Below are 144,179 nucleotides of genomic sequence, written 5' to 3' on the forward strand. Positions count from 1 at the left end.
GGAAGTTCTGTGATTGTCAGTGTGGTCACTCTGCTGATGGAGGGTTGAGACAAACCAAAGTCATCACTGCTGCACTGTTGCATTCCTCTGGTTGCCAAATATCTTAGTGTTGTCATCACTTTATTTCTTGTGTTGTACCACAGACATCAGCCCTACACCATCTAATCCGTAGCATTTCACTGGCTCACTGTCATCCAGCATTTGGAGAATATTTCTCCAAGCTCTTATCTGTCCACCATTTTTTCCTCTGCTTTAGCAACTTTTAAACACTTAAAGGCCATCCTCCCTTCTCCTGACAGTTTTTCACCTCGGGAGTTCTCTTCCAGACTTTGTGAATAACTTTTATCAGCGAATTGTGAATAATTTTTGACAGCGAACTATCCTTAGCTTCAAGGGGCAATTCTTGGATCAACTCTTTGTGAATACGGCCCAGGGGTTCATCATTTTAGCACGATGTATTGCTCCAGGTGGGCGAGGGGCCTGAGACTTAAAGGTCGACTGTATTGTCTAAATGTGACCTGCCTGGTTTAAATCCAGCCAGATATTTGTTGCGTTTAATCTGCTTTGTGTAAAAAAATAATAATAAATAAATCAATACTTCAGCATCAAACATTTTCTGGACAGTCGGCTTCAGATCAGTTCTTCTCTTCTTGCGACATACTGTGAAGTTAGCTCTTTAATCCTTTGAAACTTTTCTTGTGCTGCTTTCAGATGCCTTTCACAAGTATTCAAACCTATGAGCCTTGAGAAAATTGGTGCAATTTCTTTTAAAAACACTGGGAAAAAGGCAATGAGCAACTTGGTGAGAAATGTTCCACAAAGTGCAAAGAATTTATAGATTTAGAAAAGTATATTAAAAAGCTAGGGAAGAACGATATTTATAATCATCCTTATATATATTTATATTTAAAATAATGTCACAGTATTAATACGTTTAGGCTTGTTTCCAGGTAATTTCCTTGTTTGCTTCTTTAATTTTAACTTTCTTTTCTTATTTTTTTCAATTTTCTTTTTTTTAATCTTTTAATTTTTTTGCTAATTTCTTGCTAATTATTTGGGTCGTTTCTTCTTTGTTGCTCATGTTTTTGAAAGAACCCAAGCCAATTTGCTCAGGTTTCAAAGGGTTGATTGAAGCCAGAATTTGGTGTCTCGCAGACAACTGACACTCCTGGTTGCGTGACTTTGTCCAGAGAATGTTAGGCTATGTGTTTGGTGACGTGTAAAAACCTGTCAAGCCAAAAGTAATTGTTCTGACATTTGGATGCCACAAGCGGAGTTATGCTGCTGAACCGGTTCTGTTCATGAAAGTTCACACTGTTCTGTTCAGTCCTCCACTGAAGCAATCACAACCTTGTTTAAAAAAATCTCCCTGATTAAGAGTCTCTTATTCAGAGGAGAAAAAGGTGGAAACACAAAGAGGTAGAGCAGGGTCCTGTTGTCCTCTCCTTCTGTTGAGAAACGGGTGGCTGACCTCCAATGGAGAATTATACATGGAGCAATAGCCACAAACAGACATAGAGCTCACCTGGATCCAAGCACTGGGGGTGTGTGTGTGTGTGTGTGTGTGTGTATGTAGTGATGGAATTGTAGTAATTTATTGTTTTCAGTTTACCAGTTGAAGTAGATGGGGGAACACCCACTGACCCATCCAGCCCACCCTATGATGACATCACACATCCGCATGTCCTGGGGGGGGTCATTTGGAGGTGGAGGTCAAAGGTCACCTTGCATACATTATACAGACACAGTACACGCAATAGGATAGATAAGATACTGTAGCCTACATGAATAAATAGAATGCCGAGGAATACATGTCGTAAAAGAAATAAAATCATTATAAAGAATTATAAAGAATTTAAGAGACGAATAGCAGAGGGAATAGAAGATTTCAAAAAACAGTTAGTCTTACAGACAGGTGAGACATAGTGGCGACCTGAGCGCAACTTAGAAAATTCACCTGCAAGCACATGACCAGGAGAAGCAAAATACTCTTTGCCTTCCTCAAAGTTTGTTGGTCACAGAAGCTGGACAAGTCCCTAAGTATCACTCCTGTGATCTTGGAACATGTTTTAATAATGCTGTACAAACTGTTTTTATCTCTCAGCGTAAGGCTGGGGAACCAGCAGATAAAGGAGAAACACAGGAGACTCTCCATAAAAGACTGATAAAAACGACAAAGAATAGCAGGACTGACAGAAAAAGAGTTCAGTTTGTGGAGAAGGTGAATTCTCTGTTGCCCTCGCTTCACAGTGTCTGCAGGGTTCACATCAAATTGCAGCTTCTCATCAAAAAAGGTGCCTAGATAATTTATATGAAGGTACCCTTTCCACAGTTTTACCATGGATGGCGCTATCTGCAGCTGGGTTTTTGTTGCGTCTAAAATCAATTATAAGCTCCTTAGTTTTGGACACATTCAAGTCTAAGTAGTTTTTGTCACACCATGAAACAAAATCAACAAGAGCCTCCCCATGTCCTGATTCAGATCCTTGAAGAAGAGACAGAAGCGCAGTGTCATCAGAGAATTTGACGAGATAGCTGCCTCCCTTGGCACTCCTGCATTCATCTGTATATAAAATAAAGAGTAAAGGGGAGAGGACACACCCTTGTGATGAACCGGTGGACAGAGCTAAGGAGCCTGAGACCCTCTGCTTTCTGTTAGTTAAAAAGTCTGACAACCATAAGACAACCTGGTGGGGCAGATTAAAATCATTTATCAGCCTCCTAAGTAAAAGATGCGGCTGCATCAAGTTAAAAGCCGAGGAAAAGTCGGCGAATAAGAGCCGGGCGTGGGCTTGAGGTTTTTCCAAGTGTCTGTAGAGGCAGTTAAGAATAAAAAGCTTGGCGTCCTCCACGCCTTTCCCTGCCTGGTAGGCAAACTGAAGTGGGTCGATTCTCTCCTCTATATGTGAAAGAATTATGTTCCTCATAATTTTCGCAAAGACCTTCACACACAGTGATGTGAGTGCTACTGGTCTAAAATCATTGAGTTGTTTGGGGGATGAGTTTTTTGGAACAGCCAGGGATTATGATGGAGGATTTCCCTAAGTCAGGGACTTGACTGCAGTTGAGTGACATCTGAAAGACGTGGTGGAGGACACTGCTAAGTTGGTCAGCACAATACTTTAATGTACGTCAGAAGGTTATTTACACACTCTTGACTAATGACTATATTGCAGTCAGTGTCAGAGGAGATACCCTGTTTAAGAAGGGAAAGATTGCCTGAGAGGTCATGGTTTTCAAACCGTGAGTAAAAGAGGTTCAAAGTGCTTGGCAGATCTTCATTGCTTCCCTCTATTCTAATTGGTGTTCTGTTGTTTTCATCTTGGATGTTAGTGGCTGAGGACATGGATTTAATGCCTCTCCAGGCCGCCCGCAGATCACCACTGCTATACTTGTGTTCTACCTTGTCCTTATAAGCTCTTTTGGCTTTCCGAATTTCATTCTTAACCTCTTTGTTGATGTCTTTCCTTTCCTGGTTGATCTTTTTCTTCTTATTTATGACATTTTTCAAGTCTTTTGTGACCCACGGTTTGTTGTTAGGATAGACAGTGATGTTCTTCTGGGAGATATTAATGTCAACACAGAAGGATACGTAGGAGGAGACCGTCTGTGTCAGTTCATTCAGGTCAGAACATGAATCATAAAAAACATCCCAAGCTGTACATTCAAAACAGGCTTTCAAATTGTCAATACTATCCTCTGACCAGCATTTCACTGTCTTTATAGTCCGCTCTCATCGTTTACAGACTGGCCTGTAGGTTGGTAGAAGTAGGACACTACTATGATAGGAAGCTCCCAAGGAAGGCATGCGCATGGACCTGTAGGCATTGGCTACTGAACCATAGCACAGCTCAATAGTGGAGTTCCTCATAGTTGTTGCACAGGTGACATACTGTTCATATGTTCTCAGTGTTTTGTCAATTCGACAGTGATTAAAATCCCCTAAAATAAATTGAGGAGCATCAGGAGAGAGCGCGTTCAGCTTGTTGCTCACGTCTTCAATCAGCTGACAGGCTGCCGTGACGGCAGCTCTTGGATGAATGTACACAAGAGAAAAGAACAGCTGAGGGAACTCCCTCGGCAAGTACAAGGGGCGAAGCGAAATACATAAACTTTCAATGTCAGAGGTACATATTCTCTCCCGCACCACGACAGTATTACAGTATCTCTCATTTATATAGAAGTATACTCCACCTCCCTTGGATTTGTTTGTTATGAGAGGAGAGCGGTCCAGACGGATAGGGTGACCAAGGGAATCCTTCACCCACAAAATGACCATTTGTAAATCAGTTAGTTGTGAGTGGCAAAAAAAAAAATCTACACACTTAAATTCATGCAGTCTGTGCCCTCCATTACCCATAACACCATATTATTTAGTATGGTTAAAAGCACAACAGCCTTCGATGTCGTGGAATTGCAGAGAGAAGATTTGGTGTGAAAATGTAATGAAATGATGGGCAACAGGATAGTTCACATGACTGTGTCTGATTGAGCTGGTGTGATGATGTGAACTATCCTGTTTCCCATCATTTCAATGAAGAAGCGGGACTTGAAGCACAATAACAGAGAAGCGAGCCCCATCCAGTTTTACTGAACAAGCTTTAAGGCTACAGGGCCGGGAAGCTGTGTTGAATCAAATGAAGAGGAATTGGGACCATCTAAAAGTTGATTTGGGTAACGACCGCCTGGTGACATCAAAATGAGGTGAGATTTGAGATCTTTGTCACATTCCTTGGGCCATCCCTAAGCAGCTTTTGGGATGTGAAATGGTGCACTGCCCTGCTGGGGGGCCACTGCTGTCGGGGAATGTTGCAACAGTGAATATAAAGGGAAACTTTGCTCATATTGAACCAGCTGTGTGGCATCACAGTGTGTGCAGATGACGATATTTGGCTTCCCCCCGTGCTGCAGCCAGCAACTGGACCTCCACTGCTGGACAGGCAGGGGTCTCAGGGGGAAGTCAAACAACATTCATCTGCACACACTGTGATGACACACAGCTGGTTGAATATGAGCAAAGTTTCCCTGCTTCCCTTCACTGGTTCCTGTACAGCAGGGTCGGTCTTTGTTTCACTGCTATAGTCATTAAGGAGCAAAAGCAGCATGTGTATACATTCAGTAGGCTATATCTTCAGTAGCTAGCTAGTTTGATTTTGGTTTTGGAACAGGGAAGAAACGTATATCTTTTTCCAACCTCTTCAGGTAACGAGTATCATTAATACACGACGTGCCCCAGGCACAACATTTAGCTCCAAATCCACAAAACCCGCCTGAAAATGAAGGAAATCTGAAACAATGGAGCACAGCTGTGTTGTTGTTGGACCCTGGTCTGAGCCGGCCTGATGCGTTATGATTGGTCAGTCTGTGTCCAGGGGCGGGGCTTAGCGAAGGGTCAGTTACTGTATGCATTTTTGAGTTATGGACAAGAACGTGTTTTGTGAGGTGACAATGACCCTGACCTTTGACCAGCCAAAGATCCAACTTCTTAATTTTCATTTCCCCCAAAAAGTTAAAAGAAAAGAAAGATCCTTCCCGTTGAACACTAAATAATAAGTGTTTGAGGTGTGCCATGGCAGTAAAAACAGGACACACAAAAACAGAACCACCAGACTTGATGAGTCAATTATTATTATTATCATTGATCCCACAGCGAACGTCAAAAGATGAAGGACAAAAACATTTCTACATTCTGTTGGTTCATGTCGTCCATACGTCTGTTTAGTCCTTCGTCCGCTTCTCGACAGTCGGACATCCAATCAGGCTTCAGATCCTCAAACATCAGGAAGTTCACTGGGTTTCCTCCTTTAAAGCTTTTCTACAAAAATATGACGAGTGACGACCGACGTGTCACATCTGATCACACCGTCTGATCCATAAATCAACAAAAATACAATCAGGATATGTATACATACATTTTTTATATATAGATTTAGATCTCTCCCAGGAATAGAAGCACTAATATATACACACACACACACACACAACTGCTGTGGGGCGAATTGGGTCCAATCAATCAATCAATCAATTGAATCATCAGAAGGCAGCTTTTCTGTCTCATCAGCAATATAAACACTTGATTCAGCGACAGGAAATCTCTCAATACACAAAAGCTTCTCTGAGAACAGACCAGAAAAGACGAGACTACATTTCCCAGAATGCAGCTGGTCCCTGCCTGGCAGCTTCCCAGCAGGGCCGTAACCAGGATTAAAGAAATACTGAGGTCCTGAGCCAAATTCCTTCGGCAGAGCTCCACACACCTGTTAATGTTTGATAGGCCACAAACCAAACTACCAAACTTTTATGTGTAATAACTGTGTGCGTAAAATGTCACATTTTGGTTTGCTGGCTGTCTTCTATGTAAACTTTGGGTTTTGGACTGTTGATCCAACAAGAGGAGACATATATCTCGGGCTCTGGAGTTTTTTTCTTTACTACTCCTTGATATTTGATGGACCAAATTGCCACATTTATCAATAATAAAAATAGTTATTAGTGTCAGCTCTATCAAACTCCACCTCATGTCATTTAAAACATTAACAGAGGGCATGACCTCAGTCCTCAGTGAAAGCTACGGCCCTGCTTCCCAGCCTGCTCTGACAGCTCATCGTATGAAGTCGACACTTGACGGGCAACTTTTAGAGGCAACACGTCTTCTAACGGATCTGAACCACGTCATTATTCAGTCTGAAATCGTTTTAATTTTCAGGAGAGGGAGACCTAAAAAGCTGTGCTGATTGAATTCACACTTGTTGCTAATTTTCTAGAAGATAACGTCCCCAATTTTTGGAAATATATTAATGGGCACAACACCAAAACACCAACTGAAAGTATCTGAGATATGAGCAGCGACACAGAGGTCTGTAATGACATCACTGTACGTGTGATCTGAGCCGAAATAAAGAACAAAGAGAAAAGCTAAAAATAAAAAATAAAAAGCTAAAATATCGATGAGGAGATTTATGATAATTTCAGGTGAACAAATTAACAGACCTAAATATTTTACCAACTAGGAACAGGATCCAAAATAGAACCAGCTACTGGAGCCCGACCAAACTCTGTACATAAATAGTTTAATTTAACGTTAAAAATTAAACGCAAACCCTACGGCTCATCACAGTCCTGCACTCTGATTGGCTGCTCATGTCATTTAAAGAAAATAAAGCTGCTGAGTTACAAGATTTTAGATCAAATGTAAACTTAACAGAATTTCATTGATCCTTCAGCTGAATTCAAACACTCAAATTCTACCTGTGTCTTTATTAAATGTATCAGTCTTTCATTGTGAACTTTTTAAATTAAGAAGAGGGACAGCTTTTTGCCTTTGAAGGGTAAATCGGAGATTGGTACATAAAGGTTTGATTTCTTACAGTTAAGATGGAAACAGCGCCATGTTGGAGGAGTGACAACGAGGGTTTGGTACCATTCACATTTGTACCGCTTCCTGTACCCCACAGTACCTTTTCCTGGTACTTTGCTCTCTCTGTAATAACAAAAAATGAGTCTTAGTTTAAATAAAATAAGTCCAAACTTTTAGCTGTTGGCCAAAGTGAAAGGAGAGTCTGTGGGATTACAGACTGCAGCAGAATGAGCTACTCTTTGGCTCTGTCAGAGATGACACACTCTGCTACGACCAGGTGGCAAAATGTAGATAAATATATTCATTCAGTGCCTTTTTTATTGAAGTTTGACACCGATTGATGTAACGTGAATCAGTACATGGTAGTACTGACGTAATTTGGGCAGTACCTTTAAAAGTACCAAGCTCGACACCCAACTCTAGTGACAACAGATTTAAAAGCTCTTCCTCTATCAACCCGCAGAAACATGAGAAAAACGATGTTTAGTCAAATGTGAAAATCTGTTTAAACTGGTAAAATAAATAATTACAATTAAAACAATCAGTCGATCAACAGAAAATTAATCAGCAATAAATTAGTTGTAATTTTTCAAGCAAAAGTTAGAGCTGAAAATATCCATCTTTAAAATTTAAGAATACGTGATAATGATCACTTGCTCTAAAACTAAATTTGAGACGCATCAGCTGCCTTATATTATTAAAAGATTATAATTATCACATTTAACAACATTTACTGTCATTTGATCAGGGAAAGATTATTAAATGTTTCTGTGGAGAACTTGTAAAGACAATTCAGTGTCATTTAGGGCCCGACTGATAAGTTATTATAAAACATAACATAAATATTTTGATAAGTAACCTTTAAATTCAGTTATGTAAGAACTGTGACCAAGAAATGTCCTAAACAGTGCAAAAATAAATTTGTCAGTGCTCTCTGATGGACAAACTTTGTAATGTGCTGACATTTCGTGTTATTTATTGGCAATTTAATGTATTCGTACTGCTGTATATTTCAGCCAATAAGTAACAAAAACGTACCAAAAATATGTAGGTAGTAATTCAGAAACAGTTTAACATAGTTTATCCACTCAGTACAAGTCACAATGCAACTGAATTTAAGGTATTTTTAAATCAAAATAACTGCATATGTTTAAAAGTGTCAGCCTCAAAACTCTTTTTAGATTAAATGTTATCTAAGAAGTTTATTTCCTGTGTTAGCAGAGGGTTCAGATACATCTTCCAACATGGCGTTGTGTCCCGTTAACAGCTGACTGTCACAGATCTGTACGTCACCAGCAGCTTCTACTTCTCTTTATAGTTCTGCTTCTCATAGCCCGCTATGTTCTCAGCAATAATGTTGCCAATCTGCATCTTCCAAAACAATGTTGCCTCTAAAAGTTGCCGATAAATCCCTGTCTTCTTCCTCTTGTTATTATTCCTCCATAACCAGCTAATTATTTACACAGTAAACCAAACATTCGCACACAGTAACATTTTTAATCCTTTTCCACAAACAGAAACCCTCAGTGGCACCATTTGGCATCCCTGGGCACTGCTGCCACTTAAAGGTGAAATCCTGACTCATTTTCAGTTCAAATTTCTGTACGGTCAAAGAAAGCGAGTGACCTCTGACAACATGCTGTTAAGCGAAACATCCGACCTCCCCAGGTGCTCCCAAAGCTGTTTTTGTTCTCACATATTTACAAACTACAGAGCCAGTTTTATTCCAGAGTCATGAGCGTCCCAGGCTGTGTTTGACACTTTGAGATGATCAGGAACAAACCAATCACTCACTGTTCAGATACACTGACCCACAGCCAGCTAAAATCTGCGCTCACCATGGTTCAACCATGTGACACATAGGAGCTACAGGACTAATCACTAAACCCCACCCGTCTGGGAGTCTAGGCAAAAAGGCAAATCAAGCACACCCAGGACTGAAGAGGATCTGAGACACTAACAGCTTCCTGTCTGGCTAATTAGCATGCCAAATAACGATCATTAAAAAAAAAATCAACAGTTCTATTGGCAAGACTGGGTCAGACAAAAACTTTATCCACAATCGAAATGCAAAAAAACAAAGGGCGAGAGACGGTTGCTGCAGCAACAGGAAATGACGAGAAAGTCTCAAAAAATGTTTAAAACAAATCTAGACGGACTAAAAGGAAGCAGATCTTTAGAAAATGAAATAAGACACACGTCAAGTTCCAGCGATTGATCGGTCCACAGTCGATGTTCAACAGGAAGTCAGAGTTTGATTTGTGCCGACACACTCAGGTGCCATTAAACTAAAGAGTCAACCAGCAGGGAAGCAAAACAATCAGCCTTAGTTGTGACTGGGCGGAGGGGGCAGGAGAGGGGCGGAGCGATCGTTGGTGAGGGTCCGTTTAAGCTTTACTGATCTGAGCTGGGTCAGCATGCTCCCTCCTCCCTCCGGGGGCGGCGGCTCTGGGTACTGGTCCTGGCTGAAGGGTGGAGGAACCTGGGGCTGGTAGAGAGCGCTGTGGCCCAGACTGGAGGGCGCTCCCTGGGCAGCGGAGGTCTGGAGCGTGGCCTGGTGCTGCTGCTGGTACAGCCTCTGTCTCTGCTGCTGGTTAAGTGGCTCTGCATACTGGTCTTGTTGGTGTTGCAGCTGCTGGGGTTGCTGGGGCAGTGACTGTTGATGGTGAAGCTGTTGCTGTGGTTGCTGTTGATATTGAAACTGTTGCTGTGGTTGCTGCTGCTGATGATATTGCTGCTGCTGCTGAATCTGGAGTTGCTGGTTGTGTGGCTGTAGTTGCTGCTGATGATTTAGTTGTTGGTTGAATTGCTGCTGTTGCTGGTACTGTCTCTGTTGCTGCTGTTTGGCGTTGTTGCCCTCTGGTGGCAGGGAGGGTACAGTGGGTACAGGCACCGGTATTGGCATCTGACCTGGGACCAGCTGGTAGTATGGGGAGGAGGAGGAGGGAGGTAAGGCACTGAGGCTCTGCGTGGAGGTGCAGAGTTTACTGTAACCTAAACCTCCTCCAGCTGAGGGCGCTGAGAAAACATTCTCATCACTCCCGCCATTTCCTGCAAGCGCTTTAAGAGGAACCTGCGGGGTGCTGATGGGGATGGGAACCCCCCCGCTGATCGTGCCCCTGCGGAACTGCGGCTTTGATGATGGTTTGCGTCTGATGGTTGCCGTGTGGGACGGCAGCTGGCGGGCGGACCTGCCGAGCAATTCAGGCTCGGCCAGTAGGCTGACAGTGGAGGCGGGGCGCTTAGACTGGGCATACTTCCTGTACTGGAAACTGAGGTCGGAGTTTCTCGGGATGGTCGAAGACTTGTCGAAGTCTGACTGGCTGTTGCCATGGGAAAGGTGATGTAAGGAGATGGAGTCGGTGTCTCCGTGGAGAGAGATGGACTCGTAGTCGACTAGAAAGAGAGAGACAAGGACAGTGTTAGTTGTTGCTCTGCTTTCTGGATCATCTTGATGACATTTGAGCGTTTTCATCTTCTGATCTGACAGACAGATGACAGCAGGAACACCATTACATCAGTGTTATAAAAGGTCAAAAACACACACAGGGTGAGGAAGTGTTTCCAACTGGTCAAAGTAACCTTCATTTAAACTCTACATTATCGAATATTTTGAAAGGCACTCTAATAGAGGACTCTGATAACACTAATGACAATACGTGACAACAACTTTGACTTTAGATAAACATCAAATATAAGCATTTGATGCTTTTCTGTTTTATGTAATTGACACTTCTCTAAGCCCCGCACCTTCGTGATGGTCCAACAAACTGTCGCAGTAAGCATGGAGCCCACACTGTAACTAACTGCACTCACTGAAGAAATATTATCATATTTTTGTAAAAATTAAAGAGTGATTCCAGAGAGAAGCAGACAGAGGGGTCTACAGTCTGTGTTTGAAGGATATATCCAGGATGTCAAACTGACTCAGCAGCAACAACAGGTTAAAAAGACAAAGATAGTTAGAAGCAAAAGCCGAACTATAGGCTACAGATCACAGTGTAAAAGTGAACCACCACATCACTGCTGATCGCCACACAAGACAATGAATATAAAAGGAAACTTTGCTGATATTGAACCAGCTGTGTGGCATCACAGTGTGTGCAGATAAACAGTGTTTTGCTTCACCCCCGTGCTGCAGCCAGCAACTGGACCTCTGCCGCCGGACGGGCAGGGATCTCCGGCGGAAGTCAAACAGCGTTCATCTGCACACAATGTGATGACACACAGCTGGTTGAATATGAGCAAAGTTTCCTGCTTCCCTTCACTGGTTCCTGTACAGCAGGGTCGGTCTTTGTGTCACTGTTATAATCATTAAGGAGCAAAAGCAGCATGTGTATACATTCAGTAGGCTATATCTTCAGTAGCTAGCTAGCTAATCCTACACTTTTCAGGGTTTGGTTTTGGTTTTGGAACAGGGAAGAAACGTATATCTTTTTCCAATCTCTCCAGGTAACGAGTATCATTAATACACGACGTGCCCCAGGCACAACATTTAGCTCCAAATCCACAAAACCAGCCTGAAAATGAAGGAAATCTGAAGGTATGGAGCACAGCTGTGTTGTTGTCGGACCCTGGTCTGAGCTGGCCCAATGCTATGTTACAATTGGCCAGTCTGTATCTGGGGGCGGGGCTTAGCAAAGGGTCAATTGTAAATTAAATATCGTTGGGTTTCAATCTAAATAAGGTATACAACTTTAATTATTTCTGGAAAACCGGACCTAATTAGATTTGATAAGTGGATGCAAAATTTTATGCAGATGTGATGACATGCAGTCGAAAATAAAGCAGACAGACAGGCAGACAGACAGGCACATAAAGACAGGTAGTTAGAGACCTACCATAGAGTGGAGGATCTCTCTTTACAGCTGGAAGAGAAGGAAGGAAGGAAGTTTAGCCAAGAAAACACAAAACTACTTAAAGAACAACAGAGAACTGGAGAGGACAGAGAACCCCAGTAACACACAGCCACACAGAAGGAACTAGAGAATAACTGAGAGGACAGACAGGTCAACAGAGTTCATCCAAACAACAACAGGAAATATGAATAAAAGACATAGGAGAGCTGAAAGGTTCAGTCGTACAGATGATACACCAGAGTTAGAGGTCACTGAGTGAGTGTAAAAACAGCTTATGGTTTCTAGTCGACAGAGCATCATCTGAAGCTCGTTCACATTTTCTCGTTTTTCTCTGAAACCTGGATGAAAATCTTTTTTTCCCCAAAACACAATGAGCCTTATTAAGTCAAAAACAGTTCTGGTGCTTTATGGTTGTGTCGGATGTGTGTTTGTGTGTGTTGTGTACTCACTGTGTGTGTGTATGGTGTCCTCAGAGCAGGATGGGGTGGTGGTCTGAGTGCTGTAGCCACTGGAGCAGTGCAGAGAGTCCCTGCTGCTCCTCGGAGCGTCCGAATTCAACGCTCCCAGCGTCAACGCCAGCTGATCCCGGGCCGAGCAAGACTGAGAGAGACAGAGAGGATGGTGAGGTTACAGAGTTAGGTATAATAAAGTTTAATATTTAATATTTGATAAGAGGAGAGGAGAGGAGAGGAGAGGTGGTGTGTCTTTGTGTGTGTGTGTGTGTGTGTGTGTTACCTTCCCAGACGCAGACATGGCTCGAGCTCTCTCTCCATGGTGTGGGTAAGCGTTGTGTGGGGGGGCCAACAGGCCGTTCTCTGCCCCTCCGCTCCCACCAGCAGCAAGCTGATTGGTGGAGCCGACTGGATCCTGTCACCAATAAAACCAGTCAGAGTCATTTTAATGAACATGTACTGTCATTAATACACAGATTATAATCCCATGGAGCCATCATAGAAGTCCCTCATTAGACTGTTGTTCAGGTACAAAGCAGTCGCCTGGTTAATTACACATTATTAAACATCACATATTTGTTTCCAAATCTGCAGATCATAAAAAAGTATGTTTTTGTTAAAATTAATACTTTTGAGTTACATGCAGTGTTTGCTGCAATAAGCAGGACTTCTACATTGGCTGCTGCTCTGAACATCAACACAACACGTCAGTAGTTTAGCCTGTACTCTTTAAAAGTTCATCATTTTTAATCTAAGTCATTTCTAATTGTCAATTCTTGTAAAATGTTTTCCATGTGTCTCTTTAAAGTAAATGGCTCTGTTGTGTCAGTTAAGGCCCGTTTCCACCAAACACTTTTGGTAACTTTGGAAGCCTATCGTTTCCACCATAAGCAGTACTCTTAAAGGGACATTGTGTAGCGTTTTCAGTTGTTTATTGGGAAAAATCGATGTCTGCATTCATAAATATGTCATAATTGGTGTATTATTACCTCCACCAATAATCTGACTTATTCTCGTAAAAAGAGAACTCTGATTTGTTTGTATATTTTTGGGGGGTTCCATAATGTTTTGCCATCTTGAAAATACATCCGCCAGCAAAGGACATACAGCCTCAGCTTTGGCGTTTTTGTTGAGAGCCAGGCCAGCGCTGCGTGACTGAGAAGCTGAAGGAGAGGAGCAAGAGGTGCTTTGCTACTACCCCGTCACTACTGCAGCATAACAAAGTCCCACTCTTTGAGCATAATGCAGGATCGTGCATATGCAGCATCACGGGAGACGGAATCCTTGTCGCCAAGAAAGCGCAAAAGGGAATCAAAAAGGCAACGTGACCGGCGAATTAAAAAAACGATGGTCAACATCGGGGTCGCCTTTCCCAGGTGGAAAAAGCTGCTGAAGGAGAAAGGTTTTAAAAGGGATGCTGTGATTGGCCTGCTTGTCATTTTTTTCCCCGTTAGGCAGGCCAGGCCAATGCAATCACACTGATGCGAGGAGAGGGATGAGGTGTGTGAGGTTGAGCCACTTGTCAGTTGTCAAAAGACAAGACATGATTGGTTTGTTTCGATTTACACGTGCCCCAACAGTCCTACGTTGTAAACACAGCCAGCATGGTGAGGAGGGGGTTTGTCAACTCGCGTCACGTGTGTCTGTGTAGGAGCCTGAATGAATACTCCACGAAGTATCGGACGACATCGTTTCATCAATGTAATCAAAGCTTTTTGGTACACAGCGGCTACAGTTGTTGCAATTCGCGTATATAACAGTGAGGCGCGAGACTGCGTGTTGTCACTCACTGCTCCACCCAGCACTCACTGTATTTCCTCATTATCTGCGACACAGATGGAAGTCTGCACCTGGTTTATCGTCCACAGAACGAGGCTGCGTGCCGACATTTTCAGAACAAAATAAAACAGGCTGCAGTGAGAGTCTCTCTCCATGGGATATTCAAAAACAGCGGGTTTGTGCATTTAGTCCTTCTCAGGCAAGCTCAGGGGTTTAGTGTTGCTGGAGCCCACAGGAACGATGCTCCGAGTGCTTTTTTTTTCTCTGAGTGAGGATTAGAATATATGCAGTTCACATAACCCGATCAAAATTGACATATAATGCTTGAAGATCCACTCATTACTAAAAGTGTTTGTCGTATAAAAACTCAAGTGATGGTTGAAGCTTAGTTTCCACTGAGCTGAGGTCTGCGTCGCCTTGATGTGTAGTTATATTTCTGGGGAGGTGCAAGTCAGGCTATGGCGTAGGTATGCCGTTGATTAGCACAGAAGTATAAATCCCACATTATGGTTAAGTGCCTGGCTTTGGGGCACTACCTGAATGAGTACTGATAGAGGGAAATATGGCTGATATTATTAACTTAAAAAAATAAGACGCATCTCACAGCCTGAAGTAAGATTGACTTGAATGACTGTAAAGGAGTACTGCGTCATTTGGAAACTGGCTTTGCAGTTGAAAGTATTTCCAAAAATTAAAAAATCTGTTAAACTGTTGGTCCAATATGTACTGAGAGACAAACACAGTGTTTCAAAAGAGTCAAAGACACAAAGAGACGGATTCATATAGATAAAAACAACATGTTATAAGAGGACAAATACACAGAGGTTAAATACACACACGGCCAGGCAAACACACAAAACCAAATCACTGTACATGTGAAAACGCACAAATGTTCAAAGTTTTATGGAGCAGAGGTTTAAAATGACTCCAGATTTTATGGGATGAAACCAGAGCTGGATTAGAGATATATGAGGTTGACCCCGAGACATCTGAAGTGGATAAAATCTGAGACACAGAAAGGTGAATCAAAAGGTATAAAATCAGTGTGGGCTGATGAACATGAGGAATAAAACAGCGGGAGATAATGTGACCGATGGAGGACAGACGGTAAAAACACAGGACGGCACTCGGGTTGGGAGGAATGGAATAGTTTTAGTTTTGTTCTCACGGTGGTCATATCCCTGCGGCTAACGCGGCAGCTCAGCGCGGGGTGGTGGCCATGGCCGGCAGCGTAACCGTAGCGACCACGGCTGCCCTGACGCCCGAGGCGAGAGGGGGAGTTCCCTTCGCTGAGGGACCGCCCGGTTTCATCACAGCCAATCAGCAGATAGGGGGAGGAGCAGCGCTACACACAGGAGAGGGTTAGAGCGCTGTGTAGTCTTCGTCACGGTGAAAAGCTTTTATTTTGTAGATCCTCAAAGCTAACATTGTCATTTCAAAGTGTGTGTATGGGGGGGCTGGGAGTTAGCAGAATGGTTAGAGTGTGTGTGGGGTTGTTGCAGTGTTACATTTGAGTGAAGTGTACCTTTTATATATTAAACATGTTGAGACAGAAATTCCATTTTAGTGGAATTTAAGTTGAAAAGCATACATTTATCTAGTCTGGCTGAAATTAGATAATTCTCTGTAGTGATGTTACAGACAGTACATGGCCAAAAGTATGTGGACACCTGACCATTTGAACCACAAGTGTCGTAAGAACATGCGATTCCACAACTGGGCATTAATCTACTGCTGTGACAGCCTCCACTGTTCTGGTGTCAAGGCTTTGTCACCATTAAGTCACAAGAGCGTTACTGAGGTCCAACACTGATGTTGGGTGATCAGGTCCGGCTCACAGTCAGCAATCCCGTTCATCCCAAATGTGCTGAATGGGATTAAGGTCAGAGCTCTGTGCAAGCCAGTCTAATTCTTCCACACCAAACTGGGAAAACCAGACAGAGCTGTCTTTGTGCAAACTGTTGCCATGAAGTTTGAAGCGCACTATTTTCCAAAATGTTACTGTACGCTATAGCCTAAAGATTTGCAATCCGGAAAAACAGCCCAGGACCAAAGGTGCTCCAAGGTGTCCACATACTTTTGACCATATGTTGTACATGAAAAAGTACGTGACAAGTTCTATCAAACATTTTAAAGGTCATCAGAACTATTCTGGAGATGAAAATCATTTTGAGATATCGACAGATGGATTTTGTGTCTGAGCCAAAAGTTAATAAACTGTATAAAATGCAACTGCTCCGGTGAAGCAACTCTGTGTCTGTGGTGTGTGTGTGTGTGTGTGTTACCTGGATGTGTACTCCATCGACAGCACAGCTGATGGAGTCCAAGGAAGGAACGTGTCTCACTGATCCAGACTGGTAGTTACTAGAAAAGCACATACCAAAAAAAATGTTGGTTACGTACTGTAACCCCAGATTCTATGAGTATAGGCGCAGCCCTCTAAGAGCTGTCGCTATTGGGTTTATCCCCGCATGCATGCAGGGACAAACCCAATAGCGACAGCTCTTAGAGGTCGAAGCCTATACGAAATAGAACAAAGTTTACAGTGAAACAGCACCGACAGACTTTGATCTGCCAAACACATAAAAATGCAGCTAAAATCTGGAATGTCAAAATCAATGCATGACGAGGAATCATGTTTGTAATTCATTTAAAAGACATAGAACCTTTGTTCCAACTATGCAAAAAAAAAAGACACCAAACAATACTTTTTCAGGAGTTATGTTGAAATACATGAACATCTTTTTTTCAAGCCCATGTCCACTATGGCAAGGACACTGCCTTTATACATGGGACACCCACTCTACCCACTGACCTACAAGGCGCCCATTATGTGATCTTATAACACAAATAACCATCCAAGATAACATTAGTTATTACTACTGTTAGAAACACTGTTGGTAGAAGTACAGCATGCATTAATCTAGAGGTGGTGTGAGGTTAGTGTGTTTGTGTGTGTGTTACCTGCTGATGCTGCTCTTCCTGGACAGAGTGTTACTGGGAGAAGCTGGAGGTGTCTGATAGGTGTAATTAAAATCAGAGCCTTTCAGGTCCAGAATCACCTGAGACACAAAAAGAAAACACACCAACAATGTAAATGAATGTGTAATTCTGCCTCTCAATACTCTCTAACCTCACTCCCAAAACTCACTGGTTACTACTGAAGACTTTAATCTATATTAGCACTCACAAATATGTGGTTTAATTTTAAAAAAAGTCTAAGTCTATTTCCTCAGCTGGTCACTGTAGTTTTATGAAATGTTACTCAATCAGGAGGAAATAGTTCATTTGTAGGGGACTGTTTTTCATGGCAGATTAATCCACATTTTGTGTTCTCGTGAGTATTTGGGGCAGCAGGGTGGTGTATGTGAGACTGAGTTCAAATATATCACAGTGTTTGTTCATGGTGATGAAGGAACATGTCACTCAGTGCAGCAGAAGCTCACTGATGTGCCTTGAACAGTTTTTGGATAACAGTAGAGCTCTGTGGCACAGAGAGAGATGATAAATCAGACTTTAGATACACTCACAATACTTGTTAAGTAGGATTAAGGAAGTTTAAAAAATATATAGAATATCACCCTTCTTGACCTGGTAAAAATGAAATATTTGGCCTGAGGGTGGTGTTAGAGGAAACGTCAGAGGAAGAGGAGGGTACCTGCTCACTGGCTGGTGGGAGTTTATTGGGCTCAGCTGTCAGGTTGGTCAGATCTTCTAGGATGGTCTGCAGGTGGGTCACCTCACCCAGCATGTTGATCTCATGGTCCTACACACACACCCCCACACACACACGTTAATAATTATTCGGATTAAACAGGTTGTAAAGGCTGCCACAGTCCTGTACACACACACACACAGCACTGACCAGTACAGGCTTCAGCATGCTGACAAAGCTGCAGTAACGCGCTCTTTCTTCAATCAGCGCTCTGCACACGGCACGTTTCTCCGTCTCCTCCAGGACGGCGTAACGCACGTTGACGTCCTGCAACGCACTGTCCAGCTGTCCCCGTGCCTCGTCCTTCCCTGCAGAAACACACACACAGGAGGAGCTGATGATGAAAATCCAACAACATGAGGGTGAGTTTCTTTATTGAAGGAGCACCTACATTTTCTCCTCACAGCAGGATGCAAATATTTTTGGGTTCATGAAAACAAAAAGCGACTGACTTTCTAAAACTAGCCAGTTCATTAAATGTATATTATTGTGGAGATGAAGACTTTTTTCACAGTACAATAACCATCTCAGAAACTATTGTGGTTTTACGGTAATACAGAGTCTATATTATTATCAATCAGAATGACCCTTAAAGGAATCAATGAAACAGAAGGGTTATTGTTGGTTGAACAAATGTGTTATCACTATAACTGAAACTTGAAACCATTTTGTTAATGGAAGAATGTGTAAAAAGCCTTCTCTTATTTCAATATCGTAGATAAGCAAATGTATGATAACCGTTAGCTGTTATATCATGGTATACCTTAAAACCGGTAAGTCGCTGCAACCCTAGTCTCAGAGTTATGAGTACAGACTGATATTACTGGTATATAAATATCATATATCCAAAACTCTCATTTTTATTATTATTTTCGATCAATGTGATGGCGCCCTTGCAAAATGGTAGGACGCAGACAGCGGATGGGGAGTTGAATGTTGTCTGAAATACTCCACCAATGGCAGGCTTACACACACAGTACAAATCCACTGAGTCAGGCTAAGTGTGTTTATTGTGAAGTGTCTTTGGCCTCACTGAAATCAAACTGAGCCTGACATTTTACTTTCAACCAAACAGAACAGACATGAGACTGGATTAAATAAATAAAACAATAAATTAGAGTCATAATGCCATCATACGCTGTTGATAATAAATCTCTGAGACAGTGACAACAGAGTTACAGCATCATCAGTAACTCCTCACACACTCAGGCTGTGATACCAAGCTCCTACCAGCAGGGGTCAGCAACACATTACAGAGCAGCTGGACACGAGGTAAGGACATGGAGACACACACACACACACACACACACACACACACAGTGCAGAGCGTCAGCTGTTTGTCACACACATGCAGCCTGATCTTTGAATCTGAGCTCCAGTGTGTTAGTGTTCGATTATTAGAAACGTAGATGATGTCCAACCACCTGATCTATTGATGTATTGACATATCTACTACATATCAATAGCTCATCAACAATTTCACACCAGTAAAGCAACTAAGAAGTTGCAATGATAGTGATGCTGAAGAGAGGGAAATCATTTGACCTTGAGAGAGAGACACAGAGATGAGACCTCTCTGTCTCTGATGTGATTTACGATAGTGTTTACTGGACTTCACCACTGGCATGTGATCCAGACCAGCCTCATCGTGTGATCCAGTCCTGAAAACAGCACATGAAAACCTCTGAAACCCACTTCACCACCCCCTAAAAAAAATAACTGTTTCTTAGACAGAAACCACTTTTATAAAGCGGATAACCAGAGGGTGGTTCTGGAGTCGTCTGACTTGAAGATGGAAAACATTTTGAGGCTCTTTAATCACAAATATAAGACGACCCTTATCACTCCAATTAGAACATGATCTCTTTCAGAAAGAAGATGTAAAATACTCAAACTATATACTACTAGAATCTATGCCAACATTTTTCACTTCAATTGTTTAACTGCTGGACCCAAGATGTCTTCTACTTCAGTGAGTCCATTATCGGTCTAATTGCAAGCTTCCACACCATCGTAGTCAACGATATACAACTGACCCTTCGCTAAGTCCCGCCCCTGGACGCAGACTGGCCAGTCACAACGTAGCATCGGGCCGGCTCAGACCAGGGTCCGACAACAACACAGCTGTGCTCCATTGGTTCTAATGCAATCTGCATTATTCTGCACAGTGAAGCTTAAACATCTAACTGATACAACACGAAGCAAAACTGAGGAGAAACTGTGAGGAGGTGGGCATTAATTAACCAGGACTCATGTTTTCTAACCACATGCAGAGACACTAACAGTAGCTGATCTGTGACTGTGTGGTGCTGGTGTGGCCTGAGCTGGGTGGGTTCAGACCTGCAGGTAGAGACAGACAGACAGACGGGGCTCTGACCTGCAGACCACCCAGCTGTGGAAACACACCCACTGAATGTAAAAATAAGTGCAGCAACGGTGGAGGAAGCGCAGAGCTCCACCAACACAGAGGAGTTTAAGTACAACTCACAGAGCTGCAGCCTCCGTCAGGGTTTCATTTACTCATTTAATTACATACATTCACTCCATCTTCAGAGGAATCATTGTGCGTTTTACTCTGCGACATTTTTTGACAGTGACAGCTACGAGTTACAATTCAGATCAAGATTCTACATACAAAACCCACCATGAGTTTAAAACATGTGATGCACTGTTAAAGATAATCAACCAAAAAGTGTATTTTTATTAAAATTAGCGCCCTTTTGATCGGCTACAACAACAAAATACGTCATCATTATAACACTGGCAGGAGCCACTTTTACTTTTGATACTGTGATTACATTTTACATATTTTTTACTTTGCTTGAATACAATTTTAAGTGCAGGATTTTTATGCAAGATGTGAACACTTCTTTCACCACTGTTTCTCACTGACACATGAATTCAGAGGTTTGTTTTCGAATAAAAAACCTACACCCATCTTATTTGTGAAACCCCAGCTCTCTGGCAAAATCTCAGGAACTGATCTTTTGATATTTTGAGATATTTTTCAAGCAAAGGCGGTAAAAACAAAACCTCTTTCTAACTTCAAGACAGAAAAACAGAGACAGTAAATCCTGTGGAAAACAGTGAGAAGCAGTTTCCAAATCCAAACACACACACACACACACTGCAGACTTTGTGTCATAAAGCTCAACCTAAACACGACCTGTTCACTCAGGTGTGTGTGAGTGTGAGGACAGAGGATAATTTCCATGTTGCCAACAGAAGCTCAGTGTCGGTGTGCTGTTAGTCTGCCTGACGTCTGGCCTCTGTGGAAACACACAGACAGGCTGCGTGTTGTCAGACTGTGTTTCTACAAGGCTCTGGCTCGCCACCCACAAAAACACAAAGACCTGAACTCAGAAGCTCCGCTCTGCACAGAGTCGACTCATTCGCTCTGTTAAAAAGGTGAAGCACAGTTCAGATGAAGCCGACTTCCACCGGCTGGGAAATGTGCTGTAATAACACCTTGTGTTTGTCTCCAAACAGGTTCGGAGTTACTTTAATGATCACTCTCTGACTCGGAGAAAGAGATCATGTGGTGATTTAAACATTGATGGGTATTTTTCTCAAAGCTCTGATGTGTCTGACTTGGCAGTAAATATTACAAAAGTGACTGAAAGCTAACAAACGAGATGCCTCATGCCAACCAGAGTCTCAGTAACTTAATCTGAATTTAATTCTATTTAAGTCAGACACAGCACTTCAAAGTGGTGATCTGTCAATCAAACAGTGTGGGCAGGACCAAGTTTGAGTGACCTCACATGCAACTTTATGTCATGATCTATGACCCCGGCGGATCTCTGCGAAATTACACACACCTCCTCTTTTGTTTCTTCCAAGAAAAGTCTGAATATGTTGTCAAATTGTCTTTATGTCAAAGAATCCAATGAAAAGGCCAAAACCTAACAAGTATTGTGTGTGTATCCGGAGTCTGATATTTCTACTTCCTCTGTACTGTAGTGCTCCATTGTTGCCCAGAAAGTATTCAAAACACAACAATGAGCCACACTGTTCCTTCATTACCATGAACACACACTGTAGTTTATTTTGATTCAGTCCCACACACACACCGTCCTGCTGCTTCAAACACTCTCTAGAACATTGGTTTTCAGACTTTTTGTGTCCAAGCCTCACCAAAGGGCAAGCCAAAGTCTCAAGGCACGCCTGTATTTACATCTGTGCACAATATCTTCTCTAATGTGTGTGTTATCACTCTTAACACGACATAAGACAATAAAAAGAAGACAAAATAAGACTTAAGAGAGTTTTCGTGATACAGTCGTAATACTGTCTACCTTTTAATGGTAGGTTGTCTTCATTGGTGCTTTGTTGTAATTTGCTCCGTACAATAAAGTGATCCATTGTCCCAATCAAGGCTTTCTCCTTTTAACTGTTATCATCCCTCACACTGGCTCCCAATCAGAGCTTTTGATGAGTCCAGTGTTTCCCACAGGATTTTGGGAAACTATGGGGGGGGGACCAACTGGGTGTGGCCAGGCGGATTTTGCAAGTTTGGCACACCGTGCGCGCTGGCGCAGCTACTCGTCTGTCCCACCTCCGTCCCTCCTACCTGCGCAAGTCGGAAAGAGGGAAGAGAGAAGGCATGGAGTGGGTTTTACACACATCACACCAATCAAATGAGCCCCTCTCCTCGCCCTTAAATGTGCCGCGCGAAGGCGTAATGAGAGTTTACTCAATTCGCCATGGCAGAAGAGAGCAGCAGCATCAGACGGCCAAACTTCTCCCAGGAGGAAACTGATGTTTTGGTCCGGGAGGTCCAAGCTCACAGTGTCCGAATATACGGAACTGCGAGCAGACCTCCACGGGCTGATGATGCAAAGGTAGCCTGGGAGGAGGTCACCACAATTGTAAATCAATGCTGCGTTTCTCTCGTGCGCGCGCGCTCTCTCTTTCTCTCTCGCAGTCTCACTCTGTTTCTTTTCTTTTGACTTTTCTAAGATGACAGATGCTGAATATATACTCCCTATCTGATGCTGTGGCTGTTTGTGGTTGGCTGAGAGGGATGTGAACTCACTAGTTTGCAGCCGTTTAATCAAATCAGATTGGGTTTCCATTACGCGTACCAAACATGCCAATCCCCTTTGATCTGACATCAGATGTGACGAGACAGTCGATATAGAAATACATTTATGTGCTGATTGCAGATAGTTGCATTGAATAGTGGTTTTGTGGCTATTTATTGCATTATTAATGTACCTGATATTCTGGAAAACTGCCTGTGAGGTTTTGGCGATGTGTGCGCACTGTCCGCCGGTCAGCCAAACTTCGGCTTACACCGGTTGCACTCCCCCTGCGCTGACAGTAGACCTGGTTTCAGCTGGCAAGCTTTTAGCGCACCTTCGGCGTAGCCTTTTGGCACGAAACTGTCACTGCGCCAAGCTGGATCTGTCGACACCTCCCCCTGCTGCACCGCCACACCCATCACAGCACACCTCGGTCTGCCAAACTACCAAACTGAACGCGCCTCGGGTTGCGCTGCTCAAAACTAGCTTTGCGCGGGGTTCGCCACCCTGCGCCACCCTGCGCTGCGCCAGGAAACTAGAGCCCTTTGACTTATTTCCACCCAGCCGACAGTGGGACTTAGATTCATTGTGCCGACAGTGGCTTGGAAAACCGCCCATAACCGTGTCACACGGGGAAGAGGGAAGAGGGAAGGCGGCTGGAGCTCCTCCAACATTTGTGGTTAGATTATCATATTTTTTTATTGACAAAAATATAGGCTGCTTCGGCTGCCCCTAAATATTTTTTTAACAGTTCGCACACACGTATTTTTAGTGGAGTGAAACGCTCGCACTGTCGAGCGCTGGATCTGACAGCCTGAGCACATCGGCACAAAACGCTACAGCATTCGAGATATTATTTATATCATGAGAAGTCAATACTTTCGGCAGCCTAAATCTTTTATTTAGAAACTATGGCGGGTCAAATTAAACTATGGCGGACCGCCATAGTTTCGTTAATTAATGGGAAACACTGGAGTCATACTTAAAATTCCCACGCAACAAATCAGCTCTCTGTGAAGGTTTTTTAAATCAATTTAAACTGAATTACATTTTTAGCCTCTTTTTTTTTTTGGAAATATTGCAATAATTTTGTATGGTTATCACAAAATCCCACGGCACGCCATTTGAGAACCACTGCTCTAGAGCACCGAATGTGGATTAATCCACTGCTAAAAATAGTCTCAAGAGATGCACCATTTCCCCCTGTTTGAGTGACGTTTGATCAAGACTAGTGACTACTGTTTTAGGAAATTCTTCATAGTCTTCATAGAAAACTAAACCATGCATTTGTAACAGGTTTTTAAAGCATACTATGAAAAAACATAAACAAAACATTGTATACAGGACTTCATAAAAAGGCAGGGGTAGGAATCACCAGTGGCCCCATGAGACAATATTATCACGATACTTCAGTCATGATACAATATTATTATGATTTTTAAGGTTTCACCTGCAAGTTATATCCCCAGAGGAAAACTTTGTCGATATCTATTTTATCGAACAAGATAGAATCAAAATTGAGACTTGGCGTCCATGTATTGATACCATATTGCCAAGCTATTGCTGCACAGATTTTGTCCCCCAACCCTTTAAAAAGTTAGGTGCTAGACTTGACACCAGCACACATCAAAGAGGAGGTTATGAAAATCACAGACACAAAAATAAATAAATAAAAAAGCAACTATAGCAAACGAGAGTGAATCTGGGGTCTGCTTTCACTTTCATTTTTGCTGATACCGTTTACAAAACAGCAATCGACAAACACTAGATAGTATACCTTTAAAATGTACATCCCAATGAGTACTACCGTAAGAAACCTCGGAGTAACATTTGATCAAGATTTGTCTTTTAATTCTCATTTAAAACAAACCTTACGGACTATTTTTTTTTTTCATCTGCGTAATATTGCAAAAATTAGGCCTATCCTGACCCGAAAAGATGCAGAAAAATTGGTCCACGCTTTTGTTACCTCTAGGCTGGATTACTTTAACTCTCTATTATCAGGTAGCTCTAGTAAGTCTTTAAAAACTCTCCAGCTAATTCAGAATGCAGCAGCACGTGTACTAACAGGAACTAAGAAACGAGATCATATTTCTCCTGTTTTAGCTTCTCTGCACTGGCTCCCTGTAAAATCCAGAATTGAATTTAAAATCCTACTGTTAACTTGTAAAGCTCTAAATGGTCAAGCTCCATCATATCTTAGAGAGCTCATAGTGCCATATTATCCCACCAGAACACTGCGCTCTGAGAACGCAGGGTTACTCGTGGTTCCTAAAGTCTCCAAAAGTAGATCAGGAGCCAGAGCCTTCAGCTATCAGGCTCCTCTCCTGTGGAATCATCTTCCTGTTACGGTCCGGGAGGCAGACACCGTCTCCACATTTAAGACTAGACTTAAGACTTTCCTCTTTGATAAAGCTTATAGTTAGGGCTGGCTCAGGCTTGCCCTGTACCAGCCCCTGGTTAGGTTGACTTAGGCCTAGTCTGCCGGAGGACCCCCCTATAATACACCGGGCACCTTCTCTCCTTCTCTCTCCCACTCGTATCCTATTACTGCATCTTGCTAACTCGGCCATTCTGGATGTCACTAACTCGGCTTCTTCTCCGGAGCCTTTGTGCTCCACTGTCTCTCAGATTAACTCATATCACAGCGGTGCCTGGACAGCGTGACGTGTGTGATTGTGCTGCTGCCGTGGTCCTGCCAGATGCCTCCTGCTGCTGCTGCTGCCATCATTAGTCATTAGTCATACTTCTACTGTTATTATACACATATGATTATTGTCACATATGTATACTATCAGTTACTAATATATACTTTCAACATATTGTACCACAGTAGCCAGAACTATAACTATAATATTATTACTTTCAATAATGTTGTTGTAAGCTACTGTCATTACCTGCATCTCTCTCTCTCTCTCTCTTTCTCTTTCTGTCTCTCTCTCTCTCTCTCTCTCTCTCTTTCTGTCTCTCTCTCTCTCTTTCTGTCTCATTGTGTCATACGGATTACTGTTAATTTAGTGCGACATCTATTGCACGTCTGTCCGTCCTGGAAGAGGGATTCCTCCTCAGTTGCTCTTCCTGAGGTTTCTACCGTTTTTTTCCCCGTTAAAGGGTAACGATATTGGGCTTTATAAATAAAATTGATTGATTGATTGATTGATCCTCACGGCTGAGAAGTCACAGACAGATTAACACACTGTTGATTTTAGTCTGTTTATGGGATTTATTGATAAGAATAAAACTACAGAATGTCTCCAGACCTCAAGTTTTAACACACAAAATATATGCTGACAGAGAGGAGAGGAAAATAATTATCATAATATTAATGACCATAACAGAGGGACTGCAGACTGACTTGAGGTGTTCAGAGTGAACACAACAGTTACAACCCTTCAATACTGTCAGAGCCTCATTAGTGGCACTTTCTTTAGCCATAAGCCAGTCTGTTAGCATTCCTCAGTCACACGCGTACTGTTAGCCTCAGGCTGGGTTAAACGAGGAATCACCAACAGTGATAACGAGCTGCTGCTGAGACGGAGACGGATGGTGTGTGGGCTGGTGGGTATTTCTGACTACAGATGCTTTAGATGGTGACTGCAGTGTTTTTCAGCATGTGGACTCAGAGGGGCTGTTTATACTGTATTAATACACACAGAGGTTAGATTAAGTCATCAGATCTGGTCCAGTATGATGATTTGCACAAGAATCAATTCACTTTGAACAATTATTCAATAACTTATCTTGTCTGAATTCATTTTAATTACACATATTGAACACAACTTGATAAAAAGAGCACATACACCAATCAGCCAAAACATTAAAGCCACTACCACCTGACATGTTCCACCCACTCAAACACCGCTGTAGACCAAGGCTTTATACTCCAGGTCTTCACAAAAAGGGAATTTTATCCTAAAAAGGCTGTTTAGACCTCGATCCCCCGATCACCATCTCCCATTTTAACCATTTTTACAAAGTTTGTACATGTCTTTTTTCTAGACATCTGTTGGTCATCTTCATGAGGTAACAGATGATGGTAAACAGTCTGTACTGACACGTGTGCACATGACCAATGTGCCGTCTGCTGATGTCTGCAACATACAGCATGTTCTTAATTATGATGATTCATTCTCAGCAGTCTTAATGTTTAAACTGCTGATTTCAAACGCTTATTCATCCAACCGTCTAGACCATCTGTATCACACACTGATGATGTCAACAATGTCAGACAGGTGGACCAGGTAGGTCAGTTCAGGTGATCAATATGTTTCTGAAGTGAGCTGAGACACAATGATGCTGTATGCAAAAAAAAAAATGAAAAGAATCTTCTTTAACCTCTTTCAACTTTGTTTTCATCCTCGGTCGACCTTTCTTATTTCCCTATCTTCCAAACTCTTTCTCCCTCAACTTCTTTATACTTTAACTTCTCTCATTTCTCCTTTTACTCAGTCAAGTGCTACCTCTCAACTTCTCCTCATCCTCCTCTACCCTCTCTATTCTGTGTTCAACACTGCATCTGTCTCGTTCATCTCTTCCCCTTTTCCTCTCTGCACAGTTCCCACACCTAAAACATCAAATTCAAGAACTTTTCCAGGACTTTCAGGCCCATTTGCCTCAAACTCAAGGACCCAACATGGCACAGTTTGAGACTGAATCAAGCCAGAGGGGCTTCAGAGTGTGAACATGTCTCTGCTGTGTTACAGTGATGGCAGACGATATCAAAAGAACCTCAATCTCTTTTCTTTTCTTGGACCAAATATATGAATTCAAGCACTTTCAATGACCCATGTCCATTTATGTCCATTTCAAAAAACTTCCAAGGCCTTGTTGTCCCTTTAATTCAAAACTTTCAAGGATTTCAAGGATCCAAGGGAACGCTTTCTCTGTTTTTCATCTCTCTCTGCTTGAAAGGCACATGACATCATCCCTTTCCTGCTCCTTCTCCTCCTCCTCCTCCTCGTGCACTCCCTCACCCCCCCATTCTTTGATGCAACCACTTGAGAAATAGATAATTACATCGTCCCTCCATCTTTAACCTCCTCTTCTCTCTGCTCGGATTTGGGGATTCCCATTTTTATTGTCTCTGTCATCATATACATTTGCTTGTCTCTTTGTGCTCTTTACTAACCTCTCTCCTCTTCCTCTCCCTCAATGTTCCTCCTCCTATCTTTCTAACCGCAGTGACCGCTGTGGAGTCATAGAGAGGATGACTCCAACCCCTCCCTTTAACCTTGTCTTGTCCTCCCTCGTCTTTTCTGTACATGGAGGGAAAGGTCAGCGGCCATCTTTGAGTGTTTCATCCTCTTCTCGTGGATATTTTATGCTCATGTTTCCCACAATCCCCACAAAACTCGACTGGTGCTGCCAAAACTAGAACCTGAACGTGACTCTTCTTGTCTTCTATTCCAAGCCATAATAGTCGTTTTCCTAGTCCTAATACTCCTAGTTCTACTAGTTCCATTCTTAGTCGTACTTCTACTCCCAGTCCTACGACTCTTAGTTCTAATACTACTACTCTTAGTCTTACTAGTTTCATTCTTAGTCCTACTACGACTCCTACTTGTAGTTCTACCCCTACTAAGCATGGTCCTACAAGTCCTACTGCTACTCCTAGTCCTACAATTCCTTCTTCTAGTCCTACTACTCCTTGTCCTAATACTACTACTACTCCTAGTCTTACTACTCATAGTCCTAGTGTGATAATCCAATTTCTCCTACTACAACTCGTAGTCCTGCTACTCCTGGTCCTATTACCACTACTCATACGACTACACCTAATTGTATTACTCTTATTTCTAGTCTTACTACTACTCCCACTACGACTAGTCCTAGTCCTGCTACCTCTACTCCTACCACTCCCAAACCTAATCATGCTACTCCTATTTCTAGTCTTACTACTACTCCTACTACTATTACTCCTAGTCTTGCCACTCCTAGTCCTACTACACCTAATTGTACTGCTCCTATTTCTAGTCTTACTACTACTCTACTACTATTACTCCTAGTCTTGCCACTCATAGTCCTACAAGTACTACTCCTTGTCCTTCTACCTCTACTCCTACCACTTCCACACCTAATCATACTACTCCTATTCCTAGTCTTAGTTCTACTCCTACTCTTATTACTACTCATAATCCTACTAGTCATATTTCTAGTCCTACTACGACTCCTAGTCCTACTACTTGCACTCCTACTGCTACGTCTAGTCATATTACTCCTACTCCTAGTCATACTACTCCTACTCCTTATCTTACAACCCCTCCTATTCCTCCTACTACTATTCCTTGGCCTACTAGTCCTTTTCCTAGTCCTACTACTCATAGTGCTACTAGTTGCATCCTTAGTACTACTTCTACTCCTTGTCCTACTACTCCCAGTCCTGACTCTTCATTCTAATACTACTACTCCTAGTTCTACTAGTTCTATTCTTAGTCCTACTTCTATTCCTAGTCCCACTACTCTTTGTCCTAATACTACAATTTGTAGTTCTACTTCCCTTTGTCCTACTCCTAGTCTAGTTTAGTGTAATCCTTCATATAACACCAACATTAAGGCGAGAGAAATTATTATGAAAAGACTGCGAGGGGAACATGTCATAATGAGACAATCACTACAGGGACTGGGGCAGCATGTGTGTTCTTGCAAGTCCATTCATTTCAGTGACCAGGGGTCAGTGTTTACATACATTTGTGGTACATGAGTCGCATTTAAACCTTAATTTTTGGATAAAGTAGCAACCTGAGTGTATGTGTGTGAAGAAGAATGGGATAACAAACAGCATCCTTATGTCGGTCTTTCAATTTCCTCGACTCTTCTCTCATCTGCCTCTCTCTCTCTAGGCAGTTGGAGATATCTGAAGTGGTTACACACCACATAATGACAGAGCAAACACACACAGACACACACAGACACACACAGGATCATATGGAGTGATTACTGATGAAACAGATGTTTACTGTTATAAAGTTTTTCTTTTCATTCACACACTCTCTATTACACGACGTGTTTTTGAACAAACCAAACAAAGGGGAATGAACTAAAGTGAACTGAGAAAAGATGGCCTTGAGACATGAGACAAAGAAAACTAGAGAGCTAAACATAGTTTAAGTAAGTGAAACTGGTGGAGCGTAATGTAAGAGCTGCAGACTGAATAGAAAACAATATTTAAAACAGCTAAAACAAAAGTTAACAAAGAGTCCCTGAAAATAACTGGACCTTTGCTTTGAGTAGTTTTCTCCTACCAACAACAGCTACAGCAGTTTAGTCCTTATTATATGGTGTCTAAACACAGCCACACAGCCACACAGCCACACACACACACACACACACACACAAACACACACACAGCACTGTACAGCAGAGATAATTATAACGTGAAGCCCTGATTGGTGAGTGTACAGAAACCATTTTGGTACAATGTGCAGGAAAATGTTGTGTTCTTGTGCGCGTGTGTGTGTGTGCATGCTGTGTCATTACGTGGTGACAACATGTGAAGCTGTGGCTGTGTGTTTGAATTTCTTTTGCTTACTTGTTTACTTGTTGTCTCTCTGAGCCACACAGTCCTCATACAGAGAACACAGATGATAATCAGATAGCTATTCGATTCGGATTATTCGAGTTAATACAGCTTTTATTTTTGTAGTTTTGTCCATTATTTATATGAGTGATGATAATATTGTGCTCACCGAGTTAATAGCTGAGATCTGCTTAGGCAAATTTAATCAAACAATAAAAAAAATTGACCAAAAATTCAGAAGCTCCCACTTCCAAAGTAGTTTGGACCATCTGGATAAACTGCTGGCTTGTTTCCATCCTGTCAGATTGTCTAAATGCTTGTATTTTTTCACCTGTCAGACATTTTGTTTTACTTTTTACATACTGTTAAATGAAACTTGTCCCACATAGCAGCAGCAGACGTTAAAGGTAGATGCTTAAGATCAGTCAATTTAAGTCCTGACTACAGTTTTATCTCTTAACCAAGAGAAAGCCAAAACTATGAAAATAATAAGTTGAACTAAACCAAATTTTTCCATCAAATGTTATAACTTTTTCTGATCACTAACTGTTCTTGTGATTTAATGTTAAAACGCAAAAAAGTATTATGACTGAACTGAAGGAGAAAAATAAATGTTGTAGAAAAAGAGATGGAAAGCAGAAAGAAAAAAATAAGGCACGTAGCAGAAAACATGTTCAGAGATGTTAAAGCCACATCACACATCACTCTGTTTACCATGGGCGGGTCTGCACTGAGACTCAGTGTGTGAGTGTGTGTGTGTGTGTGTGTGTGTGTGTGTGTGTACAGGCTATTTCTGTGTCTGTGCATTTGCGTATTGGATTTGTTGAGAGGGACGACAGAGAGGATATTTGTATAAAGGCCTTGAGGTTTCATTTTGATTGTGGTGTGTCTGCGCACGTGTTTTGGGCGTTTCTGTTCTATTTCCACCGTTACAGTCCATCTGCAGTCGTTCCTGGCGAACCTTCAGTCTCTTTGATTATGGGATGGCGGGGAGGCCAGGTGCAGCCATGGCAACCACAGGGTGTGTCCCTTTGATAGCAGGGCACAGGGTGTGGCCCAGGTGACTGCCTGGCAGTCTGTCTGGGTTGCCGTGGCAACACTCTGACTGACAGGCTTGAAGTCAGCGCAGGCCTCACAGCACAGCAACCGCTCAGCCTGAACTGAGTAATTTTAGACATTCAAAATAAGAAATACTCAGGAATCAGCAGCTCCAGGGCAGATTTCAGATGTAAAAACCAAACCAAACTCAGTCTAATGTGTTGAGAGTTAAGAGTCCCTCATTTAACAAGATAAAATAGTGACACCTACACAATGACGAGAGAGATAAACACGACAACCTTCTGGAATCTGTTCAAATAACACAGGTGGGATGAAGTCATTGTTTTATGAGTCACAAAGTAGTCTCAAGTGTCTGCTATGAAGTTCAGCGTTAAGTCGAACAACTCCCAGAGCAAGACTAAGTCCTGAAGTTTGTTTTTCTCTGCATCATTTGTCTGTCTGCAGCTCTGTGCTGACAAATGAAAATTATTGGCTGCAGGTGTATTGAGGACGCTTTTAATGGCATTACTCACTTGACCCTTGAACACGTGGAGGACCCAAAGGCCTATGTATGTCTCTTATTTATTGATTTTAGCTCTGCCTTTAATAAACTTCTGCCCCATCTTTTACTTTAAAAACTTGGACAGATGAATGTCAATCCCTTTTTAATTAAGTGGTATTTTAATTTTTAACCAGCTGTACTCATGAATGGCTGATGTGCAATACTGTTTTGTGTAGTATGTGTTATTTTTATTATTTTTTTTACGGTGTATGCTGAATTTCTTCTGGACTATTATTGCAAGGCAGAAATACTGTACAGCTCCTGAGTCCAAGAAAAATTTCCCTATGGGGACAATAAAGTATACCGTATAGTATCGTATCGTATTGAAGATCAACAAGTCCCATGTCAAGTAATTTCTATAAACAGATATCTGTATATGAATACAGTATCTGTAAGCAATGGGATAAGATTTGGGGTATCAGAAGCATCCTGGTTTCCGTTTGTAGTTCACGCACTATTAAAGTCCGCTTAAAGCAAAAATATGTCATGCCACAGAAAAATGTGTTATTAAGCACCAAGCCAAATTTGAATGATTAAAAAAAGTCACCAAGCACATGAAATTACATTTCAATATCATGAAACATTAGGCAGTGTTCTCTGCTCTGAGACGCTGGGGGTGTGTACGCTGAATGTGCTACATAGTTCCCAGTCTTTTCACGTTTTCAACATTTCTCACATATACAATATGTTAAGATGTAAATCTCAGATTTTACTTTACTCTGACTTTAAGACCAACAAGTCCCAAGTCAAGTTATGTCTATAAACAGATATCTGCACATGTCTGCAGAATCTCTAAGTAACAGAACAAGATTTTGGTATCAGAAACATCCTGGTTTCCGTCTGTAAACCTAGAGTATTATTAACCAGCAAAATCTGAGCAGGCTTTAGTTGCATGCAGGTTAACAGTAAGGGTGGAGAGCAAAAGAGGCGGAACGCATTGGTCGAAATACAATATACTGACAATCTTATATCGATTAACTCCAACTACATTCTTGCTTCTCAAGATGCTAACTGGAATGCAAACAATGACTGGTGCATGGAGGAGGAAGTCTTAGCCCGGATATCTGTTATTCGAACATCCATTGGCTCCCCAGAACCCCCAAAACACTAGCTGTTGCCCAAAAAGGCTAAATCTTCTCTGATTGGTAGCTGATGGGTTCACAGATTTTAAGAGCAAGAGGAAGAAGTCCCAAGTTAAGACTAACAAAAAGGGTCAGTCATAAGTCAAGTCCAAGCAGTACAAATCATGTCCAACAAGTTCCAATTCAAGACCATCAAGTCCCAAGTGAAGACCTAAAAGGATCTAACAAGTCCCAAATTAAGATAGGTAAGCCCTAAGTCAAACTAAAGAAGTACAAGTCAAGTCCAACAAGTCCTGAGTTAATGCTAACAAGTCCCAGGTAAAGATCAGCAAGGTAAGTTTAGGTTTTGATCTCTGAGTTTGAGGTGATCTGTCAAAACCCAGCAGGACAAAATTACCCACTTTCCCGGTGTTTAACCAGACTAAATAAAACATGGAAGGTTGCAGCTTATTTTAGAGAAAACATGTTTAAGAGGGATTATTTCTTCCCTCAGGGTGTCAGGTGACTGACAGAAGGCAGAGCGTAGCGTAACAGCAGCAGAGATCAGAAAACACTTATCTCAGCACAATGAGTGCAGGATCAAACAGACTCCTCGTGTTTACTGTGACGGATTATCTCACTCTGTGAAAGACGGTTCTCATATTCAGCAAGTGCCTTCTTCCTCTGAAGTAAACAAGCTCTGATGTCTGCAGCGTCACCACTCAAGTAAAAGCATTAAAGCTAACCTTATTTTTGCTTTTGACTGTGTGATAATGTAACTTGACAGAGGATTTTATTGTTGCAGTGTTTATTTCAGTGCTGCTGAAAACCTGATGGATGTGATGGAGACGTTTGTTGTTCTTACCTTTCTTCACCTTCTTCTGCAGTTTGATGGTGTCTGATGATTTCTTCTTGATGTCCGCTCTAGCCTTTTTGTACTCTAAACAATAAGAGGAAACCGGCAGTGAGGGACAGTTTGTGTCTGTGCAGGTCTGTGTGTGTTTGCAATTTAGCATACCTTTAGCATGGTCCTTGTCCAGCTGATTGGCCACTTTTTTCCACTCCTCCATCTTCAACTCCAGCGGAGTGACGAGACCCTCTGAGAGAGCTCTAAAAGAAAGAGATGTAAAGTCTCATTTAATCATTGTGTTTAAATGAGTTTTACTTGAATTAATCCTAAAAACAAAAAAAAACTTAATTGCTTTTAAGTGAGTCTGAGATTGGTAGGTTGGATTTCCATAATTATTTTTCATTCATTCATTCAAACCTTTACTTAAGACTCAGTGAAGGTAATTTGGCGGCAGGACACATCCACAACAAGAGAGGAACTGGTGGAACAGTATCCTTTCATAACCTAGAGTTGTCTTGCTTTGGTCTGAATCAGGGACTCATGTTGTTCCAAAGTTGTATAATTGCCTAGAGTTGGTTCATGTTCTCACGGCAGCATTTACAAGCGGACCAGATCAAATGCCTTGTGTGAGAAAGCTGCTCTTGATTGGTCAGAATTTCCATGTGGGAAAAATCCAGGAAGTAAAGCAAATGTTGAAGAAGAGTACACTTGCAAGATAAATGTGACACTTTCTAATGTCACAATGGAGGGACAACTACGCAGGTTGATTTTAGCTCTGCTCATCGTGGACTATATTGCTGTCATTGTTCATTTTAGTCAAACCATACAGTTTGAAAACGAGGCACGACTCCAACTAGAAAACAATGTTTTGATGCATTGGATGTGCTGAATGTGCATATTAAGGCAGTACAGGCAGTAATGCTCCACTATGTTCACCAGCTAGTCTCATTCTGTCTTTCTGTGTCTGTGTGGTGTTTGCTGCCGAGCAGGTTGAGTACAGTGGGTTTGTAGAGATTTCTCTCTAAAAAATAACACCATGAGAACAGTGAGATTGAACCAAGAGTAACACTGTCGGTCGGACAAATAAACATTAGCTGAACCTCTCTATAAAGCTCCATAAAGCCAAGCGGAGCTGCAGAGTCAGCTGATAATTCTCTGTAGATACATTCCTACAAGCGACGCCTTTCACGCTTTCATTTGATTCTTTATTACACACAAAATAGTGATTATAGCGCCGTTAATGTAAAGCTGTGTGGTGTTGTGTTGAGTTAAGAGACAAAAACTGTAAAAAATGAAGACTGTAACAAAAACAAAACCCTATTGTCATCCATGAATGGACCAACATTATTTAACCCGAGAGCTACAAGACGTGTGCGTGTGCATGTGTGTGTGAATCATCTGACTGATGGCTTCTCTAATGACAGCAGACAGCAATGACAGAAATCTCTCTCTCTCTTTCTCTTTCTCTTTCTCTCTCTCTCTCGCTCTCTCTCTCTCTCGCGCGCGCACACACACACACACACACACACACACACACACACACACACACACACATCTATATGAGCATATGTCAGTTGAGAGTAATTAGTCTTGTTCCCACACTGTCTGATCAGAGCTGTCATCACACCATCAATCACACCCTCACCTGCCCTCCTCCCTATCTGGTAAATAACACAAGTGATACTACTCTGTGTGTGAGTGTGTGAGTGTGTGTGAGTGTCTTACGTGGTGAACAGTTTCAACTTGGACTCAATGCTGCGGTGTCTCATACACATCCTGGTTAGCGCTGAGCCAATCTCCTTGGTGGCACCTGGAAGGCAAAACAACACCAGATTAGTTTTATTTTGAAAGGAAGCTGAAAGTGTTGAAAACAAAAAATGTTTCAAAATCAGAGTCTGGGGTACTGAAACTACGAAATAAAATGCCAGCTGATAACGTATAGAAACTGTAGCGAAACAGAGAGAGCCTGAGGCAACGTCTCAATCATTTAAAGTGATATATTTCTCTTACAATCAACATTAAACAGGAAACTGAAGACTGTTAAACAAAGAGTTGATGTACTGCAGGAAAGCTGAGCAGTGTGAGTGTGTGTGTGTGTGTGTGTGTGTGTGTGTGTGGCTATAATTGCTTCATCAAGTGGTATTGAGGAAAATCCATCTGATTAAAGTCTTATGACGAGTGTTGTAACGTGTTGAAATGATAGGTGTGTGTGTGCGTCTCATTTTGTTAATGAATTATGTAAGGCAGAAACTACCTCCTTTCACAATCAGCCTCTGGGAGCTGAATGTGACGATATCAGGTTTCTCTCTCTTTCACTCACTCACACACACACACACACACACACACACACACAATTACGACAGTAGTCCTCCATAATATCCGTCTAATGCCGCTTAATGAGGCAGTGATAGATCATGTGTACAAGCACACAATGCCAGGGATTTTTAAACCAAACACATGACAGCACCTCCGCACACAATCATACAGACGCAACAATGCTGACCACCTCTTTCTCTCTCTCATGCACACGCAGATGCACTCACACATTTCAATCCTCATACTGTGCTAAACATTTTTGAATCCATGCATGAGACATCAAAAACAAGTTTTTACACTTGACTTTTGTGGTAAAGTTTGTGCGTCTGCAAATAAAAAATGTGATTAATTAATAGTGAAGAAAACCTTAACAAATGATGACATTGCAGGATCTTTTTTAACACTAAGTTCTTGTCATATTTCCAGCTCTGCACTCACAGTATATTAATGCCACCTACTGTGACATAAAGCTCCAAATTAATTAATGGATGTAAAATAAATGCCACATTAAGTCAGAGGCAGGGCTGGGCGATACTCCCTATAAATCAGATTTACCTTGATAGCTTTAAATATAGCAATACTTACTTTTTAATACATTAGTGCATGATTCGTCTTTATCAAATTGAAAAATTGTGATGAGTAAATTTAGGTCTAAGTTTGGTTTATCGTACAACCTGAGTCGTAAGTACAAGTAAGTAACAATATGTTTTACAGGAGAACAGAAACTTTTTTAAACTATGGATGTTGATGTTGAACGTTAACTAATGTAACAGAAGATGATTCATATAAAGCTGCTGGAAATAAACTGTGATTTACATTTTGTTTTCCTGACTTTTAGAACATTTATTCAGATTTGTGCAGCATTTCAGAGGAAACATAAATGTTGACACAGACACAAGACGACGGAAAAGAGCTGCTGAACATCCACAGTGGGTCTACTGTCACGCACACACGCACACACACACACACACACACACACACACACACACACACACACACACACACACACACACACACACACACAGTTAGGCCCATCATAATGGTTTCTTTGTGGCACCCAGTCTGTGTGTGGACACAACACTTCCTGTTAAATTGACCTCTTTCTGTCTCACACACACACACACACACACACACACCATACTTGGTATATATTTTGCAAATAATCTAATTATTTCAAATTCTATGAAAAAACCTTGTAAATTTAAAAGGAAAATCAAAATACATTTGAGTCCATGAGCAGTTTCCGAAAACAATTATTTCTCACCGGCCAAACGGACTGTTGGATAAAAAAAATCTGCTGGCCAAGCATAATTTTTTATCAGCCAAAATAATAAAATGCATTTTTGTGCCACATATATATTTATTTCAGTACATTTCACTGAGATAATAAGTTACGTTAAATACAAACCTAAAAAAATATTTTACTATATTGAACATCACTACAGCCTCAGCATGTGAATAAGTTCCCTCTGGTAAGCAGTGTATATGGCTAGGGCTTTTATTGTGAAAGGTAAGAATGGATGGAGTGAGCTGTATTATGCTGCCGTTGACATTGTGGGATGACTAAAGAGTTTGCTGTCTTGGTTTAGACAACAGAGCCTCCGTGTTATTATTTAATTATCTTCATAAGTATGGGCACAGATCACTACACATTAGCATCACAGTGGCTCGAGGCAGACCGGCCTTTGGTGATAGTTTAGCTGAGTAGCAGGCCTGTACAGTAAACAGTGCCGCAAAACTAGGGGAGCTCAAGGAGGTCAGTTTCGTGGCACTGTTTAGACGTGTGTAAAAAGTATCTGTAGTCTGGCTGCCCCCTGAAAGGCGACTGAGATTCAGTCAGTGTGCATTGTACTGCCGTGGATGTTTTGGTTTTTGCTTTCTGGTATAGACAGCTGCAGACACAGAGGCAGCTGCCTGCTCAGGGTCCGAGATAACGTAATCTTCTGCCTTGTGCTTACATACTTGAAGTGGTGAATTTACAGCTCACAGCAACTTAATACGATACAGTCTCTGGCTTTTGTTTGGTATCTCGTGTTGGCAATAAATGCTGTTGCCCATTTCCAAAGCATTGTTACCATAGTTAGCTTGTCTACTATATTACCTGAATGTTACTGTCACACTGAACGTCCCGCTGACCCCCGTTCAAACATTCAAACTTTTCATGTCAAAAAAGCTACGAATAGTGAATATTTATATTGAACAGCTAAATCTTACCTGACTGACATAACACTGAGTTGGGCACAGCCCTAATCCATAGTGTGTGTCTCCGAAACTGACAGCACAGCAAAGGAGCAGCAAATGATGTACCATTGTTAGATTTTTGATTTTCCTGTAACAAATCTGTTGTACAATGACAATAAAGATTCTGATTCTTAACACCAGTACTGAGAGCTGTACCTAGGCTAATATGTGACCTATGATGAAATGGGATTGATCATTCAGCGCACCTGGGTGAGAGCAGATTCGGGAGGTTAAGAATGTTTGGTGCATCTGGAGGTGACTTCTCTTATTCTTTCTTTTGACAGGAAATTAAGAGAAAACACAAGAGAAATTAAACAGAATGTCGTTGCATGAGGCCCAGTCTATGTCTTAGGATGCAAGACACACTGCAGAAAACATTATGAACATAAAGTGATAATAAAAAAAATTTAAAAAAAGTGTTTGTCAGTGCTTTTATACTGTCTGTTTTCTTGTACAACAAAGGTCTGATACAACCCTACCTACTTAACCACGTGATAATGCTGAGAGTATATTGATACTGTGATATGAGACTGGATTACACCTGAAACTATGAGTTGGGTAATCGATGAGTCAGTCAATAGGAAATTCTGCAACTATTCTGATTATCACCTTATTGTTTTAGTCACATTTCAAGCACAAGTGTTGAACATTCTCTGGTTTCAGAAACACACGTGAGGATTTCCTGCTTTTCTCGGTTTTATAATCACTGTGGCCCAAATATATTTGGGGCTTGGACTCTTGGTCCCACAAAACAAAGCAACACAATGACCTCAGCATGAGCTCTGGCAAATTGCGATGAGTTAACAACTGAATGATTAATCATGAAAACAACTGGAGTCAGAGGCTTAGACTGGTAACTTTCTGTCCTCTTGATTATCGTACTGAGTCAAACATAAAGTTTGTTTTTATCACTCAGCTTGATCCTGCGATGGAACAAAGTGACACAGCAGCTTTACACTGAAGAGTCTGAACTGTGAGTTCACGCTGACTCATGTCATTTCATTTGAATATCAAAATCTGAGAGCTGCACCAGAAGAAAGCAGGCAGTCTCTCTTACACACACACACGCACGCACGCACGCACACACACACACACACACACACACACACACACACACACACACACACACACACAGAGGCTGCAACGCTGAGTCACAGCCGAGTTACGTAAAAAAAAAGAAGAAAAAAAAAAAAAGAACAATCACAGTGAAAAGATCACTTTATTCAAACAGCTCCAGCACTAACAGGAAGTTATGTCAGACTGAAACCTGGACTGTACACACTTGACATTCATGTAGAGCACTCATTCCTTAAATCCTTCCTGTGTGTCATCTAGCCTCCATTAACCTCCCCTCTTCCCTCTCTCCTTCCTCTGTTTCTTATCCGTCTTTCCCTCATTGTCATCTACCCGTCCTCCCGCCTCTCTCTCTCGCTCTCCATCCTTCCCTCTCTGCCTCCTTCCTCTCCTCCTCCGTTCTACCACGACAGCTATGAAACACAACATTATTTATCAGCCACATGTACACACAACGTTGCAGAGGGCGAGTGCACCCACACGCACACACACAGGCACTCAGGTATGAAGCGTGGGTTAAACGTTAAAAGGTGTGGCGAGGTGTGTTTGCTTTATTTGCCTTTCCCTCCCTGTTGCAGCTCTGAGCTCAGAGCTCAGAGAACATTAAAGTCTCGTGGAACCGCAGCAGTGACACTGAAATTATCTTAATGCTGCTAAAGTAGATGTTTCAAAAGTCTGACATGCAATGTTTAGATGGACTGTGTGAGTGTGTCTGTGTCTTAAAGGGACAGTTCACCTCAAACACCCCCTTTTTTCTTAATACCTGTTGCACTAGTTATCAGACTAGATTGTTTTTGTGTGAGTTGCCAAGTCTTGGAGATATCAGCCATGACAACATGGGTTTCACGAGCTGGCTCCCAAATCAAAAATACATATTTTCCTCTCACCATTAGTGCTATGTATCAGTCGAGATTGATTTGGCGTGAGTTGCCAAGTGTTGGAAATAAGGTTGTAGTGATGTCTGCCTTTTCACGAATAAAATGGAACTCAATGCAGGGGTCGCGTTAACCGGGTATTCTCGGTCATTGACCGGTTTTTTACAGCAATGACCGGAAAATCTGAAGGCCGTCGGTCATTTTGACCGGTTGCAATTACCATCCCTGCTCACATGGCGGCGGAGTGCACAGTCAGTGGCTGCCGTTTTCATACTGCAGAGAAAAAGTCATTCATCTGCTTCATGTAGCGTTGTTGAGCCCTGGACACACCAGACGCGTAGTGCCGCGAAAGTCCGCTTGACTGTCCACACAGGCAGCGCATTTCTCCTGCGCTCTCCGCGCCGGTTAAACATCGACTCCACTCGTTTGTTCCTGTCAGTACTCGTTTTTTCACTTCAACAGGTCATTTTAAATATGGGTAAGTCCATATTTTAATCGTTTTTTATAACGTAATAAGTTAATTACAATTTGTCATTGCATGTCCATGTATTGAGCGTGTTGGATAAACACTGAATGAATAGGGCATATTGTTCTGACCATTTAATTCATGTAGTTATGTCTGTAGGCTCGGTGACACAAAATTAAAATTGTAATGAAGTGATTAGGGTATTGAAAAATGTGTTCGGTTATGCACTGTTGTGTTATTTTAAATTATAAACACGGTATTTTCTCCACACGTTCCTCAGTGTGTGCTGTTATTTTATTTTGAAAATTGGATTGGATTCTCTCGTCTTTTCTGTGTCCGACTTCCTGTTTGGTACGATCCGCTCGATCCAGCTTGACAGAAGCCCTCGTGGCTCACGGCTCGCGTGAAAAATAGACCCGACACCGAACTGAAGCACTGCCTCTGCGGGCGCTCCGCTCTGCTCAGCGGCCTGTGTGTCCACGGAGGCACCGCTTCAGTTCGGTCAGATAGGTTAACATGGGCGCCGATTGAAAACTGCCTTCGCTGCTGGGCGCCATGCTTCGGTTCCGCATCCGGTGTGTCCAGAATGGCACGGGTGTGTGGATGTCTGTTCATCTTTTCGTTCATGTCCTTATTAATGCACACTTTATAACTTGCTTGTTGAATTTATTAAAAACAAATGAATGAAAACTAAATATCTTTGAATATCTTAAAGGAAAATTAAAATGACCGGTAAAAATAGATTATGACCGGATTTTTATGACCCTGTCGGTCAAAATGACCGGCGATGAAAAAGTCTAGCGCAACGTCTGACTCAATGGCACTTGGCTTGTGGTGCTCAAAGTGCCAAAAAAAATACATTTCAAAATCTCAACAGCAACGTCTCTTTCCTCAAATCATGACCTGGTAACTCAAGATAATCCACAGACAGCAGTTTTATGTAGGAACTTTTTTCTACCAAACTACACCCGCCAACCATATCAGTCTTCATGGATGAGAGGCTCATGCTAATGACACAGCCGAGTGCCATCTAGTTCCATTATGTTGAAGAGAAGGCAGACATCTCTACAGCTGATATCTCCAACACTTGGCAACTCACATCAAAACAATCTAGATTGATAAACAGCACTACAGGTAAGAGAGAAAATATGTATCTTTGATTTTGAGGTGAACTGTGCCTTCAAATCCTGTCTGGTTTAAAGGCCAGCTTTAACGAGTTAAAATAAAACATAACATTATTTCAGTTTCAGGTCAAAGTGAAGAAAAGCACAAATGAAATGTTAGCAATAATGCTTGCCAGTAAAGCTGGTCCAAAAACTGTGATGTTTAGAGCAGACAGCAGGGGTACTAATTTCACTGTTACCTTTCATTTTCTTTTCCAAATAACTTTCACTGATGTCCCCAGCATGGTGACACCGAAACTGTCACTATCTCTGTTAATAAAACTACAACTACAATACAAAAAGTCCAACTACAACAATAAGTATCCTTTGATTTCCAGGTGTAACACGTATCTGATGGTTTTCATTTGAAACTGCACTGATACTGTTCTGCATGTTATATTTCATAATCTTTAGTATCTCAGTACACTGCCCAGCCCTGTTTAATGGTGTAAGTGTTCTTTTAGCAACACATGAATTACAGCGTGCGACAAAGCCAGGTGTTAAACTCTGAAGGTGTTTGCAGCGTTTGTGTTTAGACATGTCTAATAGGGCTCAGAGCCGATTGGAGATGACTTCACAAAAATGTAACCTGACAAGATCAGACAAACTCAGTGGGGGATTGAGTTCGTTTCTGATTCTCACATTTTTTTTTCTTGTTCTGGTGTTAATATGCTGTTGATTCGAAGCTCTGAATACATTAGATCAACTATTAGTTGGGGATTATTGGCCTAGGATCAAAGAATAGTGTGACATAAGATCAAGTAAGATGGAGATTCTGAGTGTGTGGAGTCACCTGTATGAACACTATGTGGTAAAGAAGTATGCGGATGCCTGAACACTGCACTCACATGTGGTTGGTAAACATCTCACTCCAAAAAAATGAAATAAAGCTCTATTAAAATTTATTGTTTCACAATGAAACACATTGTGTGTATTGTTGAGCCACAAAATTTGTGTTGTGCAACTCCATTTACTTCCTTATGAAACATTTGCAAAGCAGATTTTTTTTTGTGTCCATCACGTTTGCAAACTTGCAGGTGGACTTTGCCACACCAGCACAAAGAACTTTAAATATATTTACACTCTTTTCTCCTCTTGTAAGCTTTTTGCACTTTTCCAGGTTGGCCCAGGTAGTTTTTTCTCACACCTGCATCTGTCCTGACACTGGGATTATGTAGCTCTCGTTACTGCTCAGGTGCTGTGGCCTGGTTACCTGAAATAAGTGAATGACAGATATAAGACCGCTCTGTAGTTCAGATGAAAAGAATGTGGATTGGAGATGGCTCTGAAAAACAAAGATACTGCACAGCTGTTTGAGGAATAAAATAAAATAAAATAAAATGGCCGATATGCAGGACAGCTTACTAAAGTAGCTCAGCAGTGTGATGGACGATATGCATAGTGCATATGCGAAACAGATGAGTAGCAAGACTGACCGCATTAAACCATCAGCATAAATGTGCAGCACGTCACCTGCGTGATCGTACACGGGCTTCCACAAGCTTGTGCACAAAATACAAACAAGAAAGGGACCCACTCCCCAAGCCACTGCCCCATGGTGCTACTAGTGGTCAAAAACTCCACAGAGTACGTTTACTCTGCTGCCATAACAGTCTCCACTCTTCTCAGAAGTCTTTCCACCAGATTTTGGAGCCTGCTACAAGGGATTGCTCCCATTCAGCCCTAAGAGCATCAGTGAGGTCGAACACTGATGTTGGGTGACAAGGTCTGGCTACAGTTGGTATTCCAGTTCATCCCTGAGGTGTTGGATGGGTTGAGGTCAGAGGTCTGTGCAGCCTAGTCAAGTTCTTCCACACCAAACTGGGAAAAAATGTTCTTTATGGGCCTGTTTCTGTGCACAGGGGCACTGACAAGTTTAAACAGGAGAGGACCTTCCTCAAACTGCTGTCTAAAATGTCATTGTATGCTGCAGCATTAGTGTATGTCCCTTCATTAGGAACTGAGGGGTGTACACAAACCTTTGGCCACATAACACATTAAAAAAAATCTGAGTTTCAATGTTTTGGATCAAGTTAGGCACTCAGTATGTTGCAGTCTGGCTTTCCTCTTTATTGTGTCTACACTTATTCTTGTAAAGTAGACTAAACTATTGTGTAAAATGTGATGATGATATGAAATGTGAATGATTCGACTAAAATCAGTCATCAGCTCCTCAGGGTGGAAAAAGAAGAGGAGGAAAATAAAAAGCTGCTCCAGTCATTTATAATTTCCCTCCGTTTTCCAACGACACAACGCCAGAGAGACAGAGAGAGAACTGTTCACCCTCCTACTAAACCCAGATTTTCCAGCTTCACTCTCCTCCTCGTGGCTCATAATGTGGCCCTTTTAGAAAAGTCTGACAGAGAGAGGAGAGTGTGTGTGTATTAATTCCTGCTGATTTCTCAAAGACTCCACGACAATAAGTTTTCAGTGTTTCCTCTTCTTCTGAATCAAATCTTCTTCTTCAAACAGAAATATATCACTTTCTGACCTTGTCACTTTTGATTAAATTAATTTTTTTCCTTCATGTTGACATGTATGACAGCGTGTTTGAACGTGGTTTTATGAACCAGAATGATCAACCATTGAGGGGGTAGGGGCCCTTAAATTTGCCCCATATTGGATGACAATCCCTCCCAAAGACACAGATATCTTCTTCAAAAATAATCTTAACAGTGTGGTTGTCTAATTACCAAAACATCTGACAAATGTATCCTCAATTTCAATACTTTTAGGCAAAAATAAATAAGCATGCACATGAAAAATGGTAATAAAAAGACACAAACATGCCACTGTCCACTACTTGAAATGTTATACTGCATTAAAATCCTTTTAACTACTCTGCCAGTTATTTGATTTTTGTCCTCAAAACTTTAGATGCAATAGAAACACAATATTCTGTTTAATATTTCATAAACAAATGGGAAAACTGAAGTAATATTTAAAGTGAAACAGAAAATCATAGGCCAGTATAAAGGCCAAAACACACGGCCGCCAAAAGGCGTGCGTCCAAACAGCTGGTCCTGTTATTTTTACTGATCAACCCCACACCAGTGGCAGCTAGACGCGCATTGCCGGTCGTGGTCACGCCGCCCACGACACTTCATGCCACTGTCCTATTTCCAGCATCAAAGCCCCTGAACAGACACATTTTTTTAACCCACTTGCTCCAGGCTTGTACATCCCAGCTCCCATAGCAGCTCTTCTTCTCTGCTACTGTGACACACGCGAAAGCGAGACGCCTGAGGTGAGAAGAGAAGTTGAGCCGCCAAAGAATGGACGACAAGTACCAGTCTTTAAACTTCCACACTGCCCCTTATCCTGCATCACAACTAGACTGGTCACCATGGCAACATCTCTGGTCTGTAACAGTAACAGCCCTAAACTCACTCCTTCACTCTTTGTCTCTCTGTGTATTGATCCAGCTATTGATTAACTGACCAGTTGACCAGTCAATCAGGACGGAGCAACCGTCTCCTTGCCTCTGCAGTCCGAAACACACACACACACACACACACACACACACACACACACACACACACACACAGAGTTGACCTTAAGAAACCTCCATTATAACTAGTCAGCACTCAGTGGGCCATCTTGTGATCTGTGTGTGTGTGTGTGTGTGTGTGTGTGTGTGCGTGCACGTGCACGTGCGCGCGCGCGTGTGTTTCTGTCTGTGTGCTTTGAAAGCCCCATGATGCCAAAGACGTCAACTGTTCCTCGGTTGCCGGGGAAACCAGTCATGAGGAATCACCAGGGAACGAGACAAGAGGAACCTGCTTTCAAAATCAGTTGATTGTGACGAGATTTATGTCAAGTCTTTAGCACTGATGATGTTCTTTCTTATCATCACTCCTAAACATTATCACCGATGCCTGCCGTCATCTACAGATACAAAATATCTGTGTTTGAGTGCTACAAGTACATTCTGTCAGTGCAATCACAGTCTGTGCTCTAGAGAAGCAGGAGCCAGAAATATGGTAAAACTTTTGCACTCTAATTCTGAAGGGTGAACCTACAAACCGAAGTCTTTGAGTTAAACTATTTGTGTGAATAGGAGGAAAAAAAGAGGACAAGATTTAGAGAGGAGAAACCCTAAAACGCATGACAGGGACAGAAGGAGGGAGGGATGGGAGCAGAGAGCAATCAGAGCTATCAGACAGTGTTGAGCCTTCGTCGCTGTTTACTGAAATATAACAGAATGAAGTCATCACATGTGATTTAATTTGATGCAAACTCAAGCTTGGGTAACCCAAAACACACAAACACACAGCCAGACAAAAGAACTTAGATCAGCAGCAGCAGTGAAAAGCCGAGAGAAAGAGAGAGAGACACACTGACGCCTCACAACGGCTATTTACGGACGCTCGGATTGATCAGGAGTTGATCTGTATCAGGCAATCAATGCTCTCGTGGCTCGACAGATGGTGCTGAAATTTGGCACTTTGAAAAACTGATTATATAAGAGATAAAGCACACGAATATATCTTTCAAACAGCCACTGAAATAGCTTTTTAATTTCCAGATTAATTCCAAACGTACATGCAAGATATTTGCACAATTTACAGTTTATGCTACTTCTTACACACCAAAGATGTGACTTTGTAGGATGCAAAAAACTTGCTGTAATGAGATTAAAATCAAGAAGGACGAGTTTGTCATCTCTTCTCCAGCTAACTGGTCTGTATCCTATTCAGTGAATTATCTGAGTCGTCACCAGAGGCTGAAGTCACTCATACCAACAAAGGGCTTCAGATAAAGGTGGATTACAAGGACTGGACAGAACATTCATGTCATGAAAAACAAAATATCATCATCACTGCTGGAGCTCAGAGACTTCATTTTTGACCAGCAGTGCAACAACATTTATATACACCTATCAGCCAAAACATTCAAACCACTGACAGGTAAAGTGAATAACTTTGATTATTTTGTTCCAATGCATTGTTCTGTTGGGAAACCTTTGGTTCTGGCATTCATGTGGATACCACCTGACATGTTCCACCCACTCAGACACCATTGCAGACAAAGTACCCCTCCTCATGACAACAGTACTCCCCAATCGCAGTGGCCCCCCAGCAGGATAACGCACCATGCCACACTGCAAACATGGCTCAGGAATGGCCCAAGGAATGTGACAAAGACCTCAAAGTGTCAACCTGGCCTCCAAATTCTCCAGGTCCCAATCTGAATGAGCATCTTTGTCACGTGCCATTAACCCACCTCACAACCCACTGGACTAAATGGATCTGCCGCCAATGCACTGGTGCCAGACACCGCAGGACACTCCCAGAGATCCTGTGTCCATGCCTCCACAGGTCAGAGCCAAGTCCGATCCAAGAAGACCCCAGCTTGGATTACGGGTACATCTGGGGTACCGGCACATCACAGGAATCCTTGAGCAGATTGGGACCTGGAAAATTTAGAAGCCAGGTCGACACCTTGAGCTTTATGTCACGCTCCTCAGGTCATTTCTAAAGTGTTTCTGTAGTGTGGCATGCTGCTTTTTTCTGCTGGGGGGCCAGTGCCATTGGGGAGTACTGTTGCCATGAGGGAGGGTATTTGGTCTGCAACGGTGTTTGAGTGGGTGGAACATGTCAGGTGGTATCCACATCAATACCAGAACCAAAGGTTTCCCAGCAGAGCAATGCACTGGAACAAAATGATCAAAGTTATTCACTTCACCTGTCAGTGGTTTGAATGATTTGGCTGATCGGTGTATATCTAAATTACAAAGTTCTATGATAGTCACTGCTGTTTTTAATGGCTAATTTCACATCAGGTCAAGGAAAAACAGTTGAAAATTAGCATTTTGTTTAACACTGGCATGTTTGCAGTGATGTTGGCCAATGTGCATTGTCCCTAAAAATAATTAAATAACATAATATCTGTAGTTAGCTGCTTGTGAGCATGTTTATTCAATGATATTTAGTTATTCATCCATCTATTTTCATGTGCTTATCCAGGGCCAAGTTGTGGGGAAGCAGGTTGACCAAAGTATTCCAGACATCCCTCCTCTACCCTGCAACGCTTTCCAGCTCCTCCTGGAGGATCCTGAGGCATTCCAGGTTTCGATGAGATATATAATCCCTCCAATGTGTTTTGAGTCTACCCTGGAGCCTCCTACCAGTTGCACGTGCGTGGACGCACCTCTGACGGAAGGTGTTTAAGAGGCCATCTGATCAGGTGCTCGAACCATGGCCTCAGACTTGAAGGTACTGACTTTAATCCCGACCACTTTGCACTTGGCTGGAAACCACCACAGTGCATGCTGGGGGTCAAACCGGACACTTTCCTCCCCCAGCTGTGCCTTAAGATCCCGTCCATGAAAATTACAAAAGGAATCATGACAAAGGATAACCCTGATGGAGGCCAACACCCACTGAATATGTGTTACACTCGAGGGCTGTACAGTCCAATAGAAAGAGGTATTAGGAGACACCAATTAGGAATTTCTCTTTAATTTCAGTAGTTTACCTGTTTGGCATTTTTTAGGTGCAATATGGTTCTGGGTGAGTTCAAGTACCAATGTTACTGTGCTGACACACCACGAGGAAACTGTCAGAGTCAATAAGGCATACTCACTGATAAACTACAGCTGAAAGCCAGCAGACACTGAAATAGGTTCTGGCATGTTCACATAGAGAAACTCCCACGTTAGGGGTGTACTGTATCACCACTGAGATGCCTTTGAGCAAGGCTTTAGCATCCCAGCTGTCCCCCTGTCAGTCTGTTTATCCTGGTAAACAATCTTCAAACACAAAGCGTTTTCCACCGTCCAGATCACAGAAAGATGAGAACATGAGCATTACCGTGGCAACCAACCACAGAATCCACACATAAACCCACCAGACCAGTTCTGACACACACACACACACACACACTGTTCAGAATGTCACCTGCTCACTTTGACCTGGTAGTGAAGGGTGTTCCTGTTGGACACCTTCTTTTACTTTCAAAGTAAAAGCTGGGACAGGGTGTTTTTTTTCAATCCCCGATCAGTTTCAAAATAATTTAAAAGTAGTTATTCGCTATAAATATAATCCAACTCTGTTGTCCAGATGTGTCCTGTTGCACCTTGCTAGACTAAAGCGGTTGACCATAAGTGCCAGGAAGCTGCAACAGCTGACCGAAATTCAGAGAGCTGACTCAGAAACGAGCTCACACGCGATCAGGAATGCACGCAATTACGAATCTGTGCCTGTGCACTCTTTTAGGTTGACTTTCAGACTGAGTAGCACTCAGATTTTGTTTTGTGCTCTCTCAAATCTTCTGTCATCAATATACATCCATAGATAGAGGAGGAGACAGCTGTCAAAACACACCACACAGGTGCACACAAACACACACACACAGAGGGAGAACAGTGGAATGAGCTCGGTCAACCAGCCTAATTAGCTTTACACTGAGCTAACTGCTAACAGATGGTAACAGTCCCAAGTGAGGTTAACCTAGACAAGGTGCCAAATGGGACAAAACCAGGCCAGAACCAAGCAGGCTGAATCACAACGATCAAATCTGTTTTCTACCAATACTCAATCAATGATATCAAAGAATCAAGTCATGTAAATTAGACACAAAGACTTAAGACAGTGTGCCACAGCCTGGATGCACTACCCACATTCAAATGAATGGGAGTGACATTTCTACTCTGGTCATCCCACATCAACCCTTGGTTAAAACGATGGGACATCTACAGGTTGCTGGAAATGATACTAAGGGCTGCATCTTACAGTTGTTTTAACAGGTTTATCTGTAAATAAATAAATGCAAGTATCTAATTAAGTGATAAAAAAAAATAGCGAAAAATACTGAGAACCCAAGCTGACATCTTAAAATGTCTTTTTTTGTCCAGCCAGCAGCCTGAAACGGAAAGGTATTCAATTTATAACTACTGTATATACAACAAAGAAAAGCAGCAAGTTCTCCTTTGAGAGGCTGGAACCGAAGAATGATTGTCCAGTTCGCTTCACAAATGGCTTCTTCTGTCGGCTGATTGATAACTGACAGAGTCTCAGCAGCATTTGACTCCCTGCAGCAGCCAATGCTCACATCAACAGCTGGGTTATCAGTGACCTTTGCGATCTTTATTGAATGTCATTTGTGATGATGGTGATTTAGAAATATTCTGTCTAGATTTCCTTTTGAAGGCTGTGGATCAATTTTCTGTTGACCTGTAAAATGATTGTTTAACAATTTGTTTTAAGAGCCACATGACACAAAGGAGAAATGGGTTTGAGAGGTTCTACACTTCGAAAAAAGAGGACACAATAAATCTGGCAATCTTACATTTTCTCCTCCCATACACACTCATTTTGGGAGCAAATTGGGATTCAGTGTCTTTCTCACAAACACTCTGACAATGAAGACTGGATTTTAACCACCAATACAAGAAATTATGACCAATCCACTCTACCACCTGAGCAGCAGCATCTTAAAGACCCCCTTGAGTGAAAATCTAGTTTATTACTTTGTTAAAATGACCATAAGGTGTTTTTATATGCTACAGGACACATTGTGAGCAAACTAAGTAGTACATGCCACAGCTGAGCATTCCCCCCTTGGAACTGCAGTGTCCCAATGACAGTCTCAGTCTCTTTAGACATTTAATCGATGCCTACAGAGGTTTGAGGTTTGAATCTCGCTTTTGGCACCATAACCAGCTGTCAAATCTGATCTTGTTTGCAAAAAAGTCTTTCTCCATTCTGACTAAGAGCAGGATGTACTCTGAACAAACAGAACGGACATGTTCACACTTTTGTTGTATGTATTTTAACTGGGGCTGTCAAACTAACATTTTAATTTTGATTAATTAATGACAGAAAAAATATCACGTTAAAAAAATTAACGCTGATTAATCGCCTTTTTGGTGACCTCAAGCGTTATTGAAGGCCGCAGTGGCTTTGTCACATGATGGAGGCAGACGAGACAACGCTGCTTGGCTCCATGAACGGAACATTTATATTCAAAAAATGCCCAAATGGAACTGTTGATAGGAGCACTGTTCCATGCAATTTCTGCAGGAAGGAATTTTTGTACCATTGGAGAACTTCAAGCCTGAAATATCACCTCAACGCAAAGCATTTAGCAACGAACCACGAGGTCTGAGCTAGCACAGCCTCTGATGCTAGCGCTAGCAGCCAGCCTCGTCAAGCATCACTCAGCCAGGCGTTCAGAGGCAAACTGAGTCTACCTGTTACCAGCTAACTAACTCCCCGACACAATGGATTGCAATAGACTGCAGACCAGTTTGGGTGGTAGAGGACAGGGGGACAATTGTGTCCAAAATCTAGCAGCTTTACTCAAACACATCTGCCAAAACTTTTGAATTGAAATTTGTTAAATACTTCCACAGCAAAAATTGATGCACAAGCATGTGATTAATTAGATTTGGTTTTTTTTTTAAATCGCTTGACAGGCCTGATTTTAACACATCTAGGATGCAAGCACATGCTAGTCCAGCCCCTTGCATACATGAACAAATTCAAAATTGACATTAGTGGGCCCTCACTGTTTCACAGACACAGAGAATGTAAATTCAGCTTTAATAAGACACAGCAGGCAGATAAAGGGTTACAGTGCCTTGCTTGGGAGACACGTTGACAGTAAAGGACACTGGCTGCAGCAGAATTTAAGCCTGTGGACTTTCAACATGGTTTTATATATTTTAGCAACTATGACCTGCTGTCATTCACACACACAGAGAGCACATATTATGTAGGTATGAGACACTGTCAGTTCAGGTTTAACTGAGAGATAAACACATGCTGTGAGCGCTGACTGCTCTGTGTCTACGGCTGTACACTGCACAAACTTTCTCCTCTTGTTGTTGAACTATACTGTATGTCTTGTGACATTCATGGTGATACCTTATGACAGTGAAACGTTTGCAGGCTTTGTTTATGCAGTGCCATGTGCTGCAGAATGTGATCTGCCTGAAGCCGTTTTGTTTCCACATTAATCTCGGTATGTAAAGGATTGTACGGTTACTGATCTGCAGTCTGCTCAGTCTCGGCCATTCACAGTCTATGGGGCCAGTACAGGGTGTGTTTTGTGTTTCTGTTTTTTTGGTGTTGTTTGCTAATGTGCATTGCCTCTTTTTTTGGGAAACAAACAACAATACTGAGACATGACAGAGCAGGTCTACAGAGGCTTCCATGGAGGGGAGCGGCATGCACGCACGCACGCACGCACGCACACACACACGCACGCACACGTTACTGGATTTCCTTTAAATACCAACTGAACTTCTGTGTTACACAATCATACTGGCAGCTGATTGTCTTAACAAAGCCCCAGCACACAGGCACTAGAGCTTAAAACACACAGGTATTCCCTGTCCCTCCCCTGCAGTGTTTTAGGAGTGCAATGCTAAATTCATGGAGTACTCTATTTATGTCCAAGGTTTTGGAATTGACCTTTCCCCTCAGATACACCCCTTAGTGACGATCCATCAAGCTGTCTGAGCTAGCATGGAGTCACTAACTACTCCCTACCCTGCTTCTTTCAGGTTACCCTGCAGGCAGAAGGGTCTACAGTATGTGTTTGGAGGATACATCCAGAATGTCAAACTGACTCAGCAGCAACAACAGGTTAAAACGATAAAGACAGAAGCTAAAGCCTAACGCACAGATCATAGTGTAACTGTGAACCCTGTCATCACCTGGTGATTGAAACAGAAGACAATTACATTAAAGAGAAAAATTGCTTCCCTTCACTGTTCCTGTAAAGCAGAGTAGGTCTTCATTCACTGTTACAATCACTAAAAAGCAAAAGCAGCACTTCTATTACAATCAGTATACTTTCAGTAGCTAGCTAGCTAACCCTACTCTTTTCAGGGTTTGATTTTGGAACGAGACGAAACATATATCTCCTTCCAACCTCTCCGGGTAACGAGTATCACAACTACACCTGCCCCAGGCACAACGCTAAGCTTAAAATCCACAAGCCAGCCTGAAAATAAAGGAAATCTGAAATGATTGCATGAGAGTCTACGAAGCATGGCTGAATAGACGTAGTCGAAGCTCGTTGATACTGCGCTGTGATTGTCTGGACTGTGTTCAATGGGTGGGACTTAGTGAAGGGTCATGTTCAACTTTCATACATGGGTGTTTGTGTTTGTTTGTCATAACCATGAGGTGTACCTCCATACTTGTGGTTACTCTTATTGTTCAATTCTGAACACAAAATTAAACAAGCGCATTTCCCACATTGTTGGAGTGCTCCTTCAGCCCTGAGACTGCCCTGCTCTATGAAGTGTGTATGTGTGAATGTGAGTAACTTAATCCAGGGTAAAACGAGGCAGCTGCATGAGGTCTCACTCTGTTGCTTCACAGAGAGAGACAGGAAGACCAAGAGAAAGAAAAAAAAGGAGAAAAATGAGACCCTGAACGAGCCAAAGTAACTTAGCATGGAGGCACAGAAAAGACAAACTGACAACAAGGAGAGAAAATAAGAAGACAGATTGGCCGGGCAATTTTCCTGGCCTATTTCATCCTCCAGTAGCACAATGTTTAATGGTTTCAACATTATAATGTCACACACACACACACACACTGCTCTACAGAGATCTAAGAGATGGAGCTAATCAGTTCCCTCATGATCTTGCTATTTATATTAAAAAGAGAGACCCAGTGAAATATCACACTGTAGGAAGGAAGAAACAGATAAAGAGGGAAAACATTTCCCTTGGTTCACTTACATGTCATCACACATCTACACACAAACGCATATATATCAAAACACACACACACACAGATTGATTTTCCTCTTCGTGTGTTTGGCCCACAGGTCAGATGCATACTGCATGTGTCTGTATGTTACTGTGTGTACCTGCGTTTCTGTGTGTGTGTGTGTGTGTGTGTGTGTACCTCTGGTCCCTGTCGCCATGTCTGCCACCTTCTGAAAAGCATCCAGGAAGGCTCCGGTCACCACGATGGTCGTCCTGAATCAAACACAATCACCACACACGTTAACTGAATCCATCCAAACAAGATGTACGCTTTTGTACAAAAAACACACCAAATACTGCAAATGTATTTAACATGCTACATAATACATATGATAAATATGCTATATGGTCCTGCTGATGAGGTGAACTGGAGGTGTCACATTACGCGTGTCATTAATAGGGTTTTTCCGACGGCCAAAGTCAGTCCACTTTAGCTGTGCCAAGCCAAGTCGTGCTGACATGCATTTCCACTAAAGCCTCACAGCTGGGGGCAGTCGCTCTGCTGTGGTCCTGTTTGCTGGCCGGCCTGAGAAGGGCTAACCCCCCCTCAAGAGCCCTGTCGTTGCAGGCAACAGATTGTCTCAAGTGCTGCATCATCACAGTCTGAAGCTCAGGAATATGTCGTCATACAAAAGCCAGAGAGAGATGGGGATTTAAAGAGTTACAGCATCAGCCTCAGCAGTTCTGATGTTGTTTGTTCTGCTATTTGATGCTTAGAAAGGTTGACAAAAGAAATAGGAGTGTGCAAAACATCTGATCAATACAGCAAAACTGATAAAAAAAGAACTGCAAGCACTGATAGCTCCATGCTGAATGTGTTGTTCACACCAACAGAGGGGGGAAATACGTCGCCCTGATTACATCAGGGTCTGAAAACCCTCCACACATGATTGAGATGAGCAAGGTATGATAATTGTCTCAGAAAATATCGCGGTTTCACAGTATCATGGTATAACAGAACTTATATTATCATCAGTCACAATGACCCTTAAAAGAATGAAAACAGAAGGGATACTTTTGGTTGAAAAAAACAATTTAATACTCTAATTGAAACCTGAAACCATTTTGTTAATGGAAGTAAAAAGTGTAAAAAAGCCTCGTCTTTGCAAATAACTAAAATTAAGAGGAGATTCTTTGTCCAGTTGCATTTTTTTAACCAATACTGTAGATAAGCAAATGTACACAGTATGATAAACATCTCAACTTTTCTATCACGGTTTCCCTTAAAACTAGTTCATCACTGCAACCCTACTATTACAGTATACACCAATGAGCCAAAACATTAAGCCACTGACAGGTGAAGTGAACAACACTGATCATCTTGTTACAGTGCAATGTTCTGTTGAGAAACCTTGGGTTCTGACATTCATGTGGACGCCACCTGACATGTTCCACCCATTTCAACATCAGTGCAGACCAGACACCCCCCATTATAGCAACAGCACCCTTCAGTAGCAGTGGCCCTTCAGCAGGGCAATGCACCTTGCCACACCAAAGAAACTGCTCAGGAGTGCCCCGAGGAACGTGACAAAGAGCTCAAGGCATCAACCTGGCTTCCAAATTCCCCAATTCCCAGTCTGATCAAACATCTGTGCAACATGTTGGTACCCCACCTCACAACCCACAGGACACAAAAGATCTGAAGGTGCCAGACACCAAAGGACACCCTCCAGAGATCCTTTGCCCATGCCTTGACAGGTCAGAGCCAAGTCCGGTCCAAGGAGCACCCACTGCAGATCAGGGGTGTCCTGGGGTACCAGCACGTCCCTCAAATGTTCAATCAGGTTGGGGTCTGGGATATTTGGAGGTCAGGTCGACACCTTGAGCTCTTTGTCCCGTTCATCAGGTCATGCCTGAGCAGTTTTTGTGATGTTGCATGGTGCATGATGCATTTTCCTGCTGGGGGGCCACTGCCATCGATAAGTGCCGTTGCCATGAGGGGGTTTACTTTGTCTGCAACGGTGTTCGGATGGATGGAGCGCATCAAGTAGCATCCACATGAATGCCAGGAACAAAGGTTTCCCAATGGAATATTGCACTGTAACAAGATGATCAATGTTATTCACTTCACCTACCTATGGTTTTAATGTTTTGGCTGATTGGTGTATAAATTATATTGGAAGCACTCTGCTTTCTATTTGTAGTCTGAGTAGTATTGACCAATCACGTTTGAGTGGCAGGTAAGTGGTCCGTGTGGAGAGGCGAAACGCATTGGCCGAAATACAATCTCGAAACCTATCAGCTATCGTCAGACGATGATTTAGCTTTATATTAGCTTCTTTTTTTATTGATCTGTGCAGACGAGGTATCCATTATAGAGAGAAGTCGAAAAGACTGGCACACGGAGGAGGAAGTCTTGTTTTAGACTGAGCCTATAGTGACAAAAAGTGCAATGCAGAAGCAACTGGAAACTCCAAATTAGGAGATAATGATGCAAGAAAAATAAAGTACCAAGCCCCTTACCAACAAGTCGTAGTATTCATTTTATTTCAATTACACCCATCCCTGTTAAGTAGTATGAACACCAGAGAAAAAGAAACAGATAAACTGAAATTACATCAACTGAATCAGATTTGGATGGCAGGTTGCCAAGTGAGTCATGTGACTTCTGTTAATTATAACTGGGCGGTGCGGTCTGCTGCAGAGGACACATCATAAACAAACCTCTGCTTGGTTTAAAAAAAGAAAAATAGGTCTTTTATTTTGGAAGGAGGATTGATGGAGCCACATGAGAGGCCAGTCGCCCTCAAAGGCCAGTGTGAGGAGTGCAACTGGAGACCTTCTGACACACACATCATCATCATCATCATCAATGGACCTTTTGTCTGTGTGTGTGTGTGTGTGTGTGTGTGTGTTGTCCATTACCAGCCAGGTCTATGTTTCTATAGCTACACACACACACACAGGCACGCACACACACACAAACACACAGTCATTATCCCTGAAAACCTAACTAAGAAGATCATATGACACTGCTGTCAATAGTTTGTGTGTGTGTGTGTATGTGAGTGTGTGTCTGTCTGACCTCAGTGGAAATTCTCTTTCATATTAATACCAAAGACTCGAGACACACACGCACACACACACACACACCATGTGCATCATCTTCTATAAGTCACTAAAATGCTTAAAAGCTACAATGAAGTCCTGATACCAGAAAAATAAAATTAAAACACACTACTGCGGCTTCGTGTGTGCTCAGACATGTTTGATCTGCCGTCCCATGATCCCCAACTCACAGTCCCACATTCCTCAACGAGACACTAGAAACCCCGCTGGAGTCTGACAGAAGCTCTGGTTTGTCTTTGTTCAGCTGGTACACACTGCTTTAAAGTCGGGGTGGAGTAGAGCTGTTTTTCAAAATCCCACACAAGACTGAACAAGCACAATTTCTAATCAGCCCCACTGCGAGCAATATTACCTCGTAAAGATCACTCTGTCTCATCCTGCAAGGGAAATAAGCTACCAGGATGCTAATACAGCAATCATGCTGCTTAATAAGTCAGCTTTTGAAGATATTAAGTTAAACTAGTCTTATCAAATGCCTTAAAATCATCTTCAGCTTGAGGCAGTGGTAAGAGAATAAGGCTGTTATGTGTCTTAAAGGTCCAGAGTGAAGGATTAAATGGGATATATTGGCAGAAATGGAATACATTATAATAATTATGTTTTCTATAATGTGTAATCACATGAAAACAAGAATCGTTGTGTTTCTGTTACCTAAGAACGAGCGATTTATATCTCCATGAAGTCCGCCATGTTTCTACGGTGGCCCTGACCGAACAAACTCAACACTGGCTCTAGACAGGGCAATTCATGTTTTTGCGTCTGCCACCCTAGTTATAAGCCCTTTTGCGTCAAGCTGCATTGGAAAAACACTGATTCTGTTTAATGTGAAATTGATTCATTCAGTTTAAATCACCTAGTCCGTTTGTATCAGAGAGGAAGAGACTTCTGCGGATAATTCAGCAACAGGTAAAAAACTCCTTAACATCTGGAACTTAAGTTATCAGAGAAAAAAGGTGAGCACACATTAGCAGGTGCCGGGCTAGCTGCGCGTCTGCGATAAGCTAAACAGCATCAAAGAAACACTTGTTTGTAATATGACACTGTAACACCAGTGTTTTTACTGGTTGACATCACCTGGTCCGTTTGTTGTGGAGAGGAGGAGATCTTTACTGATAATTGAGCTCTGGGTAAAAACCTCCTAAACAAAGAACACGGAGGAATCTTAACCGTGGGTTCACGTTTGGCACATGGGAGAAGTTTCAGCTGTTTGCAATCTGCAATCCTCACTGCTAGATGCCACTAAATCCTGCACACTGCTCCTTCAAAATGTAAGATAAGCAGTGACACTATTTCAAATATTACTGATGTTTCAATTAAATTCATGTATCCAATCACACAGCTACACAGTCTTTAACTACACCGTTTTATCACTCTCTTCAAAGCCAGACTCCACTGAGAAAAACAGTGATTTAACGCTGATGAACACAGGAGCTGTTTGTCTACCGCTGGCTCAGTCAGTTAGTTTGTTTGTATTATTTTGTGACTTTGGCATTTAAATGGGTTAGTCTGGATTCACTGAGGTCACACAATAACACAAACTAACTAAGTGATCCAGGCAGCAATGGATCAGCAGCTCCTGTGTTCAGCAAGCTAAAGTTATTGTTTTTGTTGATGGATTCTGGTGGCTTTGAGAGAGCATAGATGGAGAACTAAAGCCGCTGATGGCTTCCCCGTATGAACAGGATGTTTAACAGAAAGGTAAAGTGGTGAAAAAACTCTCAATATAGCGTACACTTAAACTGATGTTGACTTTTTTTTAGGTGGGACTCTTTTTGGAGGCTAATATACCTTGCTGCTGCCCTCTTCCACAGCAGTACTTTGCGTAACTTCCATGTCTTTACCCCTGCTGCTTCTCCAAACTGGCAATAATGGTAAAGATTTGGGTTGTATGAGGCTCAGAGGTGTGGGATTAGAGGCTAGAAAATCATGTTCCTGGTGATCTCCACTGAATTTAACACAAAACTTAACTATTCATTTCCTTTTTTATGTTCTGCATTTGTGACGCATTTGTTTTTTTTATGGCGGTTTGATGAACAAACACAATTGCGGAGTTAAATGTGTGTTAAAGCTTAATGTGTGCAAATTATCCACAGCAGATCTTTTAAGTAGCATTAACATTAGAGCGGTTTGAACAGAGTGGATGTCCTATTTGTGCCTGTATCTGTGTGTGTGTGTGTGTGTGTGTGTGTGTGTGTGTGTGTGTGCATGTGTGTAGCTGGCTGACTGGCAAGGCTAATGGACTGCGACTGGCTGCAGCAGGCGGAGCGATGCTTATCAAAGTAAACTGGCCTACTGGGAAACACAGTCATTATACTGTTATTATACTGAGCCAGCTACTGGGTCACTGTGTGACACACAGTGGTCACAATGAATCAGAGTCATAACACATGCAGCTTTCATATAAAGTACTGTACATGACAATAAACAGTATGTTTGGTGGCAGCATTTTGCAGGATTCAAGAATGAGTCAAGAACTGGCCACGGGCCAATAGAAAGCTAAGAGGCAGAAATGTGATTGTTATTTGAAATATTTTGACAAAGTTGCCTGAATTTTGGTACCAAAGACAAACTATTAACATTCTGCAGTTATTTTAAAACAAAGAGCTGTTAAAATTTGCTTAAAAATATAACAGGAAATTCAAAAAATGAGATTTAAATTGGGCAAAATCTGACTGGTAAATAAGTAAAAAAATAAGTCAAACTGTGTTTCCCCACTTTGAATTGAAGGTACTCTGGTACCATTTCCTCTTCACGAGCAGGAGAGATGCTCTGTAGTGTGTGAGGATTTTATTACTGAACTCTGACCAGATTCATTGATAAAACCCTTTTTTATTTCTTTGACTCGGTACAAATCTGAACACTGATGATGACCAAAGGCACTAAACATTAGACTCACAGCTACGAGACTTGACCTGTAGGTTATTACAACAGTTGGCAGCTGCTCTGCATGAAATGAAATGAAATAATACATGGAATATTCTTCTTAAATGTGTGTGTGCATGTGTGGATGTGTGTTTTACCTGAGCTGTGATTGTAGCTTGGCTCCTTTGGTTACAAAGTCCTCCCATGTTGGATAACTGGCCTGCAGCAAACACAGAGAACATCAAACATTAAACATCACACAAGTCTGACCACAGAAGTCACTGAGTTTAACTGAGACATTAAACACAAAGCTTTGACAAAGTGGACTTTATATCAATAATCTTGACGAGCTTATGACCTTACTGAGGGAGATAGAGCTATTATTAAAGTATTAGTACTGCACCTGTCAGGTATTTCTCTGCGCAGGACTGGCGTATGTGAATTAGAGCTGCAACAATTAGTAGAACAACAGAATAATAATAGCAGAAAATGCTGTTTTAAGCCTCTCAAATATGGGGGTTTCCTGCTTTTCTCTGTTTTATATCATAAACTTAACATCTTTGGATTTTGGACTGACAAAACAAGGTAGATGTTGCAGGACCACCACAAAAAATGTCTTGTTTTGTCACAAAAAATCCCAAACACTTTAGATCTTAAATAGCTGATGCGCATATTTTTCTGACTGCAATAATTTCTGACATTTTATTGACCAAATGATTCATCAATTAATCTACAAAATAATCAGCAGATTAACTGATAGTGAAAATAATCGTTAGTTGCAGCCCTACTGTAGATACAATACTGACAACACTGAACTGACAGACGCACAATACATAGAAATATTTAATGTTAATCTCATTTTAATCTCACTGGTACAACGCCTGTCATGATAATTATGTTACTGACTTATCAAGGTCAGCAGAAATGACCAAGGTCATGTCCATATATCAAAAGATAGTGCCCCTAAAAAAACTATGCTGAGCCACATTTTGCCATAATTTCTGGTTGAATTAAAAGTTTGTTGCTCCACTAGAGGGTCTACTCATTGTTATGCTACTATGCTACTATAATAGCAATACATCAGTGACGTAAAATGGTCTTAAAATGGCAATAATGTTGTTTATTTCAATTATTTCTGGGACAATACATTGTCTATTAAAAGCACAACAGGGCTATGGGGTACACTTAACATAAACACTTCATGAAAAGGGACATTATATGAGAATATGAGAGTAAAAATGAGGTATATATGTGATTTAATTTGCTATATCATAACATCTTAATGCTTACTGCTTTATTCTAACTACCAATAGAGGTGATGTGTACGAGCTTGGCAGCACTAAAATTAACAAATGTTCGAGCCAGTGTGGATTAATGGACTGAACTGAGATGAAGTAGAGAGTGAATCTAAATGAAAATGAGAATAAAGAGGATATGGGGAATAAAATGCAGAACGAGCAAGACAAAATCATCAGGGCGTAAAGACAGGACAGGAAGGAAGTGGAAAGTATGCAAAAAGAAAAGAGACAGCATGGCAGAATGAAAAGATTTGATTATTATATTCAGTTTAAAGAGGTCTGTTAATTGAAGTGCTGCTGAGAAATCAGTTATTCTCTGTCGACGAATCGACCGATCCAATAGTTGCAGCTTTTTCTGTGACCTTTGTTATCTCTGAATGTCAAATACACTTTACAGTTTTCATATTGAGTTCCTTTGAAGAGCAGCAGCTCTGAACAGTGTAAAACAAATCAACAGCTGACAGAGCCGTGTTATTTTTGGGTTCTCTGGGTTTCACACGAGGACAGAGGCAGGCCGACCATCAGGGCCAAAAACAAGCAAACCGATGTCGTGCAGCCGAGATTGATTCTCCATGAAACTGCAGCTTTTTGTCTGAGCTCAAGATTCAGCTTTATCACCAATGAGCCGTGAATCCTGTTTCAAGCCCACACTGACGTGAATTTCATACACATATAAAATTCAGACCACCAGAAACTCAAAAGCTAAAATAATCACAAGTTGTATTCAGCAGCCACAAATGTTGAACACACTGAGATTTTTTACAACTACTTTGCTGATATCACAGCACATCACTGAAAGTTGTTAAAAGATCTACATTCTCTAGAGAGAAATATATTTCTTCCTTCTGCAGAATTAGGGAGTAAAAACAGTTTCTTTGGCTGCATTTTGCACCAGCAGCTGATTGATTATGTAATCTAAGGCTGCTTCGTGCTGCAGGCTCTGACCTCGGGTTACATCTGTGACCAACAGCTGCTGGTGCCGTGCTCTGGTTATTCAATTAAAAATGCAGGGAAGCCCTGTTGGAACAGAGGGCTGAATCCCACTTTCTCTCTCCTAAACCCGGTCACCCTGTCTGTCCTCTGTCTCCGCTGGTCCACCAGAGAGAGAGGATAATACCGATTTAACCCCTAACACCATGCCTTTAGCCTCTTAGCTCCACACCGCTAAAGCTGTTAGCCAGCCCCAGCTTCACAGCTAGCCAGGCATACACACGGCATGGGGCTGACAGGTTTACTAGCTACAGGGATTTAGCACTGTGTGATGAAATACTGCAGGTGACCGGCCGAAAGTCTCTGGCAAACAACTAACAGTGAACCTGGGATAAGTGGAAGAGGAAGGAAAATGGATTTCACTCCGAAAACTTTATTGATCCCTGCAGGGACCAAATACGTTAAGGCTCGGACAAAATTTATACTAGGATTAAGAGGGGAAAAAAGAACACAAGCTCAAGTGAAATTTAAGATAAACACATTTCAGATAAGCTGAACTTAGAAGTCATTTTACAGCATTTGTTAGTGGTGTTTTTTTGTAGCTGAAATTACTGATGGTTATTGAATAGGTACATGTCAGGCTGCAAGTCACTCTAGATATGATGACATAGTGTGTTTTGAATTGAGAGCATTTATAATGTATTGTAATCTTTCCAAAAACATCATCCTATGCAAGGGTTTTTTCCCCCCATCGCATTAATCTTTCAGATTTATCCATGCGTATAAAATTGTCTCACGGATAAATCTGCCTGGACCTGTATGGAACAAAATCTCTAGTGACTCGCAGCTGTGCCGCTGACATCTAATCACATTTATGTACATTTTTATCTGCTTCGTGTTGCTGTGCTCACAAGGCATAATGGTGTACACATGTTCGCCTGGTATCATTCAGTGCAACCTGTAATCAAACAATTAGCCCTAATACACTTAGGCTTACATCTTCGCATGTGAAGATAAAACTGAAAGTGCAGGCGGGTCAGGCGTTGTCTGTTAGCAAATCGAACCAGAGGAGGGATGACACGCCATGCCAAAGAGACAATGAATAAAGAGCATTACTGGCATATTTTGACAGCTTATTTTATTTTATTATTTGCCCATACTGTATGCATGCGTTGCAATGCCTTAATTTTTTACAGCAAGAGTAATGGCCAGTCATTTAATTCGGAGATATCTTTATCTCATTCACTTCTTTTGTATTTCCTCTGGTACAGAAAACACGGTCAAACCCCTACTGTTCACACGAATAAGATTACACCTCCGTAGCTCTGACCCTGACTTCCTTCATGTAATGTTGGTTATCTAAGAAATGACGTTTATTCTACTTCAGCAGTCACTGAAGGTCACTCTGGTCAAGAGTGTCGAGCTACAAACAAAGAACGTACAACACTAAAATGTCCCTGCTGCTTGTATTTCAGTCTGTGCAGCTCCCGGAGGGCCCTCCTTGTTCCCACCGCCACTTCTCACCTAAACCTTAAATTCTGTCAGGATTTGTTGTGACTGTCAGGAATGTCACAGTCAGTCAGCAGACAAAATATTCCAGCAGTGGTTTTGCAGCGAGCAGGGCTGAAAACACCACGAGCAGACAGAGTATCAGGGTCCACTGCAGCCCGATACTGAGAGCTTTGGAGCAGTTGTGGCTAAATTAGGGACCTGGGGCCCACAAGAGTCAATGACTGTGTCCAGAGGGTTCCCCGAGACAGCTGCCAAATAAACAGCTGCGTACTCTCAGAAGAAGGAAATGTAACAAAAGGCAGTGACTGAACAGAGAGCAGACCTGTCCCCAAATCAGGACTGTCAGAGTGGCAGCGAAGTTGGCACTTCAGAGTCATTAGGGACGCCAAGACTGTTCAGCTGTTGTGTTGTTATTGGCTGAAGAGATATGTGATCGGGAGATTGAAATTAATGCTCTCTGGTCGCTGATTGCATTTTGTGTGTGTGTGTGTGTGTGTTTATTGAGTTTCTAGGTACTCCACAGGTACTCTGTTTTGCTAATATCTCATCACACTTAAGTCCCACTCCTGTCTGCCCCACATGCCACATATACACCCACTGTCTGCCTGTATAGCACAAGTGAGGGGGAGAGAGATTACATTACGTACTTCAGTTGCCCTTCTAGACTTAAACCCACGTTCCACCAAAATTAGCATGTGTACACTGATTTTTTAAACACTAGAAAACACGCTAAAAATAGGCGATAAACTCCTTTCCCATTGTTAGAGGACCAGAGCTGTGTACATGGCTCTGCAGCAGACAAGTGCGCCTATTGGCTTTTTGTATTCTTTTTTTTTTCCCTGGTGTGTTACGTTTAACATCACAGACGGGCTGGAAAACAGGTTAGTAAACAGTTGAAAGCAGCATAGAGGTGAGTGGAAACAATGGTTACTTCTTTTTTTTATATCACTTACTTATTAAGTCTTTCTTTCAAACTCGGTGCAGACTAATTTGGAACAATTTTTCGAGCACTACTTGGACAGAGATGGACATTAAGTTTGTGGCGGCCTGTCACTGCATCGCACCAGGAAAGGGGCTAAAATTAGTGCTTACACACGGGTGTTGTTTTTCCATCACTGCCAATTGGAGCCAGAGCTGATTAATCCCTGTGACTGTGAGTTATCTGACCTGGGAGAGAATGATGATTGTAACCTTTTCCATTAAATTAACAAAAAAAAAACAGATATTGGCAGGTGTTGCTGTTTTTTTGTGCGGTGGGAAAGGGGCTTGAATATAGGCTACTTGTTGCATTGCTTCTTGGGAGTCCTTTGTACTGCTGCATTGACTGAATTGACTACATTAAGGCATGCTGTTCATAGGGAGGAGTCTGAGCGTACTGACTGAATTACGTTGGTATCACTGAGCACTGATTTATGTTAAATCCATTGGTGTCAATTGTCGGTACTTGAGAACGCATCTGGGTGAGACTGCAGGGTCTAGACAAGAGGCAAAAGTGCTACAAAGCGCCCCGCAACCCAGAAGCTAGCCATGGAGCTCCGGTGAGCCGCCAGGTTTAACTTTAGACAAGAAGCGTAAGCACCTTGAAACCAGGAAGCCAGTCAGTCATTCGTCTGCTGCTCCGTTGGCTTACCATCGAGCACAAACTATCACTGCAGCACCATTCTGCTGTGACAGTTTCACCGTCTGGTCCATTTACTTTTCTATATTACTTCAGTAATATCCTAGTATGACTGCTAGATGAACACACACAAACACACACACAAGCAGACAGACAGAAAGACACCTAAAAAGATGGTTCGTTATCTGTCGTGCTGAAATCGTAACGTACAGAAAATCAACTGACGACAAATTTGATAAACTGAAAAATCATGATGTTAAAACACCAAACATTTATGACACAAATAAATCCTTGGTTCTTCAGAGTAAACACTGGTTTCTTTTATGTGTTGGGATCTTCAGATCGCACCTGCTTTAATTTTAGACTCCTATAAACTCCACCAGCCTTAGAAGCTGCCAAAAAACGCTTGTTTTAAGACGAGTGGGAACAGCCTACATGCTCCACTGGCACTGACACAGTAAACTCTATTCACTCCATGTATAGAAGATATACAGAGCTGTTATCCTATCTGCTTAGTCAACCAGACAGCATGACCAGGTATACAGTTACTTTGGTCTGTGTGTGTGTGTGTGTGTGTGTGTGTGTGTGTGTGTAGTCACCTGCCATCAGCAGCTAATCCTACCATGATAATCCTGACTTGCTCTACTGACCGACAGAGCGAAAAGAGACAGAGCGCTGAGGAGGAACTGGCGTGACATCTCAGGAAAGTGCACCGCTGACCTGACTGAGTCTCGAAATACCTTATTTAGTTACTCATTCAACTATGAGGCAGCTACTGAGATGGTAATTCATTCGTTTAAGCTATCAGTCAGCCAGAAAGGCAGTTAACACAGCTGTGATTGGATGTTTGAATATCAGTGAAGTGGGATGCAACAAACAATCAGTCTTAATTTATCTGAAGAGCATTTTCTCCATTAAAAAGTGAACTGCTTCGTCTACGAAAATGAAGTCCATCACAATTGCTAGTAAGAAATTTGTCCAACCAAACATTGTCAGCTAAGCTCGTAGCAGTGCCCTTATAGAGTCATTATAAACTATCATAGGTGCATTTTCCACAATAACACACACTGCACACTGTGTTGGCTAAAACTTGAAGCTGAGAGTAGCATGACAGGGTGAAACACACAGTACTAACTGATGATACTGGACAGAACCAAGCTCCCAGGAACAGCACCGGGCTCTGAAGTCCATCTGACCTGTAGACCGATCTGGGGAATTGCAACTTCTGGGTCTGTCACACAACCACGAGTTGAATAACTAACATTTACCTGGAGCAGTGTTTCCTACTCTGTTTGGTGCCTACAGCATCCAACATGTAACTTTAAATCGTGAGAAAGATGAGCCCTGGACACAGCCTCAGACACACTACCCCCATTGCAACTGTGCGTTGATACATAGGATGTTAGCATGTGTCTTTTACAACAGCTGACAGACAACAAACTGATCTGCTTTTAAATTTTTCTTGTTTCTCTGCATGTACTTTGGTTTACAAACAAACAAAAACACCTTTGTTCGTTCAGCTTCCTGCTTTACCTTTCCATGTGCAGCCACGCATGCTGCTGACTGCCAAGTAACTGCTGCTGCATGTTTGTGTGTTGATGACTTCCAGATAATGTGCCAACAGTTTGGAGAACTGTGGGTATTACAGAGAAAGAGAAAAGCTATTAAGTATTTTTCAGTGGAAACAGGTTCAACGCAGAGGAGTTCAACCTCAGGAAAAGACTTGAGACTTGAAGGCTGGACGATGCTTGTCTTGCTCGTCTGTAGGTCATGAAAGGTGTACATCTGACATTCAGGAACATTTACACTCGTACAGTTTAGGTTGAACATGCTCCAGTCAGCTCCAGTATTTCACGTTGAACCTGCCTCCCGACAGGACGTTGGATCAACCAATCAGCTTCTGCAACCCTCAGTGACCTGTGACACCCTTGTCTACATACATCTGTAGAAACCTTTGCAGAAGAATAACTCTTACATGATTCGCCTGCCACTTTTGCTTTGCGGCAGCCAAACAGATGATAAGAATATGCTGGGACGACAAATCTCAGCCTGTAAACACTTTCACTTCCTCATTAGAAACAAATCTCCTTTACTGTGTCCTTGCGTCAACTACTGCTTTGAGAAGAAAAAAGCTCTGATGTTATTAGGGGATAATTCTGACTCTGTTTTCAATGCAGCTTACAGAACTAAAACTCTGTTAAAGTGGAAACAAGCTGATATCCAGAGGAAATTCAGCCATCTACCATTTTGTCATACACTTCTGACTAAGTGGTTGCAGGAGGGGAAATATGCTCGTTTGTGATGTATGGGAATATTAATGATCCACTTATCATAAATCGTTACGTGTCACAGAGCGTAGAAGGCATTTGTCAGAAGAATGTGACGCTGAAAATTCCTCTGAAACCAGTTTGAGAGTGAAACCTGACTGTTACACACCACAGAGGATTGTTATTACCATCACTTTTGTTTTACCTTCTGCTTATCAAGAGAAAACACTATTCAAGCTTTGTGTGTGGATTTTATTCCCACCATGTCTGCGTCAGGCTGGTGTTATCCTTTATCATTCTCACTGTGAATAAATCCAGTGAGCGTCTTTTAATACTTTACAACTTCCCTACTCTGTCTGTGGCTCTCAGCCCAAAGCCCATTGGTTCCTACTGAAGACATAAATCTCACACACAACATATAGTTACGTTTCAGCGAAAAAGGCTCGGTATATACGCGCTACGTAGCCCAAAATACACCAGACATTTTGTCCACTGCCCGGGCAATTATGTTTCAGACAAAGAGTCGCCATAATAACGCAACTCTGCTGAAGCAACAGTGAGAGAAAGAGGTTGAGAGAGTGTTCAAACAGCAGGTCGATGGTTTGTTTGACGTTGTGTTTGAGCAACTCTGGTTGACTCAGAGAGAGAAAAAAAGAGAACGAGGGGAAGGTAGACAGGTAGGGTGTGTCAACATCAGGTTAATGGTTTGTTCAGAGAAGTCCAACATATGCAACACAACAGACTGTCTGGAGCTTTATCTGTGAAACAATGAGGTTTTTATTAAGTGACATAAATAGACAGAGGAGAGCATGGACTTTCTATTCCTCTTATCATTCTTGCATAAATCACGATCTTTTATTTCTTCAATACCAGCAGCAGGCAGATCACTCCCATTCACATCATGGTGTAGGAGCTGCTATAGACCACTCTTTTCTCTTTTCAATACTTAATTTCTTCTCAAAGTTAAGTGTATCTGAGAGGCAGAAAGTCACCTCTTAGCTCTCCCAGCTGCCCGGCTCAGTCAATTGATTTCCAGACCAAAATCTTGTGGTGAAAGCTGAAGTCGTGCAGCCTGCAGTGAGGCTGAGTAAAGAAATTAAAGATTTATCTCTACACTGCTTTCTCCCTCTTTCTCTCTACAGCAGCAACTGTCTACGGAGGACAGGTCAACTGGACCTCAGGTTTGCATTACACTGGCTGTTGTTCCGTCATCAGGCAGACAGGTTAGCAGCAGAACGACAGACATAAAGTACCACCGGCAAATTCCTCAAACAACTAGACTGCTAAAAGACAGCCAGACTTTGTGGAACTGTAGCATGATAACCTAGACACACAAAGGAAGATGATAGAGATGGCCATCCACAAACACAAGAGTAAGAGCTTCTTCTAAATGGAATGGTCAAAAAGGCACTGAGCTGGGAAAACAAGACTGTTTTCGGGACAATTTCAGTCTGCAACAGTTTTCAAAAATGTATTTTATTCTCGTTTTAAATTAAGAAAGCTCTAAAATATCCACAATGAGCTGAGTTTGTCACCAGTATGTGAACTGTCAGTGACTCTTTCAAGTCTCCAAATTCCACCAATATTACTTTTGTTCGTTTGGTTTCAGGGTCAGAGGTCAGATAGAAGAGGCTGAATCACTCCCTCAGGGATAACTTGCTTGTTGCCTGCATGTTATCCCCAATTTCCACATACTCCGTCTGTGCTGCACTACGCAGTGCCGTGGATCTGGAGTGACCGACGGCACGTACCCTTGCCTACTGGATGTGTTTCTGGAGCACTGCGCCGTGTAGCGGAGCTGCAAGCTCACACGTGGAAACTGCGAAATCACGCGATAAAAAGGCAGCGCAAATTAGGGGGTAAAGGACTGCAGGTCTTATCTACAAATTGTGAGCAGAATTCTTCAGTCGTGGGAGATGTCTCTTTCCCCTGTTAGTATTTTAAGTATTTTCAGGACACATCATGCCTTTATTACAGAGATGACAAGAGAGTAGGCCTATCACAAGAACTACTTTTTTTGACGATATATATAGTCCCAGAAATAAGTGCGATAAAAAGTATTGTCATTTCTAGACCATTTTATGTCACTGATATCATGATGATATAAAAGCATAATAATGCAAGTACACTTTTCTGCTTGTTGCTGAAGTATGTCCTACTCTGCTATGATAGGTGGTGATATGTCTGCTGTCAGCTTGTTAGCATTGGGCCTTTTTCCAGTTGACCTACATCACAGACCAAACAATCGACAAAGAAGTTCGCTACGATTAGCTAGCAGCAAACTGGTATGAGGGTGGACAACTTTACAGCTCTGAACGTGGAGACACAGCATAAACTGTGTTGCCTCGTCTGTCCAGTGATGCACGGTTCTGGATGTAGATTTCTTCATGTTGTTACCAGCTTCTTCTTCTTCTGCTATACATTTAATGCTATTCGACTTCCAAGTCAAAGCCCGGGGTGGAAACTGTGGAGCATGTGCTGAGCGCCTCGGCCAGTTAAGGTATGATTAAATAAATACATACAGGAGTAATTCAGCGCCCAGCATTTTCTGGGTGTGTTAGTCTGGCTTTGAGAAATTATATTTAGTACGATTTCAGTCGGACTAACATGTTTACATGTTTCAAAAATCCGGTTTTAGTTGGACTGACACAATAAATCGAATTCTCTAATGCCATGTAAACATATTGACTGATATTCATGCTCAACCTCCAACCGACAGTCCTAAGAAGTCCATTTCTGTAGACTCATCAGCATAGTCACTGAGTTGTTCAAGTCAGGGATGATATCACTGTCAACATCTGAAACACCAACAGATGAGTAACACATTTTTGGGAATGTGCATCTATGACACCATGGTGGTGACCTCAAGTTTCTGAGGTTGATTGCCGGTTTATGAAGTTGAACTCGGGTAACTGTCTTGCAACTTCCCACATGGTTCTCTGTGAAGAATCAGACTCAAAGTGATGTCAGTGAATGTGTGCTGAATGTGAAGTCTGTAGTAGTTTCATGTCCAAACCATGAAACTACTACGAATTAAGTGTTTGTTTCTTTCTTTCTCCTTCCCTCTTCTCTATCATCTATCTTTCTACCACAGTGTTGCCATGGGTTCCTGTTGGTGTGGAGAAGAGGAAGTAGATAGCAGCTGATCTCCATGTGACTTTTGTCTATTTCGGTTTCTTTGCATACCATTTGTGTATCTCCTCTGTCTCCGGTCAAGTCAAGTCAAGTCAAGTCAAGTCAAAATTTATTTATATAGCACATTTAAAAACAACCTCGGTTGACCAAAGTGCCGTACAGTTCATCCAAAGAATGAATGAATAGCAAAAACCACAAAAAATATCAATAAGATCAACAATAGGTTTAGACAATAAAACATCAACACTAGAGTACAGGTAAAATACAAATAAAAGCTGTAAAAGACATGACATGTCGTGTCACTCAGTCTCTTACTCGTCATGCATCTGTACCTCCATTTAATATAATTCTTAGATCAGCATGAGAAAACACTGCCACTACAATAAAGCAAGTCAAATGTGTCAAATCCTGAAGCTCAAGTGATAAATACCTCAATTTTTAAGGGCAAACTTATTTCCAGCATATCTCCAAATTTTCAACGACCACATTTTGCCTTTAAAAGCTCAAACTTCCTTTTTACATTCGTTCATAAAACCTCCACCTGAAACAACCCTCATGGTCCTCAAACTGCAGCTCCTGCTGGTAGCTCCATCAGTGGGTAATGATGTTGTAAATCCACACCCTCCATTGAGCTGCAGTCATCCATACTGTCTCATCACCTTCATCTCACTCTACCTGTTGACTCACGTTCATCCATCACTCTGCCTTCCTTCCAAACTTTCCACACACAGCTCAAGTCTCTGGCTGCGTCTCCAAAGTCGTATTTCTAGACTGAACACGTCGGGGCGGATCTGTCTGATCTAAAAGGCCCCTTCAAATGAAGCTGAAAGAAGCAGCCATCTTTAACTGAGTTTGAGGGGCACAAGCAGTGTGCTCTTTATTTATTCATTTGATAGTGACAGCGGCACAGAGCCCGAGTCCTGATATCAGCAGCCTCCTTTCCGTGAGCTTTGGCAATAAAATGTCTAAATAGGGGTTTAATTCATCCGAAAAAGTGAAATGTCGAGCTTTACTATTCACCATATCCCAATTTATCCTAAGACTGCTACAGCCTGTAATATTAGAAGTGGCAACCTCCCTGATTTCAGCAAAGTTAAACAATTGTTGTTTGCATTTAAAAAAAACTCCAACTCCTATGATGTTTTTTCAGCTCAGCAGTGTGCATACTATACATCATCCTAGCTGTTTTTACCTTCATGCCTTGTTCACACTACACAACTTCATCCCTGATTTTCCAGTCATCTACAGTTTTTGGAGCTCTTTAACAAAAGCCCAAATCAGAGGCAGATTGGCTCTTGAGCGCTACACATGAACGTGATTGGTCACAGATGCACCTAGCAGGCTAAATATCTGGACCTGTTAGGGACCTTGTCGGCAGACTACAGGCAATGAGAGAGCAAGACACAGGACTGCGTGCGGCGGTTGTCTCCAAGGTGTGAGTGTGAAAGAGAGAGAGGTGGAAGAGAATGTGGAAGGTGGACTATTGCATGCAATCTTTCTGGGACTCATTAATAACTTCAATAAAAATGCTGTTTTGTCACTTTGTGATATTTTCTGGGAACCCGCCTGACGCACGGTATGCGTCAACTCGCACCTGACAAAGTCATCTGGGATTCCTCATGCTTTAAGATCTTGATCTTGCTGCTTATTCATGTAGTGTGAAAACTACAACTTCAAGACTCCCGATTACAAGACAGCAAGTTGTGTAGTGTGAACAATACATCGATCTCAGCTTAGCTTTAACTATCATCCACCCATGCTATTTAGCCACTCAACTGGCCTTAGTTGGTCAGTCCGATGACCTTTAACCTGTCATAGTCTTAAGTTAAATGGTGGTAAAAACAGATATAATACAATAATAAGGATTAAACAAGAATAAACAACCTTACTTATTTTTTAAACTTACTATCCCTATCAAAACCAGTGGAGTAAATCACACGACATAATGTTGAGTAAGACTACGGATGCTTAATAATGTGCATTATTACAAATACAGTCATTTTAAAATACAGATATGTTTAACAGGGATGTCCAAATCAAGTTTTTCAGCCCAGTCCCAATCAGAGACATTCAAATTTCACACTGACGGTAACGAGTTCGATAATATAGTACATTTTTACGTAACAGTTGATTAAATATGTATGACACATTGCAATAAGAGCTTGTTCTTCAGGAGCTGCTTGACCCAAATCTCATTTGGATCGGCTTTCTTTTAACCAATACTGATTCATTAAAAACATGTACAAACTCCATGATTTTAAAAAGTACAGCTCTTTTATTTTTAAAACAAATATACTGTACATATTTCTAAAATATTCTTATTGTAAAATATTCTATTTTATTTATGTTTCTTAACTTCTGCTTTTTATATTTTTCATTCACTCTTACTCTGTTTATTGTAATGCCCCAAAACACCAAGCCAAATTCCTTGTATGTGGAAAGTATTACTTGGAAATAAACCTGACACTAATTCTGATTAAAATATTCCCAGATCGGCCCAAATTAATAATCCTTGTGAGGTTTTCTCTTCTCGTTTTCTATCCTAACTCATCATTTCCTCCCTTCTGCCTCATCTTTTCATCCTGTCTCATGCTCTTCCTCCTGTCTTGTATTTCCTCAAATGTTCCCTTATTTCCTTTTATAACTCATCCCTCCTTCCTCTTGTCCTTATCAGACACACCTCTGCATGTGTGTGTTGCCATGTGTGTATTTCTGTAATATGTGTTTGTTGGCCAGATTTGAAGTGCGTGCCTTCTGTGTGTGTGTCCGTCCACGCCTACATTCACCTCAGGCTGCCTATTTTCCTGTCAGCAGTGAGACTTCTCTGAAATCAACCACTCCCACACACACACACACACACACACACTATCAGGAACTATAAAGTATATCACTGATGTGACTAAGCCTTGGTAACATCACATCACATCACATTATGGCCTGTAGTTGCAGGGTGTGTTTTTGTATATATGTGTCTAAGTGCACAATTGTGTGTGGGAAAAGCCTGCATTTTACCACACACACACACACACACACACACACACAGAGTTAATTATATATAGACAAGACTGATTATAAAACACAATAACACAGTCATAACCACTGTTTACTACAGTGTGAGTGTGTCCATGAAGAAATCAAACACGGCTGCAGCTCAGTGTTGAAAGCTATTTGCTATTCTCCACACACACATACACTTACACACACACTGCTGCCATCTCATTCTCAGTTCACCTTCAGTACACAGTACAGGACAGATTACACACACACGCGCGCGTGCACGCACACAAATGCATTCACATAACCACGCACACATTTTTACCTAATACACTCTGGAGGAAGGAGGGCACAGCAACGGTTGTTTTGAGCGACAGTTTCTTTTGAAGTCAAGTTAACGAGGAGAATAAATCTAATACTCAAACATTCATGAAATCCTCGTGAACAGTGAATTTTATCAGGAGGAGCTGGTGAGGTTAGAGAGGGATAAATGGAGAGAAGGAATCAAGGAGGAATTGGAGAAGAAGTGGAGCACACATGGAACAGAAAATGCAGACATCATGACACAGACAGAGTGAGAGTGAAGGAGCGTACTGAGCATGTCAGGATGGAGGAGTGGGGAAGGTCGATGGCTCATAATGTCACACCTGATATTGCTGAGACGGAAATCAATAAGCTGTCTGTCTCTCTCCACTAAAACTTAAAGGTCCCGTGGAGCTGCTTCAGGACAGGGAATTTTCAGCTGAGCTGTGACGTCCTCCATACATCAAACAGGAAGTTGGACAGGATGCAGTAAGGCCAAGGATTAGAATTTACCATCACTCAATACTCATTTTTTCTGAACAGAGCTTGAACGTATCATAATGTAACTCAGTGCTACCTCCATGAGCTGTAAGTTGTGGCCACTGGCTGCTAACAGCTAACATTAACTAGCTCTCCTCCTGCTGATGTTAACACAGATAACAGACATCTCTACAGTCGGTATCTCCAACACGCGGCAACTCACACCAGAACAATCTCGACTGATAAACAGCACCACAGGTTAAGAGGCATTTTAGGATAAACAGACAGAAACTGAAAATCATCTGCACCTACAGTTTCTGTTCTTGACCAGTGTAACCTTTCTTTGCATGTTATGATAACTCCATATTTACGATGTCGACATTTTTCACACTGTGTAACAACAAAACCAAACATATTGGTCCCCTGAATGTGATCCAACAGATGCTGCAGGGTTAAACAAGCCCACACTCACAGCTCTGGGGGTGCGTTCACACTAAGCCAGCTAAATCGGAAATATTTTTCACAGTGTTTTGACCTTCCATCCACACTCCACCAACATTTTCTTACACAAACACTGAGCCTCCTAAAAACTCTCCAAAGCGGATGAATCTAAAAAAACCCCTTTGGTTTAACAGCCTGCTCAGACGGTCAGGGGCTGTGTGGGAAACTGTTGTTCTGGGCGACATTTTTAAGTTTCCTTTGTCACCCCTGACCTTCTCCATCATTATAGCCTTTAACACAATGCAGCTGTTGTAACATATCAGCATACTGGATATCTGCAAAAATTCAATATCGTGCATTCCTAGTTGTCACTGTATTGTAGGCTTTGCTAATTTCCGGGGTGACTGCTCATAACACCATCCCAATCCACGATGGCAAGACGATACAGAAGGGTACCGCCGATCCTCTCTCTCTGAATAGTGTCAAATAGTCACCTGAATGTGAGTGAAAAACAAATTGATGTTGTTTGTGATATCGTGTGAATGCTCATTTGAACTACTCTGGTGTGGACCAAACGAGCAAACCCTGGTCCGCTTGAAAACTGGGGGTCTCGGTTCACTTGCAAGTGCGGTTCGCTTACAGTGGGAATGCAAACGGACTATCCAGCGAACCAAAGAGAGGAAGTGAACCAAAGAGAGGAAGTGACGTAGAGCGCAATGCATTCTGGGTAGAAAAAACAAAACATAGCCAACAACGCGAACCAGGAGAAGCCGTTTTTAAAAAGTTTAGCGAGAGGATGGCAGTAGCAGATTTAAGCAGTCGGCAGCTCAGTGTCGCATCAAGGTAAAAAAAACTGAGACAGCAATATATTAAGGTCCGTGACAGAAGGGGCTGGATTTCCGTTTTTGGTCCTGGCCAATCAATGAGCCAGGTTTTCTTCTTCCTCATGCTTTTTTTCTTCCTGGTCAGTGGTCGTTTTGGACAATACCGCCCTCAAACGAGCAGCTGTTGTAACAGCGCAACATTGTCCAGGCAGTTTGGTCCGCGTTAAAAAGTGCAGTGTGAAAGTGAACCGAACCAAATGGAAAGGTGTGAAATTTTTCGACATTCCCCGCCCAATCGAACCGAGTCCCCCGGACTACCCTGGTGTGAATGCGCCCTCAGTGCTTGTGTGTGTATCCCACTGGGTGGCTGACTGCTGGCATTTTGCACAGCGCTCATATACCGCTGATACAGCATCCCGACCAACATCGGCATCGCAAAAGCATGGCAACCGCCCTCTGGTTTCCCCCCAGGTTAACACTGTTAGCTCTGTCCACATTGTGCTGTTTGACTGTTAGATGTTATCTGCTAGCTGCCAATGATCTTAACAAATAATCTGTTTTCATCACTTGGTGCTTTGACACACCTCAGTCTACTGAAATGTATTTAAGCTGGTTATCTTGTGGAAACTTGTATCAAAACAATATGAAAATATCTTCTTAAGCTTTCCTTTAAATGGCTGCTTGGTTAATTCATGAAATGACCTATAATCTGGAACAGGCCTCTGTGCCTTCACATCCACAGGCTGATTCAGAGTTTGAGCTCTTCACAGGCGTGTTATGATGCCCTGAGGAGAGATTTATCTTTACAGTAACTCTCTACTTAATTAGACATGACTTCTCTCTGTGCGCGTGCGTGCGTGCGTGTGTGTGTGTGTGTGTGTGTGGCAGATGGAAGGAGTGCCCCCGTTGGTTTTGTGCCATGTTGGTGAAATACCAGGATGTGATGCCACAAGCTCTGAATCACACACACACTCCACCATAACCATCCCTCTTTCTTCCCTGTTATCTGACAGCAGAAGTGACTCATGTGCTACTGCTCGCTGGCTTCACCACAGGATGTCGGCAAGTTCCATCACGTTACATCCAAGAACAGAACGGGAACTGCCTCATGTTCCTCGAACTCTTCATCTTGTGGAGCTCTAACCTCTCAGGTAACTCAGGTACCTTTCCATCTGCTTGGATGTTCTGTTTAACAGACAACTTTAACCTTCATCCTGATTCAGTCACATAAATTAGCAAACTCTGAGTCATCTGAAGATCCTCTCTTACACAATATTGCTGTCTTTCTGACGGCTGAATCATCATCTGTGGTTTGATAAGTTGCATTTCCAAATAATAGGACATTTGGCCTCACGCAAGAACCACTTGGACAAACAGAGCTGTTGTTAAACTGACTGATTTAAGAGAATTTGTGGCATTTAACATTTTTTTCTTAGGTATGAATGAAATTTAGGAGAGGTCCAGACCTGTTGTACAAGTCATCGACAGCAGTCTTTCTTTCTCCTCATACTGCCTTGATCTAAATGAATTTTGAGTTTAAATAGGGGGCCAAAATGAACTAAAATTAGGCATAACTAAGACAAACTTAATGCAACATTACTGTTCTGTCATCACCGTGACTTGTCAGGTTAATGAGTTTCTTTTTTTGGCATATCAGTAACTTCTACAGTTCAGTAATAGCTGAAATATGTTGTCACTTTGACAGCTGCCTCAGGGTCTTTCTGCAGGTCACTCTCTAGTATCATCCTCTGCTGCACCCAACAGTTAACAGTTTTAAACCCCACCGTAGGTTGAACAGTCTCTCATCTTTTTCTCAGTTGATGTCTTTTTGCATCCAATGCTACATCACACGATTCCCTCTTTATGACTGTAACAGTACAGCACACTGCTCCAATGACACATCACCAGCAGCTGTGCTATTAATATTTAATAGTTTTGGGTTCTCTAATACGACACTGTAAAACTTGTCATCTTTTTGAATACTAATTTCCAGCTCTGCAGTGTCAAACCCCCCTTTTACACTTCCTGTTCAAGGCAGAAATGTCGTGCTGTCATTCCGCCTTGGCGTTCTGTATAAAAGGTACGATCACAGAATTAAGGGACAGACTTGTTTCGCCTCTAGGCCAGCAGTGGTGGGAATAACAGCGCCAAATTGATCGTGTAAAAGGGATAGCTGGCAGGACAGAACATGTGTTATGTTATGTGTTCAACCCACTGCAGGGGGATTTAAAAGGCAGCTAATAACAGTCATATTTGTCATGTCATTCTATTGTTATTGTTTAGAAAGTACTGCCCGACACATATGTTACATGTCACACTGGAGGCTGACACCACTGTGTTACACATCACACCCTTTACGCTTCTTTTGCTTCCGTAACGCTGGCATGCTGTTTAAAAATCACAAACTGGGGCGGCGCGTAGTGAAGGGTCTTTGTTGCGGCCATATTGCAGGATCTCTGTGTGAAAAGGGTGACAGTCTTCTTTTTACACTTCCCAACAAAAATGGAGGGGAGCAGGAAGGCAATATATGACAAGTGACCAAGTGTCATGAACATGAAACATTCATCAGGCAACTTTACAATGGGTTTTTCCAGTTAAGAGAGTTTGGTGAATCTGAATTGTAAAACTGGTGCAAGAGAGCCTCACAGAAAGAAGTGGAGGATGAGAATACGATTTCTGAAGAGAAATTCTTGCAGGAGGCCAGATGTGGTAAATAATAAAAGCACATGATTCCACCTAAATCAGATCCAAAGTGGTTTATACGTCGAATGTTACACCATGTGGAAAAAGAGGACTACCACAGAAGCAGTTACACATGCGATGCAGGAGTATTGATGCGTCCATATTTTTTTTTATCTTGACAGAAACACAGTGTGTGCAGTATTCCAGACAGCAAGTCAACACTCAGCCACGATCTGTCCAATCTGAAGATTACTCATTAATCTGCATCATTTACTCCATTAATCTACAAGTTGCTAGGTCTGTAAAACATCAGAAGATATTACCATCATTACTGCAGAAATCCCTAAGTGATGTCTTAAAGGAAGACTTTACCCACAAAATGACCGTGTGTACATCAGTAAATGTATGCTGTGTTACCTTGAATTCATGAAGACAACCTTGCTATATAAAACCGAAAATGAAACTTCATCTATACTCCAGCCAGACTCCAATACTAAGGTTTTTTTCCAGCAAAAACACGTGTTTGGGAAGCTCTGAGTACACAACTGAATAAATGAGACTTGGATTATACTGCATGAGTTGTGTTAGAGTTTGTAAGTGGATAATTTGGGTGTTGTTAAACGTGGTCCCCGATCAATCAATAAGTCAATATGTTTGCTGTTTTCTGTGGAGGCCTGTGAGAAAAACAATTTCATCATGAATTCAAGGTAACAAGGCAAATTGTCATTTTGTGGGTGAAATATTCCTTTAAAATTGCTGTGTGCTGGACTTAAAGTGAATTAAATAAAGATATCCAAAGTACTGTAATGTCAGACTGAGGAAGCGGCATGTCTTTACATTAGAGAAGCTGGAAAAATGGACTAAAACACCTCTCAAAATAAATGCTGATTCATTTTCCGAAATGACGAATCGATTAACTACCAAACTGTTGTAGCTTTAAAATCAGATAAGGGTCCCTGAAATGTGTTTGTGAAGAATTATTAACAAACTACTTAGAATGTGAAGGACATTATGGCTGAAAAATACATTTGACAGTAAATACATCAGTAACGGTATAAAAAAATTGAACCAACTGAACTGTAACAAACTTTAAATAAAGTACTGCATTGGTAGATGTTTTCTCAGGCTGAGGTTTTGACAATCAGCAAATCACCAGTGATTAATGTGCCTTTATTTGTTTATTTATCCTTTGTTTACCACTATTTGTTTGACATCACTCAACTGCACTGTGGTTTCTTGTTAGCTTTTGTCAGATACATGCACAATCAGATGGCAAATATATTTGTGAAAAGCTACAAACAGACAGTAAGATTGGTCACGCCGTCTCATCCATCAGGCTCCACACACACCAGAACCTTTCCTGCCTATGTTGGACAAAAAAGATGCATTCGGGGCCGACTGGAAAAGTCGAATCTGCTAACGATGAACATCTGAGAGCAGTGAAACACAGACAGACAGACAGACATACAGACAGACAGGCAGCAAAGGGCAGCCTGCTTAACAAACATCAAAGAGCACACAGCTGGTAAAATCCACCCCCATCCAGCTCTGTTACCCTCTCAGATGGCCCACTTCCAGTTTTAACCTCTGCTCATTCATTACCCAATCAACATCACCAGCACTCACATCCACTCAGTCTAAATCCAGACAATAATAACCTATGTTTTATAAGTATCTCAAGCATTCATTTATGGGAATCTTTATTTTAAATTCCACCTAGTTTTAGCATTATAGTTGCATTTTACTTTAAGCTTTCCAGCACTTGATGATTCAACCAGTCTGAAGTATGGGGTTATGACAGCCATTATAGAAGGAAGAAATGTAAATATGACTATTATATAAGGAAGTGCAAATTTTAGGTGAAGCAATGCAGGAAAATCTCCATTAAGAATGTATGGAGCAGTCATACACCCACTCTCTCATCAAGTCTGCTTTATTTTGGATTTAAAAACTGTGGTGCTGCCTACATAAGACTCAGAATAAAGTAAATGGCTTTTATAGAAGAAATAAACAAAAAATAATAATTACATTGTGAAAAGAAAGGTGTGATTGCGGGATGCCAAAAGTAGTGGCACAGAAAAATTGGAAAGATTGAGAGAAAGATATAAAATATTGTCCAAATTAATAAAAAAAAAAACTCCACTGCAGACACACTAAATTTTAAATATAACATGCAAAGGTGAAAGAGAAAATGAAAACCAAGGAGCTGGGATGATTTGAAAGGAATAAAAATCTTTTTAAATCAGATTTTCTTTTACCTTCATGTCGTTCATGATGAGTTGGAAGAGCCCTCCCAAGGCGCTGCATTCCTTCTCTATACCCGCATCCATTTTTCCACAGGCTCGGAAAAATCCTCCTCAACTTCCCAAACTTTTTTTACCTCCCCCCCAAAAAACTTGCAGCCAACTTTAGAAATACTCCAGCTCAAGACTCAATGGAGGCTTTTTTCGATTTAATACAGGGGAGAGTTACAACACCCCGAGGGCAAAGTCCACCTTTAAAAAAACAGCCAAAAACAGCAGTGGAAAAAAAGGAGGAAAAAAACATAGAGGAGTAAAATCCAGGTCGAGAGGAGAGAGGGAGACTATCGCTAGGCTTCAGTCAGCCGATGCTTCCAGCCGGCCAACTTGATAAACGTCCCAAAAAACACCACATCATGCCTGAATCATTCAGCAGACTGTCTGGAAAATGTCTCACAGTTGTTTTAAGTTCACCCCGGCTGGTTGGAGTCCCGGGTGAAGGGAGAACACAGCTAACCGCAGCTAGCTAACTCGGCTAGCTAGGTTAGCGTTAACTCCGCTAGCAACCTGTGACTGTGTGTGCGTGCGTTTCCAAAACACGCAGTCCGTGATCAATCAGTTCGCCGAAAATAAATCAATACGGATCTTATCTGGTGTCCAGCGTGGATTCAGACTCCCACAGCCGCTGTTTCCTGAACGTATCCGAGAGATTTCACGTTGTTTTCCAGCGAGTTTTTAGACGAGAGGCAGCCGTTCTCCTCCGGTTACTCCAATGGGAGTCCGACCCTAAAGTGAATGAGTGTGTCCCCGAGCACCGCGGCAAGTTAGCCACAGTGATGCTAGCACACATCCGGTCAAGACTTTCACAATAAAAGCCTCCATATATGTATATCTCTTGAATTTGTATTATGTGAGGGTGCCTCCTTGTCATTAATGTCTGCTTGCAAATACCAGAAAAACACCCAAAGGCTGCTTTGTGGTTGGATGCAATACTAACATGATAAAGAATCCATAATTAAGTTTTTACAAACTTGAAAAACTGAGCTCTTAAGCAGAGGGGCCCCATTACAGCTACTATGATGGGCCCTTCTTACTGTCACATGACCAAACTTTATATATATTACCCAGACTCATCATTGTATATATATATATGTATACATGTATATATATATATATATATATATATACATACATACATACATACATACACACATATATATATATATATATATATATATATATATACACAATGATGAGATGACAATGACAAAAATACCATCGGAAAGAAGAGGTCATTCATATCATTGTGTAGTTTTTAAAAAAATAGTTTATTTATAGTTTATGTAGGGTAAGCATACACAAGCAAACACATTTTGTTATAGATTGCTACTGACTATTTACACAATAAAAAATAAGGAAAATAGAAACATGATGGAGATTCTTTGTATGACTGTGCTAACATTTAGCCAATAAAGTTGTTTCTGATTCTAGAGAACAGAAAAAAATATAGTAAACGATAAAAAAAACAACAAGTGTAAGCCTAAAGTGGACTACAAAATATAATAATAATAATAATAATTTAAGACAATTAAAAACATGTTAATTTAGGAGGACTTGGATGAGACCCCTGCAGGCAGGTAACGGTGATGTGCTGACTGAAGAAAAAAACAATTATAAAACTTTATTGTGAGTGTTTTTTATAAAATTATATCCACATTTAAATATCTGTAGTTATGACAAAAGAAATAAGCAAACCAAATTTAAGTTGCCAAGTTGATAATAAGTGTATTTGCCATCAAATGCAGGAAGAAGAAAAAAACCCACACACATCAGGCTTTTCAATTTTGAGAGTTTTACATTCACATTGACTAACAGCAGTTTGCAGATAAAAGGTGTGATTTTCATAATTTTTTGCTGTAATGCTGTTTTATTTGATCTATTAATATGAGCAAACATTTAAAATCATTTATCTTTTGTTTGTCTCGTACTGTGTTTATATGCACATTTCACAAATCATACTTTTTATACATTGAAATAATAAAATACTTGCATTTCATACACTCTGTGTATTTTAACGTACATTTAAAGTACCTGTATAGGTTCATTTGTATAGATAAACTCGGTGCCTTTATTTTGAAGGCCTTTGAATTTCCGTTCGACGCTGAGTTCGCTTCGCTTGGCGCAGCTGCGTGTCTGTGAATGGAGAAGGTTTGTTTGTATGGAAGAAGCGGCGGTCCGGCGGGGCGGAGCTAGGTGAAAGATGTTGCCCAAATTTTGACTCTACTGTGTCTTTACTGACATTTTATTGGCGGGTTAAAAGAAATACAACCTGTACATAAACACATTTTAACTCTAATGTTCAGCTAATACAACAAAACTATCTTTACATAATTAAAACACTCATGACAACATTTTCAAGGTCTAGGTTCAGTATTCAGTTCAGAAGTGTGTAGGACTCTTGCACAGAGCGATAGCATTTTAAAAGGGCAGACCATACCACAACATTTGCTTTCGATCCAATACCAAGTAGCCTACAGGGCCAGAATCACAGATATCTACACCAATACCTTACTTTTATTATTAAAAAAGGCTTTTTGCTTTTTCAGAATTGATCTTCAAATGAAAACTTAGTATGCAGTATCAATATCACGGTGTCCCTCCGCCCACTCCTATATTTTATACTTTCCAATTGTATTTATTGTGTAGGCCCCTGACTTCATTGTAGTCATGCTCTGACTGTTTATTGTGGAAGATTTGGGGAATATAGTGGCATCTAGTGGTGACGACCTCAGACTGCAACCAGCTGAAAATTATCCAGGTTAGAATTCCTTCAGTGTTCATTGTTCAGAAGGTTTATCTGGAGCAAAATTATCTGCAGAGGTGTCTTCCTCTCCAGAAGGAGAAAAGGCAGCGAAATAAAGTGGGCGGCATGAAAACCAAATGGCCCTGTACAGAGCTAGTGTTTGGTTTGTCTGCTCTGGGTTACAGTAGAAACATGTCGTTGCAACATGGCGATCTCCATGGACAAGAACCTGCTCCCTATGTAGATATAAACAGCTCCAATTGTATTTATCAGTAATAAAGCCATTTGGTATCCAAGTAGTATGCATGTTGGATCACTTTCTAGATTAATGGCTGAGATTTTATTAATTTCCTGCCCTACAAAATCCCCAAACCTCTGTATTTTCCAGCAACACAGTAGGCAACAGGTAAGACGACCTGATTCTATTACCTGAAGCATAGAGGATTCATGTCAGCATCAAACTTATGGTGTTGGGAAGAGGATATATAAGCTGTGTGTAAAGTCTTGACCTGAATAGCTTTTATTTTATTATAGGCACTGTCTGAGATGTGGACCAGTACAGGCTTATGGAACATTTACGACAAGGCTGCAAAAAACAGTATAATCTGCAGAAAAGGAAGAATAACATTTATATAATTTCTCTGCCTATTTTTGCTGTAATTACCTCCTACATTCCTCATTTCTCCTGAGTTTGAGCATGTCATCAGTGTGCAGGTAAGCAGTCTGTCATCACCCACACTGAATGGTCAGCAGGAGTCGGACCAACCTCTCAGCTTCGTCGGTACTCAGGTCTGTACGACACGTTTTCAGGTCTGCTGCATGATGCATCTAAAATGACAATGTCACAAATGGTTACAACTGTTATAACTATTGTAACGTCCTTAAACAGACAATTAAAGTTACTTTATGCAACAATCGATGAGGAAGGTGAGGTAGACAAAGTAAGCCTGGTTTACACTCCCTCTTAAGGTCTCTTTTTCATTCCTCACAAAAATACTTCACTACTTAGTCACTTTTCGTGCGATCACCTGATTGCAACACTTTTGCCTTCGAGGAAAGACTGACCCCATTCTCAGACAGAAAGCTTTTTGCTTTCATGTGCGACTGTTCAGGATGGGTGTTAACACTTTCACCTTCAGACCTTGTCGCATGACACATTGTAAGAGATCTTCATAGTTTGTTTCAAGCATACCTCAGCCTTTAGTCAGAGCAAGACAAGAGTGCTTACACTAAGTGGCTCCTTAGGGCCCCTCAGGCACCAGGGGCCCCCATTCTATTTGAAAATGTGAACTCTGTGTGCCCCTGACTTCATTTTAGCCATATTTTGACTATTTATTTGTTGAGTGTGTTAGATTTAGTGGGATTTAGTGGCATCTAGTGGTGATGACGGCAGAGTGCAACCAGATGAAAATTCCCACTAAAGGAGGTTTTTAGCGGGAGCTGAGTTATCCGCAGTTTCTCTTCCTCTCCAAAACAAACAGACCTGGTGAATCAAAGCGGTGAAAAACTGAATAAAGCAGTTTGATGTTACAAATGAATGCTTTTTTGACACTGCTCGCAAATGTGCTTCTAACTACAGAGACCAACCAGGTGATTAAAACAGCTGAAAACCCTGAATAAAGCAGTTTCATGTTGGAAAAAAAAAATCGGCATTTATTTTATGCTGTTTGGCATTTCAGAGATATGCCGCTAGCCCAGCACCTGCTAATGTCTGCTCACTTTTTTCTCTGATAACTTAATTTCCAGATGTTCAGGGGGGTTTTATCGGGAGCCAAATTATCCTCTCTAGAACTGGTAAAAATGCGGAATAAAGCAGTTTCAGGGGAATATATTAGTGTTTTTCCAACACTTTTGTCAAAAAGCAGCTGCAAACTCCCGTGGTCGATGCAAAAACGTAAATGGCCCTACCTAAAGCAAGTGTTTGGTTCATCTGTTGTGGACTGCTGTTGTTGGCTTCAGAATGCTGCAGCTCGTGTTTTAACTGGGACAAATCGTAGGTCCCATATCACTCTAATATTCACCTCCTTCCACTGGTTGCCGGTTAACTTCAGAATTGATTTTAAGATTCTTTTAATAACTTTGTAAAGCTCGTCATGGTTTAGCGCTGAGCTATTTAGCTGAGCTTTTGACCACCTGTGCTACATAATGTGACCTGAGATCCTTAAGTGTGGCACAGGTCATAAAGCTAGCAGATGGGACATGGGCTAAGCTGAAACCTCACCCTGGTGTGTATTTAAGTGTTTGTTCTTCTGGTAACTTTGGTTTTAATTAGTTATTTGTTGCTACAAAAGGGATTTGAGTGATCACCGTCATCTGATGAAACATTTCCATCCTTGTGGGGGCGATCACTTTCAGGATGGCGAGCCCTGATCCACAGGGCATGAGGGGTTCACTGTAGTCTTGTGAGTATGGAAATGATCTGAATCATATGCTGCGGCCTTGTCTGTCAACAGATCTCAATTCAGTTGAACACTGTGGAAGATTTTGGACTGACGTGTTGCACAGCGCTCTCCACCATTATCAGATGAGGGAATATCCTTTGGAAGAACGGTGTTCATCTCTCAGTAGAGTTCACTGACTTGTAGAATAAATGCCAAGGAGCACTGAAGCTCCTCTGGTGGCTTGTAGCAACCTTTTCGAGACACTTAATGTTGGTTTTCCTTTAATTTGCACACACTGATTATATAATACATATACATACTGTTGTAATTGACCTGCACTTTATTGAACACCGTGGCTGCTCATGTTCAGTTTATATTCATTACTCTATTATGTAGCAACCAGCAGATAGTAAACACAAAGTCATGGTGTATTTAACTGATTCACCCAGCAACAAGCTGAGTCACAGTGCCTGCAGGCTGGTTACTGTGGCAACCAGCATACATGTGTTGTGTTTTGCTGAATCATGAGACAACCATATCCACCCATCAAACACCAGGCTGGTCTCCATGTATACAGAATGATATAACAACGATAAAAAGGTGGAAAAATAATAAAACTTAATTGTTCTATTTTTACACTGGGGTCTGGTCCACGCAGTGATGTGATTACATGCAGCTGCAGAATAATCCTGCATTGTTTCAATCAATTGATACACAAGATGTGCAGTTCAAGTGTTTTATGTTACAAAGAACACAAAACAGACTTTAGAAATTAAAGGTCTCATTAAATTGGAAGAAATTAAACTTTTAATTGAGCTCTTAAGAAATGTGTGTGATGGCCACCTTTAACAAGTTTGTGTCACATCTGAACAGGCGGCCAGTGCAATGAAATAAAAAAGCCTATTCGGACTTAATGTCTGATGCTTCAGAGAGATAAAGATTGACTGGGAGCCCAGTCAGACTCTCTACCCCAACTCAGAGCTAAGTGCTGTGTTTCCAGTATAACAACAGTGACACCTGCTGACCAGAGGCACAAAGTAACTGACAATTTAAAAAAAAAGGCTGCTCATGCTTTACATACACCGATCAGCCAGAACATCAAACAGATCATCAACAGATGTTATTCTGTCTGTTTCTTCCTTCTTGGTCTGTCAGCATGTCCTGCAATATTCTCTGTTGTTCCAGTGATTAAAGGAGTGCATCTTCTACCTCTATGTTCCAGCTTTCTATCTTGGCTGTTCTCTGTTTGGTTCCTTCCATTCTCATGGTTTGTGATGCTAGCTCTGTCGTTGTGTCTGAAGTTTTGGTAAATATCGGTCTTAAAGTCATCGAGCTCTACCTTCATTTGTTTTCCAATTTCCTCTTTAACTGTGATGAACTCTATTTTTAGCTCACTCTTAAAGTCCTGAATTTGCTGAATGAGATCTTTCAGGCCTGAATGTATCACATCAGCCGCTTCAGGCTCCATGTGTCCATCTTCTTTGTAACCCTCTGTGTCTGTCATGTCTTCTCTGTTGTCATCGGTCAATTTGAGTTGTTGGGGGAACTTGAAAGGAGGTGTCTGACACAAATATGGCCAGTGTTCTCAGCACAGACATCGACCCCTGATTCAAGCCTTAAAGTGGCAGTCTGAAGAGGAAAGAAACAGGTAAGACAAACTATGGACAGTTATCCACAGCTGACAGTGAACCCATAGCGTTCTGAGTCAGTAGCCCCTTTTACACTGCCTGTTCAAGGTTGCACTGTTATGCTGACTCGCCGTACTGTACATAAAGGTCCGATCGCGGAATGGGGGGGCAGAGGAGTCTCGCCTCTGAGCCAGGAATGGAGGTGCCAAAATGATGTCTCTATAAAAAGCACAGCCAGCAGGACTGGATCATGGACAGCATGGGTGTGATGATGTGGTACAAGTGACCCACTGCGGGAGACTTAAAAAGTAATCCATAGCTGTTAGCAGCTAACTCAAAGAAGAACAGCCGCTGAAAATGTCCACAAACTGGGAAAACAATGAGGTCTGGGAGCTCCTTACCCTCCGAGCAGAGGGCGAGATCAGTTGTCATATAGCAGGGACGGTAAATAATTGTTTTTGTTTATGAAGCCCTGCCGAAATGATAGGGTACATTTATGTTACAACCCAGCTCATAAGGGGGAGAGTGATGTAACATAAATCAGATGTTTTGGTAAAATTAAAGTTATATATTAACAAAGAAAATTAGGATTACCATGACATGGTTTGAGGGTGCTGTTCAAATGATGAAATCATAATCATTTGTATAATGAAAACAAAAGTGGAAGATAAAAACCTGTTATAAAATCATTGGTAAAAAAAAATGAAACAAATGAAATAGCACCCCATTTACCTAGTATGTCTAACAAAAGAAATTCTGTGTGTAGTCAGTTTTTCTTTTTTCTTTTTTAAACTAATGCCTTATTCCAGTTTCAGAGACAGTTATACTAGTGCAGAGATGCCAGCAGGTTGATCCATCAAATGTAGAACCTTGAGCTTCTGACAAACCCATTCCACTGGGGGAGCCTTATGAGTCCAATCATGATCTCGATAAAAGCTCACACCCTCCCCAGAGACAATCCAAGGCAGGAGGTATGATTTGGTTTTTGTTTCTTTCTTTGTGCCAAAGATACAAATAGGTCTGCAACTAGACCTTAACTGACCTGATGCAAGCAACATAAACACTTCTGCACACTGGCTTGCTCTTTATGTAAGTCGACAAAGCTTGAATCCAAAAGAAAGAAATACAAAATTAGAACTTCAGTCAAAATAAACAAATGTCCATCTTAATAAAGTCAAATAATGCTCAGTTAAACTAATCATACACAGGATGAACCAAAGAGAAAGAAACTGCTCACCAACACGGCTGCCCCCATGTGACAATGGGAAAGGATGAGTGAAATGGTGTTCAGCGATTAGATCGAGGTGAACAGGGGAACTCAGTCAGGTTAATGAGTGAACAAAGAATCAAAGGAACCAATCAGTGCTGAGGAAAGGTGAGGAAAGGAAGTGAGAAAAATAGAAATCTTTACTACAAGTGAACATAAGACCATCTGATCATAGCTGAAGATTTGCAGTGAAGTGTCCAGGCTTCTTTCCGCCCCTTCGTCCTTTTCTGAAAACCACTACTTATTTAACTAAAATGTTATTTGTGGGAATATGTTTAAGCAATATCACACGAGAGGGAGTGATGTTGTACTGTATATAGTCACAGCTGTGATTCGGTCATAGAAGACAATTACAGCCGTGACGATATACAGTACAACATCACGACCTCAAGTGTGATATTGCTTTTATACAACAGGTCAACAACAGCTTAAACAACAATGCTGAGTAAGGAAATGTTAACAAAAGGTGATGAAATAAATTATTTAAGTATGTTATGTAGCTCCGTGAAAAAAAAAAACAGTTCCCCCAGTCTGTTGCCAGGCAACGCAGCACACACGCCAGGAACTCACAAGCTACTTTGTATTTACATTGATCTGCAACTGTGTAACTTCGTCCAGTTCGGCTGATGAAACGCCCTCCTGGGAGCCAAAACACTCGCTAAAGTGCCCTCCTGGGAGCCAAAACGCTCGCTAAAGTGCCCTCTTTGGAGCCAAAACACACGCTAAAGTGCCCTCTTGGGAGCCAAAATGTTCGCTAAAGTGCCCTCTTGGGAGCCAAAACGCATGCTAAAGTGCCCTCTTGGGAGCCAAAATGTTCGCTAAAGTGCCCTCCTGGGAGCCAAAACGCTCGCTAAAGTGCCCTCTTTGGAGCCAAAACACACACTAAAGTGCCCTCTTGGGAGCCAAAATGTTCGCTAAAGTGCCCTCTTGGGAGCCAAAACGCATGCTAAAGTGCCCTCTTGGGAGCCAAAATGTTCGCTAAAGTGCCCTCCTGGGAGCCAAAACGCTCGCTAAAGTGCCCTCTTTGGAGCCAAAACACACACTAAAGTGCCCTCTTGGGAGCCAAAATGTTCGCTAAAGTGCCCTCCTGGGAGCCAAAACGCTCACTAAAGTGCCCTCTTTGGAGCCAAAACACACACTAAAGTGCCCTCTTGGGAGCCAAAATGTTCGCTAAAGTGCCCTCCTGGGAGCCAAAACGCTTGCTAAAGTGCCCTCTTTGGAGCCAAAACACACATTAAAGTGCCCTCTTGGGAGCCAAAATGTTCGCTAAAGTGCCCTCCTGGGAGCCAAAACGCACACTACAGTGCCCTCTTTGGAGCCAAAACGTTCGCTAAAGTGTCCTCCTGGGAGCCAAAACGCGTGCTAAAGTGCCCTCTTGGGAGCCAAAACGCTCGCTAAAGTGCCCTCCTGGGAGCCAAAATGCTCGCTAAAGTGCCCTCTTTGGAGCTAAAACACACACTAAAGTGCCCTCCTGGGAGCCAAAATGTTCGCTAAAGTGCCCTCTTTGGAGCCAAAACACACACTAAAGTGCCCTCTTGGGAGCCAAAATGCTCACTAAAGTGCCCTCCTGGGAGCCAAAACGCTCACTAAAGTGCCCTCTTTGGAGCCAAAACACACACTAAAGTGTCCTCTTGGGAGCCAAAATGCATGCTAAAGTGCCCTCTTGGGAGCCAAAATGCATGCTAAAGTGCTCTCCTGGGAGCCAAAACGCTTGCTAAAGTGCCCTCTTGGGAGCCAAAATGCATGCTAAAGTACCCTCTTGGGAGCCAAAATGCATGCTAAAGTGCCCTCCTGGGAGCCAAAACGCACGCTAAAGTGCCCTCTTGGGAGCCAAAATGCATGCTAAAGTGCCCTCTTGGGATCCAAAACGCTCGCTAAAGTGCCCTCTTTGGAGCCAAAACACACACTAAAGTGCCCTCTTGGGAGCCAAAACGCTCGCTAAAGTGCCCTCCTGGGAGCCAAAACGCTCACTAAAGTGCCCTCCTGGGAGCCAAAATGTTCGCTAAAGTGCCCTACTGGGAGCCAAAACGCTCGCTAAAGTGCCCTATTGGGAGCCAAAATGTTTGCTAAAGTGCCCTCTTGGGAGCCAAAATGCTCGCTAAAGTGCCCTCTTGGGAGCCAAAACGCACACTGAAGTGCCCTCTTTGGAGCCAAACCACGCGCTAAAGTGCCCTCTTGGGAGCCAAAACGCACACTGAAGTGCCCTCTTTGGAGCCAAAACACACGCTAAAGTGCCCTCCTGGGAGCCAAAATGCACACTAAAGTGCCCTCTTTGGAGCCAAAACACGCGCTAAAGTGCACTCTTTGGAGCCAAAACACACGCTAAAGTGCCCTCTTGGGAGCCAAAACGCGCGCTAAAGTGCCCTCTTGGGAGCCAAAACGCGCGCTAAAGTGCCCTCTTTGGAGCCAAAACACACACTAAAGTGCCCTCCTGGTTGGCAAAACACACTAAACTCCAGAAGACTATTAGGACCAAGAAATACTGTGAAACATTACTGTTGCAATGACTTTTATGTTGGGCCCTTTTTTGATCTATATTGAGCCAGAACTATATCTGGATTATCTGGTGCTAATATGGTGTTAAAATGCACTAGAATACAGGAAATGGCATCTGCTTAATTGAAAATGTTCTGGGGGAGGACCACAGTTCTCGTGGATGCTGATCCTAACTACAAACTAACTTGAGTAGTCTGTCTAGTTAGTCTGTTTTAAGGCTATATAATGTGCCATTTGTATAACATATAAACATGCCTAAAGTGCCCTTGAAAACACACGGAACTTAGTGCCCTCTTCAGTGGCAAGAACACGCTGTATGTGCCCTTTTTTTTCTTTTTGTCCCTGCCCTTCAAAAAGTCTGTGCACGCCACTGGAGCGGAGTGATTTTACTGTTACAAGTCCTAGTGATGTTATACTCTATATCAGCACTCACGGAATGCCTCTCGTCCAATCAAATTACTCGGTCGGAGCTAACTGTTGTATAATCATCTTTGCAATGCAAAGTTTATCAGGACGACCCTTGTAGGCCAATGAACGAGTTAGGCGGTGGGCCAAAGGTCGCTATCTGCTTTTGTTTTTGAAATGATCGCTCCTCAGCGATAGAGTAGCTGCTTTTTTAACATTAACTTAATATATTTTTTCTGAACAAGTTTCCGTTTGTTGGCAGTCTCAATTCGATCATATTAAGTTGGCAGTGCTGTTTGGGCTGAGATCACTGTCCAGCCTCCTGGAGGTGTCATTGTTGTGAGGGCTCGTCCTGGGGAGGTAGACTGTACAGCCTAACCCGGCGGGGGAGTGTGATAGCCTAACAAGGCTTCCTTCCCTGGGTCTACCTCCTCTGTGGTAGTATAGGTAAGGTAAAGGAGGTTGTTCGGTTAGTGTGGGGAGCAGTGAGACCTGGCATTAGGGGAGTGTCTCTGGGACGCCAGAGATCACTGTCTAGCCTCCTGGAGGTGTCGTGAGACTAACTAGACGAAACACCGGTGAAAGGAGGTTCCCACCCGATGACCCCAAAGACATGTTAGTTATCACTGCTCACGGGTCTGTATAGTTAAGCCTTGCCATAATAGCTTATCGTAGGGCTTAGGAGGATTATTCACTGAGCGCTGATCCCTTTTTTTTTTTTTTAATTAGAGCACAAACTTCTTGTGTTTATTTGAATTTATGAAAACTAAACTTATGTTTGATAAACTAATCAGGCAACTGCTATGGCGTACTATACCACAAACCAATCAACAACAACTTCCAGCGTCACCTGACTTGAAGTGTGCCAATGATATTCGCCCAAATAGGAAGTAAACACGGCTCAGAGGAGTTGACCGGTGTTTCGGATTTACTTGCGACCCTGTTAACTGGCGACCTTCAGCAGAATGCGTCTGTGGTTGTCGTAGTGACAACAGCTGTTTTCAACCAGGAAGAGAACACGTAGCTGTCCTGGCGAATGCCTCTGTCTTCAATGTTTCATTACAGTGTCAAAACAGAACATACCTGAGTCGACTGTGGACTCTTGTTGGAGGAACCCAGTCACGGACCGACACTCAGTCGCGGTTTGAATCACACTTGTTATGACGGAATGTTGAAAACAGGAAGAGGCCAAGTTGCATTTCCTGTAGGAATCTAACTCCTATCTCGAATACATTTTCTAAATAGGCCTACACAGTTTCGTCTCTGGTGCCTGCCTAAAGAAACATGTGCCATATTAAAGAACCGTTCAGCCCTGTGAAATGTAAAAAAGAATATTTTCACGGGATTCGAACCCGTTTCTTTATGAGAAAACAAATTACAGGCGCACGGTAAACAAGGTGTGCCACTATGACGACATCATTTCATAGACAGATACAATAAAAATCCAACAACATACAGCCAGCTGTGTCTTCAAATTGGGAGGCAGCCAGATCAACTTGTGACCTCACTGTCCATGCACTGAGGAACATTTTACAAACTCACTGCTTTCCAATACAAAAACCAGCGGTTTAAACCCACTTAATTCATAAACCTAACGTTTATTGTTGTGCTACAGGTCGATAAAGCCAATATTCATATACTCACGTGGAAATACTTTATTTTAAATTAAGCAATAAAGCAGCAGCTGTATAATAGCTATGTCTCTAAGATTAATTATCTATTTATGTTGTAGCTTTAAGGCGATCAGAAGCGTACAAATATTACAAACACTAGGCTGTAGGAGGCTATGTGATATGAAAGTCCATTAACTCCTGCAAAGCGTTATAGAGTGATGTACGATTAACGTTACCCACTCGCGTGTTGTAAGGATGTGATTTGCTGACAACAGGAAGAAAGCAAGTAGCATTTCCACTCCATTGGAGTGTGATTGAATCTACATGCGTTACATTCAGCCTGTTTTTTAAGCTCAACATATTAAAACACATCTTGGCGGAGATTCGAACTCACTCCGCGAAGGGAAAAAGATACAAACGACCAACACATTAACCACTATACTAAGACCACCTCTTTACAAAGTCCAACACTGAGGTATTGTACTGTAATGGGGTACACAGTCAGCTGAGTCACATACAAAGGTGGTCGGATCAAATTGTGACCACAACGTCTGTGCACTCAACCCTCTGCGGTTTTGTGTTGCCTATACGTAACATAGTATTCATTTTTTGCCCTGTTTACACTCACACAATATATCCTCAATTAGGATTTTAAACTTGCATGTTTTGAAATATATTCAATAAGTATAAATAATTTAGCCAAGTAAGTTTTATTCCACCATTGGTACTGTGTTGCTTCAATGTTTCAGTGTAATGTAACCAAAAGTGCACCCCCTATAAATACATTGTTTGCAAATACCTCAAAATTTGTTTAAGTATTGCACACCAAAACTGCATAACATTAAGGTCCCTCCACTGCTCACAAGTCAGTCAAGAACACAGTTCAAGTTAGTCAAGTTAATTTTATTCAGGATGATAACGCTGCAGTGCACCCACATATATATGTATATATATATATATATATATATATATATATATATATATATGTGTGTGTGTGTGTATATACATATATATATATATATATATATATATATATACATACATACATATATGTATATGTTTGTAATATTTGTACGCTTCTGATCGCCTTAAAGCTACAACATAAATAGATAATTAATCTTAGAGACATAGCTATTATACAGCTGCTGCTTTATTGCTTAATTTAAAATAAAGTATTTCCACGTGAGTATATGAATATTGGCTTTATCGACCTGTAGCACAACAATAAACGTTAGGTTTATGAATTAAGTGGGTTTAAACCGCTGGTTTTTGTATTGGAAAGCAGTGAGTTTGTAAAATGTTCCTCAGTGCATGGACAGTGTGGTCACAAGTTGGCTGCCTCCCAATTTGAAGACACAACTGGCTGTATGTTGTTGGATTTTTATTGTATCTGTCTATGAAATGATGTCGTCATAGTGGCACACCTTGTTTACCGTGCGCCTGTAATTTGTTTTCTCATAAAGAAACGGGTTCGAATCCCGTGAAAATATTCTTTTTTACATTTCACAGGGCTGAACGGTTCTTTAATATGGCACATGTTTCTTTAGGCAGGCACCAGAGATGAAACTGTGTAGGCCTATTTAGAAAATGTATTCGAGATAGGAGTTAGATTCCTACAGGAAATGCAACTTGGCCTCTTCCTGTTTTCAACATTCCGTCATAACAAGTGTGATTCAAACCGCGACTGAGTGTCGGTCCGTGACTGGGTTCCTCCAACAAGAGTCCACAGTCGACTCAGGTATGTTCTGTTTTGACACTGTAATGAAACATTGAAGACAGAGGCATTCGCCAGGACAGCTACGTGTTCTCTTCCTGGTTGAAAACAGCTGTTGTCACTACGACAACCACAGACGCATTCTGCTGAAGGTCGCCAGTTAACAGGGTCGCAAGTAAATCCGAAACACCGGTCAACTCCTCTGAGCCGTGTTTACTTCCTATTTGGGCGAATATCATTGGCACACTTCAAGTCAGGTGACGCTGGAAGTTGTTGTTGATTGGTTTGTGGTATAGTATGCCATAGCATTTGCCTGATTAGTTTATCAAACATAAGTTTAGTTTTCATAAAAATATGATCGAATTGAGACTGCCAACAAACGGAAACTTGTTCAGAAAAAATATAACAGGGTCGCGAGTAAATCCGAAACACCGGAGTTAACCGTAAACAGTAGGCTATGTAGTCTGTGTCTTTATGCTATCTAACCGACAGTATTCACCTGGACATATTCTGCATATCTTCCGTGAGAAGCTGAAGACGTTTCTAACGTTAACTTAGTTGAAGTGTTTTGAACAGTTATTCACGTTGTGTATTAGCTCATTAGCCACCGATGTGTTGTTAGCATTCATCACTAGCAAAGTGAACGGACTTTTAGCCGCAGTACAGCTAACTCAGCTTACTAATGAGGCTGCAGTTCATAGTTTCCGATGAGGAGAACCTGAGGAATAAACGGACTGTGCTGTGAGTAACCCAGCTAACGCTCAGAGTATCCTGACTGCACTGCTCGGGCCCTGCTGTCATGGACGACATCGACGGGCCGTCTTCATCTTCGCCACTGACTTTATGAATGACTGAAAGGCTGTTACACATCGTCTGGACACATGTGTGACATCTTGATCCTCGCCTGCTGGTTCGAGAGACCATGGAGTTGACAGGAAATCAGACGCAAACTAACTATCAAACTATGTGATGACTATGGTATTAGTACTTTTACTGAACAAAAGGATCTGAATACTTCACCATTGTATGATATATGAATATTTATGATATGAAAATTGAAATTGAATGTACTGTCCAAAGTCAAAACCACAATGTTGTACAAACCAATCTGCTGTATTGCCCTCTCTTTATTCTTGCGAGCTCTCTCAGTGTTTCTTCTGTTGGCATATTGCATATAACATTCTCGGTGGTAGCCAACATTAGCTGGCACACAAAGACATTTTCCTTTAACTCATATTTTTCTACAGCTATTGCTGCAACTTGACTTTCTTTAGTATGTGTTTGGGTTGATGCAAATGAGATGACATTAAAAAAAAATCAAATCAAGTGGAGAAAACGACTCAGACTCATCACTTGTTGTATATTGTAGTTTATTAGGTCATTCATTAGACTCTAGAAGCTTATAAACTAGTCACTTTAGGGTCTATTATTAAGAAATATATACATATATATTAAAATTACTCTTTTGTTTAGTATTAGAACAATATGAGAAGCAGATGTAACATATGCCTCTTGCATGTTACATTAAATACATCAGTTGAGCTTTAAATGGTCACTATGTCGAATAGCAACATCTTGTAATATAGAATATAATTTTGCCAGTAATTTTACCTTTATTTAGTAGTTGTAAGGTGTACATATTTGTGTTATTTTCATATTTTTATGCTGTTATCTTATATTTCAAATTTAATACTTGGCTACACAGTATCCAAGGTAACGATGCAGCTATAAAGCCCATCACCGGGGGAACAAGTCAGACCGGGCTTGTATCCCCCACGTGAGTGTGTGACTGTTAAATGGAAACCTGTAAATATTAATGTATAACTGATCTGAGAGAGACTTTATTACTAATTATAACTATATTGACATTCAGAGTGATTATCAATGTGTACTGGTTCATCTGTATCAATAGTGTCTTTTATGTAATTTGTAATATAGTAAGTCTTTGACATAGCTGTCAGGTCTCCCGTTTTGGCCAGGAAACTACCGTATTTTACCCCTCTTTCCCGCCGTCCTCCCGTATTAGTATTTTCCCGTAAATCTCCCGTATTATAATAACATAATAACCCTGTATTATAACGTAGGAATGTTCACAGCATTTCAATGTCAACAAAGGTAGGCCTATCAGATTCTGATCACCTAATTGTAGTTAGTAAGTGGTTGACAAGTGGTTATTTTAGATTTCCTGTACACCTGTCTTAAAATGTAAGGGATATTGGAGCTTGGTTGGGGTGGTGGGACGGCTCGCGGCGGGCGCCGGAAAATTTCCCTTATTTTCAAGTCCAAAACTTGACAGATATGATCTTTGATCCTGGTCAAGGTTAGACCGTTGACCATGTAATTTGTTATTTAACGGTTATTAAGCTTCGTCATGTTGACAACATTTATTAGTATTGTAAGTTTCCTTTGATTATGATTTTATTTATATTAAATAGTTTTACTGTGACCGGGCTTGTATCCCCCAGACCCCGAAGTGCTTGTAAGCAATAAACAGTCATCATTGAATCGACATCGGAGCGTCTGTGTGTCTTTGTCGGAGTCAACTGACGTTACTAACTGTTAGCCGTTAGTCCACCATCATTATCACAACACAATGCAGAGACTGTAGGCTGTCGCTATTATCAGCAATATAAAAGAAACTTAACGGGGGCATACATAGAAAAATAAATCACAACACTGGCCATTTTTATCACCTGCAAAGGGATTTGTGTAGATCCTAAGATTATACAATCATGTTACATACATATATTAATGATGATGGTGATTATATACCATATATTTACATTAAATTGTTCATTTGGACACAATAATAAGTCAAAAAAAGACGGAGCTGTCAGTTTTCCCTGTTTACATTTTCGGGTCCTAAGGCCGTCTGCCATTGGTTGATATTCTCTAAACTCTATAGAATTGTTTAATATCACACACAAAAAACTGTGTACTCTATCGATGGAGATCGATCAACAACACGAAAAACGCGTTCGGCCCACCGTCTAAGTAGGCTGATGTAAATAAGGGCTCCCAACTCCTTGTAAAGCACATTGACAGTTTAAAGTCCCAGTGTTGTTATATATCAATGGGTTATTGTTATAATTTTATCATATAATAATGTATTTCAACAACGGAACATATGAAAATGGAAACTTCATTGTTTTAATCAACCTTTGAGGCCATTCGAGTGGAGATTGACAGGTTTACGGGGGTGTATGAATGCACCATGAACAGACAGAACAGAGTTGGCCAATGTACAGTTGTCCCTGTCTTCGTGAGGATCTGTTTTAGTCTACTATATGCATCAGACATACCTTACCATAAAAAGAGATGAAGTCGCGCAAACGATTCTTGAAGAGCAGATCACGTTTCTCTAAAGAGCAGATGACCACAGTCTCCTGGAGCTCAAAGCTGGAAGGTATCAAAGTGCTGCAAAATGAATTTCAACAGGATGATACGAACTGCGTATAGGCCTTTTCTTTTTGCACATATGGAGAGAAAAGGTGTGGGAGCATCGTTCAGATTCACTCAGACAACACGACACCTGATGGAACTGACCGGAGAGCAGCTGAAACTGACTGAGATCCATCTGAAAAGATATTTACCTCAGTCACAACAGGTGTGTCCCCTCACACAACTATAATACTATATTTATATTTTAATGGGCTTAGCCCACCTTGAGGACTAATATTAGCCTGTTATTATTTTTTGTTTGCTTTCTAACAAACATGTAAACACATTCACTGTTTTAATACCTGATTAAATATTCTTTAGATTACAGTTGAACGATTTCTTTCATCTTTAAGGCTTATGGCTGTCTGGTCCTCAGAAACAGAGTCACATCAGACCCTGTGAGGGTTTTAGTGGACAGATGGCCAGAGTTCAATGTCATTGTCTGCAAACCAAAATATGAACAGGTAACTACTCATCTATGTGTATTATATAAATGCAAATAACGACATATATCTGTATGTATCTGTATATATACACACACATATATCTTCACATATTTCTTACAGAAGGGTGATCTCTTTAAAACTACAGTGGTTTTTGCAAAAGATGAAGCTGTTCTAGAGGAAACTTTAAGGAAGTCCTCTGTTATTGACTGGACCCAGTACCTTTGTGTTGGTAAGAGCAATAATAACGTTTGTTCTTTTCACTTCTTGAATAATGAGACTTAAGTTTCTCACATTTATTAAAAGCTTTTCTTTCATAACTTCTGTCCAAGATATCAATCTCCGCCATGCGGAGATATTCAAAGCAGTCGCAAGAGAAAAAGGCGTGTTCAGCAGCAGCCTGACAGTGAGTCACATGACAATACCAGATGTATCCAACCTTCCCTCTATAGACAGGTAACACCAGTGATATCTTTAGTGTCTACTGTATGACCACAATCGTTATCTTAGGTTTAGTAGTTCATTAATAAAGCAGGATTCTGCTCTGTAAAGCCATCTGCTCTGTTCTGCATCAGCTCGGGGATCTCATTAAGCTCTCTGGATGAATCACACGTCGACTTGGTGAATCAGATGTGGAGGTATGGGAGGAACGAGCAGACTGTCAGGATGATCAGAAACATGGTCGCAAACTTTCCCTCCTGCTGCGTGCTGGACGCAGAGGGAAAGCCTGTGTCCTGGATCCTCACCTTTGCATCCTGTGCAATGGGCGTGTTACACACTCTGCCAGAGCACAGACGAAAAGGCTACGCCAAGGTTGTGATCAGCACCTTGGCTAAGAGACTCCACGCTCAGGGCTACCCAGTCTACAGCTTCAGAGAAGAGGAGAACGAGGTGATCTACAGGCTCTTAAAAAGCATGGGCTTAAGTGAAGTCCCCTCACACCGGGAAGCATGTATTGTATTCAATGAATTTTAAATGTGTCAACGAAGAAGTCCCTTAAAATCACAGGCTGCTCTCAACATAGAAAAAGGGAAGGGGGAAATGCTAGTCAGAAATTAGGGGTAAAAAGCTTATGTTTTTAAGCCTCCTAGTGCATGGGAACATGTTGTATTTCCAGTTCAGGTTCAGTTGCCTCAATCTGAAATAACTTGTTTCATGAACATACCCAGGCCAGCCTTTGGGACTTCTGCGACCCTTCTCGTGTAATCAATCTACTGTTTTTTATCTCACAATAATCAATTTCTAGTTCCTAAAATGTTGAGGCAGAGGGTGCTGTCTGTAGCTCTGGCTTAGGGTCAGAGGTTGTCAGCAGATAGTTTGTTGAGCATGATAAACAGAGATCTGAGTGAGCACATGATCATGATCATGGGGAGTACCACCAGTTGGTCCAGGAGCTTCTCCTCCGTGATGGCTGTTTCCAGACATATTTTAGGATGACTCAGGGGCAGTTTGACAACCTGCTGTCTATCGTCAGGTCGTACAGCTCTGGGTATCCAGCAACCGCTACCACCAGTTTCTCCTCCATTGTTTACCAACTCTAAACTTGTTGTCGTGACCACCACAGAAGGCCCGCCTCTCAAATCATCCGATTTAACAATGGGGAAAAAGATGACCGAAAAAAGAGATGATTCTGTGCTAAGTGTTGTTTTTTTTACTCGAGGAGTTCAGAGCGCTCTGGGAAAAATGCCAGGCGCAGAGAGCGCCGAAATGCGAGGCGCATCACAATGCAAAAAAACGCACAAAAAGCTTCATTCTCATTAAAAACAATCACAAAAGCCGCTTCTAGCTGTTGAAATGCTTTCTGTGTGATCAGGGCCTTTCCTGAGCCTGTTCTCTGGCCAACACGATGTTGGAGGGCCTGCTCTCTCCACAGGCCCTCTCGTCCCATGGGCCCCAGTGCAACCGCAATGCCCGCACTGTCTATATTTACGCCCCTGTTCCCCGCAATTTATTGAAATTTCTTAATCTATAGGCAACACAGACAACATGTTTTATACATCCTGTAAATCAAATCCAGTGAATCATATTTCTGTGTGTATTTTACATACTCATATCTTATTTTGAAAAGCAGAGGTCATCTCATCCAGGGCTGAAAAAAAAGCCTTCTATTTAACGATTAAAGAAAAGTGAACTCAAACACTGATGAAGGAAACTATTGCCAAATATTATAAGATCAAATCATAAGCACATTTATTATTTATTTATTCATTTAACCTTGAAATATTGGTCAAATTGTGTGCAGAACTGAAAGTGTATAGAGAATATGGCTGTTAGCTCTCTGTTCTCCAGTCATACCCAATTAATGCAACTCCAAGACTGTTGAGGGACCCCACTACTTAGAAATATTCAAATACAACACCACTTTTTCCCTTGCTAGGATTTAGTCTAACTTTGGAGCATTATTTAGCCCCCTACCAGACAAGGTAGCATGACATGGTAATGGATAGCAAATACCTTGGCATTGATGGAAACACAACACCCAGGTGAACGCACTAATTTTAGCTCCTTTACTGGCGAGGTGCAATGATGCCCCGCCACAAAATACCATCTGTCTCCACCCAAGTAGCACTCCAACATCAATCCAAATAAGTATGTAACGCATTTGAAACAGAGACTGAGTAACTAAGAGATATATGAAAAGAAGTAACCATCTTTAAGTTTTCATAGGCCTCATGCTCCTCTCTGCTGTTCACCTGTCCTCTGGCCAGTTCATGACTTTTGAGACACCAAACAAAAACAAAACCCAACACAGAAAGGCATTCTCATCTGCTGCAGAGCCAACCCCGTCTCACTCCAAGGTCGAAATCCGGCGCTTGGGCAGTGACTTAAGACACTCACAAAAAAGCCATCCTTTAACATTGGCTCGATACCCGGCCGTTCGCCGTTATAGTTTAAAATATAACAGCAACTGGCTGGTTGTGTTAAGGGTTTCTATTTCAACACAACTAGATTACCCTGTGGAGTCCCGCAGGAGTCCATTCTTGGACCATTATTATTCCTCATCTATATAAATGATTTATCTAATGTCTCAAATATCCTTTCCACACTAATGTTTGCAGATGACACAACCCTTGTTCTTTCTGATTCAATTTTTGATTGACTGATGACAGATGCTAAAGCTGGTTTAACTGCCTGTGCTATATGGTTCACATTAAATAAATGATCTTTGAATGTATGAAAATCTTCCGGGGGTGACACAGTGGTGCAGTGGTTCCCACTGAAGAAAGGTCTGGTTTGAACCTGCCAGCAGGCTGAGGCCCGTGTGTGGAGTTTCCATGTTCTCCATGTGTCACAGGGGTTTCCTCCAGGTACTCCAGCTTCCTCCCACAGTTCAAAGACATGCAGGTTAATTGGTGACTCTAAATTGCTGTAGGTGTGAATGTGAGTGTGAATGTTTGTCTGTGTCCATGTCTCAGCCCTGTGATAGTCTGGAGACCTGTCCAGGGCACACCCTGCCTTTCAAGCAGTGCTAGCCAGGATAAATCTTCCCCGTAATGGCCACTTGCAACAATAATAATTTCTTCTCCTTTAATAAGACAACATACAGCAAACAACAACTGAGGAGGAAACAGTCCAAAAACAGAGAAAACACAACAGAACTGCTGAAAATGTCCTTTTAATAGACACCCACAGACAAATGAAGATAGAAAACATAGATTTGATACAGATGGAAACTTATTCTGATATATAAACCACCCCATTCATACAAACAAGACAAAACATGTTGCGATAAAAAAAAAAAGACCGGACATGATATTTACTGCAAAACAAAAGAGATATTCAGATGGAGCCATTCTCATTCGGCTGTGAAACAAAATCTGTAAATGATGTGTCTTAAGGCACAGCTGGCTCTTGCAGATCACAGTTCTCTGTCGGCATTCAGGCATAAAGTTGAATAAAATAAATACACATATCAAATAATAACTATGTAAGATGTTTATTTTAACAGCTTCAACTGACGAAAACTCCAGCCCTGCCTGCGACTGAGCTGAACTGACCAACCAATTAATGAGTCACAAAGACAAGAGATTTATAAGAATCAGTTTTGATAATCATTTGGTTGTTTTAGTCATTTTTCCGCAAAATCGTCTAATTACAGCTTCTCAAATGTAGTTATTCAGCGAGTCTTTTGTCATAGTAAACTAAATATCTTTTGGTTTTGGACGATCTGAATATGTCGGCTTGTGCTCTGGAAACTTGTGATGGAAAATTTTACTGTTCAGAACAATTAATTGGGAATTAACTGAGAAAATGAAAAATCAGAAAACGGATCAATATTGATAAAACTGTGAGCTGCAATCGTTCTCACTTCCAACTTGTCAAATACTGATGCTTGGTCAGTGGCCCGTCATGACTAGGCATCCATCCGGTGTCAGATTTGGATGTTCATGACTACACTTGTTACATGAATTTTGTCTTTTCAAAGTAAACTTCCACTTTCACAGGAAATGTACAGTTTCTGCTTGTTAAATGTCTACAGACTTTAAAAAATAAACTTAACACGGGTAAAAGGTTCACTTCCTTTGGTTTCGGCAACAAGAGTACATGGTTAGGTTTAGAACAAAACATCCTGGTTTGGCTTAAATAAGTACGTTTGTTTCTAATATAAAGTCACGTGATATGCTACACATTCTAGCACACTACATTGTTATTAAATATGCTTGGTTGACTTTTGGTTTCACACAAGACATGAACAGCGGTGTCAGGTGAAATTCTGCAGTTTGTTTGACCCATCGACCTCCCCTCCCTCCCTACGTGTCATCAAATGCTGCCACCCTGGGTGTCTCATACTGCTGCTGAAGGATGTCTCTGTACGTTGGCGTCTGAAGCCGATGGGCCACTCACCAAGCCCCAGTACCTGACAAGACTGGGACTGAGACCAGGTTGGTTTGTTGCAGCCCGAGTTCTTCTATGTATTAAATACAGAGTACAGAATACTGTTTGTCTCACTTTTGTTTTGTTTTTTTATACTTTTATTTTGAAATTTGGTATTTAATAGTGAAAACAATACAGTGTTTTTCAACACTATTATATATTATTATATTTAAATGCCATAAAGTTGCTGTTAATTTAAGACCAGAGTAATGATTTAATGTGTCAGATTGAAGTAAGAAAAATGCAAAAGCTGCCAACATATTAAAGTCTGGTGATATCTTATATGCTTCTTATTGTCACAAATCCCATAAAAAGGCCAAAACAACAATTAATTTATCCGCAAGTTTCTATCCGTAGTCTGATATTTCCTCTTTCTCTGTGCCACAGAGCTCCATTTTTGTCCCAAAATTATTAAAAAAATACTTTAATGAGCCGCATTGTTGCACTGGGTGACGTGTTCCTTCATCACCATGAACCCCCACACTTTAATTTATTTTGACTCAGTCCCACATACATCGTTCTGCTGCCCCAGATACTCACTCGTACACTCACATGTGGATTAATCTGCCGCTGAAAACAGTCCCCAACAAAATGCACTGTTCCCTCCTGTTTGAGATTCGTTTTTAAGGATTTGCATCTTCAGTCGGAACCAGTGGGCTCGGAGCTGAGTGCCACAGACAGGAAGTATTGTGAGTGAAATATCAAACTGGGTCAAAATCAAACTTGATCCATCAACCTATCACTTTAGGTACTCTCTCTCTCTTTTTTTTTTTACGTTAGCAGGTTGGAGGTTAAACTATCCACAGAAGGAACTGATTTTAGTTTTGACTCTTTCGATGTTCAGGGTTTAGTATCCTGCTCAATCAAACTAAAGGACATCATCAGCTCTTTAAATGTCTGACCACAAACTCTGGAAGCAGTTTAGCCTCGACATGCATAAACAGCTGTGCTAAAGTTAAGTTTGAAAAAATAGATAGATTATTATTTCTGATTTTAAAAGCATAATAATTCAGTTATTTTCTTAAATAAATGCAAAAACATATGTTTTATCTATTTTAAGAGCTATTTGTCAAAAATAAAGCGCACAAGTGAATTACTGGCATCATGTAAATGCAACTGAATATGTAACACTATGTTTACAATCTAAAGATGAATTACAATTAACCTTCTTTGCATTGGGACTAAATAATTGATGAATTACTGTCAGACGCTATCACCATCTTGCCAAATTACAACTTGTAGTTTGAAGTAATAAAACTTTTAAAAATGTACATCATGAAGTAGAAGGAAAATCAACATTATGTAGAAAAATGTATTTTATGGCTGAAATCATCATGATTTCAGTTTGCACTGCATGTGACTTCTTTTATACAAAAACATAAGATAATTTATGTTATTATTACAAGTTAGAGAAGTGGTAGATTAATGTGGAAATAACATCCATTGGTAACAATACACCGATGCAAATAGGGATTAAAACCAGTGCTGGTTTTCTGTCATTCATTCAACATTATATTAATGTTCAATCTCTGATGTGAGAGGAATCATAAAAAATATATATATATATTTCTCGTGTTTTGTAAAGTATACAACCTTTTCATAATCATTACAGATTTACAAAGATATCAGGTAGGTACAGTTGCCCGTTACATGACTAAAAATCATACGAACATAGCAAAATAAAGCACCATAGATTCACAAAATCCATAATATACAAACACATACATGGAGAATGATATAAAAACAAAGAAGCAGGAATAAACTAGTGTGTTTTGTGAAGACCTGCAACAGTGTAGTGTTGCAAGATTAGACACTTAAACTACAGATACATGTTAATCATCCCTATTGTACATTGTTAAAAAAGAGTGAGGCTGTTTTGGTCAAGTGTGATGCTGAGTGGTTAAACTTTAACCAGGAAGTTGCTGTAGTGATCGAGGCTCTCTGAGTGATAAGAAGCCTCAGCAGAACTACTGTAAGGATTGTTTTTCTCATCCTTCTTTATAAATCCTCTTTTCATTTCTATTCTCTCTGTCTTCTAAATCTCCACCATCTCTGTTTGTGTCCATCCTCATCAACTCATAAAGTATGAAATATCATGTGTCATGTTTACAGGTTATACACACATATTTTGGTTGTGTGAGCCCAAACATGATCAGCAGTGTTATAAAAGCAATGCAGACAAACAGTGTAAAACTTGCAACTTGCAGTATAATCAACTGATTTTATCTTATAATGATATATTGTTGAGTTATGCAAAACTGCTTTGCAGAAATGTCAAAAGTATCTGCATTACATCTTTTGACCACCAGATGGCACTGACAAAGTAGTTCTCGTGCTGTAATGTCAGTTCATTGATCGGCAAATTTAAGGGATCATCATCATAAATCTTTATGTTGTGTGTTTAAGTTAAAATTAGGATATTGGCCAATATATCGATATCAGACTTTTGAAATACTCAAATGCAGATATTGGTATCAAGTATTAGTGTGAAACATGCAGCACATAAAGTGATGATGGTGCCTTCCAGAACAATTTGGTGGTATTAAATATGAACATTTCAAGCTTTATACAATGACGAGGATGACCCGAACGCATCGTCACATCCTTTGTGTCTCTTTCTCATTCTTACTCCAACTTACATATGACTGACCTGTGTTTCTGTTGGAGCACAGCTGTTGGCATGTCTCAAGCTGCTCTTCAGGATGCCTGAAATCTGGAGGGTTTTTTGCCACACCAGAACTACAGTTGATCTGATAACATATCAGACCCATCCACATCAGTGCAAGTCCAGTTGTACAGTCAACTTGTTGCCTGTTTCATGCCTTGACACAAGTTGGCAGCGTGTTTGAGTTCCCTACTTTGTGATTTCTGGAAACGTGGCCTCGATCGATCACTTCAGATCAGATCAGAGTATTTCTGTTTGCTTCAGTCCACTGAACCTTCATGTCCCAGGAAACCTGTGACAATCCAGAACACAAACCTCCGCCTATGTCTGTGCGGTCACCTGTCTGTCCACCCATCTGTCTGTGGTCATATCCCCTCCCTCTCCCTCCCTCTGTGTCTTGGCGAGGTCGCTAACAATAGCCAGGGCTCCTCCTTTCAGGAACCTGACAAAGTTCTCGCCGACTAACGGCCCCATGGCGTACAGGCCCGGCCCCTCTGCTGCAACAACTTTGTTCGTGAAGGGGTCCACCTCAATGGGGTTCCTCCGGCACGTGATTGGCTCATCGGGGTTGATGCCAAGTGAACGGCCATTGTCACCCAGAAAGGAAAGGTTGGGGTGGGCGCCGATCAGAACTAGCGCCTTGGAGATCTGGACCACCGTCTGCTGGCCGGATTCTGACTCCAGAATGCACTTCTGGTCGGGTCGGAACGCCACAACCCTGTGGCGTGGGAAGCTCAGGTAACCCAGGTAGGAGGAGGGGGATGAAGGGGTGGTGACGGAGGAGGGAGTGGAGTGGTCATGGAGGTTTTGGGCGTTTTCCAGTGGTGGAGGGCTCGGCCGGTACTGCTGCTGAGTCATCATCTGGTGAACCTGGAGGCCAAAGATAGGAAAGAGTTGGTTAGATGTTACATAAGTCTTTAGCTCTGACAGCTCAAAATGTCACGCTTTAGTCAAATTATCATTGACCAATCAATCAATTAAGCTTTTCACTCATTTATCAAGCATATGGATTTTCTGCAAGATGTATAAAGACTAAATAAGAAATACAGGCTGTAATCTTCTCCTTACTGGACATACTGGTGCAAACATTGAAAACTTGATACATGGGATTTCTTTATTTTTGTTAGGAAATGTGAACCTTTTACTTAAGCTACTGAATATTACAAATGTTACTGTTAATATTTGAAAACTATCAGCAGCTCCAGGTAAACCCTCCTCACCTTGTGGTACTCTGGGTAGAGCAGTTTGGGAAGCTGGTTAAAGATGAGGCCGGGGTCGGTGACTGAGCGTCTGAAGGCGTGGTAGACAGGTGTGTTGAGATGGTGGGCAGCCAGTACAGCATCAGCTGCTGTAAGCCCCGCCCCCACCACCAGCACTGGATCTGATGATTGGTCAAGCTCGCCGCGGGAGATGGCTGCCTCCAGCTCCCAGAAAGAGTGGCAGACGTAGGGCAGGGACTCGCCCTCCACGCCGAGCCTGGCTGGAATGTCGTGGGTTCCCGTCGCCAACACCACGTTGTGGGCCAACAGGGAGAAAGGTACTTCCTCTGACACAGCAGGGCCATCTAGCAGAGGGAGATACAGGGGTTAATATGTGTCACTTCTCTTTATATTTGCATGCTACAGCAGTATTTAGGAGTGTATTCATTCACTGTACCTCCCAGCTCTTCCCCCTCTCTGCGCTGCAGTCCCATCACTCTCCAGCAGGGTGGAGATCCCTCCTGGTTGCCAGGCTGTCTGGTTACCGTGGTGACGGTGGTTCCACATGCAAAGCTTTGCTCCAGAGACATCTGGGAAACATAGTGCTGGTAGTAGGAGGCTATCTCTGCTGGTGTGGCACGGTCATTTCTAACATTTCTGGAATAAAATGAACATGAAAATACCTTTAAATACAAAACGCACACAGATTTGTATAAATAAAACACAACAAAGGAGAGTTCTCTGTATATCAACAAGGCACAGAGGCTATTAATTCTATTTACAGAATATTTACTGAAATCTATTCAGTTTTATTCAGTTGGTTTTATTAATTAAACACATGTATATAACAGTTTTGAAGATTACTAGGTGTTACTGTAAGTAAAACAAGTCTGAACAAGCTGAACAGGAAGTGTATGGGTTCCCAAAAGGAAAAACGCTTATCAAGGCAACTGTGATGTCAACAGCATTTTATGTCGATCAAATGGAGCTCAGCGGGAAGTCATTTGAAAAACAAACTAAGGACAGAGTAACGCATGAACACACCCTATTTGCTCTGTGGCTCATGTTTCTTTATGTAGTACTTCACTATTTTGTCTGGTGATCCTGGTGGTGTACTGAGAGAGGGCTTTAATCCATGTAGTACAATCACAATATTCTTTCTGTGGCCACTAACTGGCTTTAACATGAGCGCAAACTTAACTTTTCAAAACGGTAAATTTAGGACAAGTGGGGTATTTACGGACATATTTTATTTAATTTTTTTTTAAGATTTTTTTTGGGGCATTTTTGCCTTTATTGGACAGGACAGGTAAGCGTGAAGGAGGGAGAGAGAGGGGGGATGACATGCAGCAAAGGGCCACAGGCTGGATTCGAACCTGGGCCGCTGCGGCAACAGCCTTGTACATGGGGCGCCTGCTTTAACCACTAAGCCACTGACGCCCCATTTACTGACATATTTTATGTCGTAGAACAAAACATGAAAGTCTCTTAAGCCTCTGTTAACGACAGACCTTATTTCAGGCATCTAACCAAAAACCAGTTTTAAAAAAAGCCGTTGACTTTGAGATGAAATGTTTTAGCTAACAACTTTATGTTCAAGTTGTCAATTATCTAACAACTCTGTTCAAGCTGTCAGTTAGCTAACAACTTTTAACTTCAAGATGTGAGCTAACAAACAAATTTAGGTTGCCAGCTAGCAAACAACTTTTTTTGCAGGTTGTCAGTTAGCCAATAACTTTGTTAACGCTTTCACAACCAAATAGCTTTCAGGTAGTTAGTTAGCTAGTAACTTAACGTTCAGATTGTCAGCTAACAAACTTGTTCAAGGTTTCAGTTAGCTAACAGCTTTTGTTCAGGATGTCAGCGAGTAAACAACTTTTAAGTTTGCGAAACTTGCGAGCTAACAAAAAACTTAAGGTTGCCAGCTAGCAAACATCTTTTAGCTTCAGGTAGTTAGCAAGCTAGTAACGGATTGTCAGCTAGCTAACAACTTCTTGTTGTTGTCAGCCAGCTAACAATTCTGTTCAAGTTGTCTGTAAGCAAACAACTTTTAACTTCAAGGTGTGAGCTAACTAACAAATTAAGGTTGCCAGCTAGCAAATAACTTCTTGTGCAGGTTGTCAGTTAGCCAACAATTTTGTTAACGCTGTCACAAGCAAACACCTTTTAGCTTCAGGTAGTTAGCTAGCTAGTAACTTAACGTTCATATTGTTAGCTAGCTAACAACTTTCGAGTCCAAGTTGTCGAGGTCAAGGTTTCAGTTAGCTAACAACTTTTGTTCAGGATGTCAACCAGTAAACAACTTTTAAGTTTAACTTGCGAGCTAACTAAAAACTTGAGGTTGCCAGCTAGCGAAAGGACTTTTTGTCCAGGTTGTCAGTTAGCCAACAACTTTGTTAATGCTGTCGCAACCAAACACCGTTTAGCCTCAGGTAGTTATCTAGCTAGTAACGTAACGTTCAGATTGTCAGCTAGCTAACAACTTTTAAGTCCGGGTGGTTGACTAGCAAACACATTTTTTTCAAGCTGTCAGCTAGCTAACAAACTTGTTCAAGGTTTCAGTTAGCTAACAACTTTTGTTCAGGATGTCAGCCAGTAAACAACTTTTAAGTCTAACCTGCGAGCTAACTAAAGACTTTTAGGTTGTCGGCTATAATTTCTTGTTGTAGTTTCTTGTTGTTAGTTGAAGTTGTTAATGAGCTTACAATTTTTTGTTTGGGTCATCAGTTAGTTGACAAGTTGTTTTTTTATTTATTTTTGGGAGTTTAACCCTGCTGTGTATTTCACACATATGAGGAGTGGTTCAGACATGTACGGTTAACTGTGGACCGACCTTCGTTTCTCTCTCATCCAGTCCTTCAGTTTGAGTCCAGGAAGCTCCATCCAGTTAGCCAGGCTCAGAGTTAGCATGGAGCCCTCCATAGCCTGAGAACAACAGACACACAAAATCACCCAACTGTACTGATCTGCTATAATGTTTTCAATGTATTGTATGAAAGACCTAAGTTGTAAAGATTTCAGTTGTTAGATTGAATCAAACTCTTGTGTTCATACAAATGTAGATCTGCAGTCATGTTTGCATTGTGCATATGGCAGCGTTAGTGTGTGCAGAAACAGCAGCTGACAGGGAAAGCAGAGCTTATTTGCACATATCACCATGTCTGCTAAGTAAATTGCCTTCACATTCATATTTAAAGACAAGGATCCTGTTGTTTAATGGGTTTTGGCACATCAGTACATTTATGAAAGATAAACATAAAACTTTAAAGGTATTAACTGCCAATTAAAAAAAAAAACGATATATATTCTTGAAGCCCTACATTTTAAGTGGATCATATTATTCCTGTTCTGTGCTGTAATCTGAGGGTAAACCCATAACTATTAATGCAACCATTTTGAAACACAGATAATTGACTTAACAAAATAAAATAAGTGCTTTTGGAGTTTAACAAGACTATCACTTCATCTATGCTGTGTTAAACTCGGTTAATACCACGCTGCTTTCACTAAAAATAATTCTGAAATACTAAAAATAGACAAATAATCAATGATCTATAGACAACCAGTACTAGCTACATACATGCCAGGCTCCTCCGGGCGGACCCTTCCCCAGCACCAGGTGAGGGATTGCACGCTCTGGCTCATAACGCCATTCCAGCGGAGAAGTGTGGTCCAATCCAAAGTCACTGTCGGGGAGCAGCAGTGAGTCAAAGAGCACAGCCACGGGATTGGATGATCGGCCCTCCAACCCTTCGCACAGGTACTCCAGATCCTGAAGAGACAGAGGGCAACAGACACTGTGAGGCAGTGTTCACATTATAAACAACCTATTGTATATGTGCGTGCTTGTGTGTTACCTGCTCCAACAGTGACAGGTGAGGCTGCTCCTCCAGCTTGCTGTGCAGCAGGGGGTTGGGGTGCGATGCCTCAGGTGACAGGTAGGGGGTGTAACCTGACAACAGGTATGACAGACAGATCCCTGATGGGCCATTACCTGAGAAACAAAGGGAGAGGGAGACAAGTGAGATTCAGTGGGACTGCTAGGCTGTTGTAGCTATGCAATGTGATTGGTTTCCAGTTGCCCTGGTAACCCACACAATGCTTTAACAGCTGTGTTACTGTGTGCACAGCGTTTTTGTACTTTGTTGCACCTGCAGTAATCAGTGAGTTTGTTTATGGTCTGTCTTCCGTCTTTTTATGAAACTCTATCTGAAGGAACAGATACTGTAGAAAACAGAAACAGCCACAGCTAAAAAAAAATCTCTCTATTGCACAGTCACTGACTAAGCATGATATAAAACTCATTCAGACTGCAGTGTGACACAGCAAGTTGAAGTACCACGAATTAATCTGCACAATGACTCAGCGAAAAGCACGCACACAGAAGCCAAATGCAAAGCAGTAAAAACTCTTAGTCGCCTGCTCATGATGACTAATGGATATCACGCTTTCACTTCTTCAGAGGCCAGCTGACAGCAAATTAAATGCTGACGTCATTTGCACACAAATTTGTTTTTTATTTTTTTTAACAAAATAGTAATCTAACTTCATATTTTAAAGACATACTTTACATTTTGTAGGTTTACATAGTAACCCTGAATTCTGTCAGTGAGTCTTTAATCTGTTCAAAAACTTAACAGTCATCATCTCTCTGCTGGTGAGCTGCAACCTCATAATTTTGTCAAACATTGCCTCATCCACTTCCTGCGGCAGCCAATGCCAACACCCTCTATGTAGTAATTATTAGCAATCACTGTGTGAACTTGCATCTCACCCTTTTCTTTAAAATCTGTTGCTTGACTCCAACTGCTGTTTTACTATGTTGTAATAATGAATCTTTTATGACAGCTGGGCAAAAAAAAACCTTCTTTCATCTTCTTTATCATCTTTTGGCAAATCAAAATGACTGATGTTTTATTGGTGGGTTTAGGTGAAGGTAGGACAAAGGGAGTTGTGCTGTTTCATAGTTAGCTACACATACTGTAAGGTATCAACCACCTAAGCAAATCTAGTGCGTCTCCTTTAAGGTTTCCCACTGCATGATCAAAATGATGAAGTACGGTTTTGCATGTGTGCACGTGATGTGTGTGTTTCTTACCAATGATCACCACAGGCAAAATCTCTCCAGGGAGAATTTCTTTATCATGAAGATCCATTTTGACTGAGGAGAAAAAAAAAAAAAAAGTTATTATTATTATTATTATTATTACTCTGGCAACATCATTACCAAGTTTTATCACCACTATTATCTAAGACTGAGAGAGTGGAATAAGGGGGAACTAGTTAATCATTGCTAAGCCAGTCACCGACCACAATGACCAGCCAGTACATTTCCACTGCGCACACACGCACACTTCCCCTGTCTAACCCCATAGTTTAACATAGCAACATTACCTCGAGTAAACAAAGACACTCAGATATGGCGGTTCCACAGACACTTAAAAGCCATGTGCGTTACCTGAGGCAGAGATGAAAGACGAAGATAACACAAACTACTACTACTACACTACTAATACAGATGTAGAAATATTTTCACATTTGAAAACAAAAAAATCCTGAAGGTCTTGCTGTTAGGAGGTTATATAACTTGTCTCTGTGCATGCAAATGTTTATTTTTTCTGCTCTTTCTGAGTTTAGATAAGGACCTTGTTTGGACTTGGTCTTCATTCAACAACTTATAAGTATGACTGATAATAACTCATCGACGCATCACATGATTTATACCAGCCAGGGTCGGACACACGGTACAGTTTATTCAACTAATCCCAGGATGACAACAGCTCAGTTGGCATGCAGGCTGCAGTGCGATCATATTCCACCACAATCTGCATGTGCACAATGAAGTGCTCCTCCTTTTCTGAGGTTAAGTTTCACCCAGTTAAGAAGGTTCACGTGTATTAAAGGTTCTGTATGTAACTTTTTACATGTATTAAATGTTTCTATTACCAATAGGTGAACTGGTTGTAATGTAACTTCAGAACTGAGACGCTTACAGTGTGCAACGGTGGCTAACATTAGCTAAAAAAATTGAGTATCCTGACGTCAACAAACGACTGGCAGCCATCACAACGCAGAGTCCACACATGCTGTTTCCGTGATATACATTTTGCATAATTTCAGTGCCATCTGCTGCTGAGAAGAAATACTAACGGTAGAGGAATGGCTGACATCTGAAATATGTTGTGATATTGTGGTTTTCATGGCTAATAGGGTTGCAAAATTATACTGGTTTTAAGGTTTGCCAGGATACTAAAATTGACGGTTATCGTACATTTACTTATCTACGATATTGGAAAAAAAATGCAACTGGAAAGGAAATCTCAACTTTATTTCAGTTATCCTCAAGAGGGAGAGCTACACATAGCTCCATCAAAAATGGTTTCAGGTTTCAAATATAGTACTACGTATGTTTTACCAAAAATAACCGGTTTTAATTTCTGACAGTCATTCTGACTGATAATAATAATTCTGTCATATGTGATACCATTAAACCAGGATATTTTCAGCGGGGGGTTATTGTACCATGAAAATCTCATACCGTTGCAACCTTAATGGCTAATGTTAGCTAACATTAGCTTGCTCACTAATGTGGCCCAATTGCAAGCTAGCTTAAGTAACAAAATCCTGTCTTGGGTGATAAATGTTATCAACTTCATTCAGACTGATCTGGCTGATAAACTGGCTCGTTTGCAGTTTGCAAGCTTCTTTATCAGCCTACATTACGAAGCAGCCGACACCAGATCCATTTGGTGTAGCTTATTTACAGTTAGCTGGCTAACCTTAGCTTGCTTGATTGCTAATGCTGTTGCAAGCAAAATACTAAGTGGCTATGTGAGTAGGCTAGTTTGCCAAATTACTTCTCTGGCTGATGTGATATATGATACTAACTTATGTGTTATGACAAATGGTATTAGTTTAGGAAACAATAAATGATGGTACGGTACCTGAGCTAATGTTAGCTAGCTTGCTGTACCTTAGCTTGTCTACATGATCGCTCTTACCATCAGCTAATAATGTAATTTGCCAATGGAAAGCTAGTTTGTACCATGGAGCCTATGGTCCAAATGAAATATAGGAACACTGCACATGCCCAGTTGAGCACGAGCATCTGAGCACAAGCAACAGGATGCTTTTTGCAGAGATGGTCTCAGAAAGCAGTGTTGCTACTAACAAGGATTTTCTTTAAGTTACACATATCCTTTAAAATAACACATCAGCAGCTGGATGAAACTTTGGGGCCTGCTGTGTTTGCAGCAGAGAAACACGACTGGACAGCTTGAATCTGACATTGAAGGCTGAACCTGGATCTTCTTTCTTTTCTACAAAAACTCAGCGATGATTCACTGAATAAAAGCATCCTGGCAATTGTCACAAAGATTTCACAGGGTCAGCAGAAAGGATGCCCACTCTTTCCCTCGCTTTGTCTTGCTTTCACCACCCGCCATAAAAGAGGACTGCTGATGAAGATAAAGAAAGATAAAAGAGCTTTACAGTAATAGTGTCTGAAATGAAAATGTTGCTTTTACTGAGGAACTACCTAATCAAAGGAGAAGTAAAAAAGATAAATAATCTGCCAGACATTGGATGCCAACTTTTGGTGCATGGCAGTTATTGATATGGTACGCTGAGGTCTCATGACCAGCCCAAGGGACAAGTTGACCGGCAACATTCAGAGCAACAATTTGTATTTTTCTTGTGCACAAACGCTGAATACTCTTAAATCTCATTGTTTGTTTCTTTTTGCACAGAAAGAAATTCTTTGTCTCTCCTCCTACATATCAAAATCCAGCTGAATGCAACACGTTGTAGGGAGTGTTTGTGGTGGCAGGAGGGGTTAAAACATCGACAACTGAGAGGGTGGAACATTAATATAAACTGCCGTGATGTCAACCGTGATCTCGTGCACACACTTGCAGAAGGACGGGGGCGGGTTGGGCAGAGGGCAGTGGTGCGTGGCGGCAGTTTTTCAGAATCTGCAGAGTCATGCTTACACAGACAGACAGAGAGTACAACATGAAGTCAGAAAGTGAAATGAATGAAAGAAAAAGATGAGGTGGGGAAAGTGAAGAGAAGAAGGAATGAACCGGATCCAGTGGGAGACAGAGAGAAGTTTGGAGAGCGATAAAGAGTGTTACATAAGAGCAGTGCAGGGGTTGGCAGCAAGTCAGGACCAGAGTGTGTTTCATTGCCAAAGGCTTTACAGGACAGCGCTCCCCCCTCCACACACACATACTGTACATGACTACGTGCAGCCCTACTGGCCCAGTTTCCTCATGGAACTGATTTGACAGGCTAATAGGTTTTCCTTTGTTTTTTGGCAGAAAAAGCAAAAGACGTTGCCCAAGAAAAGGAGACTAACATCAGCCTTACAGTAAAGAGACACAGTCATCAGAGTCACTGTGGCCCATTGTTGTCTGTGTTTATTATATTTAAAAAAAAAATGGGCTAAATTTTAAGCATCTGTCTTCAATTTTCGATTACTGGAGACATATCAGTAGTTTAATGGCTACTGCAAAATTGACGATGCATTGTGTTTGTTACCTTTGGCCTTCCTGCCCTTAAGGTTTTTCCTCTCCCTGCAGCAATCGTTATTAAGAGTGCAGAAAATCCAGAACTTTCACGTATCTGTGTCTGTATGTTGGTTAAAGCACCAGTTCACTTAAATCACCAGTCATCTTTTCCCAGTTAATTTCCCACTACACCTTCCTCACAAAACTTGTCATGATAAGATTTATGAACACCATTTTTTCAATGCCTTGAGCACCGAGAAAGGAATTTCAGTCAGCATCACTGTAATCTCAAAAACAAAATGTCTTCCTGAAAATTCACTGTTAGGTAACAAATTTGTTTTCCTGTTTTGTGTCCGTGCAAAGGGCTTGTCAGCAGACACTGAAATATGTCCTCAGATAATACCTCATCTAGCTACCATCTAGATGCCAAATGCAGATGAGAAACCACAGTAAGCTTCGGTTTTACCTCTTAGTAAAAAGCTTACAATACCTGTAACAACGACACAGCACTTCTTCCTTCACACATATTTGTGGGCGGACACACATGCGATTGCTCCAGTCAGTATTTTGTAACACCATCATGACAAGTCATTACAAAACAACCACAAACACACGTGACTTCTTCAGATGATGATGTAAGTCTTTATATCAGATACTTGCACTTAAATAATCAAACTGTCATCAGCACATAATAAAAAAAGTTTGATTAAGAAATCAAACCACCGACTCAAGACCTCAAAAGCAGATGTTGAATTTAAATAAAGACCTTTCACACAGATTTTGCAGTTAGAGACACACCTAATGACTGTATGCTTTATCAAACGCCTGGAGTTTTATTTTCTTCTTTACGGAAAACCTGTTTAGGCAACATATTTTCTGCACTTCTGAAGATTATGACACATCTTTATGACACAGTATTTTTTATTCAGTGAATGGACATTTGTAAAACACTGAAAAGGAGGCTCCAGCCCTCACCATCAATGTGACTCTCACAGGAGTCATATTCCTCTGCTGCAAATATAGCAAAGCCCAAAGTCATATCCAGCTGCTGGTGTTATTTTAATACACAGACACCTCTTCAATCATAGTCATCTTTTATTCTATGAAACGCCCTCTTTGACTCAGTCTCCATATGGCACCTGCACTGACGCTCTCCTGAAGTCATCCTGCGGCTGGACGGGCCATCTGCCACCTGCACCAACCAGACAGCTAATGAGATTTTAATTATCTGCCCACTGAACGAGAAACCGCCTGCTGGAATCTACAGAGGCTGTCGGAGTCCATTTGTAAACCTAATAAAATCCTGTGTGGTGATACAGACTGTCTCGCAAAGATAACTGACCATTAAATATACTGGTCTGGAGAGATTACCCCATTAGCAAATATTAAATGATTTAAAAATACTTGTTTTTATTAAGCACTAATGACAAACATTCCCTGGGGGCTCATCGGATGATTTAAGGGGCAGACAATAGGAAAAATGTTTCTGTTCAGGAATTTTATTTCATTTTTCTGAGTTTTGCCTTTTCTCATAGAATACTAAGTAATTTGAAGTCTTCAGGCCTGAAAAAAATCCTTCAAGTCATAAGATCTGGGGCGGAGAATAACACTGAACTGCTCACAACTCATATCCAATACAATTCAATTCAGGCAGGACTCTGACTTGTAAGGGCAGTGGTGGAATGCAACCAAGTGCATTTACGCAAGCACATTTTTAAGGTACTTGTACTTTACTTGTACATCCATTTTCTGCTACTTTGCACTAGTACTCCACTGTATTTTGGAAGTTTAAAACGGTTCCTTTGGCTCCACTAAGTTAGATCTATTTGACCAAAGTTACTTTTCAGATTCAGATAATTAAAACAAAATATAAATCAGCTTATAAATTATCTTATAACTAACTAAAATCTGCTCCATTTTTAGCTGCTACAACATTAGAGTGATGGAAACATTAATGAATTATTAACTATAATACAGGAGTCCACTGTAGTACTGCTGCTTTGACTTGAGTAAAAGATCTGAGTACAAGTATTAATTAGTAATAGGATAATATGGAAATGCTCCACACTCAAAATCCTGCTTAAATTAAAGTACACAAGCAAAATGCACTTAAAATATCCAAAGTTAAAGAATTTATTATGATGCTTATTCATGATTATATGATTATTTAGTGGACTCTCCTGTTACTCTGTATAGTTAGAATGCATGACTGTATTTACTTTGCTGTATTAATACTTATACTTCTTCCACCATCGCTGTCTATTGGCTGAATGCATCAGGAGACACTGGGAGAACTGCAGTGTGTCACTGGAATGACTGGTAATGTAACCAGTCCGTCTGTCTGTCTGTGCAGAGACCACCCACCCACCGGTCACATCACGTCAGCGTGAGCTGAGGACACTGACCCACACACTCATCGTTAACGCACGTTTTGATGAATAAGTCAAGCTTAATAACGCGGTCCTGACTCATCTGTAGCACACTCCCCCGTGCCCCTAACGCACGCGCCGGTTAATATGAATTCAAGATGGTTACTCACAGATATTTCCTAGTGATGCGGCTCTCAGCGTCCTCTTCCAGGTACCACTTGAAAATAATATTTTAGTCTTTCCTCTCTTCTTCTTCTTCTTCTTCTTCTTCTTCTTCTTCTTCTTCTTCTCACTCACTCATGTCGCAGTTTTGTCTCACGCTCTTTATTCGGTTTCTTCCGTTAACACGTGCGAGGTGACCTGCAGCTGCCGCTCAGAGCTGCACATTCACACATTATATACCGCTACACGCAGTCCGGCCCGCCAGCCAATCAGCAGCGACCTACGCTCCCGGCACTTCAGCCCCGCCTCCTGCCAGCAGCCGCTACGTCACTGGTGCAAAGATCGTCGATGAGCGCGAGATGGAGAAAGCACCAGAAAGACGAGGGTGATGTAATCGACGGAAACAGCCGAGTGCTCCTGTTCGGTGAATTCCGGAGGAGGAAGAAGTACTGAGGTATTTTAAAAGTACCACAGTGTATTAATACTTCGTTACAACTAGCAGCCCTGCATTAAAAGATTTTATTAGAGTTTTGGTGTTAATAATACAAGTGAGAGTATCGAAATATATTTATATTAGTTATGCAGAATGGCTCAAAATAATATATATTGCTGATTATAATTATTATATTATAATAAATTATTAGAATAATTATTTATAATTATTGCATCAATGTTTTTATCATTTTAATTTTGCATCTAGTAAAGCTGGAGCTAATTTGATTATTTAATATACTGCTGTAATGATAGGTGCCAGCATAATTCATTAGGTAATTTATATTTTGTATTAATAATTTAAATCTGCACTGTAACTAATAAAACTCTTAAAAATCTGTCACTGCGCAAAACAATAAAATAAAATAAAGATGCTTCTTTATATTGAGTTGAAATGAAATTTGAAAAATGTTGTTTCCTCAAAAGGAATTAATAAAGTACATCTTATAAAAGTACAAGTAGCTCAAAATCGTACTTAAGTACAGTACTTGTGTAAATTACCTGGTTAATTCCATCACTGGTAACTAAGTGCATTTACTCATTTATTGTACTTAAGAACAATAATTCAAAATTCAGCTTAACTATTTAAATTCCTTGCCACTTTACATTTTAGAGGTAAATATTGTTCTTTTTTACTGCACATTCTTCAAACATCTTTAGTTACTGCAGATTAAGATTTTATGTATAAAACACACGATGAACCTGATAACAATGGGATATGATTTGTATGTTTAATATATTAAACTACCCAACAGTGTATAAAATAGTTCATATCAGCTCCACCTTGACCAGCTGTAACACTCAAATACTAACTGCACATGAATCAGTTACAATAACATGAAGTTTAATACTGAAACACACACAGGAGTCTTTGTGTCATTTTCATCATTATTAGTACTTTTACTTTTGAGGTTTTAAGTACATTTTGTTGATAATACTTACTGTACATACATGTACTTAAATGACATTTTCAGTGCAGGACTTTTACTTCTAATGGAAAATTTTCAGTGGTGGATCCAGTTTGTGGTATTCTATTTATTATAGTAAGTGGTTGTTACAACTGATGATGACGATGATGACGTATTATTTAGTTAGAGGGTTGTTCAGGCCGATTCAAAATTTGGACAGAGTGAGAGCTCCTTCTTTTTCTGTCCTCTCAGATGGTCAGACTGGCCCTGAGGCAGAGCACTTCATAATAAGAGTTGGGTCAATTTTCCCCTGTGGTCACTTTGGTCCAGACTGAAATATCTCAACAACTGTGCGATGGATTGCCATGAAGTTTTGTACAGATGTTCACTGTCCCCAGAGGATGAATCTTACTGAGTTTGGTGTTTCTCTAAATTCTGTTTTAGCGACACCAGCTGATCAAAGTGCTCAACTATCCAGTAATGTCTCAAGATCTGCAGAGTGGATTGGCACAAAATTTAGTCCAGACTTTCATGGTTCCCGGATAATGTATCCTCATGACTTTGATGACCCCCTGACTCTCCATCTCGTGGCAGCAGCAAGGTGAAATTTTGGTTTGATTTTGGTTAGTTTTTGAGTGAAATGTCTCAACTAAGATGGATTATTGTGAAATTTGGTGTAGATATTCATGTTCACCGTCAGGGTGAATTGTAATAACTTTACTGATCCCTTCACTTTTCATTATTAGGTCAAGATCTGGGATTTTTTAAACATTTTATTTATTTATTGCTAACAAACATTTCCCCCTATTCTTTTGTCATTTATTAATTTATGTAGCCTACTGTTATTGTCATAAGAGTTTTTACATGCCTGACAGCAGCATACGCCTCCGCTGTCCTCTTGTCACAACTCTTGTTTCTCTCTGGCTCTGGTTCCTGGCTCTTCCCATCATGATGCAACAGGCTGACTGCTGCCTGCTGCTGTTGCTTTTCTCATCACTCATGTTGCTCATTGGGTGAAATCACCACAGCAAAACGTAGGCAGCCAATCCATGATCAGAACACATGAGACCATCACAGGCTGGATGTATATGTAAGAGACACATTAATAAACTCCACCATGATGACATACCCTGCAGGGTTGTGTTATGTATTTTACAGCTGACCTCATTTAACTGACATGTGCTTGTATATATGTATTCAGGTTAAGAGTTTAACTCAATTGTGTATACTTAATTATTAATTATTAAATAAAACTAGTGACCTGACTGTTGATCATTAAGATTAGGAGCATGACTGTATTTAATTTCATGACAGACTAACAGGAAATTGATCGTTCTTTAGTCTCTGTTTAAACAGAAATTTTAGTGACTTGTTGGTGCTAAAAGAACAGATCAGGGCATTCCCGAAATAATTAGTCTTCTTTACTATCCTTTGGGGGCCATTAACACCATGCTCACAATGACAGTGCTAACATGCTGATGCTACGCAGGTGTAATGTTTTCTTTTGTCATCATCTCCAGCCCTGTTTAGATGGGGCTAGTATTACCCGGGGACCTCTGGTATTTTCTAATAACTGCTGAGGTCGTCTGTGATCTTAATCCCTTGTGAATCTGCCATGTCTGTAATTTTTCAAGTAAAAATTCCACCTCAAATTACCTATCATACTTTGCCAGACACAGATTGTGAGGAAATATTAGTCTTGTGGGCATTGGCATCTCTGTGATTTGGCGTCACATTTCGTTTTTTTGTATTCTCCCCTCCTTGTTTCTGCCTCTATTTTGGTCAAGACTTATGGAAGGTGTGTTGGCAGTTGTAAATGAAAGTTCTAACAGCATCTTTGGGTCCGATCACAGAAAAAGCAACCTGATGTGGTGCCCTTTAGTGTTCCTGTGTTGTGTAGAGTGAAATTACAAATGACTGAATACATCATATGCGTGGGATAGTTTCAGTAAATTCAAATAAAATACAGACTTTACTCATCCCGTGCTAATGTGCTGCATCAGGGGGTGGGGGGGATTTCTAAATCCTGTGAGGTTCCCTGGTACTTCTAGGTCTGTGTCAATAGGGCTTTAATTTAATACTGCACCAGGTTTCGGTACCCATCCTCACTTGGCATACGGGAGAAGTTTCAGTCCTGCAACCTCACCTCTAGATGCCACTAAATCCGACACACTGGACCTCTAACACAAAGAACAGCGGAGGCTAACAGGAATGTGATTATTTTTGCAGGTATGTGGACATAAACCAAAGTACTGGACAAATTAAAAAACTCATCATAGTGGTTGTTATTCATCCTGAGGAGACACAGGAACACACGTACAACATGTTATGGCAATCCATCAAATAATTGTGACTATATTTTATTGAAAACCATAAATGTGAACCTCATGGTGGTGCAGGAGTAAAAGTCAGAATATCACGAAAATCCATGAATGTCTGAGCAAAACGTAGTTTCAAAGACCAGCAGTATCATCCATAGATCCATACAGCCAGCATGGCTAAAGATATGAATATAAATGTGACATGAAACAATAGAACTATTGTGAGAAACCCTCAACAGTCTGCATCAGTGAGGCAGTTGTGGCTCTGGGAAAATAAAATGAAAGAACAAAATGTGCGACTGTACATATGGTGTAGCCTACAGATGTGTCGTGGCACGCAGAAGAGCTGTACACTTATATAAGTTGCAGATGAGTACATTAAATTGTGCGGAATGTACTGTGCTGACGGCACGCTACCCACACTCACAGCCTCTAATTTGTTCCATATATCTGCCAGAATGAAAAAAGCTCTCTGTAATGACGCTTTCATTTCCACAGAAGTGAGAGTTATTCTAAATACAGGAGCAACCTGAAGCTGTGTGATCACCTTAATGAAATACAAATTAATCAAACATGCCAACTGTATAAATATGCTTATGATGTGGTGTCACTTGTGCAGACAGGGCACGCAGCTGATCAGTCAACATGTTTTCACCATATTGGTGAGCTTACTAAGTGTTGTGAAAACAAAACTCTCTTTATCAACTAAAGTAAGACAAAGGAGCTGGTTATTCATGATCAGCCTGTTAAAGCAGTGGAGGTGTTCAAATATGTTTTTTTTTTATTGCACTGTAGGTTTTACAGCCAACACAGAAAACATGTTTTAAAAAGCAATGCAGTGCTTGTATCTAATCAGGAAATTAGATTAATACATTATGAGCAAGAGCATCTTAGGGCGCATTCACACCAGGATGGTCCGGGGGACTCGGTTCGATTGGGCGGGGAATGCTGAAAAATTTCATACCTTCATTTGGTACGGTTCACTTTCACACTGCACTTTTTAAAGCGGACCAAACCACCTGGACAATGTCACACAGTTACAACAACTGCTTATCTGGGGGCAGTATTGCCCTGAAACGACCACTGGCCAGGAAGAAAAAAAACATGAAGAAGAAGAAAACCCAGCTCATCGATTGGCCACAAGCAACTGCGATATATAGTCCTCTGACCATATATCAGTAAGCGCCTGCACCTCCTCACTACTCTACGTCTGCCCACGAGACATTTTCCAATTTTTTCTTTTTTTTTTTACCTCTGCTTCTCTCTGTTCACGCTGTTGGCTTTGTTTTTTTTCTACCCAAAATGCACTGCGCTCTACATCACTTCCTCTCTTTGGTTCACTTCCTCTCTTTGGTTCGCTGGACAGTCCGTTTGCACTTCCCACTGTAAGCGAACCGCACCAGGGTTCAATCGCAAGTGAACCAACACCCCCAGTTTTCAAGCGGACCAGGGTACGCACCAGAGTTCAAATGAGCGTTCGCACCACTCCAAACGAACCACTATCTTTGGAAGCGGACCAGGGTTTGTTTATAGCAGACCAAATAGCGCCAGTGTGAATGCGTCCTTAGAGACTCTTGTTGAAAGTTTCTTTAACATGTGTACCTGGTAAGGACACCTGTGAGGCTGAGAATGAAGACAGATGGTCCAGAATTACATACAAACATGGACAGTAAAATTATTTGGAAAAAGCAGAAACAGCTGGGATGTGCACATGAAACACGGGTGGAACAAAAAGCCACAAAAATTGTTGCTGATCCTGTTCATCCTCTTTTTTAAGAATTTAGAAAATTGGCCTCAGGAGGACACTCCAGAACCACTGCAGCAACAAGAAACATTTACAGATAGTCTGTAATAATAGGGCTGGGCGATATGGACAAAAATTCCTATCTCTGTATTTACAGGCTGACTGGCATGTACAATACATACATGACATATATCTTGGTGTTTTCTACGAAATGGGCTACATGTTTTCAGTTACAAGTCAAAGCCACATTTGAGATGTCACAAGCACTTTTTATAAAAACAGACTGTGATCATGATAAAATGCAAAGACAGGGATTTTTCGCCATATTTGAAAATTTACAGATGCACAACATGTAAATGAAGGTTTGCAGCACAGGACACAAACTATAACATGAGTAAAAATGTATCAAGTAGGTCTAAATCCACTGTAGTTTCACCGCCTTAACTTTCTTTCTTATCCTGCTGCGTTTCCCCCTGATGCCACCTGGTGCCATAAAACTGTAACAGCAACCAGCTGCGTTTCATGCCGTTGTTAAAGGACAGCTTTTTTAGTCTGTGTCTGACACCAGAAAACACTGCCCAAGTGCTGGATTGCGACAAATCCCTTGTGAGACTGGGTTAATATATTGGACATACAAATTCAAAAATAACAGCATCTCTGAAATTACGTTAAATCTATCTTCAACTACCAGTTGTGTGATGAAGCTAAGAAGCCCCAAGTTATTTTTTGTGAATATGTATTGCATGAACAGTGTAGTTGATTTTGGCTGTTAACAAGACCAAGTGGCTGAACAACCTTTTTACGAAGTGTATTGAAAAGTCAGAGAGGGTCCTGACATTCTCGTGGATGCCACCTCAAACACAATTACAGACCAAGTAACGCCCCCATGGCAACACGCTCACCGATGACAGTGCCCCCACTAGCAGGACAATGAACCATGTCACACTGCATAAACTGCTGAGGAATGGCCCAAGGAATGTGACAAAAAGCTCAAGGTGTCGACCTGGGGCCTGTTGTTTGAAAGTAGAATTATCCAATCCAGGATATGTGGAAAAGTGAGGCTGGACAAAGTCTCATAAGTCCATCCTGGCTTAATTGGTTGTTCGAACGGCAAGCTAGACTGAGGAGGAGCGGCTATGTCAAGCCAGGTGTAACTTATTCAGGTGAGTGCGCGTCCACAGCTTTCTTAAATAGACCCCATGGGTCGATCACAGTTTCACTGATGCACCAATGGAGAGGACATGTGCGGCTTACTTCTCGCCCAGTGAGCAGCGTGTCATCATGGACGCTTATGAGGAGGTTCAACACATAATAACTAAAAAAGGAAACAGCAGCAATTATTAAGCAGAGAGAAAATGTGTGGCAGACACTTGCGGACCGACTGAATGCGTTAAGTATGCTATTCTAAAAATATACACTTGCTGCGCAAATGAATCTGTCATAATTACAATTCACAAATTAACCGTTGTACACACTACATAATGTATAAGAAGTCAGTGATGTGGTGCTCATAGAAAATATATTTGTAGCATGATACAGATGCTGAACAGCCTGACAGCCTGCCTGGAAATATAGTGAGTATTGCCAATTGCTGTGCTAATAGATATGTGTTTTACAGAATTCACAAACTGTCAGACAGCTATATGCAAGTCATCTGATGAAGCAGATAGGGCTGGCAGATGTCAAGCTCCAGTGTGAAAAGAGAAAGCTGCAGGACATGGAGCTTGACAGACAAATAAAAAAAAAAAAAAACTTTAACTGGACTTGGAAATTAAGAAACTACAGAAAGAAGTAAGTGACTTTAATCCACACTGTAAGCATGACTGTGATGCAATGTATTAATCAATGTTATTTCTCTCTTTCTCTCCACAGTTCAAAGCAGACACTGACTGACTACAGTATTTTTCATCTAAATAAAATGAGGTCAAAGAATATTGTGGTTTCATCTTCATGTTTTCATTCATTAATGTAAAGTACACTGGAGTTATTGGTCCAGTTAACTGGGAATGTAATTTGGGAAGGTCATACAGTTATGAAACCTAATAACCACTAATTGTGTGCTATGCCAAGTAAACCTTCTTGTATGTGTATTCCAACAATTAATCCTTTTATTGGTGAGGATATGTTCATGTCAAAGTATCCTTGGGCAAGATGCTGAACCCCAGATTACTCCCAATATTGTATGCACCCTGTGTGGTAGACTGACGGCATTAGTGTGTGTCTTAGAATGGGTGAGTGAGCAGCTGCACACTGCTTAGCGCTTTTATCTAAAGCGCTTTATAGCTACTATGTAAAAATAAAAAATTAAAACAAAATCCTGCTATAACGCTATGACACTTTATTGACACTATGGACACCACAGCTGTCTGCTGTTTTGCACATACAATCACTTGCACTAGATGTGCTCCCTTTATCCACTGCTCATTTTCATTCACTGCTGCTCATTATTATCCACTTCCTATTATTTTCATTATTATTATTATTATTATTATTGTTATTGTTATTTATCGCCGACTCTTGGATTTTTGTACTTATTTGCATGCCTAGTTATTTAAGTTTTTTAAGTCTAATTTTGAAATCTTTAATCTGACTCTTTTTCCTTGACTGCTGTAACACTGGAATTTCTCAATTATGGGATCAATAAAGGTGTATCTTATCTTATCTTATCTTATCTTATCTTAAGCAGCTATTTAATAAAAACTGCAACAAAGCAGCTATTTTAACAACCCCCTGCTATAAAAGCAGCTATTTAAAGAACGAAAAACAAAAAACAGCTCTAAAACCATCAGTAAGACGGTCATTGCAGGGCTCCCTGCTGTGAGGCGCTGGGTTTGCGGACCCAGCAGTCTGCACAGGTATCTGATCCCATCCCCCGAAAAGCAGTACCGCTCATACAGGTGGTCGTCATGGTGGAGCAACGGGTCCAACCTGTCCCGCAGCACTCGCTCGCGTCTAAACCATTATAGATATCTACAACGTCATTTTGACTAGTCATAATTCAGTTACAGATATCTACAACTTCATTTTGACTAGTCATAATTCGAATTCAAGATATCTACAACTTCATTTTGACTATCTGAAACTCAATTCAAGATATCTAGAAAGGACCATGTAGATATCTTCAATTGATGATAATTAAAGATATCTTGAACTTGAATTATGACTGGTCAGAATTAAATTGTAGATATCTCAAACTGGAATTACAGATATCCACAATTCAGTTACAGATATCTGCAATAAGAATTGCAGATATCCACAACTACATTGGAGATATCTATAATGACAAACCCCATACACATGAATGGCAAAAATAGTTTGAATCTTACTAGTCAAAACTGAATTACAGATATCTGTAATTAGAGTTTTGACTAGGCAAAATTATGTTGCAGATATCAGTAATGAATATCCAGTCTAGCGATTAAATGTTAAAATGGCTTGCCATACAATAAGTGCCTCTTCCTCTAGTCCTGCAACCTCATTCAAAAACGGACACGCCATTGTGAAGGAAGAAACACACACATGTCATGTACATGGGACTTTGGTCCCACACAGCCTGGTTGTTAGCCTGGTCGGGACCAGATCTCCATGGCAACATATGTGCCTCTGCTTTCGAACAACCGAATCAACGCTAAATTAAAGGTATAATATATAGTTTTTCCACATAAAAATTTCTAAAAACGACTAAACCAATATTATATATTTTATTTAGTTGTGTACTTTGATTATCGATAATCAAAGTTTCCTGTTGGAAAATTGTTGGAAACATTCCTGATCAGGAATGTTTCCAACAATTTTTCAAACCCAGATAAATATGAAATATTAATAACAGTTACGGACCGTGTCATTAGGTCGCAATGGCAGCGTAACTCCAGTTACCATAGACATTAAATGAAGGAGAAGAAGAAGAAGCAGCAGAGCAGATGAGACGTCAGAGAATGAACGTTACTGTTGCTAGGCTAAGCTAACTCGTCATGGATCATGATTATGCATTGACGGTTGCTGCACCTTCTGACACCGAAGCTGTCCCAGTAAACAAGCCGGTAAAACGGAAACGACCACCAGTGTATTGCCCGCTGGGGCACCAGCGCTCCGGCCAGTGGCCACCGCTGCGGAGCGGTGTGGAGCGGAGGTTGGCTAACCACAACATCTAACGATAGGTTTTTATAATGCTGAGCTGATGCCGGTAAATGAACTGCATTTATAAAAGAGGCAGAGGAATAGCTAAACATAAGACGCACTGAGTAAGAGAGAGCAGCAGAGAGGGAGAAGCCATCGCTAACTGTAAAGCTAAGTAACTAGCAGTTTGCTCAAATAACTAGCAGATTGCTAACCGCTCAGCTAAAGTAAGTAGCATTTCTGATACTTAAATACCTGAGGTTAGCGAGACAGTCGCTAAACAAGAGAACCATGACTTTAACACACGGAAAACCGGACATTATAATCAGTTTATAAAAAAACACACATGACGTGTGTGTTTCTTCCTTCACAATGGCGTGTCCGTTTTTGAATGAGGTTGCAGGACTAGAGGGAGAGGCACCTATTGTGCGCAGAGCATTTAGATGCGAGCGAGTGCTGCGGGACAGGTTGGACCCGTTGCTCCACCATGACGACCACCTGTATGTATGCTGGGTCCGCAATCCCAGCGCCGCACAGCAGGGAGCCCTGCAATGACCGTCATACTGATGGTTTTAGAGCTGTTTTTTGTTTCTCATTCTTTAAATAGCTGCTTTTATAGCAGGGGGTTGTTAAAATAGCTGCTTTGTTTGCAGTTTTTAATAAATAGCTGCTTATAGCAGGATTTTGTTTTAATTTTTTATTTTTACATAGTAGCTACAAAGCACTTTAGATAAAAGCGCTAAGCAGTGTGCAGCTGCTCACTCACCCATTCTAAGACACACACTAATGCCGTCAGTCTACCACACAGGGTGCATACAATATTGGGAGTAATCTGGGGTTCAGCATCTTGCCCAAGAATACTTTGACATGAACATATCCTCACCAATAAAAGGATTAATTGTTGGAATACACATACAAGGAGGTTTATTTGGCATAGCACACAGTTAGTGGTTATTAGGTTTCATAACCGAATGACCTTCCCAAATTACATTCCCAGTTAACTGGACCAATAACTCCAGTGTACTTTACATTAATGAATGAAAACATGAAGATGAAACCACAATATTCTTTGACCTCATTTTATTTAGATGAAAAATACTGTAATCAGTCAGTGTCTGCTTTGAACTGTGGAGAGAAAGAGAGAAATAACATTGATTAATACATTGCATCACAGTCATGTGTACAGTGTGGATTAAAGTCACTTACTTCTTTCTGTAGTTTCTTAATTTCCAAGTCCAGTTTCCTTAAGTTTTTTTTTTATTTGTCTGTCAAGCTCCATGTCCTGCAGCTTTCTCTTTTCACACTGGAGCTTGACATCTGCCAGCCCTATCTGCTTCCTCAGATGACTTGCATATAGCTGTCTGACAGTTTGTGAATTCTGTAAAACACATATCTATTAGCACAGCAATTGGCAATACTCACTATATTTCCAGGCAGGCTGTCAGGCTGTTCAGCATCTGTGTCATGCTACAAATATATTTTCTATGAGCACCACATCACTGACTTCTTATACATTATGTAGTGTGTACAACGGTTAATTTGTGAAGGGAACTTTAATTGTAATTATGACAGATTCATTTGCGCAGCAAGTGTATATTTTTAGATTAGCACACTTAACGCATTCAGTCGGTCCGCAAGTGTCTGCCACACATTTTCTCTCTGCTTAATAACTGCTGCTGTTTCCTTTTTTAGTTATTATGTGTTGAACCTCCTCATAAGCGTCCATGATGACACGCTGCTCACTTGGCGAGAAGTAAGCCGCACATGTCCTCTCCATTGGTGCATCAGTGAAACTGTGTTCAACCCATGTGGTCTATTTAAGAAAGCTGTGGACGCGCACTCACCTGAATAAGTTACACCTGGCTTGACATAGCCGCTCCTCCTCAGTCTAGCTTGCCGTTCGAACAACCAATTAAGCCAGGATGGACTTATGAGACTTTGTCCAGCCTCGCTTTTCCACATATCCTGGATTGGATAATTCTACTTTCAAACAACAGGCCCCTGGGCTCTGGTCTCTAATATCCACAGATCCCAATGTGATCGAGGATTCGAGAGATGTGTTGGTATCTCACCTCACAACCCACAAGACTCAAAGGACCCACCACCAACACCCCAGTGCCAGACACCACAGGGCACCTTCCAGAAGTCCTGTGTCCATGCCTCAACAAATCAGAGCCAAGTTCAATAGTTTTAAAGTTTTGGCTGATTGGCATAGTTGATTTTGCTGAACAAGACAAGTGGCTAAACAACCATTTTACAAAGTGCACTCATCTTCCATGCAGAAGGCCAAGGGTTCGATTCCTGCTGGGGTCAACGTCAGCAAAGGCATGCGTTCGCAAGAGGTTCCCACCACTGAATCAAACGGGATCAGATTCCTTAAGGAGGCTTCAACATAAGAGAGTAACTCCGGAATCTGAGTCAAGTCCTCAACGAGGGCGCGTCTCAAGCCCGTTGTAGACGGGAGGTTCCAGACATAAAAGCATAGAAAAGGGTTGGCTACATGATTCACACAACTCATTCTTAAATTTCCAAATAAGTCTTTCCACAAACAGTGTGTGAGATTTATTAACCCTTATTTGATGTTTTGAAAACAAGCTTTCTCTGAAGTGTTAAATGTGCAAATGTCACGTTTTGGAGAGCAGGTAGCAGGACAGGACCCAAATGCATCCAAACAGAACTGCAAACAAAATATGAAGATTCAGACAAAGAAAAAGAAACTGGGCAGGTATTAGTTAGAAGAGACTGGAGGTGGAGCAAGAACAGGTGAGCATGAGGTGAGTAGGCTGCAGGACCAGTGATGGACAGGTGAGACTAATCAGGGCGGGGCAGACATTCAGAACTGGTAGGAAAACCCAAGGGCAAGGAGGTTAAAAAGAGGAAAGTCATAGTGTCATATCAAGCCATATCAATGGGTTACAACGCAGTGAAATCTAGTGTGCACTTACTAAAAGGCTCAATAACTGGCGCATTATCACAGAAAATGGGGGATGACTGACACTGAGGCTTCCCATAAAATAAAGACATGGGTGAGAATTACAACTCAGTAATTATTGGGAAAAAGTTCATACAGGTGTGAACAGCTGTGTGTCTCGGCTGTCCACTTGTGTCTGGATCACTGAAACATGTTAAACAGTCTCAAAGAGAGTGTCCCACCCTTGTTTGAAAAGCCCTGCTGAAGGGCAGGAAGTGACCTGAAACAAGAGGAGCTGTCAGTGACAAAATGAAACAGGAAACATGAACCTTTAGTGAAGAATCGAATCAAACAACGTAACCTCAGGAGCAGATCATGAGCAAAAGCTTAGTTGTATCATCACTATGATTTTGTGGATTAAATAACACTATATTATATTTGCATTTATTTATTTCTGTCATCGTAAGCCTTTTTATAAGCTTGTCAAATTTGGGCAAAATTGTCTGCATGTGTGTATTTATGTGTGTACATGGGTTTGTATATGTATGTATGAAGCACATATTCACAGAGATGGGGACTCGAGTCATTGTGACTTGGACTTGAGTTGACTCGAGTCGCTGTTTTGATGACTTGTGACTTGACAAAAAATAAAAGACTTGAGACTTGACTCGGACTTGGAAGTTAAAGACTCGGGACTTGACTTGACTTGAGACATGATGATTTGAATGACTTGAGTGTTATTCACATCATGTTTTCGGTTAGAATATAAAATTAATAAATTAATTTAAAAAATAATGTCGATTACCCGGTAGGAGCGCAGGCTGAGAATGGCGTTGTCATGATTGGATCACTACCCTGTCAATCAGTCATGCCCTCTCTATGTACCTTACATGTTTATTGGAGAAACAGGCCCTCTTATATCAGATAGGCATCAACATGTCAGCGGGAGGGGTACCGAGAGTCATCGTCTTCGGCTTTCAGAATTACCATTATTACGGCAAAAGACGAACAGCACAGTGCAAGACATGCGGCATAAAAATCTCGGACAACCAGGCGACAGCTTCAAACTTTGTTCGTCATTTGAAGAGCCATTCTGCCCAGTAAGTGCTTGTCAATTAGCTAATATTATCTGGTTAGTTGTAGTTAGCTAACGTTAGCTTGATACGATACGGGGGTGGGGGGGTGGGTCAGTTTGGTGGAACTTGTTTTTTAATTTATTTGCTAACATTAACCCCAGAAAACGTGAGCGAACATTCTGACCGGTTCATCACAAGATCGGCTGTACGTTTTATGAACGAGCAACAGAGGGTTAAATGAGCTAAATGGGTGATTTTGGCCGCTGCCTTGGTTAGTGTGTGTGTGTGTGTGTGTGTGTGTGTGTGTGTGGGTGCGCGCACGCATGGGGGTCGTCCCTGCAGTCAATGAAGTCATTGAAGTCAATGTTTACTGACAGTTACTTATATCTTGTCTTTTCACTTATTAAGATCAGATTCTGCAGGTAAAATTACAATAATAAGGTGACTTGACTTGGACTTGACTTGACCTATTACAGGACTTGACTTGACTTGACATAACCTGTGACTTGACTTGACTTGCCCAAGAAAAAATGACTTGGGACTTACTTGAGACTTGAAGGTTAAGACTTGAGACTTACTTGAGACTTGCACATGTGTGACTTGGTCCCATCTCTGCATATTCATATTTCTTATATTGTGTTTTCTTTTTTTGTTTCATTTTTCCCTTTAAAAGCTCTTTGCGGTTTTTCATATTTTGCTTTTGAATGGATATAATTTCTATAATGATGTAATAAGACAATATGTAGATACCACTGAGCATAACGTCCCTGACAGCTCTAGATTACTAAAGGAAGGACACATTTGTGAGGTTGAACTTGAGTGCATCAGTTTTAAAATGTAAATTGTAAGTTGATTCTGAATTTAAACATTACCAATGGTTTGGTTGATTCAAATGGCTGCTGAGTTTACTGTGTGAGATGAAGTTGAAAACTGGGTGAGGTTGCATATCTGAAGAGCTCTTATCAGCTCTTCCGTGAAGCGTGTTTGACATTCATTCCCTCGAGGCAAACGCCATCAGCTCCTCATGTTAAAATGCTTTTAGAGGCGAGTTTGAACTGAACAGAATGTGATATAACACTCGGAACTAGGTCATGTCTTGATGATGCATTCACTTCCTATAGCCTATAGCCTACGTGCATTCAAAAGGTGATACATGTGTTTTAAAAGTGAACAGACCAGAAAGACAGTGAGTATAAATCTGAACTGAACCAAACAATTTCCACCTCTACTGACGGTTTAATAATGAATAATGAGTACGTACCAACGGTGGTGGAAAGTACCTATACGTTTACTCAAGTTCTGTGCTTTGGTAAAAATTGACCTATGGCTAAGCCCCGCCCTCAAACGCGATGAGCCAATCACAGTGCGTATAGCCATTCCCATACACTCGGACATTCTCTGCCTGGACGTCCATTCAAATGCATTACAGAAAGTCAGTTTTGTTCGGTTTTATGAGCTTTTTCTGAGATTTGAAGTTTAAAAATGGTCAAACGGTGTGCATGGGGTACATGCAACTCTGACACAAGGTATAATGAGAGGCTGGGCGACCAGGTGTATTTTTACACTTTAAACCACATCTCAAGCGAGAAAAGTGTCTCCTTTGGATAAAGTTGTGTAGTAACGTTAGACCACAACATCAACTCAACGTGAATAAGATTAACAATGATGTCTACATCTGTTCTAAGGTAAGTCAACATTGTGTTTCAGGCAACATATTGTCACTTTGCTGGAAAGAAATATAAAGTTATCTTTAACATCTCTAGCTAACGTTAGCTAAAGTTAGCCTAACGTTAGCTCCTAGCTGCGTTGTTCATCATGTCACCTTGTTTGCTGGGAGTTCATTAGCCTATTTTGTTCTAGTTTTGTACTTTGGTGATCGTACATCATTGTTAGCTGTTGTCCAAAGGGCTCTAGTTAAGCTAACGTTAACTTCTGGAGCTTAGCTTCATTAACTTATCTGTAATCGCAGAGATAACAAAGGTTGGCAAACGTTATGCTGAATGATTCAGTGTAAATATTGTAGCACCAAACTAACGGAGAGACACTCTTGGTAAAGATGGTAAAAAGGCCGTTATCCTTTTCTCATATGCTGAGCCAAAAACCTTAACTTCAGTGGCACTTTAACTTGTTGTCTTTGATGATGACGGCAACGAGATGCGGTTCACAAGCGTACACTGTGACCTGTAAATTTTGGCTTGTAATTTAAGCTTTTCATCGACCTTCTCAACAATAAAATGAATAATATATCGCTCCAATGCGTAGTTTAGGCCCTTTCGGTTTCTTCTCAATGACATCTGATTGTTATGTCAAAAATCATCAATTGCCTCCTGCGAAATGCCGTGTACTGTGACACCTGCCATAGCAATGTTGATAGTTTGTCTGAGTGAGTGGAGGGGGGCGTGGCTTAGCCATAGGTCAATTATTGAGCTACTTTTACTGGACTTGAATAAAGTAAATTGAGCACATTTAAGAGGGAAATATTGTACTTTTTACTGCACTACATTTATTTGACAGCTATAAAGACTTTAGTTACTTTTTATTTTAATATTCTACAAACAAAACAAGCAATCACTTTTCAAATTAAGATGCTTTTTTTTATAGATTTAATTATGCGGAAGTAAATAAAGCATTTATATTGTTAGCTCCCTCTCTACAAGCTATAATATTAATAGACAGCTGATATGTTCATGCATCAATAATAACGGACCTTTCATATAGTATCGCAGTAATGTTTATTTGTGACTGAGTATTTCTATAAAGTGGTATCACTACTTAAGCAGTATTTGACTACTTCTTCTTAGAAACTCAATCATTAATCAGACGTATAAACATCAGGATCAGTATAACGGCTTAGTCACAGTTTGGACTGGTGAACTGAGACTTGTTGGCCTGTTGCCTGGTTTGTGGTTTTTGGAATGTGACAGTTTTTAATGAGACAATAAAGTGGTTTCTAATTAGACGCTTATAATGATAATTATCAGCCATGATAAGGAGCCTCTGTGGCAGACAGCCAGCCGCTCCACGTTATTCTTTCATTTAATACAGGGAGATAAATGACAGATAAATGGATGGATGTCTTTATATATTTCTGTTTGTCTCATACAGACGCTAAAGGGTGCCTTGTGCATTTGAATCAGACACTGACAGCCACTGAACGGGCTGTGGTAGAAGCTGTCAAGACTCTCGTGTTGATTTAAGTTGATCCGGTTTTTCAGGTGTTATTTGTCAAGTTGACCATTTAACTTTTGTCTTACTTCATCTCAGTAAACAACACATTCAAGTTCATGTTTCCTGGTTGATCAATTTATATTTAACTTGTAATTTTATTTATTTATGTATTTATTATGTGTGTATGTATGTATTATGTATTTAATTTAATTTAATTTCATTTCATTTCATTTTATTTCATTTATTTTTATCAGATATGATTACAATAAAAAATAATCGCTGCCTCGATTGCTTTCACTCATGATATTTTATGAATCTAGGATGTGTTACAGGAAGGAAGTTGTAGTAAGATCAGGTCAGGTAGTTGGACATAAAGGACTTTGTGCTCTGTGTCCCAGATGTTGCTGAAGCACTTTGTCAAGCTGCAGAAAAATGTTATTTCCAATTAAATATTTAAAAAGTCAGAAGTTAAAGGTTGTAGACAACTTATTTAGGACAGCAGGACAAGGAAAGACGAAAGAAGAATGCTCAGGGTGCTTTTTCTTTTTCCCAGCTCGGCAACATCTGGAAGTCAAAAACAAAGGTCTATCTATAAATCAGTGATGTCATCCAGATGGACAGTTCAGAATGCTCAACATACTTTAGTTCAGCCCATTTGCCAGAGAAAATATACACTGCTCAAAAAAATAAAGGGAACACTAAAATAACACATCCCAGATCTGAATGAATGAAAAATTCTTATTAAATACTTTGTTCTTTACATAGTTGAATGTGCTGACAACAAAATCACACAAAAATTATCAATAGAAATCAAATTTATTAACCCATGGAGGTCTGGATTTGGAGTCACACTCAAAATTAAAGTGGAAAAACACACTACAGGCTGATCCAACTTTGATGTAACGTCCTTAAAACAAGTCAAAATGAGGCTCAGTAGTGTGTGTGGCCTCCACGTGCCTGTATGACCTCCCTACAACGCCTGGGCATGCTCCTGATGAGGTGGCGGATGGTCTCCTGAGGGATCTCCTCCCAGACCTGGACTAAAGCATCCGCCAACTCCTGGACAGTCTGTGGTGCAACGTGGCGTTGGTGGATGGAGTGAGACATGATGTCCCAGATGTACTCAATTGGATTCAGGTCTGGGGAACGGGCGGGCCAGTCCATAGCATCAATGCCTTCGTCTTGCAGGAACTGCTGACACACTCCAGCCACATGAGGTCTAGCATTGTCTTGCATTAGGAGGAACCCAGGGCCAACCACACCAGCATATGGTCTCACAATGGGTCTGAGGATCTCATCTCGGTACCTAATGGCAGTCAGGCTACCTCTGGCGAGCACATGGAGGGCTGTGCGGCCCCCCAAAGAAATACCACCCCACACCATTACTGACCCACTGCCAAACCGGTTATGCTGGAGGATGTTGCAGGCAGCAGAACGTTCTCCGCGGCGTCTCCAGACTCTGTCACGTCTGTCACATGTGCTCAGTGTGAACCTGCTTTCATCTGTGAAGAGCACAGGGCGCCAGTGGCGAATTTGCCAATCTTGGTGTTCTCTGGCAAATGCCAAACGTCCTGCACAGTGTTGGGCTGTAAGCACAACCCCCACCTGTGGACGTCGGGCCCTCATACCACCCTCATGGAGTCTGTTTCTGACCGTTTGAGCAGACACATGCACATTTGTGGCCTGCTGGAGGTCATTTTGCAGGGCTCTGGCAGTGCTCCTCCTGTTCCTCCTTGCACAAAGGCGGAGGTAGCGGTCCTGCTGCTGGGTTGTTGCCCTCCTACGGCCTCCTCCACGTCTCCTGATGTACTGGCCTGTCTCCTGGTAGCGCCTCCATGCTCTGGACACTACACTGACAGACACAGCAAACCTTCTTGCCACAGCTCGCATTGATGTGCCATCCTGGATGAGCTGCGCTACCTGAGCCACTTGTGTGGGTTGTAGACTCCGTCTCATGCTACCACTAGAGTGAAAGCACCGCCAGCATTCAAAAGTGACCAAAACATCAGCCAGAAAGCATAGGAACTGAGAAGTGGTCTGTGGTCACCACCTGCAGAACCACTCCTTTATTGGGGGTGTCTTGCTAATTGCCTATAATTTCCACCTGTTGTCTATTCCATTTGCACAACAGCATGTGAAATTGATTGTCAATGAGTGTTGCTTCTTAAATGGACAGTTTGATTTCACAGAAGTGTGATTGACTTGGAGTTACATTGTGTTGTTTAAGTGTTCCCTTTATTTTTTTGAGCAGTGTATATATTGCCATTGAATGTTCTTGCAAACCATGAATACATTACTTTTGCATGTTTCACAGGAATCATATCAGTGTTTCTAAAGTGAGTTCATATAACCTGAATTTGTCATTGAGAGGTGAAGCGGATGGTCGACAGCGTGTCACTGTTTGAGACCAACGGACAACAAAACCAACAGCCCTTCATGGCATTTCCACCGGTGTTTGCAGAACCAAACGTGTGTTTTTTAGTGGAACATTGCAGCGTTTCCCAGCAGGGTTTGAGCCACTAAACCTGGGTGTTTTTCACTGACTAGTTCCTGCTTTCCAGCAACTTTACGTTTCTCAACAATACAGTGGTTAATGTTAGGTTTAAGCCAAAACATGATCTTCTCCAAACCACAACCAGATGGTTTTTGTGCTTAAACAACATTAACCACTAAATTGTTGAGAAACGTAAAGTTTCAATGTACCCACTGCAAAATAATGTACAAATATGATATAGGCTATCCATGGTGTGCAGAAATGTACAATGCAAACCTGACAGTGCAGATCCTTTCACCATAAACTTTTTCTTGTGTTCGTAAAAACTAAACTCTTGCAGCATTATGTCTCCGAAAACACAAGTCCTAGTTTACAACATTGCAGCCTTTTAATCCTTCGTGGTGGATGAATTGGAAATGGCCACATGCATTCGCTGAAGACCCTTTAATCCCTGATATGGTTCATGGGAATAATTGGAATATGTTTATGAAACAGCACCTACAGTGACTTCACACCTAAAGTAAGAGCTTCAGGTTTCAAACAAGCTGCTCCAACAGCTTTTGGTGTGAAAGCAGAGCGGCGTGAGTCTAAAGATGCCTTTGGGAAACCCAACGCCAGCCTGTGAGTCACAGTGTAATCCTGTCCAGGAAGCTTCCCTTTGTGTGTGTGAGCCGACGTCATCGGGATCTGCTTTCAACAGCAGAGATCACAGGCAGAGGATGAACAGCTCAGATCCAGACAAAAGGGCCTGTGAAGGGTTAAAAGTACACAAAGCATTCCTCCGCTGTCTTCTTTTCCAGGAACAGAGAGAACATTTGAACAGGACAGAGACACAGTGAGGTACTGTGGTGGTCACACACCGAGCGGGGTTTTAAACTTCACACGGACCAAAGAAAACAGTGACGGGTGGGATGTGCCATGTAAGACATTTTACATGAATGTGACTCTCGAGCTGCTCGTGACAATAGTCACACTGTGAGATCCATTTCAAGAGACATAACCTTTAAATTATTACTGTAGGTCTCTGTGAGAATTCATTGTCACTCTGTTGTCAGGAAAACAAGGATTTCTTAGTCATATTGATGACACTTACAGAGAGGCAGTCATTGGTAATTAAAGCTCTCAGGCTCCCTCAAACAATGCTGATACAAATATGTATAAGAATAAAATAAAGTCACATAAGTAAAATTAGAATCTAAGACATAAAGATTACAGGATACAACATGGCCAGAGGCTAGAGGTAACAACTTTATGAATGCAGTTTTTAAGCCACTAGAAGCTTCCATGTTGTCTTCACAGCTTACAATAGCCAACAAAGAGTGTGTTGAAACAAAGGGCCTGTCCATAGACTGTACAAATACTGGATGTAGCTACCATGACGTCACTCATTAGATTGTGGACTGCCGTTTTGAAGCCTCGAGTTTGGGTTTTTGGAGCCAGAAGTGACCATATTTGGACAAGAGACTGGAGCAGTGGAGGAGTGAAGGGTGGATCTGACTCACCGACAGCCTGTCACTCAAGCGGCCTGTGTAACTTATAGCCTTGAAAAACTGAAAATAAGTGAGTTATAAGTTGCTGCTTGGGCCTGCCTCAGTTCACAAGTTACAGAGCACATCTTAAGCAAGCAGCTGGCACGATGGCTTAGGGGCCATCTTTAACTGCCTGGAAAACGCAAGATTGAGCACTGTGTGGGACTCTTGTGTCTACTCTGTGGTAGCTTTCAAGAGCGCGGAGACAGGTTGTGTCTGAAGTTGCTAAGCAACCACGACAAGCACTGGCCTACTTATCAGAAATCCTGAGTGCAGAGCTGATCTTCTTCTAGGCGCTGTTTTTAAGTGTGTATTGGGCTCTGGGTAGCCCTGCGCTAAATTGATCAACTTTTTCTCCATATCCAGACTGATATCTACGGCAGAAGGGAAGGATATCAGTGGGCTGTGATTGGTTGTTTGACATCACATGACATGCGGTGTGCGCTGCTGTGGTCCAAAAGTTGAACTCGGTTTATCTCAGAGCGCAGTCATTGCACCCTGAAAAATAGTTGCTCAGGAAACTGCTGCAACAGTGTCGCTCTGGTATTTGTGTGCGTCTGCTGTGCGTCTACATTGAAAACAATGAATTTGAGGCTGACTCCTCACCTCCAGACGAGTTCTTAACTCTTTTATGGTATTGTAGACAATCAGCCTTTAAATGTACATAAATGAAAAACAAATGGCTCCTTGAATGTCTTCAGGGTGAAAACAGTCTTTCTTATCAATTTAGGTTTTCCAGAGGTGTGTTTTTTAAACAGTCAGCTCCTAAATAGACATTTCTGTCTGTGTTGACCTGTTTTTCATTCGTGATCAAGCATGCAATACATTGTTTTACCCTCTTTTTAGAATTGGAGAAAACCTCAGAAAATCATGTGTAACTATTTTATGTGGTATTGTTGTCTAATTGATCCCATTATGTTTCCCAGGTAATAACTCCCAGTTCTAGTCATCTGCAGCAATTTTTTTTCAAGAAAATATTCAGATTAATATTAAAAAAACCTTTTTTGGACAATGTTACCTCTCGTGAGAGATACCTATTTTGGATTCCAAGTGCTCAAAGTGGCTACAGCAGCTTTACACATTGAAACACACTTTTATGTTACTTTCTGATGTCATGGTGTCCTATGGAAGGCCTGGCAAGAGAGGACTATAAGATCTTTGAGTAAGATGAACCTGCCTGACTGGACCTTGAAATAACTAAATAAAAAGAGAATTAAAAAAAACAACAAAAAACTTTTATTTCAGCTAAATGAAACTTATATAACTCAATAACAAAAGCACTTGTAGTGATTCTGACTGTTCAGGAATAAAACTTCCGAGTGTTTCCTTTCAAATGAGATCATGCATGTATATGTACTAAAAATGGAATAAGAACAGCTTTCACTTTGCTTTGGGTATGCCTTGGATAAGCACATTTTTCTGTCATAACTACTGCAATACTACTGCAATACTTGCTGTGGGTCTAGAGATTCATGATTTGACACCCAGTAATGTAAAAGCAAAAGGGTTAAAACACAATTTTAGTGTTTACACACATATTAAAACCAGAGTTAATCTAATGCTGGGGAGGAATGGTCAGTTCTTTGGTTCCAAAGGAGCTGAGGAATGTCAGTTTTTTACTCGCTGAGGTGAACAAGGAGAGCAAGCCGAGGTCCACTTTTGTCGCACATTGGTTGCTTCTGTAGTTGTCCTTCGTTGTCACACATAACTGTTACTTGATGGCTGACTTCAGACTGCTGCCATACACTAGCATGTCAGGGGGACCTTGTCCTGCAGAAACACACAGAGAATGAGATGGAGAGCAGTGTTTGCAGCCTGCATCTTAAATACCCCAGGGAGTGAAGCACCTGAATCACACCTGTCCTCAATCAGTAACTGCCCCAAGCATATAACTCCAACTGTTTGTTTTTAGATTTAAACATGATGCCACGTGTTAATTAGTGCTTTAGAAGTGTTGTTGGTGTATCTCTGAACGATGGACAGAACCAGGCAAACTGTTTCCCCCTGCTTTCAGTCATTATGCTTAGCTATGCTCGCCACGTCTGACGTCAGCTCTGTGCTTAACGCACAGACCTGAGAGTGAAATCTTCTCCTCTCACTCTCACACGTGTTTCCCAAACTGTGTGTCTGCTCCTTTTAGATCCATATGACCCTGTTCCTCTGCTCACACAGTGGGAATCAAAGACGGCTTTGGGAAAATGTGTGGGGGTCGACCCTGGACCGCCCCCGCCCCTCCCCCGCCTCACCCCCCGCAGTCTAGCCTTAGTCTGGTTCACCCTTTCCTATATGGCCTGCCGAGTTTGTTGACAATTGGATTAAAATATTACATAAATAAGATTATGTAATACTTTGTGTTTGTGCAGAGAGGCTGACTGATTGGTGGTGACGTAACACTTTGCTGTCGGGACTGAAACAGTATTACAGTGACCTCTGGGATTATCAGACACAGGCTCCTGGTGCCTTGCTCAGCAGAACTCCAAACAGTAGCTGCAGAGTTTAAGACAACTGAGACAGCCGGGATTTAGTGTTTGTTTGTTTTTAGATATAACACATTTGTTTCTGATTTTCAAATCTCTTTGTACACCAGATATCCATATTCTTATATTTCTACGTCAAAGAGAAATAAATTTGAAAAAAATGGGTTTTGAAAAGTTTAAAAAAGCCTTGGGGACGGTGTTGACGCTGCCTCAGCAGTGTGAGTTAGATGAATTAAAAGTTACAGTCTGTTCAGTACAAACTCCCTCTTTGTGTTTCTGTTCTTCCTCTGTAGCTCAACACTGTCCAGGGAAACAAAAGGAGGGGAGTCTGGAGTAAAATGTATATAATATTAAGATACCCACTTAACTAAGTCAACTTCACTTCAGACTCACTTTGGAATAAACTTTCACACAAAACAAAGACTGTCTGTCTCCTTTAACTTGAAGTGCACGAGGAAGGATCTTAAATACTTAGTATGAACAGAGGGAATGATTACTGCAAGTAAAACCTGTTTCAATGTGCAGACTTGAAATTTTTTTCTTTACTACTTGTCTAAAGGTGCAAACCCACTACACGTCGTCTCTGTATGTGATACAGACAGAATGTTGAACTCACGCCAAGTAAATTCTAGTGAGATGGCAACCCAATCACTGATGTTCTGCTGTTGCTTGTTTCTTTGCATGGCTTCTGTTCTACCTTGAAAATTTCTGTTTGCTGTAGTTAATGCTGTCTTTGTCCTATGAGTTTGACCTGTTTTCATCCTTTTATTGGTTTCAAAACATCTTGCCAAAGGACTGCAGATGGCACATTTACAGACACGCTGATAAATGTGTGTTGTCCTTACAAATAAAATAAATTAAATGGCGTCATATGTTCATGCAAACTGATTCGTTACATTTGCATGTTATTATGTGGCGGATATGTTGAAACCTAATGTTTTGGCAACACTGTGCCTAACATGTAGTTAAGTTAGTCCAAAAAAACACTTGGTTATGGTGAGGAAAAGATCATGTTTTGGCTTAAAGTACCAGTTTCAGGGGCATAATGCAAGAATAGCAGCGATGTCTTGGTAAAAAAAACAGCTTTTGTGGCGCTGACATCACTACAAAACACCTGGGTTTGGAGCTCAAAAGCTGCTGGAAACACAGCAAAACCTGTTTCGATGTACATACTGGATGTGCAGACTACATTGCTTGTCTAATGGTGCACACACACTATACATGACCTGGCTCTCTCTATGTGATACAGACAGTGAGACAGAATGTTGAGCTCACGTCATCAGGATGGTCTAACCAAAGTATACAGTACGCAACCAGGGGTCCGTTTCACAAAGCAGGTTTAGTGAAAACTCAGAGTCTGTTAACCCTGAAATGAGGGAAACTCTGAGTTTTCCGTTTCAAAAAGGGAGGTAACTCAAACCAGAGAAAGAGGGGTAACTCTAGCCTGTTTCAGAGAGAGAGGTAACTTAAGCTCTCGGTCAGTTACCGTAGTAACAGACTCTATGAACCTAACCTGGTCGGGACCAGGTTTTTCTCAATGAACCTCGAGTTTCTCTCTGTCTCCGCCCTCTTTCAGAGCCACACACTCCATTTGATTTCCTCATTCATTCAGTCAGCAGGCGAGTTTTGGCGTAGCCTAGTTCTGCCGTCTGTCATTTAAAAAAATCATTTAAAAAATCAGAGTCAGTATTAGAAGTCCATTAGGCACAGTAGGTGGCGACTTTCACTAACATGGCATGTCCTTTTGATAACGATCCCGTGGATGAAGGTGCAGCATTACTGCGCAGAGAATTAAATATTCGTCAGGAGATGGTTATCAGACCGCGGATAGATGTTTTAGCATTTCCACACAATTATCTTTTTGAGCGGTACCGTTTCACGTCACAGTCCATCATCTACACAACCTAATCCGTCCTTATTTGCAACATTACCAATCGTAGTCATGCTCTCACATCCCAGCAGATATTGTGTGTTGCGCTCATACTGTATAAAAATGCGCTGTGTTTCTTTGCAAATGGAAGTTTTTTGTACAATGTCGGAGATGCTGAGCACTTGAGTAAGGCAACTTTATGCAGGGCGGTCAGAAAAGTGTGCTCGTTTTACGGGCATCTGCCTTCTTTCTGTTGGCTGAGTAGAAGTCTGTGTTAGTTTAAATGGGCTTAATTATTTAACAGAACATGATATAAATGAGAAGACATTTATGTGTGTGAAAACAGCATTATGTTGGGGATA

At 41.3% G+C, this 144,179-nt stretch overlaps 3 protein-coding genes and 1 long non-coding RNA gene across 7 annotated transcripts; 2 read left to right on the forward strand and 2 right to left on the reverse strand.

Moving 5' to 3' along the window:
* Positions 1 to 5,611: 5,611 nt before the first annotated feature.
* mtss1 (MTSS I-BAR domain containing 1) lies at positions 5,612 to 81,542 on the reverse strand. 4 transcript variants are annotated; one of them, XM_033626233.2, is made up of 15 exons: positions 80,759 to 81,542; positions 60,175 to 60,236; positions 54,225 to 54,298; positions 35,942 to 36,026; positions 34,385 to 34,476; positions 34,232 to 34,306; positions 18,313 to 18,470; positions 18,106 to 18,213; positions 17,412 to 17,509; positions 16,733 to 16,811; positions 15,616 to 15,792; positions 12,952 to 13,083; positions 12,666 to 12,816; positions 12,199 to 12,225; positions 5,612 to 10,753 (listed from the first exon to the last, which is right to left on the reverse strand). In XM_033626233.2, the coding sequence occupies exons 1-15, from the start codon at positions 80,828 to 80,830 to the stop codon at positions 9,684 to 9,686; spliced, it is 2,460 nt and encodes an 819-aa protein (XP_033482124.2). In that variant the 5' UTR covers positions 80,831 to 81,542; the 3' UTR covers positions 5,612 to 9,683. The 4 variants fall into 4 exon arrangements, with proteins under 4 accessions (XP_033482124.2, XP_033482126.2, XP_033482125.2 ...); XM_033626235.2 differs by lacking the exon at positions 15,616 to 15,792; XM_033626234.2 differs by lacking the exon at positions 12,199 to 12,225.
* A 16,892-nt stretch (positions 81,543 to 98,434) lies between these two features.
* Positions 98,435 to 102,396, forward strand: LOC117256690 (glycine N-acyltransferase-like). The gene is made up of 5 exons (XM_033626260.2): positions 98,435 to 98,654; positions 98,842 to 98,952; positions 99,055 to 99,163; positions 99,264 to 99,387; positions 99,507 to 102,396. Exons 1-5 carry the CDS (start codon positions 98,472 to 98,474, stop codon positions 99,904 to 99,906), a joined length of 927 nt encoding a protein of 308 aa, XP_033482151.2. The 5' UTR covers positions 98,435 to 98,471; the 3' UTR covers positions 99,907 to 102,396.
* Positions 102,397 to 102,531: 135 nt separating this feature from the next.
* On the reverse strand, positions 102,532 to 118,912 carry osgn1 (oxidative stress induced growth inhibitor 1). The gene is made up of 8 exons (XM_033626249.2): positions 118,720 to 118,912; positions 112,769 to 112,831; positions 111,528 to 111,664; positions 111,251 to 111,442; positions 110,504 to 110,595; positions 108,128 to 108,327; positions 107,692 to 108,035; positions 102,532 to 107,341 (listed from the first exon to the last, which is right to left on the reverse strand). Exons 2-8 carry the CDS (start codon positions 112,824 to 112,826, stop codon positions 106,793 to 106,795), a joined length of 1,572 nt encoding a protein of 523 aa, XP_033482140.2. The 5' UTR covers positions 112,827 to 112,831; positions 118,720 to 118,912; the 3' UTR covers positions 102,532 to 106,792.
* A 10-nt stretch (positions 118,913 to 118,922) lies between these two features.
* Positions 118,923 to 121,216, forward strand: LOC117256695 (uncharacterized). The gene is made up of 3 exons (XR_004501654.2): positions 118,923 to 119,165; positions 120,556 to 120,712; positions 121,072 to 121,216. It is a non-coding gene; the product is annotated as an uncharacterized LOC117256695 (long non-coding RNA).
* Positions 121,217 to 144,179: the final 22,963 nt, after the last annotated feature.

Source organism: Epinephelus lanceolatus, chromosome 1 (genome assembly GCF_041903045.1).
Source record: "Epinephelus lanceolatus isolate andai-2023 chromosome 1, ASM4190304v1, whole genome shotgun sequence".
Taxonomy (NCBI): Eukaryota; Metazoa; Chordata; class Actinopteri; order Perciformes; family Serranidae; genus Epinephelus; species Epinephelus lanceolatus.

Coding starts and splice junctions, on each gene's coding strand:
- mtss1 (XM_033626233.2), bottom strand. CDS start 80,830: ATGGATGCGGGTATAGAGAAGGAATGCAGCGCCTTGGGAGGGCTCTTC. Junction 54,299..60,174: donor AAGCTACAATCACAGCTCAG/GTAAAACACACA, acceptor TGTTTGATTCAG/GACGACCATCGTGGTGACCG. Junction 15,793..16,732: donor TCGATGGAGTACACATCCAG/GTAACACACACA, acceptor TCCTGTGTGTAG/CGCTGCTCCTCCCCCTATCT.
- osgn1 (XM_033626249.2), bottom strand. CDS start 112,826: ATGGATCTTCATGATAAAGAAATTCTCCCTGGAGAGATTTTGCCTGTG. Junction 111,665..112,768: donor TTTGCCTGTGGTGATCATTG/GTAAGAAACACA, acceptor TTTGTTTCTCAG/GTAATGGCCCATCAGGGATC. Junction 108,036..108,127: donor AGAGGGGGAAGAGCTGGGAG/GTACAGTGAATG, acceptor TCCCTCTGCTAG/ATGGCCCTGCTGTGTCAGAG.
- LOC117256690 (XM_033626260.2), top strand. CDS start 98,472: ATGAATTTCAACAGGATGATACGAACTGCGTATAGGCCTTTTCTTTTT. Junction 98,655..98,841: donor ATTTACCTCAGTCACAACAG/GTGTGTCCCCTC, acceptor TTCATCTTTAAG/GCTTATGGCTGTCTGGTCCT. Junction 99,164..99,263: donor GACCCAGTACCTTTGTGTTG/GTAAGAGCAATA, acceptor CTTCTGTCCAAG/ATATCAATCTCCGCCATGCG.